The sequence below is a fragment of the Macrotis lagotis genome, chromosome 2 (genome assembly GCF_037893015.1).
Source record: "Macrotis lagotis isolate mMagLag1 chromosome 2, bilby.v1.9.chrom.fasta, whole genome shotgun sequence".
Lineage (NCBI taxonomy): Eukaryota > Metazoa > Chordata > Mammalia > Peramelemorphia > Peramelidae > Macrotis > Macrotis lagotis.
This window is the reverse complement of record NC_133659.1, coordinates 200165398-200276225: the sequence shown is the minus strand read 5'-3', so window position 1 is coordinate 200276225 and position 110828 is coordinate 200165398. Positions and strand designations below refer to the sequence as shown.

The 110828-nt window shown below is 39.2% G+C and overlaps 1 protein-coding gene and 1 long non-coding RNA gene across 3 annotated transcripts; one reads left to right on the top strand and one right to left on the bottom strand.

Annotated features, from left to right (window-relative positions):
* Nucleotides 1-506: 506 nt before the first annotated feature.
* Nucleotides 507-87895, bottom strand: MRC2 (mannose receptor C-type 2). Of its 2 annotated transcripts, none has more exons than XM_074224423.1 (30): nt 87304-87895; nt 41087-41500; nt 39374-39547; nt 38585-38749; nt 36220-36333; nt 34292-34438; nt 30436-30624; nt 29424-29578; nt 28851-28958; nt 26820-26935; nt 25595-25743; nt 25104-25321; nt 21913-22055; nt 21235-21337; nt 18805-18943; nt 18648-18683; nt 17968-18128; nt 17211-17278; nt 16158-16258; nt 15702-15847; nt 11379-11493; nt 9922-10085; nt 9557-9665; nt 5528-5766; nt 5174-5339; nt 4890-5030; nt 3520-3639; nt 2843-3022; nt 2301-2327; nt 507-2089 (listed from the first exon to the last, which is right to left on the bottom strand). In XM_074224423.1, exons 1-30 carry the CDS (start codon nt 87437-87439, stop codon nt 1869-1871), a joined length of 4464 nt encoding a protein of 1487 aa, XP_074080524.1. In that variant the 5' UTR covers nt 87440-87895; the 3' UTR covers nt 507-1868. The 2 variants fall into 2 exon arrangements, with proteins under 2 accessions (XP_074080524.1, XP_074080525.1); XM_074224424.1 differs by lacking the exon at nt 87304-87895 and adding an exon at nt 61550-65077.
* Nucleotides 86728-110537, top strand: LOC141514012 (uncharacterized). Its single transcript, XR_012475921.1, has 5 exons — nt 86728-87400; nt 89398-89584; nt 104036-104182; nt 110121-110203; nt 110435-110537. It is a non-coding gene; the product is annotated as an uncharacterized LOC141514012 (long non-coding RNA).
* The last annotated feature ends 291 nt before the right edge of the window (nt 110538-110828 follow it).

The window sequence follows — 110828 nt, the reverse complement described above, 5'->3', positions numbered from 1 at the left end:
CTATGTCTTATGACAAGTGGAGGAGGGCCCTACTGGCCCAGGCAGGTTTTACCTTTTACCTCAAAACTGATCAAGTTAAAACTTGGGGTGAAATCTTTTCAACTGTATGTAACCCAAAAATGATATACAAAGTAGAAAAGGAAGGACCCATTGCCCTGTATATGATTCCTCCAGCTACTTTTAAGGCCTAGATAAGAACAGGAAAGGAAATCTTCAAGGTGTTCTAGTCCAACCTCCAACAGGACCATAAAAGGGCATCACCATGGGAAAGAGGGAGAATGATTTTGAATTCTCATTGAGATTTCAGGGACACAGGAAAGAAGCGACCTACTCAGAAGTTCATATGAGCTCCCAGATGATGACAGTAGCATTTTCACATGTAAACTTACAAGGCACTTTACAAATGTTCTGTCACTTGATTTGAAGATCAGCCGGTTGGTCCAGGTAAGAAACTGACAGGAAGGACCCTGGTTCTTCAATAAACTCATATGACAGAAACAAGGAAATAAAAGTTTCAAGTCTCTTGAAGGTCTTTTATTTTTTTTAAGAAACACTGAAATGTCTTTAAAAAAAAAAAAAAACTACAAAAAAGTGACCGTGTCCTTGAGTCCATGTTCACATTGTCCTGTGCCTGTAGTAACCAGGCCCAGCTTGAGCCTTCCTGGGATTCTTGTCACTTGCAATTGATACTTTGAAAGATATTTGGATGGAATCTCCTGAGCTGAACTGAGCTGGCCCCAGCTTCTCCTCTGAAAGTTCTGGAACCATTTCTTTCTGATCCACTGGACAGCGTACGTCAGGCACCATGGGTCTAGGGCTCCCAGCCCTCCCTCCTCTGATGTCCCCATCCAGTCCCTCCCCCAGGACTGGGGGAAGTGTGGCCCCACCCCCACCCCACCCCAAAACCTGCCATGAGAGCAGGATTGGAGAAGATAAGGAACTTACTTCAGGCCCCATGGGGGACTGGTTCCCTGGTGTGAGGCCCTCCCCCGACCTGCAGGAGCTGCCTCCAGCTCAGCGGCCAGCTTGTGGCTGGTCAAGGTGCCCAGTGCAGCGGTGGGCCTCTCAGCAAGCCCCTCCCGACCCCCCACCCCACCCCAATGTCAGCCCCTCCCCCTGCCTCAGACAGCTGCTTGGTCAGGGGCTGATCCCACCCAGATAGCTCCATCCATTGCTGGCCCATATTCTAACCCTCAGATCTGCAGGGGCTTGGGAGCCAGGTGAACCTCTGGCCAGTAGGCATTCTTCCTAATTTCTCCCCTCTTCCTCTCCCCAGGATTCTCCAAACAAACAGATGAGGATAATCCTACCATTGCTGTAGATTAGACCAGATAGAGACAGTGGCCTCCCTCTCCCCTGAAATGGATGACAATAGGTTTGTGGTAGGGAAAGAGAATAGGTAGGATCAAGGAAATGGGAAAGCAGAGGTCACTGACAGCTGCCCGAGAAACCAGGAAGATGGCCAGACATTGTAGATCAAAGAGGTGACTGTGGGTAAGCAGGGAAGCCAGGGCAGAGACTGAGAGAAAAGGGAGGCACAAAGGATAGGCTAAAGCCCCAGCTCTAAGCATCAATCTACCCCTGGTCCCTTTCTCACTTCCCTCAGGATGGGAGTTTGGATCTCTCTGGACACCACACTACCCTGAGAAGGGGAGCCCTTGATGCTATGTCCAGCAAAACCCAACAGTCGCCCTCAGCCCAGCTCTCCACTCGTCACTGTGCATCCCCAGAGCCCACCCCAGGTCCCAGAGCCCCTGCTCAGGTCTACTCTTACACAGCTAGACAGGCTGGGCAGCCCCCCACTAACTGTCCTTCCCTGGTCCTGCCCTGCCCCCCGCCCAGCCCCACCCCGACACGGCCCCCAAGCTCTAGTCCTGCTGCTCATTCATCTCCATGTCAGACACCAATATATTCTTCTCGGCCACCTCCCCAGGACCAGAGGAGCTGCGGCTATAGCGGGCACTCTCAAAGGCCCCTCGTTCAGGATTGCGCCGTCGCCTGTACAAGAGTGCAGCCACAGCCAAGAGGCCCAGAAGCGCCAAGGCTGCCAGCACCACCACCACCAAGGCTGTTGGGTTCTCCTGGAGCGCTGCCCAGAGAGGGGATAAGAAGTCATTCAGCCCTTGGTCTCAGACCTACCACCTCCCTCTTCCTCCACCCTTTCTTAGAAACCCTGGGGCCCCTTCAGTCTATGCTCAGTTCGGTCCCACTATCACCTTCCCAGCTCCCATGCATGGCTTGCAGAATTTTTGCTCTCCTGGGCCAGGAGAAGAAGCCTTACCCGTCTACATTCTGCTCACCTGATGAAGAGAAGCTGCTCTCTTTAACTATAGATGTGGGGGGAAAGGAAGACACAGCAAATCAATCAACATACTTAGCCCCTAGTCACCTAATACAAGACCCTACCTTTACAGGTACTATGGAGACTATAAAGAATAGACACTTTGTCTCAAGGGACTTCCAGCAGAGTGGAAGGAACAGGCATGAACATACAACAAGGTGGTATGGCATAAGTGTCAAACCATGGAAGTTCTTTTTAGGGTCTGGGTTAGACTAGATTGCCCACAGCTTCCCATGATGAAATTCTGTCTTTTAAAGTAGAAGATAGATAGATGGACATTGGGGCAGAGGAAGAAGCATAGTTTGGGGAAGTGATGTCAATAGCTCCTGACAGCCATGGCCATCTCCATTCTATGGTCTCCAACGTTAGTACCCCTCTGCAGATTGTGAAGCATCACACACACACACACACACACACACACACACACACACACACAGTGACTGCAGTGAGAATAGGGGATGTATGTCTGTTCAGCTTGGGAAGAGAAGGGAGATCACTCACCCTGGGAGAGCTTGCAGACCACACCCATGGTGATGTTGGTACACCCTCCAGGACGCCAAAGGCCACTGCTACTCTGAATCCAGTAGCAACTGTTGTGACTTAGCATACTGGGACTCAAGCCTGGGGGACCCCAGTTTGAGTAATTGACTGCTGTGTTGTCATGCCAGACCAAAGTGCCCCCTAGGCCAGAAAGATCAAATGAAACCATTGGGAAATTAGAAATGAAGAAGGGAGGAGGAGAAACTGAGCTCTGAGCTGTAGGTTAAGGGTCTTATAACTATCACAGCATAAGATGATACAATATGAAACAGTATATGTGAAGTAATATATACTGTCCTATTTCATAATATCATAATACAACAAGACACAGTGAGCACAGAATGGGAAGGAATTGGGATTTAGCCCTTGGACCATCCGTATGCCTCTGTAACACCCCAGCCTTGCCCTGATGACTCAGGTCATCTAGCTTATCACAAAACATAATCACAAGAATATCCTGGAAGCTATCTTGGGAAAAATCCCCCTTCATATCTTCTTTCTTGCTGACTGAATTCAGCTTTTTGGGAGATGAGAGAGATCCATAGTCTCTTGGTTTTTTTCTCTTCATGATTAGCCATTATCCTTCTTTTCTTTCTCTGTCCCCCAATAATAGTGGTCTCCTCCAATGCTCCACTCACCTTTGGGATTAAAGTTCATGCCGAGCCAGGCTCCTCCACTTTGTCCTTCTGTACTTTGCATGTGCTCCCAGACAAAAACATTCTCCATCTCATCCATGATAGATAGGATGGCACCACCCACTGGGAAGGGACATCAAAGCACAATTGCTACATGATGATCCTACCAAGCAAACTAATAGTGCCCACCAAGGGATTCTTACATTCCCAACCCCAATATTTAAGAGCCATGCTCAAGTGAATATCAACCCAAGAAATGTAGTAGATTAGGGTCATTTTGGGTTAAGTTGATAGGGAATTTCCAATGATGGACAAGAAAGATTCCCAGAGGCTGTTTGAAAGGTGAGGGCTAAGGAAAGAGCAGGAGACTGAAAATGTAATGTGGGTGTGTGGATATAGTATAGCATGGAACTGAGAAATTAGGAGATGTGGGTTCTCAGCAGTATATTTAAAAAGACTAGAAGAAATTGAAAAGACCAGCTAATCCCAGGATTCGTAACCATTTTTAAAAATGTCAGACTCATTACACAGGCAGTTGGGTGAAGCTTATGGACCACTCCTCAAAAATATGTTTTTAAAATGACTAAGTTGCAATTAGTTTAAATAATTAATCCTGCAAAGTGGTTGCATATATCTGAATTCACACTTTGAAAGTTATAATTTGTAAAATATGGTAATTGGTTCCAGCCTTGTGGAAATATGTAGTTCTAATTTCCCTGGATTCATTATTTGCCCTAATAGGGGCCTGACTGTGCATAAAATAAAATACATAGAATTATAAAGGAAAGTAATTATATTGAAAGTTATCAAAATACTAAAATAAATAAATTCATTGACTCCAAGTTAAGAACCCTTCATCTAGTGCAACTTCTCAGATTAATCCATTGAAGCCAGAGAGCTATAAGGTCACATAGGAAGTAAACAGAGATTTGATCTCAATACCCCTGATTCTAAGTGAACTCTACTCTAAAGCCTCTCCCGGCTTTTCTACTGATTCATGGTCTGATTTGCTTTGCCTTCCTCACAGGTGGAAAACAAATCAAGACTATTGACATTAAGACTTTATAAAGGGCCTTAGTAGACCCATAATCCAATCAGAAGATGGATTGGGATCTAGAAACCAAATCATACAAGAACCGTCTGGGGCAACTGAGGTCATCTATCTCAAAAAGGGAAGGGTCTAACTGATGTCTTCAATTAGATCTGTTCACTACAAAACAGACATCCTTATGAGCTATGGTGAGTTCACCATCACTGGAAGTCTTCAAATGGAGGCTAGATGACTGTGGAGGGGATTCTTAGATGGAGTGAGGTTGGTTTATGAGTATCCATAGTCATATGTACCTGAGTGTGTGTAGGTAGAGCTGGCTCACCTTTCTGACAGCGCTGCAGTGCCTCCTTGTGGCCCAACATCAGCTCCATGTGGAAGGAATAGCAGTGTTCCCGAAAGGGGATCCATGCTGAGTCAGCCAGCCCATGAGGACAATAGCTCACCTTTCGAGGACGTGGGGATTCTGCTCATGGGGATGATAGGAATGGGAAGAAAGAAACCAAAGATGATCTGGGTTTTAGGATGTCTGCGGATAGTTCCCCAGGTAATACTCTGTCTCTGCCCCCCTCTAGTCTCTCCCCTCCCTTGCCCTGTCCTTCCACAGACCTTGTCTGACCCCACACACGGCCCCCTGAAGTTTGGTGTCACAGCTGGTCGTTCGCCAGGCCCCATCCACATCCAAGTAGCCACACCCCCCAGACAGCTGGGGCTCTCCATCCTTCCAATTTGCATAGTTGAGCTCATCCAATACCCATGAGTAACGGCGGGAACCCTAAGTGGGGAGATGCAGAAATGCATAGGGAAGGAGGATAGAGAGAGTGAAAAAGAGGCAAGGGAAGGGGATAGTGAAATAGGTTAGAGATCAGGTATTACCGAGAAATTGGGACATAAACACTGAGTGCATTAGCTGTCCAAATAAGGGGCAGAGTCGTGTGGGATGGAGGACATAGGAAGCCCCACCTCCTCATCTGACAGCCCAATCCAGAGTGGGGTGTGCAGGTTGCGGGTGGCCTGAGTCAAGAAGGCCTGGGTGTAGGGGTTGTCCAGTTCAGCCAGGCTGGTGTTTAGGCTCTCACAGAGCAGGAGTGCATCGTGCCAGCGAAGAGGCTTCTGCAGGAGTCGGAAGACACTGTTGTGGTAGGAAAACTCAGTTCCTGGAGCAGGGGGTAGGGCATCTGGAGAGGGATTCAGTGAAGGATCTGCAAGAGGAGAGAAACTTGGTATATTCTTTGCTATATTCTTTGTGGCCTTGGTCCATGCTGGTTTGATTGTGAAGGCTCCCCATTAGCCACAGTTCTATTCCTAACAAGAAGGCCCTCCACTGAGGTTGACTTTCCCTATGGGAAAGTTCTGACTATGAGGTTTTACTACCTCTCTGCCTTTGTCCACATCGGAGGTGTCAAAAGCAATTCACAACATGTGGTTTACTCTTGAGTGCTGCCCAGAGCAGATTAAAATGTAACTGGGAAATTTGTAGTAAAAAAATAAACTAAAATACAATAAAACATAGATAATGGTAACATGTGGTTTTCCCCTGCAGGGGGGATGGTTTAGTATAGTATGGTTCAAACTCATTTCTGAGTTTGATATTAAAGGTCCATACCATTCCTGCTCTTCAAATACTCTCTCTCCTCTCCCCCTTTCAAATCCTTCCCTTTCTTTGAGATTCAACTGAATTAAGTAAATACTGAGTGCAAGGTCACACTCTGCTGCCAAGGAGTTGAAGGGGATCTGAAAAGTAACAAGAAATATGAAGCTAGAAAAGTGATCCAAAGCCAGATCATTAAGGACCTTGAATTCTAGACCCTGGAACTTGCTTTTTTTTTCAGTGAAGGAATGCAATTGAACCCTTGCATTAGCTCAAGCCCTACCTCCTTCATTAAGGCATTCATCTTCATTCATTAATCCATCCATTCATTCTTTCATTCATTCCATAAACATTTATTAGGGATCCACTATGCAGAGCCCTATGTTAGATACTAGGGAAGGTATAGACGTAAGATATAAGCCAGGATTCTGCCATTATACAACTTATAGTATAGGAGAAACTCTTCCTGACCACAAAGTGATCTCTCTCTCCTCCTAAACTCCAATGGGCATCTGTCTTGATTATTTGGTATTGAACAATATTGCTTTCTTAAATGTGTAATGAAAAGAAATAGAAGGAAAGAATAGAATGGAAAAGAAAAAAATCTCTTCAGGAAAATTAGAAGTGTTTCATGCAAAAATGGGCATGATAAAAAACAAAAATGTAGGAATTTAACATAAATCAAAAAGATTAAGAAGAGGCTGCAAGGGTATACACAAAAAGGAAAAAGCTCAACATCACTGATAACCATGGTGTGGCTTCCTACCTAAAGCCATACATCCTGGAGAATGAAGTCAAATCAGCCTTAGAAAACATTGGTTAAAAATAAGGCTACTGGAGGTGATGGTAGAATTCCAGCTGAGCTATTTAAAATTCTAAAAGATGATAATATGTTGCACTCAAGAAACCAGCAAATTTGGAGAACTTAACAGTAGCCACTGGTTTGGAAAAGATCAGTTTATCCCACTTCTAAAAAAGGACAATGGCAAGGAATGTTCAAATTACCAAACGACTGCACTCATTTCACATGCCAGCAAGATTATGCTGAAGATTTTGCAAGTTGAGCTTCAGAAATATGTGAACCAAGAATTACCAGAAATGTAGGCTAGTTTTTAAGAGGCAGGGAATTGGTGACCAAATTGCCAGAATTCACTGGATTATGGAGAAGGTAAAGGGAGTTCCAGAAAAAAAACTACTTTTGCTTCATTGACTACACTAAAGCCTTTGTGTGGATCACAACAAATCCCAACAAGCCCTCAAAGAGGTGGGAGTACCTGAGTGGGAGTACCTGAGCATCTTACTTGTTTCCTGAGAAACTTGTATGTGGGTCAAGAAGCAGTTAAAAACCAAATGTGGAACAACTGATTGGTTCAAGATTGAAAAAGGAGTATGATAAGGCTGTGTATTGTCATTTATTTAACTTACAGACAGAGTACATCCTGCAAAATGCAAGGCTGGGTGAATCAAAAGCCAAAATTAAGGTTGCTGGGAGAAATATCAACAATCTCAAATATGCAGATTATAGTACTATAATGGTATAGAATGTGAAGAATTAAAAAGCCTCTTGATGAGAGTGAAAGAGGAGAATGTAAAAGCTTAAGCTTATAGGTTAACATTTAAAAAAACTAAGATCTTAGCCACTGGTCCCATCACATTCTGGCAAATAAGGGGAGAAGAAATGGAAGCGGTGTCAGATTTTATGTTCTTGGGCTCAGAGATCACTGTAGATGGTGACTGAAGTCATGAAATCACTTGCTCCTTGGAAGGAAAGCTAAGCATACTAAAGTTTAGAGATAGCCCTTTGCCAACAAAGGCCTGTATAGTCAAAGCTATGGTTTTTCCAGTGAGAACATATGACAGTGAAAGATGAACTATAAGGAAAGCTGAGCACTGAAAAATCTATGCTTTTGAATTGTGGTACCAGAGAAGACTTTTGAGAGTTCCTTGGACAGTAAAGAAATCAAATCAATCAATACTTAAAGAAACGAGGGGAAGCTAGGTGGTACAGTGAATAGAATATTGGCCCTGGAGTCAGGAGTATCTGAGTTCAAATCTAGCCTCAGATACTTAATAACTACCTAGCTGTGTGGCCTTGGGCGAGCCACTTAACACCATTACCTTTCAAAAACCGAAAGAAAATTACTTAAGAGAAATGTACTGGGGCAGCTAGGTGGCGCAGTGGATAGAGCACCGGCCCCATTGCCTAGCAAAAAAACCCTAAAAAAAAAGAAATGTACTCTGACTATTAAGTGGAAGGACAAATACGGAAGCTTAAATACTTAAAATATTTCAATATTTTAATATTCAAACACTTTAATGAGAAAACAAGACTTATTGGAAAAGACCGTGATGTTTGGAAAGATTAAAGACAAAAGGAAAAGGGAATGAAGGAGGAGGAGATGGATAGAGTGTCATAGAAGCAAGAAACATGAGCTTAGATAGATTTCAGGAAATAATAGAGGATAGGACTTGGGGTGCGATGGTCCAAAGAGTCAGACTTGACTGAACAACTGAATAATAATTTACTGCTTCATATCATAATTTTTTCAGGTATGTGAATGTATGTGGTGGGGGGGGCACATGCATGCTCATGTGAGAGCATGCCCAGTCTCCAACTAGACTAAGTTCTGTGAGGGCATATAGCTCAGCTCTGGATACTCAGCAGATAACTATAAAATTCAGGGTTATCAGATGAATATTTTGACCTCAATGCAATGACCAACTGCAATTCCAGAGGACTGATAATAAAAACTGCCTCCCACCTCTTGACAGAGAGGTGATGGACTCAAGTTATAGAATAAGACAGATTTCTGCACCCAAGCAATGTGGGAATTTAATCTGCTTGTCTAAGTATATGTGTCACAAGGGCTTTGTTTTTCCTTTTCTAAAGAAGAGGAGAAAAAATTGAATGGGGTTATGGATGGGGGAAGGGAAGAAGAGAAGAAAAAAGAGCTTGAGAGGGAAAGAAAGGGTATGAGAGGGAAAAGAAAAAATGAAAGTTATTAAGGTACTTTTTTTAAATGCAGAGAATAGAAAAAACTATAGGAAGTAGCATAAAAAAAGCACAACTTGGAAAGCTAGAGGTTTAATTTATTATATACATTAAAACCAAAGTAAGCTATATATATTAATGATCTAAAGTTTCAAATAAAATTTCTTTTTCTATTGGTGCTTTTTAAGCTTAAAATAAAAAAATTTCATTAAAAAACTGATTAAAAGTATAGCATGGAAACAAGGTAAAGATTATCAAGACTACCTTCTGGGGGGTAGGGGAGAGAAAGGAGGGCAAGGAAAAAATTATCAGATTCAAAACATTACAAAAAATGATAGGTAGGAACTACTATTTTATATAAATGGAAAACAAATAAAATATTTATATTTAAAAAACTGATTAAAGTTACCTGTGCCCCTTTGACAGATGAAACCATGTGTCTCCTCTAGGCAATTTCTGTTACTCCAGAGGCCAGTGAAGTGGGGAGAGGAGCTGTGCCCGATGACAACACAATTGGTCTGGAAAGGGGGAAGAAGGAAGGCCAAGGAGCTCAAGGGGCACTCTACATGTGGTTCATGTTCAGCTGGCTTGCCAATTCTCCTGATTTGTGCCCTCCACCTGCCTTCACCCACCCCTGAGTCAATGTTCTTCAAAAGGCTGCAATCAGAGCTGATGGAGGAGTAGGAACAGGGTCATGGGGAAGAGAAGGGAAAAGAAGAGAAAGAGAATCAAAGTTATGAATGTGTATTTGGCAGGAAATGGAATGATTCTTACCGGTTTTTCACCACTAGTAGAGTCACTATGGCCTGAGGGCTGCCCAGGTGCCCAGTTCCCATAGAGCATAGGTTCTTGCCCTAACCATTGGAACTCTTTCTGGGTAGCATGGAGGCCAATCCAGAGATCAAAAGTCACATTGGGTAACCTGGATGTGATGAAGGCTGCAGACAGGGAGAAGAGGCAATGATTGGAGAAGATGGCCATGAGCAAGCATAAGTCATTTCCCTTCCTTGGTTGACTCCAGTGTTCCCTCTTGGAATCCTATGGTTCCCCTCCTAGAAACAGGAAGGCCCCCTCCCACCTCCTCCATTCCATTATGAATAGGACCCCCTACTAAGGACCCATCATACCCACACACTTTTCACACAGGAGCAGATGATATTTCTATGAAGCCCAGGGATTATGTTATAGTAATACAAAAAGAGCAGTGTGAGGAATGATGCCAGGAACAATGACAGAAGTGGTGCCCAAGGTTGATGTGGGGGAACTGAAGTGCAGTGAAATGGAATCAATAGCCATATTAAAAAATGTTGCAATTCACTAATAATTAGAAAAATGTAAATTAAAGCAATTCTGAGGTTCCACCTCCTACCCATCAGGTTGGCAAAGCTCACAAAAATGACAAATGTTGAAGAGGCTGTGCAAAAACAGGCACTGTTGGTGGGTCTGAAAAACAATTTGGAATTATTATAGCATTTGACCCAGAATACAAAAGATTTTTTTTAAATGAGGGGAAAGACTCTTTTTGTAGTCGCTAAGAACTGGAAATTAAATGATGCTCATCAATTAGGGATTGGCAGAACAAAATATTATATGTAAATATAATGGAATATTATCATGCTATGAGGGGATATGTTTGTATGAACTGATACAGAATAAAATGAGAGAAGAAATAGAATAATTTATACCAAAAAAATTGCAAAACTGAACACCTGTGAAAGACTTAAGAATTCTGATCAACTCAATGTCCAATCACAATTCCAGGATACCACTTATGAAGAACACTACCTACTAATAGATTAAAAAAAAAAGCAATAGACTCAATTTGCAGAACCAGACATGCATTTTAGGACATAGCCATTGTGAGAATTTGCTTTGTTTGATTATGAATGCTTGTTACAAAGATTTTGGTTTTCCTTTTTTCTTTCTCAGTAAAGGGGGAAGGTCAAAAGGAGGGAAAATAAATGTTAATTGAAAAAAATTACATTTTGTTTTAAAATACAATGCAGGAGCGGCTGGCTAGGTACACAGTGGATATAGCACTGGTCCTAGAGTCAGGAGTACCTGAGTTCAAATGCGATCTCAGACACTTAATAATTACCTAGCTGTGTGGCCTTGGGCAAGCCACTTAATTCCATTGCCTTGCAAAACAAAATACACACACAAAAAAAAAAACTTAAAAAAATAGAATAAAATACAGTGCAATTGGGGAAGTGTATTTGACCAGTCTTTACCTTGTTCCATGGGATTAGCAATAGTGGCCAGCTGGGCTCCCTGATGCTCACATATCCGCTGGGCCTCCAACCATTTCACTCTTTCTGCTTGGTCATGGCCTTGGATTCGGAAGCACTTGGGACAGAAAAAACAAGTCTTAAGCTACTGCTCCAAGTTCCAACATAAAAGTCTGATTTACAAATGCATTTCCCTCTCCCTATTGAATTCCACAATGGCTCTGTCCATCCTCTCCCTTGAATCAAAGAACAAGTGTTTTGGGGGTTTTTTAACAGATAAGGAGAAAGATATCTTATATAAAGAGTGAAAAACTTGGAAATTAGAACAAGAATCTCTTCTATGTGCTACAAAAAGACTGTGAAGTACACACACACACACACACACACACACACACATTCATACTCTGGCTTTTTTAATGAGACTAAAGATTTCTTTTTAGCTCCCAGCAACTTCTAGAGTGGCCTAAGTCAAAACTTTTAAGTGCTAGGCATTGTTCTAAGCATTCAAGATATTGAGAAAAGCAAATATAGTTCTTGCTGTGAAGAAGCACATAGTCTAAAGGGGGAGGCAAAACGCAAACAAATTATATAATGTGGATCATTTAGAAATAATTTCAGAGGGAAAGCACTAAGGTAAAGGACAACCAAAGTTGGGAGCAGAAAATTCAAAGAAGCAAGAAGGTAAAAATGAGAAAATAATTTTCAGGCATGTGAGACAGCCAGTGAAAATACTTAGAACTGGAGATAGAATATCTTGACTCTTACACAAAGAGGTGAAGAAGTAGAGGACAAACTAAATACACATGGGCCTCTTTTTTCACAAAAAAAAATTGTATCTAACTTCCATGGGAGAAAAAAAAATTATAAAATTCAAAACTTTGCAAAAAAATGAATGGTAGAAACAAACAAACAAAAAAGTACAGCCCAAAAGTCTCTGGAGAATAGAGATCTAGGTTTGAATCCCATCTTAGATACTGACTATTGTAGGATCATGGACTAGTCACTTAACTTCTCCTAGGCTCAGTCTCCTTATCTATAAAATAGGTATAATCATCTTTGCACTATATTCCACAGAGGACTGTTATGTGAAAACTGTTTGCAAACCTTATATCACCCTAGAAATAGAAGTCTATCGTTAATTGTCATTATTCTTTTCCAAGCTAAATGGCAGAACTGGGATTTGAATGGAGGTCCTCAGATTTCCGATTCATTTATTTTTAGACTATCCGATTCTGTTTTCCCTTCAGCTTTTATCATCACCCCTGAAAAAATGCCTTTTCATTTCAAAAGAGTCTTCAGAGGGCAACTTGACCCTTTAATTTGTTTCTCTCCATCCGGACCACCAGTTCTGTCAAACAGTGAAATGAGTATGGGTCAAAGGGTTTATTATCTATTGTAAGAGAGGGACCAGAGTGTAGGAGATCTAGAAACTGGTGATTCATTCCTGGTTACTCTAATTTCTTGGTACTATTGTCTCTGTTTCTCGATACATCCTACCTTACACTTTATTTCTTTTAAGGAAAAAAAAAAGTCTAATTCACCGGGGGGTAAAATGAAGAGTGGTTTGAAAAAGCACACTCTTCCCAGTGTCCCTGGTTAGATCTCAGACTTCTGTAAGATTGATCTCCTTTAATGCCTGCCTCCCCTTAAGATCATCTCCAATTCATTCTCTCTATATTTTATTTGTACATAGTTTTTTTTTTTTCAGATTGTCTACCCCACTAGGAAATGAGCCCCTTGAAGATAGGGATTATTTTTGCCTTTTATACAAGGAACCCTTTCTTTTAGCATGTTGTTTAGTCATTTCAGTCATGTAGGACTCTTCATGATCCTATTTGGGATTTTCTTAGCAAAGATACTGAAAAGTTTTTGGCCATATCCTTCTTCAGCTCATTTTACAGATGAGGACACTGAGGCAAACAGAGTTAACTGACTTGTCCAGGGTCATATATCTGAGACTAGATTTGAACCCAGGTCTTCCAGACTCCAGCCCTGGAGTACACTACCTAGTTGCCCACCTAGCACATTGTAGACTCTTACTTTTTGGCTTGGTATCATTTCTTTTATCATTTATCATTTCTTTATCATTTATCATGTATCTCTGAAGGTTCTTTGGGAAACCATATTATAATCCCTATACCCAAGGGGGTTTTCAGCATAACACTGCATTTAGAAAAAGAAGGCCTGGGTTTGAATTCTGGCTCCTGAGCAAATCATTTCCTTTTTCTAGGTCTCAAATTTTTCCCCTCTAAAATTAGATGGAGTTGAATAAGAAGGTCTCTGAGGTTACTTCTAGCTCTGTAACTGTTCTGAGAATTCTGTTCTGTTCATGGGAAATAACCTGTTGCATTATTTTTAAAGGAGACAAACCTATCCTATCTATAAACAAACAATTAAATTCCCTAGAAGAAGAGGAGTTCTTGTTATTTAAAGGAAAACTCTCCTAATGCAGAGAATTCTTTCTGGGAAGTGAATACTCATCTGTAAAATGAATGATTTCCTCTTAAGTCATCTGTCTCATAGCCTCAAATGTGTATACACCTAAATGGACCTAGAGTTCACATGTGAAAAATAGCTGTGAACTCAAAAGTAAAGGAAAACAGTCTGTATCTTGCAAACCTCAAAAAGCCTTGGACACTTTCCTCTTTAGCAGAAGGCACCCTGAAGTTTTCACTCAGAAAATAAAGTCATAGATGAGAATTGGCACAGATATCTTGACTGAAAGGTGGGGAAGAAACAAAAACTGTCAGGTTATAGGAGAATAGGGCATTTACTTGGGGGGGGGGGGCAAGCAGCCCTCCAAGCCTCAAAATTCACTGGAGTGAATCATGACTGAGGTTCATAATGGTCACTCCAAGGCTCTCTACATAAAGGTTGAATTATATTCATTGTTCTATTTAAGAAACCAAAGAACTCTGCATATACATTGGAAAGCTATGATCAAAAACACAATTAAAATGTTTAGTTTGGGCATATATTGAAATTAATTATTTTCTTCCTTAGAAATTAAAGGGAAGTTCACAAAATACAGTGGGATTTCTGAGATTCAGAAGACAGTCAAATCCCATCTTTGATAACAGCTTCAATTTCTTCAATCATTTTCTGGTCATCAGCTCTAAAATATGCTCCCTTAACTCTGGACATCATCCCAACCTCCTCCTACAAGAACCTCAAACCCTTGCCCCGAATGTAGCTCAGATTTTTTTTTTAGATTTTTCAAGGCAATGGGGTTAAGTGGCTTGCCCAAGGCCACATGGCTAGGTAATTATTGTGTCTGAGGTCGGATGTAGCTCAGATCTTGAGAGACGAGTTTGATTTTCTTTAGCCCAAAATTAAATCTTTAGGGGCGGCTAGGTGGCGTAGTGGATAAAGCACCAGCCCTGGAGTCAGGAGTACCTGGGTTCAAATCCGATCTCAGACACTTAATAATTACCTAGTTGTATGGCCTTGGGCAAGACACTTAACCCCATTTGCCTTGCCAAAACCTAAAAAAAAAAATAAATCTTCACCCCCTCCAAAACCATGCCATCACATGGGCATTCTTCAATTCCCCACTCTACCTTTCCTTTCAGCATTATCTTCCCCTATTAAAAAAATATAAGCTTTTGGAAGGCAAGCATTATCTTGCTTGCTTGTATTTTTATTTCCAACACTTGGTTCAGTGCCTAGGACACAGAAGGTTGTTAATAAATGCTTTTTCTATGTATCGAGCAGCAAAATGAGGAAGTTGGAATATGATCCCTTCCAGCTTTAGAATTCTATTGTATGAAGTTTTAAATGATAAGCCTTGATGAAGCTCAAGAAATAATGAGGTGTTACTTCATTGGGCTTTCTTGAAGGGAGACATCTGATGATGGTGTTTGTCCTTCATTTTTGAATAAGACCATGACAAGCAATCTAATTGGATTTGAGTGGGGGGGAGGGGTGCTGTGCAAAACCACCAGCCTCACTTTGTCCTCCAGAGTCATCTGGGTCCAGGGGTCAGATATGAATCAGGATGACTGGAGATGACCCATGATGTGAGGCAATCAGGGTTAAGTGACTTGCCTAAGGGAACACAGTAAATGTCAAGTATCTGAGGTCACATTTGAACTCAGGTCCTCCTGACTCCAGGGCTAGTGCTCTGTCCACTGCATCCTTTAACTGCCCTGATGGCCTATATTCAGGACAAGCAGCTAAGCTGTTAAGGAGAATATAGAAGTACATTTGGAGATACAATATTGTCACTAGACACAGACCATATACTTCCATTATCTCTCTCACTGGTCACTACTCCCTTCATCTCTTCCTCCCCACCCTTCGCACAAGGCCATGCTTGCTTCCTACCATGTTGACGAACTGGCTCCAGCCAGTAGGACATCCACCAGGAAGGAGAGAGAGAGGGGGGTCCAGGGGAGGCTTTCCACTGGTGTTATTGCTGCGTTTACAGATGTATGGCAAGGATGTTTGACACCTCTGGTCTCCCCAATCCTCTGTGGAAAGGGCAGGGGTAGTCACCCTTAGGGTGAATTAGTAAAACTAAGCTAATAACTAAATTAGTAACTCAAATGCATCCTTCTTGGAGTGAGAAGAAGATTGTTATTGGGGATCCAGGATCCTGTTTCCAAGTTCTGAGTTGTACTGCTAAATTGTTCTGGAACTGTGTGCCAGATTCCTCTACATTTTGTCCCTAACCCTAAAGGGAAACCCCTAAAGTTATGGGAACTGAATAATCCACCCCCTAAGCTCTAGACCTTTCCACCCCTCCTCAGGCTTCACATCCCCATCCCCTTCAGCTCTCACCATGACCGGCCGTTACATAGACACATCTCTTGTCCTTGCCAATGGGCCGTGGTTTCCCAGGTGCCCAGGAGATGAAATTTACAATGGAATTGTCTGTCCATCTGAAACAGTACCAGAAGGTCAGAGGGGGCCTTGGAGAAGGCGCATTCCTCTTCCCAGAAAGAGGGAAAATAAGAGGCCTTATCTTATGTGCTGTCTTAGCAGTACAAGATGGTGGGGAGAGGGACCAGATATGAGGCGGGGTTAGTAACCCTAAAATCTACCTCAATCAGTGTATTGGCATTCTTTATGTCTCCAGGCAAGGAAGATTAGTCCTCTTTGGGCCTTTCTTTTTCCAGTTGGAAAAGAAAATCAATACTGCTAGAGAGGGCAAATGGAACCAGGAGGAGCCAGAGAGGGCAAATGGAACCAGGAGGACACCTGCAAAACTCCATTATTTCTTCCTCAAGCTCCACAAGATGTAAACTGGACAATTTCCTTATCCTCATTTTTCCTGGAAGCAAGATGGAACTATAGGAAGCAGGCTGTTTAGGAGTTGGAGGCCCAGGATTCGAATCCCTTAATTTATATTTTATGAGCCTCAGTTTCCACTTCTATAAAATCAGAGGTTATACTAGATGACACGTAAGTCTGTTTCTAGCTCAAAATGTATGATGAGTGGTCTTCAGCCTCACTAGTCTGTGAACCCTTAAAGAACAGGGCCCAGAACATGTGAGAGTCACATACCTCACAGGTCAATACATATCAAGACACCCAAGACTTGGACATCCATTTTTTGATTATTGTTGTTCAGCTGGATCTGACTCTTCTTGGCAAAGAAACTGATATGATTTACCATTTCCTTCTCCAGTTCATTACAATAGATGAGGCAACTGAAGTAAAATGACTTGCCCTGGGATAAAGAGCTAGTTACAGTTGGTGGGCAAATTTGAACTCAGGTCTTCCTGACTTCAGACTCGGCTCTCTATTCTCTGCACTACCTAACTGATCTTAAGGGCACTCCTATTCAAGGGTAATTGCACACATCAATCACCTCTAGGATCAGACTCCCACCTGAATCGCCCATCATTCTCAGAAGTGTGCAGACCAATCCACCAATGCTGCTCCTGTCCTGGGAAGAACTGAATAAAGCAAGAGTAACAAATTAGGGCTAAGAGGAAGAGAAGGAAGAAGCAAGTCGGGAAATCTCCCCCCAAGTCTGCCTTCCTACACTATTCTCTTGCTACCTGGGAATAATAAAAATAATATGGGACTCATTCATAGCAGTTTACAAATTACTTTCCTCCCAATAACCTTGGGAGACACAGAGGAGGACTTCTATGGCCTCATTTTATGTCACCCCCTCCCCAGGGATATCATCACCAAGACTGGGGAGGACCAACGACTATGGAGCTTATGAGTCTCAGTGCAGGTCCTTCTGGTTTACAGAAGCCCAGAAGGAAACTGGCTGGATGGCCTCTGTTCTCTGCTCAGTCACCCAAAATGAAGCGCCCAAAGCTGTCTATTTATCTGGAGGGCCACTTTCTCTGCAGAAGTCTCCTCTAAAGCCACTGCAAACCAAAAGGTCCTGCCACCTGCTGGCACAACCCCCATACCTTTAATGAGCAAACTGAGTCTTAGAGGGGTTAAGGGGTCTATTCAAAATGCAATAATCAGCAGGTGTGGGAACTGAGGCTTGAACTCAGGGTTTTTGTCTTCAAGACCAGGGATTCTCCATGACATTGGTCAACAAATAAAAAAAACCCAGAAACCTTCCCTCTGCCCATTTGGAGCTCCTCCCTCCTTCCCTTCTCAGAGACTTGACTGCCACCTTCTGCAGGTTGTGCCCCAGGAATTCCAACTCTGCTTGGCTGTGCACCGACACCAACTCAGCTTGGAACCATGTGCAAACCCGCTGGGCCTGCACCCATATGGTCTGATGCTCAAAGAATTTGTACTCAGACTCCTGGAAGCGAATCCATTCTTTCTGGCCTGCAAGGAAGTCCAGGATATGGATGTCTGGGTGAGCACTAAGGAAGGCAGGGTAGGGCAGGGAAGGGCAGGCAGAGCAGGGTATATACTAACGAGGGATTTGCTTAGGCTCTCTAGACAGAGTAAGGGTGTGGGAATAGGTCATCTATGTAATGGGTCATTCTGCGAATTACTACAAATTGGGACAAAGATGTGAATATGGACCTATTTGTTCTCCTAAAGCAATGTCTGTGGCTTAGGAGAAGGAACCTCCAGTTCCCCCATGGACAGGATTAAAGAACAGTAGGTAGAGAGAAAGAGGAAAGAGACAAATCAAAGGGAACCCTAGGTTAGATGGAGAGCATCATGAAGAGGACTGTGGGAGCCACACCCTACTGAGCCAAGTATCCTTGTTTCTTCCATCATTTACCTGGAGCCTTGGTTCCTCACCCCAGCTTCCCAGTCACCCCAATCCCTCTCCCACCCTTGTTCTATATCTTCCATCTTTAGCTGGGGAGGAGAGGGAGAGAGTGAGTCTACCTTGTGAGTTGACATCAGGCTCCTTTAAATCGACTCCTGTTGGGACAGAGAAGGGGAAGCTGTAGGGGGGAAGCAGGGGAGAAAGACCCCCAGGAACCCACCATCAGACAACACCCTCATCCCCAGTCATCCTTCTAGGGACCCTCCCAATGATTACCTTTAGGAAGTTTGCAGATCCAGTCGAGCTGGGTCTCACACTGTGTGGCCACCCACTGCAGGGAAGCCAGGTCGAGCACTGCACAGCTCCGGATGTCATCATCATCATGGCGACTACGGTCAAAATTGTGATAGGAGTACTGGCAAAAGTGATGGGAGGAAAAGTTTGAAAGGGGAAATGGCCAGGGAACAACTCCTGGGTCTGTCCCCCTCCTTCCCTCTCTGCTGTCTTTGATGACACAATTTCCTGGCTGGGTGTTGCTTTAAGCTAAAATGAAGAATATTTGGATCCCGGGTCTGGGTCACTAAATGTTCTCCCAATGAATCCCTCAGAATCACAGATTTAGAGCTGGAAAGGAGGTCACAGAATTGGAGAGCAGCCAGAGAACAGAAACAAGGATGGTTAAAAGGTCTGGAATCCCAAGTCATGTAAGAATTTTTTGAAGGAATTAGGGGGTGTTTAACCTGGAGAAGGGAAGGGAATGGGGGGAAGGACTAGAGAAGAGAGGGGCTTAACCTTCTGAAGGTTCTCTTCAGGAAGAAGCATTAGACTTGTAAAATCAGAAGTAAGGGGTGGAGAATTTACACTTGATACCAGATAAATCTTTCTAATCATTTACTCTTGGAAGCGAATCCATTCTTTCTGGCCTACAAGGAAGTCCAGGATATGGTTATCAGGGTGAGCATTAAGAAAGGCAGGGTAGAGCAGGGAAGGGCAGGACTATGAAGGGTGAGCAGAGCATACACCAATGAGGGATTTGCTTAGGCTTTCTAGACAGAGTAAGGGTGTGGGAATAGGTCATCTATATAATTACACACACTCCAGACTCCTTAATTTAATGATTTAATTAGTCATTCAGAATTTTTAAGTGTCTACCGTGAGCCCAAGCACTATACTTTACAAGGGGAGATAGTCTCTAGCCTCAAAGAGCAGAGGGAATAGCATGTAACAGAAAAGTGTCCGTGTATATGTACATATTAAAACATGTATGATATAAAATAAATATATAACACATGTGTATATACACATCCTATAATATATAAAAATATAACATTGCTTATAATACATAAATATATTCTATAGAACATATATGCCATGTTATTTATAATATAGAAATGTATAAACACAAATCTATAAGATGTATAATATAGAATAGGTAAAATTATATAAATACTAAATATTTATGTAATTACTCATAAAAATGAAAATACAAAGGAATTTGGGAAGGAAGCAGTACAGAAAAACAAACAAACAAAAAATGGGGGCAGCTAGATGGCAAAGTGGATAGAGCACTGGCCTGGAGTCAATTCAGCTGACCTGAGTTCAAAACTGACCTCAGACACTTGAAACTAGCTGTGTGACCTTGAACAAATCACTTAACTCCATTGCCCCTACCAAGGAAAAAAAAAGGAAGCAATATAGGAAAGCACTACTTTTTGTAGGAGGTGAACCTTGAACTGAGCTTTTTAGGCAGAAAGGATTTTAAAAGGTGGAGATGAGGAAGGAGAGTATCTCAGGCATGGAAAACAGTCAATGAAAAGACTTGGAGATTAGAGATGAAATGAGGGATTCAAGGAATAGCAAGAAGTATAGTTTATTTAGAATATAGAATGCATAAAATGAAATTATAACATTATATAATATATAACACAATATATAACACAGTATATAAAATGTAATCATAACTTATTATATATGTTATTAAAAAGTATAATAAGAAAAAAAATTTTTTAAAGTATAATAAGCCTGGAAAGATAAGATTTAGGTTGGAACCAGAATGTGAAGGAGAGCTTTGAATTCCAAACAAAAGTTTGTATTTTTACCAGAGGTTAATAGGAAACTGCTGACACTTTTTGAACAAGGGAGTGACATGGGGATTGGGGGGGGGGGTGTCTGGGCTGTCGAAATAGAAGATTCATTATTCATCAATAGAATAGGATCCCTGGGAGGTAGGGCGTTCTCCCCTATTGGAGATCTGTCTCCAAGTGGAGGCTAGATGACCATTTGTTGGCTAATTGTGGTGAGAATTCCTTTTTGGTTATAGATGCCTGCAAATTCTAAGATTCTGTGATTCAAGTTTCAAACCTTTCAGTTTACAGATCAGGAAAACATTCTTACTATAGATTCCTTAACCTTGTCTTCTAAGAAGAAAGAACCTTTGAAGCTCAACTACTCACACATGAGTGCATACACGCAAATATATACACACATATATGAATATACATATATATTTCCTCTCATACACATATATGTACAGACAGGCATAATCCTGTCACGGCAGCTTTAATTTTCTTTCTCCAGGTATCAATGCTTCCTTACTCTTATACTCTATTCTCTGCCCCCAGAGGTATGCACCTCCTGTCCTGTTCTCCATACTTTCATCTGTTCTCATCTATCCACCCCTATTTACTCTCTTCTTCCCTTACTCACCCCTAGGCCATCACTCCAGCGCCAGCTGCGCTCAGCTCGGGGGTCTCTTCGGTTCAGACCAATCCAAAACATGTGCTGCTCCTGGATCTCTGGCTCTGACTCACTGTCCACACAGACATCCCCCCATCCCAGGTCAAACATGATAGATAGAAGAGGATGAGAAGTTGAGGGACCCCAGGAGACCCCTTCCCTCTGACTTATGACTTGGGAGAGAAAGGATAGCCCTATGGGATGATCCCATTCATCCCCAAACATTTTCCCCTATCCCTTGCTCACCTTCACAAAGGTATATAAAATGAGCATGCAAACACGTGTGGACACGTCCCTTATTGGCACATCCCACTCAGGCTACAAACCTCTGTCTTCCCCGCTTTACCCCAACACTCCACATACATAACCCAGACCACCATCCCCAGACTCCTCAATTGTCAACCAGGGTGACTGTATCTAGCCAAAAAGAAAACTTTGTATTTGTCTCAGAAGAAATGGGAAACTACAGGCACTTTCTGAGCTGGAAAACAACCTGGCGAGACCTTGGCTTTAGGAATAGCAGTTGAATCAACCACAAGAAGAAGGTAAAGAGTTCCCAGGGACCCTTCTTGCATGAACATGCATCTAACTAAGTCTACATGCCCATAGAACCACGAACCCTCTCCTGTCTGCCCCCAGGTTCAATACCCAAAGATTTTGTTGAGCATGTTGGATACAAAGTGTTCCTCCTCATAGTTGGCCAGGCTGAGCAATTGGGCTCCCATCTTCTGGCATTCACTATGGGCTATGGGCCAGCTCTTCTTGCCTTGTGGTTGGTCCGAGCTGAATACCTTGTTGGGGAGACAAGATATGTGTGTGGTGGTGGGGAGAAAGCTCAGTGGACTTCTTCTCACCTCCCCCGGTTACTCCAACTATCCTTCTCCCTCCTTCCCAGCCTTGGTCCAAGGACCAAGACAAGTTGCCTGGTATCCCAACTGAGCATATGTGGCCTTGTCAGGGTAGGGGGTTTGGTCATTCTCCTAAGAAGCAAAGGATATGAAGGAGTAGAACCTGATGCCCAGATTGATCCCTGAACCCCATGAAAACACCTCCTATCTGCAGAGAACCAGTGGGGAGATCTAGATTGTTGTCATGATCTGCCATTAACTATTTGACCTTGAGGAAGTTCTTTTTGTCTCTGAGACTGTTTTTTTCCTTTTGAGAGGCAGGTTGGTATAATCTGTAGTGGATAGTGCTGAAGCCAAGAAGTTCTGAATTTGTATTCTGTCACTTACAGAAACTACCTACGTGAATCTGAAGAATTCACTTAACCTCTCTCTCAGTGCTCTAGGGTCTAAAACTCTAAAAACTTATCTAACATCTAGATAACTCTGGAGATTAAAAATTGCATTCTAAGTGCCAACCTACATTAGTAAGAGCATTTCCTAACCTGAGAGTTTCAATATATTCACAGGTCTAGTTAGCATCTCTTTTCTTTTCTTTTTTTTTTTTAGGGTTTTTTTTTTTTGCAAGGCAAATGGGCCCAAGGCTACACAGGCTAAGTAATTATTAAGCGTCTGAGGCTGGATTTGAACTCAGGTACTCCTAACTCCAGGGCCAGTGCTCTAACCACTGCACCACCTAGCTGCCTCAGCATCTCTTTTCTTAATGTGGACCAGCTGGTCTTCTCACTCTTCTATAATTCTATGCCATTTTCATTCTTAGATTATGGGATTGGTTCCTTGGCAGAGTAACAAGATGAAGACCCCCAACCAAAGTTTTCTTATACAATCACTCTGCTATTCTCCAGAAAAAAAAAAAGCTATCCCTGCCCTTGAACCATGGGCATTTAACTCTCTAATACTGTTTCATTATTCATAAAATGGAGGTGATAATAATAATAATAATAGGTATTTCATAGGATTGTTTATTATTGTTTACCCCCCAGGCATTTTCATTGACAATCTGCTTTGCCTGGAAACCTCTCCTTCCTCATCTGTGTCTCCTGCCTGCCCTGGCTTCCTTCAAGTCCTAGTTAAAATCCTTCAAGGAGTTTTTCCAATCCCCCTTAATCCCAGTGCCTTCTCTTATAAATAGAAGATTGTCTTATAGATTGTCTCCTCCATAGGGAGCTCCTTGAGAGTAGGGACAGGTTTGATTTTTTAGGCATTTTTGGTATCCCCATCACTCACAAAGTAGGAACTTAAATTGTAGGTATTTAGTAAATGTTGATTGACTTTTTAGTATGTATATAGAGTTCTGCAAATCTCACATTACTATATAAATGTCACTTATTATTATTATTATTATTACTTAATTAGGGCAGGAGGTGAGGATGGACATGCCCATAGGCCTCTTTCTAAAGAACAGATGCTTCACTTTGTTAAGAGGATATGTCTCCTGATTGATCTCCTGTGTCCTACTGACTGGAAGTTGGATTGATTGGCCACTGAGTAACACAGGGGACAGGAAGCTCTAAGAACTTTGGAAAGGCTCCAGTTTCTCTTGAGAAGAATCCAGCATCAGCTTTTCCTTAGACTTAGTTAAATATTTCTCTACTCTCCCTCCAGTGCAATGGTTACTAGAACTTGAGTGCATGGTGGTGAGAATATTTGTTTGCTTAGGTGAGTCTGAGCCTGGACCTCGAGGGCCTGGCAGATTCTTCTATTTCTTTCTCTCCACTCAGGTAGCTGAACAAACATCCAGAGAAATGGATGTTCCAGACCCAGTTGGTAACTTTGTGGGTCTGAAAGGTCAGCTATGTTGGCAGCCCAGAAGGAGCTCCTTCCTCCAACTACGCAACCACGGGCAACCTCATATCTGGCTTCCAAAAGATTTGGACCCCGTGAGTTCCTTGGACAGAATAGTTCCAAAACAAATGTGAGATATCTGTTCAGAAGTTCCACCAAGATATCTTTATCTCCCAAGAGAATATGATAGGAATGCTTGTTTCATGTTTAATGCCTTGGTTAATAGTGAGTTTATGAGTCTTGTGTGTCTCAAAGCACTTTTTTATGGTGAAGTAAATAAATAACTGTCCTATACCTGACATCTACTTTGTGCACTGAATACATTTTCTAGAAGGGGGACCCTGTGTGATCCATTGCCAGAGAAAGAACAGGTGGAATCTGAATGCAGATTGAAGCATACTTTAAATTTTTTTTAATTTCTTATTTTTGTTTTTGTCTTTGTTTTCTTTTACAACATGACAATAAGAAAAATATAGTTTGTATAATTGCATATGTGCAACTTAAATTATTTGCTTTCTAATTCATGGGCAGGGCAAGGAAGGAAGAAGAGAATTTGCAACTCAAAATTTTTTTTAAGTAGATGTTAAAATTATTTTTTACATATAATTAGGAAAAATAAATATTAAGAGATTAGGAGGGGAACTTACTCATCTCTAAGTTTTGTTTTAAGGATTTGTCTTTTAATTTGAAGAAGGGAGAGGGGAGCTGAGGAGAGAAGACCAGTGAGAGTGTAGAAGCCTGATCATCTCATTATCTCTGTGTCTTTTGGGTCAGGCTCCGCTAGGACAGAGGGAAGAACCTGTTTTAACAAGAGCAAGTCCATCTCCAGGAAGTTAGAGTATATGTTCCATGGGAATACCTCACTATACTACCACCAACATCAAAGAAATATTGCACTGGATTGTCCTAAATTTTAACTTTCCAACTTTTTTTGAACTGGTGTCCTGAACAGCTAAATAGGTCTCTCCTTGAGTCCAGACTTTATGAAAGTACTAACCAAAGTTAGATCTTTGCCAAAGATCTGACCAATGCAGATTGAATTTATTGAATGTTAGAGCTGGAAGGGACCTCAGAACAGAGAGAAAAGATAGTCTAGATAGTCCATTAGATAGATTTCCCCCTCACCAACCCCTCCTCAACTTCCCCTACCTTATAGCAGTGCCGGAGCTTGAGGTCAGAGGCCCAACCCTGGGGACAGGAGCCAGTGAGGCTCGGGGTGGGGTCAGGACCAGGTAGCTCTGGTGTCACTGGAGTACCCAGGTTCTGACGACAGATATACCGAGCCCGGAAGGTAGTGCAGTTCTTCACCTCCCAGAGACCCATGGCACTGCCGGTGGCCAAGGCCACACACCCACCTCGACTATAGCCTGAAAAAGGAAGAGAGAGAAAACACTGGTATCTTTTAGGGTTGCCCATCCCTCCCCTTGGGGAGATCCCTGGCTCCCCAGGGTCTTCTAGGACTGGAGGATAGACAAACATCTTACTGCTGCAATGATGCCACATGTGGGGGAGTCCACCTGGCAAGGGGAAGCAGAGGGGGCTGGCTCTTTGCTACCTCCCTTCCCTTCAGTTCCTAGGGTAGTAAAGAAAGGGCTGGCAGAATAAGGCACAGAGATGGGAGGACAAGAAAGGGAGCTCACCAGGCTGGTCCCGGTTCCAATGGGTATACATGACTTCATCCCCACTAAGCCAGTGAAAGGAGCCTGTTCCATTGATGTCCTGAAGGGCTGTCCAGAAGTATTTACCATCCCAGCTGTAAATGAGGCTGCTGACATAGGCTTGTTCAAATCTGGGTGTTGGGGAGGAAAAAGAGCCCAGAGAGGAAAACAGCAAATAATAGAGACTCCTCTCATCAAACTCAGAGTTCAGGGACCCCTCCCTACTTCTTGAAGTGAAAAAAAGGAGAGGGGCAGCCAGGTGACCCAGTGGATAGAGCACTGGCCCTGGAGTCAGAAGGTCCTGAATTCAAGTCCAGTCTCATACACCTACTAGCTGTGTGACCCTTGACAAATCTTAACCCCAATTGCCTCCAAAAGGAAAAAAAAAAGTAAAATCATAAAAAACAAATAGTTTCTAGGTTGAAGAACTAATGGGATGATGATTCTCCATCTTTCTTTTCTCATCCAATCTGAGAGGAGGGTAAAATACACAAAAACACTTTCTCTATCCTGGACAGTTTCCCTCATGGCTCTTCTTGGATTTAAAGGGGGGATATAGGAGTGGATTGGGATAGGGTGGGGTAAGTGGGAAGGGGCATATATCCAGATTCTCCCTTAAAGTTTCTTCCTGCTCTAAAATCTATGTAAATAATGGAGAAACCAATTACAGGCTCTTGAACTCTCAGCTGTGAACTGGAAGGAACTGGTAGAGAGGTTATTAAAAATAAATGTTTCATCATTTTTTTGTGATCCTATCTATAAAGAAATTCATGCACCTTTCCCAGGACCCAGAAGTCAAACATACCTCTATTTTTTTGTCCACTCAGAAGAAGCCTAGGACTTGGCAGGACTCTGTCCCCATTTAATGAAAGGGGCAACATCTCAGGGGAGCTATGGACAGTAAGGAACTGGACAGCTATCTGGCTTAGTGGGCAGAATGTCTATCCTGGAGTCAGGAAGACTCATCTTTGTGAGTTCAAATCTGGCCTCAGACACTCATTATCTGTATAACCTGGAACAATTCACTTAACCCTGTTTGCCTCCTTTTCCCCAATTGTAAAATAAGCTGGAAAAGGAAATGACAAGTTACTCCAGTATCCTTGCCCAAAAAAGCCCAAAAGGAGTCACAAAGAATCAAACATGACTGAAATGACTGAACAAGGGAGGAAGTACCAAAGTTCTTCCTCCATCTCACTATGCCCCGCACCTGTTGGTGATGGTGACCAAAGTGGCACCTTGGTCCATGCACATCCTACGGGCTTCACTGTAGGTCACATGATCTTCTCCCAGCCAATAACAAGATGGGCTATGCCAGGTCCAACCCTGATCAGAAAGAGGAAAAAGGCAAGAAAGTTGGATCTAAGAAAGTTGCCTTCTATCTGCCCCCTTCCTATGGGGCATAGAGAGTGGACAAGGAAGGAAGGTTAGAGCAGATGGTACCCATTACATCTTCTCCTGGCCTAGGATTCTGTGATGGAGCAGAATAGAAAAAGAAAAATAGAATTCTGAAAATACTCAATGAATAGAACATCATCAGGAGAGACTGTCATGAGATGAATGAGATGGGAGCCAGAGGGCAATCAGTAGGTAATAGTGAGAAACAGAGAAGAGAGAGAATAGAAAGGTGGCACAGTGGATACTCAGGAAGACTCTTCTTCCTGAGTTCAAAACCAGTCTTGGCTAATCTTGTCACTGTGTGACCTTGGGCATGTCATTTAACCTTATTTTCTTCAATTTCCTCATCTGGAAAATGAGCTGGAGAAGAAAATGGCAAACCCTCCAAAATCCCTGCCAAGAAGACTCCAAATGGGCTCACAAACTGTTGAACATGATTGAGCAACAACAACAACAGGAATATTGATTCCTCTCCCCTTGCTATTTCAGGGGTGGCATTGGAGGATGATATTATGGAACTTTGAGAGATTACATGGGACCAGGGCAAGGAGGGAAATCACAAAACTTACAGGTGATCTTTTGTTACATGATGGAGTGGGTGAAAGAAAGGTAGAACCTGATGTTGCAAGGTGCCCTGATTGGGGGTCGGGGGGGGGAGCTATTGGACAAGCTGGGTATCCACTGAGTTCTTCAGGGATGATTAGTAGTTGCCTAGAATCAGAACATTCAGCTCTCCCTTAAATCACTCTGGATGAGAAGAGTTAATGTCTTTACTGCACAGACATGAAAAATGAGTCTATACCCCACAATTCCAGGGTTATTTAGTGGCCAAGATAATATGGTTGTAAGAGTTTTAGCAGGATGACAATTAAATCTCTCCCCTCACCCCTACCCTAGAGTAAACGTAGTAGGACAAGAGGCAAGGGACTAGAAGACTGGGTAGGAGAGACCATGACCAGAGTACTCCCCCTTACTCCTTTGGCCCACTTCCCCTCATTCCTAACACCCCTAACAGGACACTTCTCTGTTCCCCTTCTCACTATCCCAAGTCAGGACCTATTCTTTGTCTGCAACTTTGAGTGAAGAAGAGTTTGGACTGGGGGAGGGATTCTCTCTCTCTCTCTCTCTCTCTCTCTCTCTCTCTCACTCACTCAATGCAAAGAAAAACAGAGTGAGCAGCCAAGCTGGCACTGGGGAGCCAGCTGGGGAGGAATGTGGCCTCTAGTTCCGGCAGATGGAGCCTCCTGTGGCCAAAACTCCACAAAGTTTTCTTTATAAGATCCCAGAGCCTTGGCTGCTGGCTCTCCCTCCCTCCACATCCCTCCCTCACTCCTCCCCCTTTACTGGACCCACCCAAGATGATGGGGGAAGGAGGAGCCTGAGAGAGCAGAGACTGGGGATGGGCAGAAATACTGAAAAGTTCATCTCCTCAGTCTGAACTCAGATGGAAGTGGCAGGACCTTTATGTTTGACCCCAGTGAGAGGGTAGTAACCTCCCTTGATTGTACATCCTTTGCATCTGTCCCCTTCTCCATCCTCTCTGCCTTCTCCCAGTATGGAAGGAAGAGAGGACCTCTATAGAAGTTAAGAGTACCACCCTTCAGTCCTCCTGGAGATAGATACTGGTATCTGCTCTCTGGGAAGAAGGCAGAGAAATGAAGGGAAGCCCATAGTCTTAGGTGATGTACCCTCTGCCCTTCTTACCCTTGCAAATACACATGGCCCCTTGTGCATTAGGGAGCATAATCCAATAAAATAGCACAAGATTCTCTTTCCCCTCCCCCTTTCAATTCCTTTTCTGACCTATGTTCATCCTTAGAGGCTACTTCAGTACCATCCTTACCTTGCGGCATCCATGATCTTCCTCTGGTGTTCCCATGCTAACCTGGCCTGCCTTCTTGCAAATGGATGGCAATGACTGGTTGCAGGGGCTGTCATTCCAGCGTCCCTCCTAGAAGATTGTGGGAGATAGCAAGTGGCTCAGCCCAATCCTCCACACTTCCTCCAAGGTAGGAGGAAATCCCCAAATGATGGTCCATTATTTCCCCATAGCCCCAACCCAGACCCTTCCATACCCCCAAGAGATCCTTAGTTCTAGACTGCTGCTGATTTGCCTATGTATCCCACTGTACTTAAGAGTGGTGTCTGTGTGTGTGTGTGTGTGTGTGTGTGTGTGTGTGTGTGTGTGTGTGTATGTGTGTGTGTGTGCCTTTACAAACTCCTATATCTGAAGGCCATTTCCCTCAGGTCAGTCAGTATTCACAGGACCCACCATACTCTTCTCATTACTTATACAAGAGCCTAGATATAGGCATCAAGAGACCAAGGTCTGATTCTGGCTCTGGCACGTACTATGTGACCTTAGCTCACAATTCTATGAGAGACACATGTCAGAAAGAGATGGGAGAGGTCTCACCGGTCCCCAGATGGTGACGCAGTCTTCTAGGCTGTCTCGGAAGTTGTTGGGTTCAAAAGGGTGCCAGTGGGTGAACTGTACAAGACTCCCATCTGACCATTCAAAGTTCATCTGTAACTTCAGGTCATTCAGACCAATCCATAGCTCTTCCACCTCTGCCCAGGTGGGAAGAAGTGAGACAGAGAAGGAACAGAGGAGCAATGAGAGAAGAGTGAGAGTTGGATGAAGGGGATGGGGAGGGTGGTTAGCCCCTCTCAGGGACTTGTCACCCTGAAAGAGCTTGAAAGTGGCAGAGGCCATATAGGAACCTCATGACCAAGAGTCAAGAGACTTGAATGCTAGTCTTAGCTGGGCCACTGGCTACCTTTTATGACCTTTGGCAAGTTATATTCTCTGTCTGGGTTTCAGTTTCCCTTCTTTAACATGAGAAGGTTTGCCTGAGATTCATCTGTAACATTCTGTGGTTCTTCAAGTCTGTGGTTCTTTCATGGGTTGGACCAGGATGAAGCAGAGTTCACTCTGATCTGGTAACCAGAGCAGGGTTTTGCAATATTTTTTATGTCATGGACTCTTGAGGTAGTTACAGAAATATTTTTAAATACATAAAATAAAGAGAATCATAAAAGAAACCAATTCTATTGAAATATAGTTATTAAAAACAAAATCTATTAGGCATTCCATGAATACTAGATTAAGACTCCCTGTGCTATAAAATCTCCTATATCCCACCCCCCTCCAAGATCCACTTTGCCAAAAGAAGGGAAGGCTGAGTAAAAATGGATCTAGAATGTATATAGTTATCTTGGGGAAATCTAGGTAAGTAGTTGGGTTGATGGGGATAAGGAAGGCAGAGACAGAGATCAAGAAGTATTCAGTAATCTTGGGGGATTCAAGTTAAATGAACTGGAGGATACAGGGGCAAGGATTAGGATGCAAGATGTGTTCAGTAATTCTGGGACATTTGAGATAAACTGGCTGAGGGTGGAGGGAGGAGGGTTGGCCGGCTACTCACCTTGTTTTATCTGCTTGGTGATGAACTCAAGCTCTGCCAGACTGTGGATGCTGAGCAGGTCCCCACCCCCCCTCAGACATGCTTTCTTGGACTCGTGCCAGCTCCGTTTCTCTTGTAACAAACGGTAGCAATGGGATTGGAAGGGTCGCCAACTTGGCTCACATTCGACCTTCACACCAGTCCAGGAGTCTGCAAGGACAGAGGATGGGGATGTACATTAACTTTCCCCATCCCTCTCCAAGAGATGGATTGTCCAATCCTCTCATCACTTAATCAAGAAAACAAAAAAACTATAATTATCCCTGAGGACAGAGACTCTTTTGCTTCTTTTGTATGTCCATCAGACACATAGTAGGTACTTCATGAATATTTATTGGATAAATGAATGAATGAATCTTTAAAGCCAAAGGTGATAAACAGCAGCATACAAAGGAAATAATAACTGTCCCTCAAGCTTAGAATGCACTTCACCCTCCTAAATTCTCTTCAAAACTGTGCTCAAAGAACATCTTCTATGCAAAGCTTTTACTTATCCCCAGAGAGGGTGTCCTATCCTTCATTCTCCCCCCACCAAAAAATTTATTTTGTATGTATTTGTATATAATCTGCATAGAGCAGGGGGTCTTTGCCTTTCTTGTGTCATGGACCGTTTGGCTGTCTGGACCTTAGTGTGCATGAAGGAGAGTAATGTATATAATAAGACTGGAAAGATAGCATAAAGTGGAATTGGGAAGGCCTTCAAATGCTAAACAGAAATTTTCATCTGACCCTAAATAAGAGGAAGTCACTGGGGTTTAATGAGTAAAGGAGTAATACAGTCACACGAGCTACAAGAATCTCTTTGACAGCCATTGTATCAAGTGTCTGAGGCTGGATTTGAACACAGATCCTCCTGATTCCAGGGCCAGTGCTTTATCCACTGTACCATTTAGCTGTTCCTCATATTAGCTTATACTTCTTTTTTTTTTTTTTGATTTTTCAAGGCAATGGGGTTAAGTGGCTTGCCCAAGCCCACATGGCTAGGTAATTTTTAATGTCTGAGGTCGGATTTGAACTCAGGTACTCCTGACTCCAAGGCCAGTGCTCCATCCACTGCTCCATCTAGCCACCCCTAGCTTATACTTCTAAGACATACACAAATGGAAATCCCTCTCCTAATTTTAAGGTCCATTGAAGCTGGGACATTTAAAATTGATTTTAAGAGGTCAGAGCAGGGAGGGAAGAAAAAGGAAGAGAAATTCTAATGAGGCTTGTCATGTTGTGGTGAGACAGAAAGCCTGAGAAAGATAGAAAAATGTAGTCCCAGGTAGAAACAGAGACCACCACCTTGTTTCACCTTCTCTTCAGGCCATCCCACCCCCTAACCCCCAGCAAAGAAAAGAGGCAGCTCATAATTGTACAGGCTGAGGTTTTGGGTGTATTCTACTGACAGAATAATGTTGCAGGATCCAAGAGTTATCATATGTGTTTGGGGCTGTGGAGCTTTTCTGATTGGCCAGTTATGATGTCATCTTTCCACCTTAATCATGCTCCTCCTACACATACACACACACACACACACACACACACACACACACACACACACACACAATCCTAACTGGGCCATTCTTTCCTCCCGATTTCTTTATATTTAGGCCTGTCCGAAGCAAATGGGCAGGGATCAGGGATGTGAGGGACTCAGAGGGAGGCATGTCCCCACTGAAACCAGGACTATAAGACATCTTGACTGAAAAAAGAAAGAGAGAAGGCAGGAAGAAACCAAATGAATAGCAAAGGGTGATAAGAAAGATAGAACATGAAGATCAGGGGATAGGATTTCACAAAATTGCCTTCACTATTTTTCTGGGACAAAATTTAGCAGGGCTGGGGGCTATATATCTAGACGGAGTCAGGGTTCCTTATTTTATTATTGTTCAATCACTTTCAATTATATCCATCTCTATGTGACCTCATTTGGGCTTTTATTGGCAAAGATACCAAACTGGTTTGCCATTTCCTTCTACAGTTCATTCTACAGATAAGGAAACTGAAGTAAGTGACTTGCCCAGGGTCACACAGATAGTAAATGTCTGAAGTTGCATTTGAACTCAGAAAGTTGAGTCTTCCTGACTCCAGGCTAGATGCTCTATCCACTGTCACCTTGCTGTCCCTAGTTTTGACATCAATGGAGTTTCCCCCACCCCAACATCAAGCATCCTAATCCACATTTTAGACAATCCTTAATTCTTAAGAAGTTGGTTTGCTATTTTTTTCTTTTGCTCACAACTATTTGAATCCTGGCTCTGATAGGATGAATCTTGTAACCACAGACAGAAAACTTATTAAATGTCTATGATGTTCCAGACACTGGGGGATACAAAGAAAGGCAAAAGACAGACCCTGATCTCAAGGAAATTGCACTCTAATGGAGAAGACACCATGCAAACAACTATGTACAAACCAGCCATCTACAGGATAAACTGAGGCTAATCAACTTCTTTAAGCCTCAGCTTCCAACTCTGTAACAGCTTATAGAGCTATTGCAAGTAGTGCTCTCCGAAAATATCTAGTCCAACTTCTTCTTGTTACAAATAATGAAAGTAAGACCCAGGGAAGAGAAGGCCTGGTGTAACAGAAGCAGTAAGAGATAGGGGAGGGATTTGAGCCCAGGACTTCACATTCTAGTGCCCATGTCTTTTCACTAAAGGCCAGTTGAAGGAAAGCACTTTCTAAGCTTTAAAGCCTTTATAGAGAAAGGTTCCTGAATGAGATGATGCACATAAAGTTCTTTGAAAACCTCCTCTAGAAATGTGAGCAGAGATGATAAGGATGAAGATGAGGATAAGGATGAGGATGATGATAACTGCAATTCTTAGGTCCCAAATCTTCAGGACACCGGGGCGGGGTGGGGGTGGGGGAATGGAAGAATGGGACAGAGATAAAAGTAAAACTTCTAGGATTCTGAGAAAAGTGGTGATGGTGCCTATATCATGCATAAAGGAAGAATTCTTAAGACCCCACAGAGGAGTAACTTCTACCTTCATGGGGCCAAGGAAGGGTGGCTGCAGAACCCAAGCAAAATATAAGATTTGGAAAGGCATACTGAGAGGATGAAGACTCTTACAAAAGAATGAAGTAGAAAAATACCCAAATATATCTTGGGCCTACACCCAAAAAAGAGTTGGAAAAGAAGAAAGGAAGCTGTTGGTCAGGAGCCCTTTTCCCTATACAGTCTTTGACTAGCCATTAAATTAAAGAGAAAAACCTGAAAGGGGAAGGAGATAAGAGACCACAGGATGAAAATTTCAATCGCTGGAAGGGAATGAGAAGCATTAAATGAGAGGAGAATAGGAAGAGGATCAAGAGTATCAAGATGATGTCCTTGCTGTTTTAGAGAAAGCATTAAGGATTGTTATGATGGGGCACTCATCAGGTCAGAAGAGAGATCATAAGACCTGCAGATTAATGTAGGATTGAAAATCTGTTTTCTAGAAAATGTACTAATTTCTTTGCTTGTATGTGTGTATGGTTTTTTCCCTCTTTTGTTTTCTAGTATGAAAGTTCTTTTGGAAAAATTCCATTGTCGGTTGAACCAAGTTAATAATGGATTTTTCCACCCTTGAGATATGTACAGAATTCTTTTTAATTCATTCTCTCATTAATTTATTCAGTGTTGCCCATAGGGATTGGGTGTGGTGATGTGAGCAAGACAGCCCAAGCTCCAGAGCCCTCAGTAGAAGAGGTACAGTTATACCAAGAGCCCAGGGAAGGCGGTGATAGGGTCAGCTGTGGACACTGGCACATTACCACCTCAGCCATCCCCTGGGAGGTGCCACTGCTGCCCCAGCCCTTTCCTTCTTCTTAAGTCCATGCTCACCAGGCTGTAGTGAGGTCTCCACCGTACTATTGGGTTTTTTCTTACACACATAGGGCAGAGCAATACTGCAATCTCGGTTCTGCCAGCCGCCAGATGACTCTGTCCGGATCACCCCACAGTTCTCCTCACTGGGGTTGTCTGGCTGATCTACAAGAGAGAAAAATAAAAAGAGACAGAGAAGAGATAGGCAGAATGAGAGAGAGAGATGGGGGGGAGGGAAGAAGGGGAAAAGAGAGGACGAGAAGAGGAGAGAGGAAAGAGGAGACAGGGGAGGGGACAGAGGAGGGGAGAAAGGAGAGATAGAGAAAGGGAGGGGAGGAAGAACAGAGAAAAGGAGGAGAGGAATAATAAAGAGGAAAAAAGGGAGAGAGAAAAAGAGAAAAGTATTCCTCAGAAAGGGAAGAGCTCATAACTCAAGCCCTAAATCCAAGAGAGTCTCCCCTTTATACCCTCCTCTCCACCAAGCCCATCACCATCAGACTCCATATCTCCAAGTTAAAAAATAGAAGGAAAAGTGACAGTTCTCCCCAAACCACCTGCTCATGAGTTCTAAAGAGTACAGCTACCAGATGCAGTGCCTTCGGGGCATCTCGTTATCCCTTGAAACCAACCCCATAGAATCTAGAGTGCCAACTGCTCCTCCAGGTTGGTGATAGAAGGACCAGACTTTGCCCCATGGTTGAAGGTTGAGACTAAAAGCATTGATAGGCCTAAGGGTATAATGAACCCCATGTCAAGAAGTATGGATTTAAAGGACCTATATTCAAGACCTGTCTCTGACACTAACTGCTTGACCTTAAACAAGGCACTTCTCATAGTGTTGGTTTCCTCTTTTTTAAAATGAGCATTCAGGATTGAATGACCTATAAAGTCCTGTCTAGCTCTAACTCTATAGGGATATAAACAATTGTTAAATTGTTATCTTCTCAAAATTCATTTGGAATTTGATTTGACCTGTCAGGTACTTTCCTGCTCTAAATCTACAATCCCACTGAGTCAGTCCGTGGAGGAAAGACACGTGGTTCAGGAAGGATGAGCCACTGAGCTTCTTTTAGGAGATTAGAGAAGGCTTGATGGGATGTCCTAGAAATATGGCAAACATCCTGGCAAACAAGGCCCAGATATAAATTAAGTTGGAACAATAGGGGGAAAATTAAATGTCTTACTTGACACTGTAAGGAGAACACTTGCTACATCTCTTCATTAGGGTCTCCCTATCCCAGAACATCACAGGCTGCCAGGTGGGTAAAAGAAGGACCAGGAAGAGAGAGAGATGGGCAAACCCTTCTAAAAGCCAGTTCTCTCTGTTAATCAGTTGCCAATTCTAAGCACTCAGGAAAGGAGTCAGGAGAAGAGTAACCTAAGCAAGTAAATCTCTGTGCTGAAATCGAGGAGACCTGGCTTAAATTATAGTGGAGAAGGATTCTGGGGAGGGAGAGCAAGAGATGGGAAAGGCAGGAGGGGAGGAAGGGATGATCTCTTGCCTTATTTCTTCTTCTCTGACCACAGAACTGAAGCATGGGTTTTAGTTCCTCTCCTTTGATAGCTCTAATAATAGCTAGCTTTTATAAAATAGTTTAAGATTTGCAGAGTACAAAAATTATCTCATTTTATCCTCATAATAATCCTGGTATAATGGATCCTACTAATTTTACAAATGAGGAAACCAAGGCAAACAAAGATTTAGTGATTTGTCCCAGGGTCACACAGTTAAAAAATGTCTGAGGTTGGATTTGAACTTAACTCTTCCTAACTTCAAGTCCAGCTCTCTATCACATTGTCTAATTGCCCATCCATACCAGTATACCCATAGGTTATTGGAAGAGAGAGTAGAGTGGTTTTGAATTACAAGAAAGAAAGAGATGGTACTTTCTCTGGCATTCGGGAGGCTCTACACTCCTGATGGATGTAAAGGTCCTAATCCTTACCGCTCTCCCAATTAAGATATTTGAGGGGAGAGTTGTCAGACCACTGCCAGCCGCCATTGGTGTCCAGGTCATTGAGTCCAATCCAGAGGGTAGAGCTATAGCCAGTGAGTAGCCCTGGGTACAGGGAAATGAAAAGAGAAAAAGAAAGGGGAATGGAGGAAAGAAACAGGAATTAATGTCAACAAAAGTTTCTACTATGTACAAATCCAAAATGCTAAAACCATATGGAAACAGAGAAAAGATTTATCCTTCTGGGTTGGAAACAGTCCCCCTACCCACCCCCAAGAAAAATTCAAGTTCACAAATGGAAGAAAAATTCAAAAGGAATCCCAAACACATTATCACCATTATCATCACCAGATTGTAAATATTATTATTATTTATGTTCATCACAGATTGTTCCAGGCCTATGATTTAATTGGTGTGGGCGACTCCTCCTACCAATGCCCATGGGCATTGTTTTGCATCAATTCTTCAATTTACACTCAAAGAGTTATTGAAGAGAACTAAGAGAACAAGTTATTCACCACCAGCACTATCTATTATATCAGGTTGCCTCTCCACAGTGTTGCTTTTATTACCTAAACTGTCACAGTATTGCTGAATCTTGTCAACATATTGACACATTTCTTTTGTCAAACTGCAATGCAAGTTAGAATTTGAAGCTATATTTTTCCTGATTCTTTTCATTTTTTCTTCTGCTTCTTTCATTGTTTATTTTTATGTGGATTATCAATAAAGTGGGTGAGTCTTTGTGCCAGCAGACTGGTCTTAGATTCAAGAAAACCAGAATCCAGTCTCAGTTCTGACAATTACTGGATTTTGATCCCATCTATCACCCTCTCAGCCTCAAACCATTCACTTTGACTTCTCTATGCAGCTAAAATACCAATATCACAGATCAAATGAGATGACAAAGATAAAGCACTTTGCAAATCTGAAGGCACTATAAAAATACTAGCTTACCATCATTATTAGAAGGATGGAGCAAATCATTTTATAATTTATAATTTCCTTCTACAGTTCATTCAACAGATAAGGAAACTGAAGTAAGCCAAGGTCCAAGTCCAAGTCCTGTCTCTGACACGGTTGTGGGATGCTGGACAAGTTAACCTCTCTAAAACTATAGAAAATGAAGACAAGGCACCAACATACACCAGAAGGTGAAATTTTCCTATACTTCTTGTTGTTCAATCATTTTTCAGCCATGTCAGACTCTTTGTGACTCCATTTGGGGTTTTCTTGTCAGGGATACTGGAATGGTTTTCAATGTCCGTTTCCAGCTCATTTTATAAATGAGGAAACAGGCAACTAGGATTAAGTGCCTTGTCCAGAGTCACATAGCAAATAAGTGTCTGAGGCCAGATAGAGAGAGGAGATTTCCTGATTCCAGGTCTGTCTCACCTAGCTAACCCATTCCCAAACTAGCAGTTTTCAAATTTTTTGATCTTAAGCTCTCTTTAAACTCTTAAAATATTTTTGAGAATCATTTTATTCTCTTAAATTTACTTAAGACCACAAACAACCTTTGTTTATGTGGATTATACATCTATTTTTACCATATTAGAAATGAGAAAAGTTTAATATTATTATAAAATTGATAATGGCCTCAAAAGCCTCACTGCAATGCCCAAAACAACAACTAGAGAACCCTCAGAGCCCTATGCCAGTGAAATCATAGGTACTATTCCTCTGTTATGATTACCAATTGATAAATTGGTAAATTAGTGCACTGTTGAAATCACAACCCATTATACATTAAGTGTATAATTAATATGAATATATGTGTATATTTAAAATAAATGATGACAATAGCCCTGCCTCCAAGAACCTTACCCTGTTCTCCTCTACCAATCTGCCTTCAATAATCTGCCCTCTTTTATCCTCCTACACATACACAAACAAAAGAGAGGATGCTCTGGTACCAGGGGTTTGCAGCAAACATCTCTTACTGGATTGAGAGAACCAACTCTTAAATTTTCTGCATGAAGATTTACACTCTGTAAATATGCAGACAGTATAAATCAGGCCTTATTTTGTGGTTTATTTGATTATGTAGACAAGATAGTGATGGAGAAAATGTTAATAATGAAGATTAAACTTAAAAATATAGGGAGTGTATTTTTCCCCTTAGAGAGCTGGTAATTAAACATTACCAGCACATTCTTGTCTGGCAAACTCCAAAGACCCCAAAGGCACTTTCCCCAATGCACCTTAGTTCTTGCCCACTAAAAGTCCTTCTGGATATCCCTTTTTTATGTTGATCCCATTTGCTCTTCTAGGTTGTTTGTAGGAGAGGGGCGAGCCAATGAAGAGCTGGTTTCATTACATTTAGGGACTGAATTCCTAGATTGGTCTCACTCACCATTGATGTACGTTTGCTCGTGGATCTCCGTGATGCTCAGCAAGTCGGCTCCCTGCTGCTCACAGCTGGCCCAGGCCTCCCTCCAGGACAATGTAGATTGGAAGTTGAACTGGTAGCAACTGTTTGTCAGCTGATCCTTATCCCAAAAAGTCTCACAGTCATTACCTGGAATAGCAGTAGGGAAGAAGGGAATGGAGGGAGCCCTAAGTAGATACAGCCTAGTGACCAACCCCACAAGTGACCACACTATGAGAACCCCTGGTGGCTACAGACTAACTCATAACTTCCAGAAGTTCTGAACATTTTTTTCATGGTGATAAATATTGATTGCCATATTCCATTCAATACAATTAGTTTCCTTTGTAAACCTATATAGTTTACTTCATACATTAAAAACAAAATTCCTCTGAGAATGCTCCATAGGTTTTTGCCAGAGTGTCAAAGGGGTCCATGGTCTCCCCCCCCCAAAAAAGACCAAGAATCCCTGTTATATTCCTTCTCCAAAGTCAAAAAGCCCTGCCCAGATAGGTGGTGAAGATGAAAACTGGCAAGATAGAGTGTCACATCTCACACAAGCTCCTGAAATTCTACCAGGAAAATTTTTCTCCATTACTAATTTCCTGGACCCCCCACATTTTTTCTATACCCCACCCTCAACATATTCTTAGATTCCTTCTAACCTTTCCAGTCCTCATTTGCAAACTGTTCAATCAGTACCCACAGTTGTACCCCCACTTCCTTGTGCCTTTCCCTGAGGATACAGGTGAGGATGGTTGAGGCAAAACTCACTCTTAATGGGACAGAAGCCCCATCGCTCATCCTTGCCATAATCCTGGGTGGTGGCACACCAAAGATGCCCATCTTCTCGGCCAGTACTGGTGCATCCATGGAACCACTGATTGTCATATTTGAAGGGGATGGTGCAGGGTTTCCCATGAGAGTTTCCTTGTATTGTGTAGATCTCTGTAGAGGGAGTTGAGAGCATCAAAATAATTTCCTATTAGTCAAGTGCAGTAGGAGTGTCAGTAACCAATCCACTACCCCCAGCTCTCTATCACATACAAGTAAGAACTCTGGATAGCAAAGGAATGGTGGGAAAGTAGAGAGTGGGAGGGAGAAGAAAGATCTGTTTTTCCCAGTCTTTTCTCCTCTCCTTCCAAGTCCTAGAAACAAAATGGATCTGACCCTGTTTTCCCCAAAGAGCCTTCATATTTATGCTCCTCTACCTTTTCTACTTGTGGTTATGAAAAATTACAAATTTCTGAGTTTGTAAGGCCCAGCCTACCCTCCTCTTTCTTACTCATTCCATGAATCTAACCTAGGAATATTCAGAGACAAAGAATTCTCACCACCCAGAAGTTCAGTTCCCTCTAGGGGAGCTACAGGGACTCTCTTCCTATGCATGTATTATGTCAGTATATGGACATATATATATATATGTGTGTGTGTGTGTGTGTGTGTGTGTGTGTGTGTGTGTGTGTGTGTATGTCTGTGTTTACATGCACATGCACACACACACAACACCAGGTGTGGATATCAGGAGAGGTCAAGATGAGAGATGATTGACAGAGAATTCCTCTGAAGACTTGCTGTCCAGAGGAGACTTGTCCAATTTTCTCTTGCCAGCCTTCCCCCTCCAACTTTTTCAGTCAGGGCACTTATTTCAGAACCTGGTGGGCCTTCCAAAAAAAGGAGTGAGGAGGAGAAGGATAGCCTAGTGGGAAGTGCTGGTGCTCAGGAGCCCCACCAACTCAATGTGTTTCCTAACAATCCTGGGCCTCCATTTTTTCATCTGTAAAATGGAGATGGAATTTGTTTTATTTAACCTCAGAGGAAAGATTAAAATGAGATGGACAATCAAACACTTTGGAAAAGTAGCATAATATAGAAGGAAGAATACTGGAATTGGGATTAGTTCCCACTCGAGATACTCTCTATATGATACAGCACTCATTGCTTAACCTCTCTCTAAGTCTTGTTTCCCTCAACTGAAAAATGGAAATAACAACAGTACCCTGGAGAAAGAAGGGTTGGAGTTCCCTCATTTGTGAGTTTCTGAGCAAGTCATTTAACACAGTTTGCCTCAGTTTCCTTATCTGTAAACTGAGCCAGAGAAGGAAATAGTAAACTACTCCAGTGTCTTTGCTAAGAAAATCCCAATTAGATCATGAAGAGTCAGACATGACTGAAATGACTCAACAACAACACAGAATTGTTGTGATGATTGATTGAGATAATGTGAAAAAAAGTTTTATCAACCTTAGAGTGCTACATAAATATGAATTATTATTACCTGGGAAATAGTTATAAAATGATACTTGGGGAAAATTTTATTAGAAGAGTGAAATGGTGGGAAACAGGAAGGACCTTTCCCCAAAGCCCATAGCAGCTGAGGAATCATCCCACTCAAAGAGCTTTTCATGTTGGTTCCCTTTTGGCCAACTCTAACCCTGGAGTCCTACTCTCACCTCTCCCCCCACTATCCTTCCCTGGTCCCCTCACCATAATAGGGTACAGAGCATAGATCCTCATCACTTCCGTAGATTCGCCATTGGCTGCCCCTTGTATGGTCTCCACGATCAGAGAGGACAGTCTTTGAGGTATTCCCTGTCTGCCCCCCCAAATACAAAGACAGTTGGTCCCCCAGTGTCCGGCAGGACCAGCGCAGGCTCAGGGCCTCTCGGTCACACTCATGGGTGCCCAGGGATGGAGTTGTGGTTGTATTAGCACCAGGCCAGGCTGTGCCCAAGCCCAGGCACTGCATGGTGCCCAGGTTGAAGAGCCGGTTACGGGAGACCCACTTCCATTGCTGGGCAGATAAGCTGGTGTTGCAGACTGGTGTGACTTTAACCTGTCCTTCTTGGGCCTCCAGGCAACCTTGTAGCCCATGAGTGAAGATCAGGAAGACATTGGGCTCTGGAAAAGAAAGCAGGTAATGAAGCATTAAAAACATCTCTCTTATTCTTTGATACCTATTGACATCATTCTATGACTTCTTGCATCCCCACCAGCATAATTCTATGATTTTATCTCTAGTCTATAGACTAATCTCTTAGTTGACCCTCCTTGTCTGTCTGTCTGCCTGTCTGTCTCTCTCTGTCTTTGTCTCTCTTTCTCTGTCTATAGCTCTCTATCTGCCTCTCTGTCTCTGTTTCTCTTTCTCAGTGTCTGTCTCTGTCTTCTTCCTCTGTTTCTACTGTCACTCTCACTCTTTCCCCCTTCTCTACTCCATCTTACACATTGTCAAGACACATTCATAAGCATTGCTCTCATCAGAACATTCCCAGTTCCGAATCTTAGGATGATGCATTGAAAGAGAATTAAATTGAAAGTAAGAAGGCTTAGGTTAAAATAGTGGTTGTGCATACATATACAAAACACTGTGACATTGGGGAAGTCATGTATTCTCCTTATCTATAGATGAAAGGGTTTAACAAATTGTGGCCCTTGCATAAAATGGATTATTATTGTACCCTAAGAAATGAAGAACATGAAAAATTCAGAGGCATGAGAAGACTTGTATGAAGTGATACTGAATGAAGAAACAATCATAAATGACTTTAGTAATACAAATGAAAACAACTAATAAGGCATCTGCACTCAAATGCAAGAGCAGAAAAGATTTGATAAAGAATATATAATATATGATAAAGTTTAAAAAAATAGAATTTCAAAAATGAACTGGGAGGGAGGAGGGTGAGTTAGATGGGATGATCTCTAGATCTCTTTCAACTCCAGTGTTCTGTAATCACCTCACCCCTCTTGTGAGACTGGCACCAGTATGGAAGTCAGGGTCTTGGGAACTGAAACTCTACTATCTTTTTCTTCAATCCTCATACAGTACTCATTGAATAGGATCAAGCAGACAACTTAAGGGAGTGACTCCAGTAGCCAGACCTCATCCTGGCTGTGCTTTGTCCTTACTCTCATTCCTTCTCTTGTCTCATCCCACAAACCACAACTGAACTCGCCAGGGCTGCCCAAGGCCTCCTCCAGGGACTTAAATGTTTTGAAGTCAAAAGTTCCTTCAAGGTCAGTGACGGGTTAATGGAAAATGTCCCTCTGCAGGGGGGTAGGAAAAGGGCCTGAGACCAGAGAAAAGGAAAAATACCAGCTGCCTCTAAGGAGCCTTCCCAGAGATAAAACTGGACATTTTGATTGGGGTTCCAGGGAGGCCAGCACCAAAACCACTTCGACTCCCCAAAGGATATAGGACTCCAATCTAATTACCCCATGTGATAAAATAAAAATGAGGGTTTCAATTAAAAAAAAAAAATTGACTTCTAATTAAGATAGCAACGTGAAAGGTCATAGGGAAGCCCTACTGCCCACATAAATTCCAGAAAATATCTGAAAAGGATTTTTAAAAGCATATAAAATGAGTTTATTGGACGAGCATGCAAATAATGAGGGTAAAATGAATGGAGCAGGAAATCTAATGACTCTCACTCTTATCTAAATCAGATAAAGGAAGACTGTACATGGGTACACTCAAACACATACACACACACAATCAGGTAAATTCTTTCTCTTTTTTTCATCTTCTTTTGAAGCGGGATTCAAGAGCAAGTGCAGAAAAGATATAAGATAGAGGATATATAATATATGATAAAGGAAAATGTGTAATTTATAATTATAATAATGATGCTAAATGGGATAAATTTATCCATAAAATATGTATTAGCAGATGGATTAGAAAAAAAGAACCCAATAATATTCTATTTACAAGAAACACTTTTGAAACATAAAGATTCACATAGAGTTAAACTGAGGCCTAGAGCAGAATTTATGCAATAGCTAATTTTCAAAAAGCAAGAGATAAGAATCATTACTCAAAACGAGGTAGAAATATATAAATATTTAAATAAAAGATTTAGCTATATTATACTAAAAAGGTATAAGTAATGAAATAATAAAAATATTTGGGGCAGCTAGGTGGCATAGTGGATAAAGCACCAGCCCTGGAGTCAGGAGTACCTGGGTTCAAATCTGGTTTCAGACACTTAATAATTACCTAGCTGTGTGGCCTTGGGCAAACCACTTAACCCCATTTGCCTTACAAACAAAAGCAACCAAAAAATAATAATAATAAAAATATTTAATGCAAATGTGATAAATATAATAATATCTAAGTACTTGGAATTTTTTTAATTATAAAAAGAAATAAAAAGCAAAACCATAGTTGTTAGGGAACTTAATGTTTCCCTTTCAGACCCAGACAAATCTAAAAAGATTATATAAATTAGAAAAATGTTAAGGAACTGTATAGAACCATTTAAAAGAGAGAATGGATAACAGATAACTCCTGAATAATAAAAGAAAGGCATATATGTATGTATATATATATATATATATATTTCTCAGCCATGTGACACTTTTACAAAAATTGATTATGTCCCAAGTCAAAAACTCCTTATAAACAATATAAAAAAGGAATACATAAAAGTAGTGCACTGACCACAGTGCAAAAAAATAAGTTATACTTAATAAAGAACATTTGAAGAAAGGTTTCAAACTTAAACAGAGACAATAATTTAATCCTAAAGAATTGGTTAATCATAGAATAAATCACACAAAAATAACTATAATTTCCTCAAGAAAAACAATGAGACAATATATCAGAATTTTTGGGTTTAACCAGAGTAATCTTTAGGAAAAATTATATATATATATATATATATATATATATATATATATATATATATGCAGTTTCATAAATAGAAGGGAGAAAAAAATGAATCAATGAAATTGATTAGAAAAACAAATCAAAAAACCCAAATACAAAAATAGATGCTTTGAAATAAAAGGAGAGATAAACAAAGTTTAAGCAAAAAAAGCATTGATTTATAAATAAAACCAGAAGATGAGGATTTTTGAAGAAAAAACTAATAAAATAGACAAACCATTAGCTAATATGAACAAATAAAAAGAGTCGAAGGTAAACTGCCAATATTAAACATGACCAGAAATACAACACTATTTGGAGCCTCTTTGCTAAATACTTTTTTTATATTTTTGCAGTAATTATAAACTTTCTTGAATATTACAAACAAATTATGTTAGGAAGATATCAAGAAATAAATTCTATTTATTCCTTTATAAAAAATTCAAAATGTCTGGGAATCTAGCTAGCAAGTCACATTCAGAAATAACATAAGCTATTGAACTATCAGATACTTATTATAGAAATATAGTTTTAAATAATTACAGGTTTTAATTGTTATGCTGATGTAATAAAAATTAAAACTCTACCTAAATTAACATATATTCAGTTATACCAATCTCCTCCCCGCTGTCATGGTTCTTTTCAAGAATGAAGAATCAAAACAACAAACCACCAGAGAGTCCTCTTTGTTGAACCAGAAAAAAAAATTGAACTGGAAACAAAAATTCCCTAGTCTCAAGGAAAATAATGAAAAAAAAAACTGGGAAAGAGGTTCTAGCAGTTCACAATTTCAACTATACTAAAAAGCAGCAATCATCATAAATCTTTAGTACTAGTTAAAAAATAGAAATGTTGATCGATGAAACAGACTAGGGACACTAGACCCAGAAGCAATAGCATAGTATTAAATAAATCCAAGATCTCTAACAGCTGGAAAAATTGGAAAGCAGGCTAGAAGAAATGAAGTTTGGTCCAATATCTCACACCATATGCTACAATAAACTCCAAAAAAGATACCTGACCTAGATATATATGGAATTCTTGTTCCATAGGTAATAAACTCAATCTTTTCCTCTCCCATTCTTTCCATCTTTTAGCAATCATTGAAATCTGGTTTCTCCCTGATGTCATAGACTCCTTGGCTACTCTTTCCTATCTGCTGCATCCTTCACTCATTCCCCCGAGCTCATTATTGAGGAAAGGGAGTTGGAATACTCTTTGCTCCCCATTGCTACTTTCAGGCTCACTGCCCCCCACCTCTATCACTCTGTAATTTCCCCTCCTTTTACATTATGAAATTCACATTTGTTGTTGTTGTTCAGTTGTTTCAGTCATGTACAACTCTTTGTGACCTGATTTGGAGTTTTCTTGACAAAGATACTGGAGTGATTTGCTATTTCCTTCTCCAGTTCATTTTACAGGTGAAGAAATTAAGGCAAACAGGGTTGAGTGACTTGCCCAGGGTCACACAACTACTAAGTGTCTAAAGTCAGATTTGAACTCCGAAGAATGAATCTTTCAGACTTAAGGCTCTGCCCTATTCTCTGTGCCACCTAGTTGTCCTGAAATTCATATCTACAATCCAATCAAAATCTGGTAGCTGTTTTCTCTAGATTACTCCCCTTGCTTTTTCTTTTTCTTTTTAAATTTTATTTATTTAAGGCAATGGGGTTATGTCCCCTTCCTTTCTCAATGAGTTTGATTCTAGGCTCCCAGCTTTTCCTCTTTTTCCCAACTCCTGACCTAATATTAGGGGACTTCAACATATGTATTGACTCTTCCTAAAAGATTTTAATCATTCAGTTCCTCAACCTACTTAACTTTCCATGGCTTATTATTCCTCAACTTCACCTCAGTCATACACAAAGAGGATCATAACTTTGATGTTGCACAAATGCAGCAATTCCATGTTCAAGAAGGTCAAAAAATATTTCTTATCTAATCATAATCTATTGATTCTCCACCTCTCCTTCTACCTTCCCTTACCAAATGCCACTATTCATCTATAGCAGGGGTGGGGAACCTCTGACCCATATGATCTAGGAAATCATTTGGGCAAGGTAGCCACAGGTGGAACTCAATAATTCAATAAATCTAGGAGGTTTTTTAAGGGATGAATTAATTAAATGTTTGACCAAATATAGCTGACTAATTTTTAAGTTGATAATTTTTTATGGCCTATGCATGATGTTAAAAATTTCCAAATGGTTCTTGGCAGGGGAAAAAAAGGTTCCCTACCTGATCACAACCTCAAATCAATCCCTTAATTCTTCAATTCTCTCCCAGACTTTCTTCCAGGTACCAGCCACTCTCCTCTTTTCCCTCTCTCCACACCTTGGTGAACCAGTTCAACTCTATTCTTGAGTCCCTTGCCCCTTTAATCATAACACCAATTGCACCCATCAAGACTCAACCTTGGATCACTCCCACCATTTGCTGCCTTTGTTCCTATACAGAAGCCAAAAAACAAAGGAGGAGAAAATTATGCAATTGTTCTGACCAGGTCCACTACAAATTTGTTAAACAATTTTAGTATTTTGTTTACTCTTAAACAATAATATTTTATTAATGTATAAAAAACATTGCACAAAATGAGAATAAATAAATAAATATTAAATTTTGAAAAAAAGAAAAAAAAAAAAAAAACCTAAGTTCTTTCCAAACAGGGAGTGTTTCATTTATGTACTTGCATCCCCAAGGTCTAGTCCAGTTAGTCTGGTATACAATAGCATTTAATAAGTCCTTCTAGATTGACTCCAAGATTACTCAAGGTCATCATTTGCAAACAGTGTCTGGCACACATTAGATATTTAATAAATATTTGTCAACTGACTCCCTGACATCAATTACTATACAGTAAGTGGGAATGTAGGAATGTCTGGCACTCTACTAAATGGCCCCTGATTACAGTCTTCTTGTGTTTTTGGTCTGCTGTTTATAGACATTTTTGTCTCTTGCCTCCTGGTTAACTATCACTTCTGCTGTCACTATGTCTTCTGAAGATGCAGAAATGGGGCTGAAGGGGTGGCAAGGATATTCACTTATATATACACAGTTGTTTTGGGGAAAGAAGGCCAGTGTTCTGTGGAGAAAATGTCTGCATTTTGTGGCAGCTATCTGTGGCTCAGAGGCCTTTGTCATATGACTCCAGATTTCTGGTTCTGTTCCAGATGATTGAGTTTGCTGGAAGTCAAACTTCTGAATAAGAGGAATATTAAGTGTATTATAAATATAATTGATAAAGGAATAAAGAATTTTCAAGTGAAAACATCTAAGAAAGTTTTTCACGGAAGGGGAATTTTGCACTGTCTTGAAGAAGTAAGAGGCAAGGATAAGCAAAGAGAAAAGTTGGTGCAGTGAGGAGGCAACACGTAAAGGAAAGTAAGTAGAGCTATTTATTGAAGGAAAGAGGGGCCATGTTCAAAAATCATTAAAGACAAGGCTGGAAATTTGGAGGTTGAGGAAACAATTGATGGAAAGCCTTAGATTTGAGTCTCTGATTTGATCTGGGAGGGGAAGAGTGAGTCCTTGAGGAGCTAAGTCTCTTGGGGCATGCAGATGTGAGGGGTCATTCTGGGGAGAGGTGGCTGGCCCACCAGCTGGGACAAAAGCCAAGGAGAACAGCTGCTTTCAATGAGACAATCTTATCCCCAGGCCAACTCTTGAAAATGGCTCTGAATCAGCAGAATCAACCCAGCCAGGCCTGACCCGTTGAAACACGCCAATTCTCAATGAGGCACTCTTGGGGAATGGCACTCCTTCACTTTCAGACAACCCTACCCCTTGAGAGAACTTATTCTTAATAATCAATGATTTGTGGAGATCCAGATTGCCTCCTTTTTCTAAAGTCCTCATTTTAAAAACTCAGTCTCTGAAGGTGGAACTAACTTTCTCTTCTATCAGATTCTACCCATTCTTATAAGGAATCTCCAATCTAAATTGAATTAAACTCAAGATTGGGTGAAAGTAGATCTCCCTTGTACAGATTATCTAAGCCTAGGGGTGATCTGGGTATAAGAATAGTCTCTCTGTCCAAGGGTGACATGAAGTCATTCTCAGTCCTTTACTGGAGTAAGCTCACTTTTATTTTTAAAGTCCAATTCTTATTAATTGTCAGTCTATCAGAATTGATTGCCATCTACTGTTATTATCCAAGAGCATATAAACCCCAAGAATCAGTCATGCTTCTTTGATTATTAAAAGGACATTGAGCCTTTTTTGTTAACCATTTGCTGACCTTGGTTAATAAAATTACTATTTACCCAACAATTTTCTCTTGAAATTATTTCTACTTGCCACACCAATCAATTTATCGCTAGATCACTGGATAGATAGATGATAGATAGATATAGATAATACATAGATATAACAAAACAAATTCCTAGAATTAAAGTTTCTTTACTAACTGCTCCACCTTCCAACCCTGATCTTTCCTACTTCATCTCTAATCACTTCTCACTATGGTCCCTTTATTCTATGTCACCCACCATGCTTACTGGCCCTCAAGATCGGTCAGTTCTTGCCATCTCTGTACTACCCAACAACTTGCTGAACACCTACCTCCCAGACAGACCTATGCTGAATGGGCTACAAAGTATAGTACATAATCCCTTCCCACAATTCTTTATTCATTTAATTCACTTTCAGACATTGTAAATATTAGTCAGAATACCTCCTGCGTAGAAGGCATTTTCACCTTTACCCTTACTCTTCATTGAACTCTGCCCATCATTTGCATCACAAGTTATCTCAGAGGTTTATAGAATTTAGAGATAAAAGAGACCTCAGAAATTATTTCTTCCAATCTCTCATTTTACAAATGAGGATAGAGGGAAGCTGGGGGGGGACGTGTTGCACTATAAAGAGAACTGGAGCTGAACCTGGAGGTAGGAAGATTCATCTTTCTGAGTTTAAATCTGGTCTCAGACACTTACTGGCAGTGTGAGCCTGGGCAAGTCACTTAACGTTTTTTGCCTCAGTTTCCTCATCTGTAAAATGAGCTGGAGAAGGAAATGACAAATCACTCCTTATCTTTGCCAAAAAAAAACCCAAATGGGGTCAAAAGAGTCACACATGACTGAAATGACTTCACAACAACAAAACAGGCTAAGAAGAAATAGATGAGCCAATTGTCCCACGGTCACACAGCAAATTGGGGGGCTAGGATTTAATCTAGATCCTCAGACTACAGTACCAATGCTCTTGCTACTATACCTCCAATAGGTCTGTGTTAATTAGTAATAAACATTTTATGGTGTTTTACATATATTATCTCATTTGAGCCTCATAACAACACTTGAGACAGGTGCTATTAGTATTCCAGTTTTACAGATATGAAAAGTGAGTCTGAGAGAGGTTAAGTGACTTATCCAGTGTAACACAGCGAATATCTGAGGCAGAATTTGAACTTTGATCGTTCTGATTCTAAATTCAGCACACAATACTCACAATACTTCTTAATAGGTTCCATTCTTTGCTTTTATTATGCCATTTCCCTTTAGCACTTGATGTATATTCTTTATAATAAAAAATTTGTCCAGATATGTATATTATCTTGTTCCTCTTCATATATATTACATAGTAACTGTAAAGTGTCCAAGGCAATGAATTAAGACTATAAGTTATGGATGAGTTGAAAATCTACTTTGGACCTGCCACCATTGGAAGGTCCCTATATAAATGAAATTATAGGTCAGTACCGAAAACAAATACAAGAACAAAACTGGAAAGGTATGGTTCTATAAAAGAAAGAATAGGCCTCTCTCTCTCTCTCTCCCACCATGAAGGAGGTGTCCATTTTGTTAAAATATCTTAATAAAAGAAAGAACACCAATTTTAGAGTTAATAGACCTTGATTTGAGTCTCTACTCTGTCACTTACTAATTGGATAATCTTTGGCAAAGGACTTCACATCTCCACAACTCAATTTTCTCAACTACATAATGGTAAGTTCCTTGATTCTATTCTCCCCATTGTCTAGTTGGAAATTGATTTTTTGTTTTGGTTTTTTATTGTAAAATTTTTGTGGAGACATTTTATGCAACTTATCACATAAAGAAGACAAAGTTGGGGTGGCTAGGTGGCACAGTGGATAGAGCACCGGCCCTGGAGTCTGGAGTACCTGAGTTCAAATCTGGCCTCAGATACTTAATAATTACCTAGCTGTGTGGCCTTGGGCAAGCCATTTAAGCCCATTTGTTTTACAAAAATCGAGAGAGAGAGAGAGAGAGAGAGAGAGAGAGAGAGAGAGAGAGAGAGAGAGAAGAAGAAGAAGAAGAAGAAGAAGAAGAAGAAGAAGAAGAAGAAGAAGAAGAAGAAGAAGAAGACGACAACAAAGTCACAGGCAAAGGGGCTAATGTTCTAAGATTTAATAAACAATACAACTCTCCCCTTTCCCCTATCCTGTATCTTATATAATTTCATAAGCTTCATTCAATGCTGAGATATAACTAGGAATTCTAACATTTGGGGTAGAAGAGTAGTTCACTTATGGTGCAAGAAGGCTACAGAATCCCATCTAAGGGGGGCACATAACCACATTGCTGCTGATTCTACATGTCCCCTATGAAAGGTGAGGTGCAAATGTAATCTTAGGATGGTATAGTTGTGCTGGGAGAGTAGCCTATGACCCAGAGAGTCTGATCTATGCCCCCCGCAACAAGGTTGATGGCCTCTGATGGTCAATTATTTAATTTCAGGGAAGAAAGAGAGGAGGAGGCAGCATGTGGAAGCATGTGAAAATGTGATGGTCAGGGGATCCAAAGAGACCAGGTCCAGGGACCATGTAAGGAAGAAGGCACATTACACACTCACAACACCTGAAAATGTGTGTGTAGGGGAAGGGAATGAGCCATTTGGAAAGGAAACATGACTGTCCTCCCAAGATGTTAGTACCCTGAGGCAAATCCCCTCAATCCCTAAATCCTTACTATAACAAAATATTCACAATAGCACTTTTATGTAGTAGCAAAGAAATGGAAACAAAATAGATTAGACAATAGTTGAACAAAATGTGGTAAATGAATGTAATACAATAATCCTGTGCTATAAGAAATGATGAAGAATTCAGATAAGGATGGGATGGTTTACGTAAACTGGTGTAAACAGAACTACAACAATTTAATATTAAAAACAAACTCCCTCAATGGGTAAATATATAATGTGCATAAATATAATGATCAAGAAGAGATGAAAGCAAGAAAATTCCCTTCTCTCTCTTTTTTATTATCCCTATCCCCTTTTTATTATCCCTATTATCCCTAGACAGCTAGGATGCACAGTGAATAAGATTGCTGTACTTGGAGTAAAAAAGACTTGAATTCAAATCCAGCCTCAGACATTTGTTTGTCTCTGAGTTTCCACAGCTGTAAAATAGTGATAATACCTACCTTACAGAGTTGTTGCAAAGATCAAATGAGCTAATATTTGTAAAACCCTTAACCTAGTACCTAGCATACAGAAAATACTGTGTGATATTTATTATTATCATGGTAAGGAATTATGGTCTTGACATTTACTATCACCTGTGTGATCTTGGGCAAATCACAACATATCTCCGGAGGTCCCTCCAGATCTAAATCTGTGATATTAAAATAAATATTTTGCATTGACATGTTTTGTTCATCTCTGGATCTTGCTTCCTTCCTTGATCCTTTCTTATTTTCCTCTCTCATTTTAAATCAGTCTTACTCCCTATCCCCTTACACAATGAGAACCACATTTTCCTTGTTGCTGTTTGTACTTTCATGGGAAATCCTGCCACTCCTCTGTCTCTCTATGCTCGACTGCTCCAAGCATAGCCAGGACTGACCTCTTTTCTCTTCCTTTACAGAAGTTTTGCCTTCCTACCCACTCTATTGGATTCTATCACTGTTACAAATCCTAAATAGAGGAGAAATTAGGATGGAAAGTATGTAACTTGTCTGAGACACATAGTGTACCTCTTTAGAAGGTGAACATTCTGACCCAAAGATTCTCCCATCCCCACCCCAGTGGTAGGACAATGTATCAGTGCCAACACTAAAACCAGGTTCAGGAAGGGTAGCCCAATCAGAATGTCTGGCCCCTTAACCAACCAAGGTCAATACTGAATTTGGTTCCCTTGAAGGTCTGAAAATCTGTTTTTGGCTTTTTTTTTCAAGCTCTTAAAGCACCAAATGTTCACTTTCCCCATCCCAACACAGTCAGGAAGGTGGAAGCCAAAATAAATATTGGTGATGTCTGCTTCATTCCCTGGGAAGGGTACTTTAAGACTGAATGGCTTTCAGGTTGGTGACCAGGAAACCAGACATGGTGTTTCTTTGCCTAATATAGTAGGAACATGTCAATATGTATTCCTCTAATTAGGAACTCATAATTCTGACATGAGCTAGGCCTTAGACCTCTGAACAATGAAAAGCAGGCTGACTAGGATAGTTGAGAATAGGTGTTGAAGGCTTTCCTTTGTGTTGCTAAGCCTTGGAGGGAACTTTGAGGTCATCTAGCCCAATTCCTTCAAATGATAGATAAGGAAACTGAGACCTAGAGAGAGGAAGCAACTTTGCCAAGATCACTCTGGTGCTTTTTTGACAGAGATGAGAGAACTAGAACTCTTGACTTTATAATAGTTAAATTCAGAACTCAGTCTTAAGAAGGAAGGAAAGAAATAAGTCTTTATTAAGCACCTTCTGTATATAGGCACTATGCCAGATATTGGTGCTAAGCCTACTCTTGGGAATCCTCCAACACTAGAGGGGTACCAGTATACCTTGCCCACACTCTTTACAGATCCATGGTTTTGGAGGCAAAAATCTATAAAAGCTGATTCGATAATAAAGACAGAAGAGAAGAAAGGGTCACATATCATTTTGAGATTTCAAAGTGTGAGACTGGTTCCATAGAGATGTAGACAAGCATGTTTAGGAAAAAAGATAATAAACTCAATTTTGGACATAAGTTTGAAGAGACTATCTAAGGGAAGTTGGAGATTCTATTGGAAAAAAATTCTTTACTTATACTCCAAATCTGCTTTCTCCTTTCCCATTTGTTGCATTGCACTATATTCTATGTGTCAGGTGATGCAATACAAAGAGCACTGTGAGTTCAAATCCAGCCTCAGATATTTACTAGTTGTGTGACCTTGGGCAAGTCATCTAGCCCTATTTGCCTCAGTTTCCTCATCTGTAAAATGATCTGGAGAAGGAAATGGCAAGCCAGTTCAGAATCTTTGCCAAGAAAACCCAGAGGAATCACAGAGAATTCGACACAACTGAACACAACAACAAATATTTTATACATTAACCTTTATCTAACCTTATATTTTAGAAATGTTTTTCTTTATTAAAAATTAGAAGGATCTGTTTAACCTGTTTTATGTTGAAGGAAAAGAAACCCAATGTTAGTCATAAACTTGCAAAACTTGAAGAACTGGTTTTTATAAGCTACCCAAGGCCACTGACTATCTCTTCCTTGGGCTCCTAATAAACTTTTTGCCAAGAGATAGTTCTCTTCTATGGACAGGAATAACTGTCTCCCCAAACTGTTCCTTGTTCTGGCAGTCATGTATAGGCTATTATACATCCTTGCCTTACCTGAATAAGAGTTACATAATCTCATTCCTAATTCCTCTTCTCCTCCCCAGTTTCCTAGAACAGTGCACCCTGATTTGAGTTTCAAATGTGACTTTTAAGATTCTCCCCTTGTGTAGTTTATGACTAAGGAAGAGTTAGAGAACATCACCAAAAACCAATTAGATGATTTCGATTACATTAAATTAAAAGGCTTTTGTACAGATAAAAATCACTGTAACCAAGATCAAAAGAAATGTAGTAAATTGGGAAACAATCTTTACAACTAATGATTCTGACAAAGGACTCATTTCTAAAATATACAGAGGACTGAGTCATATTTTTAAGACAAAAAGCCATTCCCCAATTGACAAATGGTCAAAGGACATGCAAAGGTAATTTATAGATGAGGAGATCAAAGCAATCCATAGCCATATGGGAAAAATGCTCTAAATCATTAATTATTAGAGAAATACAAATTAAAGCTTCTCTGAGGTACTACCTCACACCTCTCAGATTGGCCAATATGACCCGAAAGGATAATGATCATTGTTGGAAGGGTTGTGGGAAATCTGGGACACTATTACACTGCTGGTAGAGCTGTGAACTCATCCAACCCTTCTGGAGAGCTATTTGGAACTATGCCCAAAGGGCAACAAAAATGTGCATACCCTTTGACCCAGCAATACCATTACTGGGTCTATATCCTGAAGAGATGATGAAAAAGGGTAAAAACATCACTTGTACAAAAATTATTTATAGCAGCCCTGTTTGTGGTGGCAAAGAACTGAAAAATCAAGTAAATGTCCTTCAATTGGGGAATGGCTTAGCAAACTGTGGTATATGTATGTCATGGAACACTATTGTTCTATTAGAAACCAGAAGGGATGGGATTTCAGGGAATCCTGAAGGGATTTGCATGAACTGATGCTGAGTGAGATGAGCAGAACCAGAAAAACACTGTACACCCTAACAGCATCATGTGGACTCGCTCATTCCATCAGTGTAACAATCGGGAACAATTTGGGGCTGTTTGCAAAGGAGAGTGCCATCTGTATCCAGATAAGGAGCTGTGGAGTTTGAACAAAGTTCAAGGATTATTCCCTTTAATTTAGAAAAAAAACAGATATTTTATTGTCTGATCTTGTTACCTCTTAGACTTCTTGTCTCTTCTTTACGTATATGATTTCTCTCTCATCACACCCAATTTGGATCAAGGTACAACATGGAAACAAAGTAAAGACTGACAGATTGCTTTCCATGGGGGGGGGAGTAAAATGGGGGAAAATTTGTAAAACTCAAATAATATCTTTAATAAAAATAAATTTAAAAAAAAAGATTCTCCCCTTGCCTTTCACTGAACCTCACTAATGTCTATTTATTTTTACAGACTCTAATATAATTCTCTTCTGCCTGTAAATTAAATCACTATGTCACTATAGTCAATGACATTATGGAATTCATTATTCTGAAAAGAGAGTTGATTCCCTCAGCTAGATGATTGTAAGAAATAAACTATGAACAACTTGACTGCTAACTAGAGTTTGGTCTTGTTTGAAGAACAAAAAAAAAAAGAAGATACAGGAATAGATTCAGAGGAGAAATAAGGATATTTAGGAATTATCTTCATTATAGTCAAATAGAGATATTATTTAAGAAATAATACTAAGTTCCCCTAGGCACCAGAAGCAAACCCAGAGCTCCCCATCTTCTGCTCCTGCCCTTAGCTCATCATCCAGAGGTACCTTTGAAGCTATCACTTTCTGCTCCTGCCTTGCCCCAACTAGACAACCCATTTCCAAGAACCAGAAATGACAATAGAAATACCTAATCTTTTCCTGTTTTCCCCAAGCCCCAAATCAAGCCATAAGAACCATCAGTAATTTGCTCAAGGCACTGTGATTTCCTATATTTTACTATTGTCCTCCCCACACACAAAACCTATCCTGCCACCACTCAGCCTGGAGAAGTCAGTAAACCATGATTCAGCCAGCAACCCAGACCTTTGCTTTAAAATTCATTGTGAACAAGTCAATTCATCTTTCATTCCCACTTTGTACAGATCCCCAACTCTCTCCCACAAACACAATAGTAAAAGAAAACTAAATAATAGCAAAAGTAAAATTTCCAATAGTCTAGAACTGCACAAAAAGTGAACAAAATATCTAAAGGTTAGGAAAGGATTCCTACTAGGGAAGCCAGTGAAGTTCCAAAAAAACAGATCTAAACCCTAGAAAAGGAATCATACCTGGGAAAATATTAGTAAATAGAAGAAAACAGCAAACATAAATGAAGAACTAATAAGAGAAATCAAAGAGAATCTAATCTAAGCTGAAAAGAGAACAAGTAGAACCTTAGAGAGAGGGAAAAAAATAGTTTGACTATGAAGGTAACAAGAATGGTGGAACAAAATGTAACAAGAGATTTTTTTAAATGAAATTAAAATTTAAATAAGAGCTTGGAATGAAAAATAATGGAAGGTAATTAACCCAGAAGAAAAAGTGGAAAAATCTTACCCAACAGAAAACAGCAATCAGAATTCATTGACAATATACTTTACTATAGGGGATGGGGTTATTTTTATTTTTTATTTATTTACACATTACTAAAATAGTATTGTTCTAAAAGTAAACATAATCCCTCCTCGCCCTGCCCAAAGACAGAGAAACCAGACAAAAAATAAAGTGAGAGAAAAAGAATTGTACTTCAGTCTATGTTCAGATAACATCAGTTCGGTTTTCTGGAATGGATCACATTTTATCATAAGTTATGGGATGGTTTTTAAGGAAGGAGGAGAAAATGTGTAAAAATACATGTAAAAAGTCAGAAATAGTTATTATATCCTTTATAGATCACAATGCAATAAAATAGGTTCAGTGACCACAAACAAAAGATACAGAAGCAAATGAAGACATAGCAATGAAATAAGTGGTTCAAAGAACAAATCATAGAAATGATTAATATGTAAAAGTAAATGATAATGATGAAACAACATGTCAAAATTCGGGGAGGAATATTTATGGATAGAGGAAAAGTTTATGACCAAATGATGAATATAAGATTATCACAAAATGAACGGTTTTGGTTACATAAAGTTATAAGATGAAAAAAACTAGACTGTCAACATATGGAAAAATATTTTAAATTACTAGAGAAATTCAAATTAAAGCAACTCTTAGATTCCACCCCACATCCATCAAATTGGGAAAACTGAAAAAAAAAGGTAGAAAATGATATCTATTGGAGAGACTATGGGAAAATATGAATAATGATGTAATTTGATGGAGCTATGAATTAGTTCAGCTAGTCAGAAAAACAATATGAGATTATGCCCCTGAAGTTACAGAACTGTGCTTATCCTTTGACTCAGTAATACCACTCCTGGATCTATACTCCAAAAAAGATCAAAGAAAAATGAAAAGGTCTTTTGTGTACAAAACTTTTAAAGTAGCATCTATTGTAGCAGCAAAGGAACTGGATAGTAAAAGGTCCCTATACTGAAGAATGGGTTAACAAATTATGATATGTCAATGTAACGGAATACTGTTATACTGTTAGAAATGACAAAATGAATGCTTTTAGAAATACCTAAGAAGACTTAGGTCAATTTTACAGAATTAAACAAACAGAAACTGGAGAATAATCTATACCAAAACATCAGCATTATAAACACAAACAATTTTTGAAAGACTTCAGAACTCTGAACAATAATAATGAATAACCATGATTCCAGGAAATTAATGATGAAGAATGCTGCCCAAGTCATGACAGAGATGTATATGTAGAATGGAAAACATTTTTTTTAATTTGTCCATTGTATGGATTTATTTTGCCTATGTTTACATGATACAAAATTTTTTTCCAGAGGTGAGAGAGGGAAAAAGGGTTGACAACTAAAAAATATTTATAAATTTTTTAAAAATATAATAAATTCAAAAGGAGAAAAAAAGTTAAAAAATTTCAAGGGAAGTAATTTTTAAAAGTAGGAAGAAAGAAGGAATTAGAGCATTAAACCTCAAAACATATTACAAAACAAAATTATTAAAGTTTCTTGGTATTGTTTTAAAATAGAAAAGTTGATCACTGAGATTAATTAGGTACATAAAACCTAGGAACCATGGAATAGCAGTAGTGTCTTAGTGTTACATAAAACCAAGGGCTCTATACTCCTGTGATAAAGATTCTCTAATTAGCAAAAACTGCTGAGAAATCTGAAAAGTAGTCTTAGAAAAATTAGGTTTATAGAGGTTTAATAAGCTACAAATAGTGATAGATCTAGATACTAAAAGTTATATCATAAATTAATTAGGATAGAGATAGCTTTCATAACTATAAATGAAGGGAAAATTCTTGCCCAATGAGGTTTAGAGCAGAAAGAAATAAAATTGATAATTTTGACACATAAAATTAAAGGTTTTTTTCCACAAACAAAAGTAATACAGCTTTAATTAAAAGCAAAAAATAACAAGGAGAAAATATTCAATACAAATTTCCCTGATAAAGGTCTGCTAACAAACATATATAGGGAACTGATACAAATAAATAAATATTAGCACCATTCCCAATAGATTAAGTGGTCACAGTATATAAATTGACAGTTGTCAAAAGAAGAAAGGTAAACTATCAGTAATAAAATTTTTAACATGCTCCAAATCATTAATAAAAAAGAAATTCAAATTAAAATAATTTTAAATAATTCATACCTATCAGATTGAAAAAAATGATAAAAAGGGAAAATAATAGTAGTAGGAGGGGCTATGAGAAGACAAGTACACTAAAATACTTTTGGTGAAGGTTTGAGGTTCAACAATTCTGGAAAATAATTTGTAACTACATCCCCAAATCTACTACACTAAACTGTGTATATACATATATAATCTTTGACACAGGGATACCAGTGATAGACTGATATCCCAAAAAGAGCAAAGCAAGAGGGAAAAGAACCATTTGAACAAAAATAAGTACCTGTCAATTGCAGAATAGCTTAACAAATTATATCATATATTAGCTTCATAAATGAAATAGAATATTATTATATTTGAGAAATGAAAGAATAGTTGCAGAGAAATTTGAGAGAATGCAGATGAATTTATGTAGAGTAAACTGAATAGAACTAGGGGAGAAAAGACTGCAAAACTGAAGGGAAAGCAACTATGAAAGACTTGAGAATTGTGATCCATAAATGACCACAACTTAAGAAGATTCTTTTGGCAGATAAGAGATGGACCTTAGGTGAATTAAATTGTACATCCTATTTCAAGGCAAACATATAGATTTGTCTAACTTGACAAACCTTAATTTGTTACAATGGAAAGCTTTCATTCATAATTATTTATGGAAGGGAGAGTGAAGGACTAATAGTAATACCAAAAAAAAAAAGTGGTAAAAAAAAGTTGATCAATGAAACCTTTAAAAATGCCTAGAAGTGAGCAGAAGGTCATTCAGAAGGAATACAGACAAGCAGTGTTCTACTTCCATGTCAAATTAAATATATGCTTCTCTAATAAAATTTCACAGAATTATATACAATCCTCTTTTCTGTTCATTGCATGAGGAAATGTTCATATTCGCTGATGTTTATCAAATTCATAATAATAAAAAAGTGAACTTTAAAAATTATAATCCAAACCAAAGCAATTCAAGGATTTGAACAAACACTTCTCTAAGGAAGTACAAACCATAAACAACCTTATAAAAGATTTCGCCAAACTACTCAAAATAAGAAATGCAGGTCAAAATATTCTGAAATTACATTTCAAACCCAGCAAATTGGCAAGGGTGACTAAAAAATGGGAAAAGTCAATAATAGTCTATAGAAAGTCAAACACCTTAATATTCTGTCAGTTCTTCCTGCTATCCTGGAATTATGCTTTAAAAAAAAAAGGAGGATGACTCAAATATATATATTCTTTGATCCAGAGATCCTACTGTTTGGCAGATAACCCAAGAAGATAAGAAAAATAGAAAGATTACAATTGTGTAGCAAAAATATTCAAAGCAGCACTTTTGTAGTAGGGTAAAAACTTAGAAATAAATAGATGTTCATCAATCGGGGGATGAATGAGCAGACAAATATAGCCATAGAATATTATAAACAGTAAGAAACAGTAAGAATTCAGAGAAGCACCAGAAGGCATGAATTGATGCAAACTGAAGAAAGCAGTATCATTACTACAACAATGTAAATTAAATGTACAAAAAGAAATTAAATTGAATACTATGTAATTAATTATAATGATCAAGTTTAGTCCTGAATAATTGGTCAGAAAATGCATTTTCCTTTCTTTGAAGAGATGAGGGGTTAGTTAGATATCCAATATTAATGATAAGGTCAGTTTTGACTAACTAACCAGTTAGTTAATTTCAGTAACCTGCTTTTTTCTTTCTTTTTTTTAGTATTTGTTACAAAGCATGGCTCTATGGGAAGGGAAAGATAGAGGGAAATAAATATTATGTAAAAACAAAAGATAAAAAATTAAAACAAACCCACAACTCCCATTGCAGACCAACTATCGAAACCACTTTCTTACTTAAATATATTTAAAAAGCATTTTTGTTGTTTCCCTTGATAGGGTATGTAAGCTCCTTGAGGGAAGATTGTTTTGTTTGTTTTTATAGCTCCCTTAATTAGCACAGGTCTTGGCACAAAGTGATACTTAATAAATACTTGTTATTTGAATAAATGACAATCAATTAACTAGCACTTTTTAACAAAGAAATGAAAAAATTAGTCTTTGTCTCAAGAAGCTCACATTCTAATGGAGAGATCCAGGTACAGAAAGATTTATATGCTATTTTATATTATTTTACTGGACATTTTGTTAAATCAATTTTCTTTACGAAAGGGTTCAGTATAGTGGAGGGCATATAAAAAAATGACTACAATGGGGCAGCTAGGGGGGAAATGAATAGAGCATTGGCCCAGGATCTGAATTCAAATTCAACCTCAGACACTTGATACTTTTTAGTTGTGTGACCTTGGACAAATCATCCAACCCTATTATCTCACCAAAAAAATGATTACAATGTAAAATGACAACAATAAAAGGCATTAATGAAATATTTTTAATTCAGACTTAGAAAACAGATAAATTAGATTATGATTTGTTGAACAGAAGAATCTTCCCAGATAGTTCCCTGGTTAATTATTTCTTTCCAGATCTAAGGATTTGAGAGAGTGTGCATGGAGGGGTAAAGAGCAAAGAAAATTTACGTACTATTAACTTCTTAGAGATCAATTAGACATATAGATTCAACTTGCTGAGATGATAATGTAAGTCAACACAATAATAGAATTTAATTGATGAAAATTGAATTTATAAGCAAATTTTTTTAATTAAAATTCATTCGTTCTCCAGTGAATAAATGGTCAAAGGTTATAACAAAACATTTGCAAAACAATAATTGCAAACTAATAACAATTATATGAAAAATTAATCCAAATTACAAATAAAAGAAACACAAATCAAAATATCTTTGAAGTTGAATAACTTGTTATGGCAAAAGATAGGAAATCAACATTAGAGCATCTATGAAAAAACAAAACGATTTCCCTTATGCTGGTGAATCTATAAATTGGTCCATCCTTTCTGGAAAGCAATTTAAAATTATATCTATACCCTTTAAGCCAGATACTTGGTGCAGTGGATAAAGCAATGAATGGTCTTGGAGTCAGAAGGGTGGGAATTCAAATCCAGCCTCAGACACTTGACACTTAGCTGTGTGACCTTGGGCAAATCACTTAACCCTGTTTACCTTGCATCCAATGTCATCTCCAGTCCTCTTGATTAATATTTGACCACTGAACCCAGATAGTTCCAGAGGAGAAAGTGAGACTGACTTAGCACAGCACTTCCTCACTCAAATCTAAGTCATGTGCTTATCATGACATCACCTCCCTGAGACACAGTCTTCTTCAAAAATGAAGGACAAACATCATCATCACTGCATCTAGTCCTATTCCTCAAGGAAGTAAAGGTAGAAAGAAAAGGCCAATTCAGTTGCCCCTTCCACAATGGGACTTCCCCCCTCACTATTTTGATATATTGAGGGTTGGGATAAGAAATTAAATGAGAATTTTTGTTTTGCAGAAGCTGCAGATAACATGCAAAAGCCATCAGATGACACAGAAAAGTTTTAACAGCAGAAATGCATAAAATATATGGATAGTATTGTATAATAGCATTATATTTGATCTTTTAATAGCATAATTCAGACTTCTCTGGTTTGAAGAAAAAGTCAAAAAATTTTACATGGATTTTCCAGATCCCAGGGGCACTGTACACCTAAGGGATAATTGTACATAGTATCCTAAAAGTCCTAATGGGGAGGAAGGTGGCACAGTGGATGCTGGACCTAGAGTCAGGAAGAAATTAGTTTCAAATCTGGCCTCAAACATTTTGTAGTTTTGTGATTGGGCAAGACACTAAATCCTGTTTGCCTTAATTTTCTTCATCTATAAAATGATCTAGAGAAGGAAATGGCAAACCTACTCCTGTATCTTTGCCAAGAAAACCCCAAATGGGGCCACAAAGAATTGGACATCACTAAAAACAACTGAACAACAGCAACAAACTTACTTAGATAATGTGAGAGTATAATAGGACTTGATCAAATTGAAGTTCATCAGATTTATGGAACATTGGCCATTAGATAAAAGCAACTGATAGTACATAAGAAACTATAAGAGACAGGCTAAGGATTAACCATGCCTCTTGTGGCCTATAGAATGCAAGTTGGCCCTGCTCTGCTTTCTATTAGTCCTTTATTGTTTTTAGTATAATTTTATTTTTTCTAATTACATGTAAAGATTATTTTCAGCATTCATTTTTTGTAAGATTTTGAGTTCTACATTTGTCTACTTCCCCCCCATGACATCAAGTAATTTGATATAGGTTATATATGTACAATCATGTGTTCATTTTAATCATTTTTGTGATAGAAGAATCAGAACAAAAGGGGAAAAACATGAGAAAGAAAGAAAACAAAACAAATCTTTAAAAATTGAAAACAGGGACAGCTAGGTGGCACAGTGGATAAAGCACCCACCCAGAGTCAGGAGTACCTGGGTTCAAATCCGGTCTCAGACACTTAATAATTACCTAGCTGTGTGGTGTTAGGCAAGCCACTTAACCCCATTTGCCTTGCAAAAAAAAAACCTAAAAAAAAAAGTGAAAACAGTATGCTCTGTTCTGCATTCAAGATCAATAGTTCTTTCTCTGAATGCAGATGACATTTTCTATCAAAAATCTTTAGGAATTTTCCTTGATCATTGTACTGATGAGAACTAATTCTATCATAGTTGATTATTGCAGTGTTGCTGTTAATATGTACAATATTTTCCTGGTTCTGCTCATTTCAATTAGCATCAATTCATGAAAGTCTTTCCAGGTTTTTCTGAAATCTGCCTGCTCATCAGTTCTTTCTATTTATTGTTTTGTCTGCTTGGTTTTTTGTAAGGCAATGGGGTTAAGGTACTTGCCCAAGGTCACACAGCTAAGTAATTAAGTGTCTGAGGATGGATTTGAACTCAGATCCTCCTGACTTCAGGGCTCGTGCTCTATCACTGTATTACCTAGATGCCCCTATGTTCATAATTTCTTATAGAACACTAGTACTCCATTACATTCATATACCACAATTTGTTCAGCCATTTCCCAGTTGATGGGCATCTCCTCAATTCCAATTCTTTGCCACTCCAAAAAGAGAACTCTAAATGCTTTTGTACATGTAAATTTTTCCCCCTTTTTATGATCCCTTTGGGACACAGACCTAGTAATGGTATTGCTGAATCAAAGAGTATGCACAATTTTATTGCTGTCTAGAATGATTAGAGCAATACATAACTCCATCAATAATATATTAGTGTCCCAGTTTCCCCACATCCCTTCCCACATTTATCATTTTCCTTTTTTGTCAAATTAGCCACTCATATCAGCAGTCCTCTATTCTGATGAAACCATAGATATGGACAAAAAGGGAGAGAGGGGAACCTCCAAAAGTTTCTGCTCCACTAATAGAATCATTGCAAATCCAGATTGACCTATGCTTTGAAAATTATAGAGCATTGTACAGACTATATTATTATTACTATTTCGACACTTTGATGGAATTGTGTGTGATCTCATTGATAAGGGTATTCTCTCTAACAGTGGAGATCTCAACCCATCGATACCTTCTCATTCTGCACACTTCTTAGCCTCACCTTCCCATAAAATGTTCATTGATGCACCCAATATGTTTGGGGCCTTTTTCAGGATCTTATATACTTTCTTTTCGGTGCAGACATTTCTAAGGATATACTTTAGGTCACCTTTCTTGACCAGCTCTATGTTGTTAACATGTTACACGCAGTCTATTCATACCCATTTCCCTTTGGAGAACCCTCAAACTTATTTCTCTGGGCACTATGGCATTCCATGACCTGCAAGCATGTAGTTTTAATGAACAGAGTTTTTTTGTTTGTTTGTTTGTTTAAAAATGGTCCCTATTTCAGGGACAAACTAGGGATCATTTAAAAAACAGCTAGGTTCCACTTAGGAAAAATAATGAATCCCATCAGTTGGTCACATTAGGTGAATTAGCACTGCATATTTATATTGGTTTGGGGTCCATTACCATATTTTACATATTTATAACTTTGAATAGCACAGATTTAAATGTATGCTATTATTTCACAAGATTCATTATTTGCATTAACAAGACCTACCTGAATTTTGTAATTTCTCAAAAAGTATACCACCCGCTTATCACTTCCTATTCAGTTGTGAGTGTCCAAATCTACATACACAAATGGATCAGTTGATACTAAATTAATAATGTTAATTATACCATTACTTAAAAAAAAGTAAAATAAGAATACTAATCCCTTCAACTTCTGGAGTAATATGGAATAACAGGGTTCAAATATATACAAAGTGCTTAGAGATCATTCATGAAACAAAAGGTAAATCAGTGTAATGAAAAGAGCATAAAATTAGGAGTCAAGGGAACTAAGTTCAAATCCCAGTTCTACTACTTGTGTGACCACAGACCATCACTTAAATTCTATGCTTAACCATTATACCTCAGTCTCTTCACCTATAAAATAATAGGGCAAGACTGGATGACCTCTAAAGACCCATTCTAGCTTGAATAATCTACATTCCAAAATTCCATGCTCTCAGGTCCATTCTAGCTCTAAATCCCCAAAGCTCTAAATTTATGATGGGAAGTATTGTGCAATTCAGTGGGTTAATTTTGATTATGTCCACAGGGCCACGAATCAAAAGCCAACTCTTCAGCCTCCACCCTTGCCCCACCCACTCACTCCTCATTCCCCATTTCCTCCTCAGGCTTCCCTCCTCACTTCACCCACTCTTGACTACTGGGAATACCACTCCCATAACCATCACCAGCTCACCCTAGATAGAATGAAATGAAAAACTAGAATTCTAGCCAGGGCACTCAGACATGTTTCACAGTCCTGACACTGCTATCTCATTTCACCAATTTTTCCATTTCAGTCTCCTCTCTCTACATACTGATGTGAAACAAACAAAAAGTCACATTCACTTGGCTAAATGTCTCTCAAATGACCAAACTACTCAGTTGTTTATGAGGATAAAGAAAATATTTTAGAACTCTGCCCTGGAGGACATGGAGGAGAGACTTCTACAGGGAGCCACAGTGTGTTGGGGACTAGGTTGGATAAAAGAAGTGCTATTTGAACTTTCCATGGTGGCACAGGAGTTAACCTAGCTCAGTTTTGTCCCTTTGGAAGTTCAAAGTCATCTTCCCATCTTTCAATTTAGTATCCCTATTGGTCAGTTGACTGAAATTAATGATCTGATCAGTAGTCAAAAAAGAGAATGAAGTTATTTCAGTTATACAAGGATTAAAACCATGACTTTACTCCCATGAACACTGTGCTCTAAGGAGTCAAACTAACATAGAAATAAGAATATATAACTCCTAGGATAGTTTCTGATTGCTCAGAAACATTTAATTTGTAGAACAATAAAAAAACTGAAAATATCATTAAACATAATACTATAGTTTAAAATACCACAGTCTACAATGGCCAAATGATGAAACAATTCAAAACATAGGAAGGAAGGAAGGAAGGAAGGAAGGAAGGAAGGAAGGAAGGAAGGAAGGAAGGAAGGAAGGAAGGAAGGGAGGGAGGGAGGGAGGGAGGGAGGGAGGGGGGGAGAAAAAGAAAAAGAACAGAACATATTCTTTTTTCAGTTTCATAGATGTTTTCTTCCCACACATCCACCAATAGCATGAGCCATAACTAGGGCAAAGCAACCTAGACCTCCCAGAGTGGAGAAATCAAAGGTTAGCTGACAGCAGATTAGAACAATAGAGGCCAACATCTTAACAAATTATAGTGAATTAGTGAATTTATAATATATATAATATATAATATAAAATAATATATAATCTAAAATATAATTTATAATATAGTTAATTTAAATTATTGTTATTAATGCTTATTAATATAATTAAAATTATTAAAAATTAAAATACTTCAGAATGCTAACCAATAATAGAACCATCACTGATCACAATCTAAGAAGACTGATGGCAAAGATTGCTTCCTGCTACTCAGTAGAGAGGTAGGGGACTGTTGGTACAGAATAACACAAATGTTATCAAAATGCCCAAAGCATTTGAGTTCGAAATTAGCCTCAGATACTTACTAGCTATGTAACTATGGACAAGTCACTTAACCCTGTTTGCCCAAATAAATTTAGTATCTTTTGCCAAGAAAATCCCAAATGGGATTAGAAATAGTTGGACATAACTGAAGAACAACAACTTTATTGTTATTAGAGGGAAGTAGCATGGTTGTTACATAGAAGCTCATCAAGAAGTAACAACAAAGTAAAAAAAAATCACTAAAATATTTTTTAAAATAATAACTTAAAGCAGGAAGCTACTAGATTGCCAAAGTGAGCACTTTCTGTCCCCTACCCTAGTCTCATTGTGTGTGCCAGTCTCCCCAACAACAACCTAATATCCTAGTATCTTTTTCTCCAATGTCCTCTTCCCTTCCCACCTTGTTCTTTGCCCTTGTGATATTTGCCTTCGGTTCAAAAATTTCCAGTTGTGGCTTTGTTAAGTACCCATGGAGGATAAGGTTCTCTACTATGCACTCCAAACTCTCCCCACTAAAAACCCTTCAGTGGCTCCTTTGTAGATTGGATAAAACCCAAACTCAGGAGCCTAGCATCTCCACAATTAGCCCTGCACTTGCTTTTCTTGTCTGATTTCAGTATTCCTTCCATTCATGAACCCTGAATGCTACCTAAACTTAGATGATCACTAGTTCCCTAAAAGTGACATTTCATCTCCACTTCAATGAAAGAACATGGATTGTCATTCATTCAGGAATGTTCTTCCTCCTGTAAAAAAATCCTTGTAAAAAGATTTTCTATCACTCCTTTATATAAAAACCTCTTCGCACCTTCCTCCCCTCTTTATTCTCTCAACTTTTCCTCTGCTCTGTCTCCTTTCTTTTTGCTTGGTCTCCTTTCTCTTTGTTCAATCAACTAATGACTCTCATTGTCAGTTCTCTCTAATGCTATTCTAGACTATAAAACAGTGTACTACATAAGCTCTGATGATGTTTGTCCTTCATTTTCAAAGACCAAGATATCAGAGAGGTAATGTCATGACAAGCAAGTGAATTAGATTTGAGTAAGGGATGTTATGCTAAGTCACCAACCTCACTTTCTCCTTTGGATGCATCTAGGACCAGTGGCCAGATATGGATGATAAGAATCAGAACCATTGTAGATAGTCTTGGATGCAAGTTAATCAGGGTTAAGTGACTTGCTTTGGCTAGACCCATAGGTTCCATAGTAGTAGGTATCAAGTGTATGATACTAGATTTGAACTCAGGTCCTTTTTTGACCTCAGGGTCAGCACTCTATCCACTGTGCCATCTAACTGCCCCCTACTACTATAACTAGCAATGTGTAATTCTCTCTATCTGGCTCATTCAGTCACCAGATACTTGGGAACAAACCAATTCATTCACCTCCTGTTCTCTCAACTTCCTCAGCCCTATTCCAAGATTGCCCATATCATCCACTAGATCCTTTGTAATTACCAAGATCATAACAAAATTCAGGACCTCTTCCTCTCATAATCTTCCATCTACTTGCTCTGAGACCTGATTTCTCCTAAACCACTTTACAAATCAATCAACAAGAATTTCTGAGCACCTACCATGTGTCAGACACTGGCTAGGGACAGAAATACAAGGAATGAAATATCCATATGAGTTCACATTCTATAAAGAAGACAACAAGCACATATGTGAGTAAAATAAGAAGCATATATAGATATATAATATATATATAACATATAATAACAAGCTCATATATAATTATAAATAGCATAAACATAAAGTGAATAAATACAAGTAAATTTCAACACAAGTAAAATAAATACAAGAAAATTTCAATATGAGATAATTTGGGAAAGCAGGCATGAGCAATTAGAAAACTCAGGAAAGACTTGATCCAGAACCTGGTGCTTGAACTTTCTCTTAAAGGAAAAAAGGAATATGTGTGCTGAGGATAGGAGGAAGTGAATTTCCTGAGTGTCTGAGATAACCAGCCTAAAGGAAACAAATTAAGAGATGGTGTCTCACCCATAAGGAATAGAGATAAGGCCAGTTTGGATAGATCCAGTTTGGATAGCTCAAGATAGAAGTGGCAGGAATATTCAATAAGGTTGGAAAGAAAGGTTGAGGGCAAGTTGTGAAGAGCTTTAAAAGCCAAAATAAGTAGCTTATGTTTTATCCCAGAAGTAATAGGAATTGGTGAGTTAAGATTGTCTCACAGATTGGAGTTGAGTGAGTAGGTGACTCACACTGTCCCATTTGCAATTAAAGAAAATAACTCATTGTATATAATTGTAAAAGAAATGAAGCAGTTACTAATTAGGAGGCTGTGGCAATAATCTAGTCAAAAAGCCTGAATGAAGGTGGTAACTGTAATGGTGAAGAGAAGGTATCAGGTCCAAGAGATGTTATAGAGGTAGAAAGAGCAAGATATGGCAACTGATTAGATATATGAGGCAAGGGAGAGTGATGAGTCAAGACCAATGGGAGACTAGAAGCTATAGTGGTGTCATTGACAAAAACATATTAGGAAAAGGGAAGGATTTGTGGAAAAGATAATGAGATAGTTTTGGTTATGTTGAGTTTAAGTTGTGTCTGGTAAATCCAGTTTGAAATACGCAAAAGACAATTATAATTCAGGACTGAAGTTAAGAGGAAAAATAGATCTAGGGATGTTCTGAATAGGAATGATAATTAAACTTGTGGAAACTGGTGGGGTTGTTGTTCAGTTGTTTTTGTGACCTCATTTTGAAGTTTTCTTGGCAAAGTTTGTCATTTCCTTCTCCAACTCATCTTATAGATAAGAAAACTGAAGTAAAGAATTAAGTTACCCTGCCCAGTGACACACAGATAGTAAGTGTCTGAGGTTGGATTTGAACTCAGGAAGATAAGTCTTCCTGACTTCAGGTCTGGCAGACACTCTGTCCACTGTACCACTTTAGGTTACTGAGAGATTACATAAAGGGAGAAGAAAAGAAGGTCTAGGACAAAACCTTGGGCAACATATGCAGCTAGAATAAGAGTCATTTAATTAAGGAAGAACAAAAGAGCTCTGCTTCTGAATGAAACCAGAAAAAGTCCCTCAAACATGCTGACTACAGATTTATGCTATCAACCAAATACTGCTTTTCTGGATTGACAACCATGTTGAAGTTGACTGATTGACTTCCCCTCCTTAACTATTGCTCTTACCCTAAAGTCCCTAGGAGCTCATGTAAATGTTTCTTCACATCTCCTAATGGTTCAATATCTTAAAATCTTATGAACTACTCTTTCATTCCACCTCAGTCACAGAGTTGGTCACTCACTGGATCCCACCATTATCCACATATGTTCTTTGATCTCAAATCCTTCAAAATTATTGTACTTTCTCAACCCATTTTTTTTTTACTTATGAGGTTACCTTCCATCTTTTCTGTGTATTTCTTGTATGTACCCATCTATTTAAATATTTTCTCTCCCATTAGAATGTAAGTTTCTTTGTAATTTTACAATATTCATACTTATTGTATTGTGGTCATTGTTATTTTTATTTACATCACTATTGTAGTCATTGTGTGTATGGTTTTCTTGACATTGCTTACTTCACTTTATGTAAACCTTCCCAAAAAATAAGCTTAGCCTTATCTTAGCCTATCTAAGAATACATCTCTTCCCACTCCACAGTAGTGGGTATCCATGGATATGGAAAATTGCATACATTTTTCAGATTTTTTTTCAAAGTATTGATCAATTGTGCTGATTTTTTTCTCATCTTTTTTCTTTCAAAAAAAATTAAGGAAGAACAAAAGAGCTCTGCTTCTGAATGAAACTAGAAAAAGTCCCTCAAACATGCTGACTACAGATTTATGCTATCAACCAAATACTGCTTTTCTGGATTGACAACCATGTTGAAGTTGACTAATTGACTTCCCCTCCTTAACTATTGACTTAACTATAGTATTTTATTTTTTCCCATTACTTATAAAAACAATTTTTCAACATTTATTTTTTGAAAGCTTTTGAGTTCCAAATTTTTCTCCCTCCCTTCCCAAGACACCTAGCAATAGGTAGGCTATACATGAGCAGTAATATAAAAATTTCCACATTAGTCATGTTGTGAAAGAAGAAACAGAACAAAAGGAAAAAATCTCAAAAAAACAAAAAAGTAAAAAATAGTATGCTTCAACCTGTATTCAGATTCTATCATTTCTTACTCTGGATGTGTATAGCATTTTCCATGAGTCTTTTGGAATTGTCTTGTGATTCTTATTTCTAAGATCCTTTGCTAGTTCATATTTCATATCACATCCCTAAACTATGAATGTTCCAACATTTTTCTGTCCTGAGCCTTTCCTCTTCTCTCTATACTTTCTTGTGATGACCTCATCAACTCCTATGAGTTTAATGATCATCTCAATGGAGATGATCCCAGATCTAGATATCAGTCCCTAATCTCTTTCAACCTATGAGTTTTCAACCTATGTCACCCAATGCCTATTGGACATTTCAAACTGAATATCTTAGAAACTTCTCAAATTCAACATGTTCAAAACAGAATTCACCATATTTCTCCCAAAATCTTGCCCTCAACTAAATCTCTATTTCTGTCAAAGGTGCCATCATTCTTGTGGTGCCTCCAAGGTTCATAAACCCTGAATTATTTTTGACTCATCAGTGCATATATACAATCAATTGTCTGATCTTGCCATTTCTACCTTCACAAATATCTCTTATATTCTATCTTTTCTCTCCACTCACAAACACCACCTCAGTTTAGGCTCTTATCTTGTTATTGCAAAGGTTTCCTAATTAGTCTCTCTGCCTCAAGTTTCTTCCCATACCAATCCATTTTCCAAACAGTTCCAAAGTGATTTTCCTTAAGTGCAGATTCCATCACATGAGCACACTTCCCAATAAATTTCAGCTCTGTATTGTCCCTAGCATAAAATATGAACTCGGATTTAGCTTTTAAATCCCTGCAGAATCTTTCTTTCTAGCGTCATTACATTACATTCCCCTTCCCACACTTTTCAATCTAGTCAAATTGGCTTGCTCTCTATTGCTCATAATGATATTCTGTCTTCTGTTTCACTGTCTTTTCATTGATTGTTCCCCTTGCCTGGAATGAATTCCCTTCTCATCCCTGCCTCATATAACCACTCTCTTTCTTTAATATGAGGATTACATGAATTCTTTTCTAATCCCTTCAAATACCCTTCTTTACTTACTATCTTGAATATAACTACCTTGGCATGGTGAATAGAGAGATGGTATAAGGACAGATTGGGGTTCAAGTCCTGCCCTGACACAACCTAGTCAGGTGACAAATCACTTAACCTTCCAGAACTCTAGGCATATACAGCTCTCTCTCTCTCTCTCTCTCTCTCTCTCTCTCTCTATATATATATATATATATATATATATATATATATATATGTACCTATATATATATGTGCCTATATGTATATATATATATGTGTGTGTGTGTGTGTATATATATATATATATATATATATATATATATATATATGGATAGACGGATGGATAGATAGAAAGTTAGATAGGATACTATAAGTTACAGAGAACCTAGTGACCTCCATTAATTGCCTCAATCTCAGATCCTGTCCCTATATTTATTCTCTTTATATTTATTCTGAAGATCTTTAAATGCATAAATTGCTTGAGAGTTGAAAGTATGCTTCCATCTGTATTCAGATCGGTTTTTATATTCCTGTGCCTAAAATAGTACCTAGCATATGGTAGGTGTTTAATAAAGGCTTTTTGATTGATAGTTTAAATCAGCCAAATGGCCATATAGTTTCTTCTTGACTCTCCAGGACTACTTATGTTACATCCCCTATCTCTACTCCCCAATCACTCATTCTAACATTCCATCTCTGACAGTCAAGAAGTCTAGCTTAATCTCAAGGTGGCTACATCATAGACCACTGCAAATGCTTTCTACAAATGAGGATGTGAGCTAAGACTTTGGGAAGGAGAGCTAGTGATTGGCCCAAGAGAAAACCCTGGGAGCATTCTAGTACTATTGGAGGAGGAAACCCAGTTTAAAAGTGACCAAGTTGATTCCCAAACATTGTACAAACCTTACATTTTTAGCATTGAACTTTGACCCTATCCCTAATCTCATCCAATTGTCTTTTTAAAAAAAATATTTTATTATTCATGCAATAGTAGTTTTCAACAATCATTATTTGCAAAGTTTTGAGATTTACATTTTTCTCCCTCCCTCCCTTCCCTCCCTTCTCTCCCCTGATTGAAAACAATCTAATATTGGCACTATATGAACAACCATGTTCATCCAGTTGTCTTACAGATTTGTGGCACTGCTCACAGGAGCACCTGAGTGAAAGAATGAATAGATCAACATGAATCCATTGCTATTTCTGGAGAAATATCCCCTCTACTAATGAGGAGACATGAATATTATTTCCATATATTTTTGTTGGGTTTTTTAAGTTAGCATAGGGACCAATTTTTATGAATTTGTATATATACATATATATGTGTATATATATATATATATATATATATATATATATAGTTGCATGTGTTATGACTATCAGGAAAATGTTTCTGATAATAAAGTTATTGGAATTTGGGATCTGGAAGAAAGTCCTTTACAATCCTGGATCTTCGAGCCTATAATAGAAACAAGGGAATCAAAAAAACTGGCATGTATGGAATTCAGAAACTAGTTCATTTCTTTATACTCATGCTTTAAAAAGTGCATATGCTATGACTAATATGGAAATACATTTAACATGATTGTACATGTATAACATATAGCAGATTTCTTGTTGGGGGAAAAGAAGGAAAGAAGGCAGAAAATGTGGAACTCAAAATCTTACAAAAAATGAATATTGAAAACTATCTTTACATGTAATTGGAAAAAAATAAAAGAAAAAAGTGTAGGTGTATATGCTAACAACCATACCTATAGAAAAAAAGTGTTCTCTTCATTTGATAAAGGGATTTCAGCTATGCTCAAATTTTTTTTCCAGATTGATGGAAAGATTAAAAAATGAGGAAGAAGCTTTTTCCTTATTCATAGGATCATAAATTTGGAACTGGAAGATATTTTTAATAGTTTCCTATCCAATGGTTCTTAGCCTCTTTTATATGGATCCCTTTGGTAGTCTGGTGAAACCTATGGATTCTTCAGAATAATGTTTTCAAATAAATAAAATGGAATACAAAGGATTAAAATTAAAATTAGTCATATTGAAATGCAGCCATCAAAATATTTTTTAAAACAAGTTCAAGGATTTCAGGTTCAGACTCCTTGATCTAATCTAACCCATTTATTTTTCATAAGGGAAACTGAGGCACAAAAAAGTGACTTAGTTAATGGCATAATCATGATGCAATCCCAGGTCCTCAAATTCTAAATTCAGCACATTCCAGAGAGTTCAGAGTGACTAGACTTAAATCCTCATCTCCTTAAAAAATAAAGATAATACATCTCTGAGATTATAACAAAAGTCAATAAAAGACAAGGATTCCATTTTTTAAAAATCAGGAGGAAGGGGCAGCTAGATGGCACAGTGGATAGAACACTGGCCCTGGAGTCAGGAGTACCTGAGTTCAAATCTGCCCTCAGACACACCTAGCTATGTGGCCTTGGGCAAACCACTTAACCCCATTTGTCTTGCAAAAGAACCTAAAAAAAAAAAAAAAAATCTGGAGGAAGTTGTTAGTCATTCATTTGTCTTAACTTGTGAGTATGAATTGAAGTGAAAGGGCAGAGTTGCACTAAGTCATTAGCCTCTCTCTTTCTTCCTAAACCATGAAAGTCCAATGGCCAGACAAAAGTCAAGAGAGTGGTAATAGCCAGGATGCATGGTGTCTTGGATGCCTGACAAGCTCTAAGGGCTCCACAGCACCTGCCTCAATCACCTTTGTGTCCATTGGAACAAATTGTTCTCATCTCATCAATGCTCCAGGGAAAGTCGTCACATGTTTGGGATAGATATACCTTTAACTGGGGTGGCTAGGTAGCTCAGTGATAAAGCACCAGCCCTGGAGTCAGAAGTACCTGGGTTCAAATCCAGTCTCAGACACTTAATAATTACCTAGCTATGTGGTCTTGGGCAAGCCACTTAACCCCATTGTCTTGCAAAAAAAAAAAAAAAACCCTAAAAAAATTTATATATATATATATATATATATATATATATATATATATATATATATATATATATATATATATATATATATATATATATATATATATATATATATATATAGCTTTAATTTACCAATAGAATCTGTCTGCTAAGACCATTTTATCAGGATGGGACTGCTGCACATGCTCTAGCTTCTTGGAGCCACAGGTGAGAGTTGGGTGAATCAGGTAGATAACAAAGGTGGATGAGTAGTCATGAAAAAGGCTCAACAAACTCTCATACCAGAGGTGCTAATCATTCCTGAACACCCCATAAACCCCCTCAAGTATCCACTGATATAGTGGAAAGAACACTGACATCAAAGGGGTTCAAATCTGACCTTTAGTACTTACTACCTGCTTTGACTTTAGGCAAGTTACCTGGTCTCCATGAGGAAAATAAAGGATTGAATAATGCTATGGACCCTTTAAAGTCTACTACTACACAAAATGGGGTTACACATATGAATTATTTCTAAAGTGGTCAGACCCTGACAGGTGATGATTAGCAACATTCAAATTTGAACTGAGACAAGAGGAAGAGATCTGAGGGAAATCATGATTAAGCGACCACTTCTTCAGAGAATCCCCTAGATCCTTTTCATAAGGATGCCAAGATGCAGGAAGGGAAGGTAACTGCTTCTAGCTAAGACCTTCATGCTCCATTATAAAAGGTTGTCTGATGCTGGCAAGATTGTGCTTTTTGATATGATTTCTCTCTCATCACATTCAACTTAGATCAAATGTATACCATAGAAATAATGTAAAGATTAACAGACTGCCTTGGGGGGGGGGGGGATGGGGGGAGGAAAGCAAAAATGGGGGAAAAAATGTAAAATTCAAAATAAATAAAATCTTTCTTAAAAAAATTAACAACTTCAAGGGAAAAAAAAAAGATTGTGCCTTTTGCCACTGAACTTGGCTCCTGTATGCTAGGTTCCTGTTTCCTCCAGCTTAATGGTAAAAAAGTGCCACATGGAACGGGATGGCTCCTGTCCCCTCCAGCTGGGATAGTGAGATCACCCTATACTAGTTAACATTAAGGTATTCAGCAAGCCTTGCCTAGATCTCAACCTCCTGTCTCTCTTGACAGCGTGCCAGACAAAATGTTCTTAATCAACACATCTTGTCCCTTACTGAGACTTTCTCACTTTTTTCTTCCCTCCTACCTCTTCTCCAGATTTCTAAACCCAGCTCTATCACTAATTTACTATATAAAGTTGAACAGGTCTTGACTTGTATGAAGTTAAGACTGACTTGAGTCAGAGACAACATATATTTAATAAGTGTTTTCTATGTACCTGATGAAAATACAGTTCTTGTCTTCAAGGAACTCATTCTAATGGAGGGGAAACAACATGCAAAGAACCATGTGTATTCAAGATAAATGTAATGGAAATGGGGAGCATTTCAGAAGGAAGACACCAGCAATTAGGTGTGGGAAGGGAAACAGGAAAGGTCACTTGAAAAGATGGGATTTTGTCTGACTTGAAGGTAAGCCAAGAAGCAGGAAGAGAGAACATTCCAAGCGTTGGGGGGGGGGGGGGCAAGCCAGTGAAAAAGCACAGAGAAGACAGATTGAGTAATGTGTCTGAGGGAACAGCATGAAGGCTAGTGTTTCCTTACTTTTTTTCAGGAAAATGAAGGGGTTGAGATGGATGGTCTCAAAGGTCCCTTCCGGCTCTGAAGCTATATTTATTCAGAGACAGTCATATTTTTATCATAAACCACAGTCTTTGTAATTGTCATAAACCAAAATCCACTTTTCAGAGGAGTTCCATTCACCCCTCCTTACTGACCCTTCCATTCTTTCAATTTACCTGACACACCACCATTAGCCTATAATTACTCCCTAAACCTTCCAGACTCTCCACTCATTACTAATCATGACTCAAAATTTTCTTCCTCCATCTCCACTCCTCAAATATGTTCTGCAATGAATGTGCTCTAAATTCTAGTTCCCTCAATCTCGGATAAGAGATTAGAGAAGAAGGCGAGGAAGACAGGGCCAAAGGAGGACTTGGTTTCCCAGGCTAAGAGAATAAAATTTATCCATAGCATTTCTCAGGGTACATGGGGAGGAGCTGTCCAAAACTATAATTTCATCAGAACTCTTGGTGCACAAATTTGCTCCAAGGATGCAGATTAGCAGCTACCTGTAATTTATTGAGAGAGGCCTGGAGCTAAGTCAAACAGTATATGTCAACAGAAACAAAACTTGAGCGCAGGCCTTTCTGTCTCCCCTATGAACCACTATGCCATTCTTTCCCTCATATGTTAACACAGTCATCCTAACTTTAGCAAAAGGGAAGGAAAAAATGATTCTTTTGACTTTAAGCAAACTATTAACTTTCTAGACCAGGTCTTTTTAAGCTGGAATCCACAGACTCTCTGCCAAGGACTTTGTGGAAAGAATTTAGAGGGTACATGAACATAAATATAGATATACTAGATATAGTTACAGACATGGAAACAGAAGTGTAGCCATGTATAGATACACACCTTTATGTGGGTATATGAATATGGCGCAGTGGATATTCACTAACCCTGGAATCTGGAGAACCTGAGTTCAAATCCAGCCCCAGACACTTGATATTTACTTAATTAACTGTGTGACCTTGGGTAAGGCACTTAATGCCTCACATCCAGGGTCGTCTTTAATCATTCTGATTCATATCTGGTCATTGGACCCAGTTGGTTCCAGAGTAGAAAATGAGGTTGATGACTTCACACAGCAGTCCCCCACCCCCAACTCAAATCTAATTCATGTGCTTGTCATGGCATCACCATGATCTTTTTCAAGAATGAAGGACAAGCAATATCTACATGCATATATATCTATACATTATTATCTATATTTGTTGTTGTTAAGTCAATGTTCGGTTGGGCTCAATTTTCCATGACCCAATTTGGAGTTTTGTCAATAGAGATTTTGAAGTATTTTTCTATTGCCTTCTCCAGCTCCTTTTACTGATATAGAACTGAAGCAAACAGGGTTAAATGACTTGCCCAGGATCACACTGCTAGTGTCTAAGCTCAGGTTTGAACTCAGGAAAATGAGAGTCCCTGTCTTCAGGCCAAACACTCTATCCACAGCTACACCTAGCTGCCCGATATAAGAGTATGGATGTGCATGCATACATGTATGTATGTCTGTGTTCATGATGTATATATGTATCTAGACATACAATACATAAACACATATATACATATATATTTTGTTTCTGTTGTGATCCCACAAAATTTATTTTATACATTAAAAGTAAAAATTATTTTGAAATGGGAATCAATAAGAATTAATAGACTACCAAAGAAGTCCATGACACAAAAAAGTTGCAGAACTCCTGTTTTAGACCTTTGAAACTGTCTGGAATATCTCTACAGCTGCCTCACAGGATTGTTGTGAGGAGCAAATGAGATAATATATATATATATTTTTTTGAAAATTTTAAGGTATTAAATGTTAGCTAATAGTGAAAGTTCACTGCTGCTAAAGAAGATGGTTGACTTCCCAATCCTTAAAGAGTTCTAGTCCCAATTCCCACACCCACACCCAAAGAACAGCTGCACATAGGTCTGAGTTCTTCCTCCAGGACCTAGAGTTGGGGTTAGAAGAAAGGTGGCCAACTTTTCAGTGTTCTTTTTTTTCCCCTCTCTTTAATCCAAGTCATCTTCAGGCTGACCTCTTACCCATGAAAACCAGCCCTTATACGGTCATTATTCAATGTCTCAATGCATAATAATATATTCCCCGGAAGAAAGGAAGAACCTGTGTCCAGTATATCAGGGATAGTTTTGTTTTTATCTGCATCCCCAGAGTGTAGTAGACATCTTATAAGTGCTCACTCAGTTGAATCCTTACTCCAATCTCCCTATCCTTGCCCCCAAGCAATAGTTCTTCAATATTATTAGTGAGGGAGCTTCTTCCACCAAATTCAGAGAGAAACCCCTTTTTAAAATTTTATAGGTTGTGTAAAAGAGTCAACAATGGTGGAAAAATCCAACATCTGTTGCCAGCCTGGGAAGGTTTTTGACATTTAACTGATCTGAACCCTGATCTGATCTCTTTGAATGACAAATGTTTTGGCTGACACCAGGCCCAGAGTGAAACCCTTTCCAGCTTGGGAGGACTTGCTAGAACTTGCCTTCCACTGGCAAAGCCCTTGAGAACCCAGGTTCTATTCTAAGCCCTGATTTGGCATGAAAGAAGGGCTTTGATGATGGTTATAGAACCAAAACATGGGGTTACGACTACTCTCCACCTACAAGAAACTAATAAATTCACCACACTTATATCAGTCATTAGTACTGATCAAGCATGCTATAGCTGTACAAAGTACTTAAACAGAAAAAAAATGGTTCAGATGATAAAATAGATGACTTCTAAGCTTCCTACCAAATATTTATTCTATAAATGGAAGATGGATGGCATCCCTACCTTTAGGAAGAAGCTGTGATTATAATCACAAGCAATCAAGAGATGTTTGAAGTGAGTGCCAATTGAGTACTAATCACTGATGTCTTACCTGGCCCCCCCCTCCCCAAAATCTGCCAGTTAGGTCACTGCTCTCTAACACCTAACCATCTTTATCAAGACATTAACAAAGAGATCTTCAAAATAGGCACTGGGAGGGTGGCAGTGGGTAAAGACAGAAAGAGAGAGAGAGAAGACAGAGAGAGGGGGGAAGGAGAGAGAGAGAGAGAGAGAGAGAGAGAGAGAGAGAGAGAGAGAGACAGACAGACAGACAGACAGACAGACAGACAGACAGAGAGAGACAGAGAGAGACAGAGAGAGACAGAGAGACAGAGAGAGACAGAGAGAGAGACAGAGAGAGAAAGAGCCCTCCAAAATCAAAAATGACAACCACATTAAAAGAGGATAGCTATATGTAGGCTTTTTACAAGAGGGTGACCCCATTAGTAAGGGACAAACCCCCTCATACATCTTTCTAGGAAAACTCTTAATACATAGACTTCTGAAATGTTCAGGGAAAGATAGAAAATGTGAAAGATCTGAGTCCTTATGAGTCTTCAACACATTAGAGGTTTGTGCATAAAGAGAAGAGGTGGAATGAGACAGGGAGCCAATTTCTTTTATTTCAGGAGGGTCTAAAGCAGAGGTAGGGAAACTTTTTTTCTCCCAAGGGCAATTTATAACATCATTCTCAACCATACTTGGTCAAACATTTAGATAATTCACTTCTAAAAGGCTGCTAGATTTATCGAATTTAAGAGCCACCTACAGTTGCCTTGGCAGCACTAGACCAAATGGTTTCATAGGTCTTATACAGCTCGATGTTCCTTGGCCCTATTCTAAAGCCAACTCACTCTATCCTTTCAGACATTCATTTAATACATCCCTAGGTGATATTTACCATGTGTGGAAGATATGGAAATAGATGATGGTGATGATGATGATGTTTGTCCTTTGTTATTGAAGACCATGACATCAGGGAAGTGATGCCATGACAAGCTCATGAACTGGATTTAAATGAGGGGGATAATGACTCCTCTGGAGTCATCTGGGTCCAGTGACCAGATGTGGAACAGAACGACTGGAGATGACCCTGGATGGGAGGCATTAAGTGGCTTGCCCAGGGTCACACAGTTAGTAGGCTAGCTGCCCTTGGATACAGAGATGAATCAGAGGAAGTTCATGGTCTAGTTTAAACCTAGGTATTTCATTTCTTACATAAAACCTGCATAGGAAATATCTCAATTCCTTTTTCTTCTTCCTCTGTGCCCTTCTAGAAGGAACTGGGGACTGGGAGAGGTGAGGAGGGGGAGGAACAGGGAAATTATAAAAAAAAAAAGTCTCTGAAAGCTAGTGGGGAATAACTACTATCAAATGAAGTTTGTTTGATTTCCCTAAAATTATGATTATATTTTTATTTTAAAATTCAAAAACCATCTTTTTAGGGGAAATTTTAGTGAATGAATCGCCTAACTTTTAGATCGTCTTATATTCATTCCTTTCCCTTGACCCTTGCCTTGTCTAGATCATCCTCATCTCTTGTTTGGACTACTGTAATGGTCTCCTTATGGGTGTCTCCCCTCTTAAAAATAGCAATAGCAAGATTTATATAGTTTTGCATAGTCTTTACAAATAAGATTAAATCCTCAAAGCAACCCTAGGAGGTAGGTGTTATCCTCATTTTATAGATGAGGAAACAGATAGGTTTTTGCCCAAGGGTCATGGAACTAGTAAGTATCTGGAGTCATGTTTATATTAAGGTCTTCCTCACCCCCTGAGAAGTATACTACTCTTTGCAACCACCTAGTTGCCTCTTCAGTAGATGCCCTCTGTGGCTGCCAAAATCATCTTCCCAAGACACTGATCTGAGTATGTCACTACACTACTTAAAAACCACCATTGACTTCCCATTGGAATAAATATCAACTCCTCTAGGTGCCATTTAAAGCCTTCCACAGTCTGGCTCTGGTCTTTGTTCTAAAATTTATTTCACACCATTCCACTCGACTCCAGCCAAACTGAACTTCTAATTTCTTCCAGATTCAACACTATGCCTTTTGCTTCTGTGAGGTTTCACAAGTTAACCCATTAGTCATGCCTGGAATGCACTCTCTCATTTCCACTTTCCTTATCTTCTTTCTCAGTTCAGTTGCCACTTTTTTTAATAAAGTTTTCCTTGATTTTCCCCTAATTATTGCTCTCTTAATTTACTCTGTATTATACATATATTACCTAGCACATTTTGTTATTGTTGTCCATCTTACAGTCATGTCCAACACTTTATGACCCCGTTAAGGATTTTCTTGCCCAAGAAACTGGAGTGGTTTGCCATTTCCTTTTCCAGCTCATTTTACAGATAAGGAAACTGAGGCAAAGAGTTAATTGACTTTTCCAGGGTCACACAGCTAGTAAGAGTCTCAGACCAGATTTGAACTCAAATCTTTCTGACAGTACCTAATCACCTAGTAGTTTAATCAATATTTATTAACTGATTATGTAACTTTGTTTTATTGCTCCCATTGGTAAGTAAACTCTGTGAAGGCAAGAACTTTTGTTTTTTTATCTTTGTATGTCCAGCATGTTGCACAATAATAATTGTACAGCATGCTGGACATACAAAGATAAAAAAATAAAAGTTCTTGCCTTCACAGAGTTATGCTAAAAGTATCTGAAAAGTGAGGTTGAAAGTCATAGCTCCAAAAGGAATAAGTAAGGGAATAAAGTGTTCTTTTTTTCATCCGAATGGATGAAAAATCCTACTTCTTCCTCTTCTTGCTACACACAAGTGAGCAAAGGAAGGTAGTATGTGTCCCCACATCTACCAAAGACACAGCTGGCCAATGCCAGGTCTCTCAGTTGCTTGAACTAAGGATGTCAGCCAGGACTGGATAAGGAAGACTATTTTTATAAATTAAAAAATTAAGTAGACATTGAATTTATATGACTCACAAGAAGCAAGGAGAGGAAGCATAGGATTAACCCTCCTGAACCAGACACAAGACCCAGCTAGCTCTGGCAGCAGCAAATACCTGATGCCTTTTAAAAAGAATTTACCACCCCCACCCTCTGCTTTTAGCTACCCGAGTGCCCTCTGCCAACTGACAGAGGCCCATCTAGGAGTCTGTGCTCTGTGGGAGTTCTAAGAACTGCCCTTGTCCAAACTATGAAAAACAAAAAATGAGATTCCCTCCCACTCAAGTCTCACAGTAAAAAGTTACCAAATGTCCTTGTCAGTCAGCAATATTGATTAAGTAGGAAACTCCTCAGTTTGGCCCTCAAGGACCTCCAAATTTGGACTGCACCCTACCTAGTCAATCTCATTTGCCTTCACAAGTCCCAGAATTACAATGGTGTTCTTGGTCTCCAGAGCTATGGAAGGACTCGAACTGACTTCCAGGTTTTTGCCCATGCTGTTTCCTCTACTTGAAATGCCTCTCCCTTTTTCCATTTTCCACTCTTAATGGCTCAGCTAAAGTCCCACTCCTCCATAAAACTACCTGGAATACTTTGGCCCTCACTGAGTTCACCCAGTGAGTGTCAGTAGTTCTCAAACTCATAGCACAGTATTCTTTACTTCAAGGATCAACATACTCAACATTTGGATTGGCAACAGGCTGGAAGAACTGAGACACTCACACGTGTGCAGTTTCTCTTTCATAAGGAGCAGCCTTTTTTCCAAAGTTCAATTGTTTGCAAGTTCAAGGTCTGAAATATTTTGAGCCTCTTGCATACATATATTAGTCAAGTTCTATTTATGTTTTTGAATGCTGTTTACTGTATTGCAAGTACTGTATAAGTAGAGTTTATATTAAATAAAATAATTTACAAATCTTATTTTATCTGCAATAATCTAACAGTCAACATTTCACTCACACCTATTTAAACTAGTCACACATAGTTTGACAGTTGCCAGGGAGGTGGGGTCTGGAACCTCCCTCAAGCCCTTCTGTACCAAGACTAATTCTACTCATAATTCAAAGTCTATATGACAGAATCCATGAGACTCAATAGAAAAGAGCTCATTGGATTTAGAGATGAAGTAGGGAAGATTAGGAGGAGAGAGGAGTAAGCATGAGGATGTCTGAGGGGGTAGGGGTGGGAATTGGGGTTTGGAGGCAGGTGGAGGTTAGCTCTACTGAATCTCCTACCACCTTCAAATCTCACAAAACCTCCCTGAAGCCTCTATCACTAAATTAGGGAAAGTCACTTCTTAAACTCTCTACGCCTTGGCTCTAGCCTCTGTAAAATGAGAGGTTGATCTAGATGGCCTGGATGGAAGTTGGGGGAGGGAGGAGCCTGGAGTTAGGAAGACTCATCTTCTTGAGTTTAAATCTGACCTGAGATACTTACTAGCTGTGTGACCCTGTGCAAGTCACTTTATCTGTTTACCTCGGTTTCATCAGATGTAAAATAAGCTGGAGAAGGAAATGGCAAACCACTCTTCTATTTTTGTCAAGAAAACCCCAAATGGGGGGCGACTAGGTGGCACAGTGAAGAGCACCGGCCTGGAGTCAGGAGTAACTGAGTTCAAATCTGGCCTCAGACACAATAATTACCTAGTTGTGTGACCTTGGGCAAGCCATTTAACCTCCTACCTTGCAAAAACCTAAAAATTATTTTTAATTAAAAAAAAAACCCAAATGGGATCATGAAGAGACAACTCAACTTCAACAATAACAATAAAATAATCCATTATCCTGAAGTTTACACCTTGTATTTTTCTGATCCTTCTTGGAATGTGTTGTCAGAGAATTGTATCAGAAATTGGGAAAGAGTTCTGGTTTCACATCTCACCCACTTTCCCTTTTGGAAGATCAAAGGGAGATAATGTCCATAAATTGGTTTGAGGGTTTTTAAGTTATATTGAAAAATCATCTATTTTGTTGTATAGAGTCTTTAGTTCAAATCTTTGTTTTCCTTTATCAGCAAGGTCTAGCTCTAGAAGGAAAAACAAAAACTAGATTTGGAGGCAAAAGACCTGAGTTAGAATCCTAATTCTAAATATTTACATATCCTTTAAATTTCTGTGTACCTCTCCTCAATCAACAAATATTTCTTAATTTTTATTAATGAAATATATTAGGTACTGTGCTAAGCAGTGGAGATACCAAAAGAAAGCAAAAAAAAAAAAATGCACTTACAGAGAGATAATAAAATTGATTAAGCCAGATGACCTGGATTTAAATCCCAGCTCTGAGGCTCTGTGTGAACTTGGGCAAGACCTTGGATGGAAGTGGGATAAGCATTTATAAAACAATGTTTACATGCCAGGTATTATTAGAAACTTTATCAATATTTCATTTGATCCTCACAATAACCTGGGGAGGAAGGTGCTACGATTATCATAATTTTAACAGTCGAAAGAACTGAGGCTCAGGAGGTTTAAATGAATTGCTCAGGATCACCGAACTAGTAAATGTCTGAGATCACATTCAAACTCAAGACTTTCTTACTCCAAGTCCAAAGCTCTATCTACCATGCCACCTGGTTACTGGGGGGGGGGGCGGGGGGTGCTAGACCAGATGGCCATTGATGTCTCTGCAGCTCTAGCTTTGTGATGTTGTGACAGTTGGCTGCTTAATACTTGTGTAACCTTGAGCAAGTCAACTCACCTCTCCAGTCCTCAGTTTCTTCATCTAGTAAAAGTAGGATACTGGACTGCTGTTGTTTATTCATTTTTATTCAATTTTTCATGACCCCCATTTGAGGGTTTTTTAGCCAAGAAATTGGATTAATCGAGGTAAACCCTTCTGCTGGTTTACCTTTCCTTCTCCAGATCATTTTACAGATGAGGAAACTGAGGCACTAGGGTAAAGTGACTTTGCCAGGATCATACAGCCAAGTGTCTGAGGTCAGATTTGAATTCAGAAAGGTGAATTTTCTTAACTTCAGGCTCATTGCTCAATCCACCTCACCAACTAGATGCCCTGGATGCTGTACTAAATGTCTTCTAATACTTAGGAGGTATTACTGTTGCCATTTAGAGATGAAACTGAAATTTAGTCAAATTAACTTGACCAAAATCACACAGCTGGCTGGGAGTCATATGTATCTAACTTCCTCAAGTTCAATGCTCTTTCCATTTTCTGTACCACCTTTATATCCCCAGAAGTTTTCCTAGGCCTATCTGGATTGAATGGAAGCATCCCATACACATAAATCACTCTATTAGGTAAGAGAAATCCAAAGAACACACAATAGAAAAGATACTATTTGTCCCTACCTAGAAGGAATTCTGACACGGGTGTTACCACAGTGACGTGGATAGAAATGAAGGGACTACTGTGAAGGACCTGCAGAGCCTGAGATGGAAATGTAATGTTGAGCCCCCATGGCACCTCTGGCATTACTCTGCTCCCTGTATACATATTTACATACATAAATACAAATATATGTATATACCTTTGTGTGTGTGTGTGTGTGTGTGTGTGTGTGTGTGTGTGTGTGTGGAGAGAGAGAGAGGAGGGGAGGGGAAGATGAATGGAGTTTGGGAGCTATTACAAATATTAAACTTTGCAAAAGTTTGTTAAAATGCTCCATAACCATCAGTTCACATTGCTGGAGAGGGAGGAAAAAGATCTTTTTTCAACTTCCTCAGAAGATCCAGTAAATGCTTGCAATGGGAAAAAGCAAGAGTCAGCATTTTGCCCATGGGCCCCTCCCAGGGCCTGGCGCTTTAAACTCTGCTGCTCCAGGCTTAGGATTGGCCATCTTCCCCCCCCCCCCAACCCCCTCCTTCACTCCCCCTACCTCGGAGAGGTCAGAGCACAAAGCTGACCAAAAAAAAAAAAAGATACCACACATCCAAGATGTGTAGCAAATAGAGCTCACCCCCCCCCCATTTTGTCCTTATCTGGAGGATAAGGGGCTGACCCCCCAAAACCAGATTCCAAAATCTGCTAACATTGACTGACAACAGACATTACAATTCAACAGGACTAGAGATAAAGTTGGTTGAGCAATGTGAGCAATTTTATTCTTCTCTCTTTTTACCTCCCCCTGTCCCTCCCACCACATTTCACCCCCACCTCCACCAAACAAACCCCCCTAGTATGGCACAATCTGAGTAAATTCATGTCTCAGCTGCCCAGGTCACACACAAGGCAAGGACAGCTCCCAGCTGCCAAGTTGTGATGTTTGCATGAGTCCACTCCCTGGTTAAACTCAATTTCTGGGCCACCCCTCATTCTGAGAAGCAAAACCTAAATCTTCTCATTCTGACTGGTTAAAGACCCTTTTTTTTTCCTCCCACTGACAACTTGAGGATTACAAGTGGGCATAGCCCTACATTTTCATCTTTGGTTCCCAAATGCTAACTTTTGGAATTTTCTTAGTTGTAGGGTCTTTAATTCGTAACCTATACTTTGCTGTCTTCTGAGAGATCAGCGCTGTCCTCGATTAATCCAGATATTTAGAGACTGAAGGAACAAATGCCATTTGTCCAATGTCTGCCCCCCCCCCATCTAACTTTGATGATTCTTGCTGGTCCAAAACAACCTTGATGAGTTATCCGCTTCAGAAATGGGAATGCCACATTGTATCCCCTGCCCTTCAAAGACAAATAAGGAAAATGAAGCAACACAGCAAAGATGTCAGGAAAGAAGAAATCTTTCCTCCTGCGGCAAAGCTTGGGTTTAGAAAGTTCCACTGGGGACGTTTCTGGTTTGCTTTGATCTTTTATGAGTAGAAGAATTTTCGAAGAGAGATCAATGGAACTTAACGGGAAGCTGACTTTGGGGGTGATCTTTAAAACCTATTGGAAGACTGGAGGGACTTTTCTCAAGAAGTTCCCCAAACTTTTTCCTAGTCTGCTACAGACCCTTCCTTCCCCTCCCCCTCTTCCACCAGTCGACCCACCACATCTGGTTTCACTCAAATCTCCACTGCATCCTCTCTCTCTCTCTCTCTCTCTCTCTCTCTCTCTCTCTCTCTCTCTCTCTCTCTCTCTCTCTCTCCTTTTCTCTTCTACTATTCAACTATTTCTCTCTATTTCTCTAACTTTCTCTTCTATTCAACTATTCTCTCTCTCACTCTCACTATCTCTCTGTCTCTGTCTCTGTCTCTCTCTCACTAATTCCCCGTTTCTTACCTCCTCCTCCTCCTCCTCCTCCCCCTTGGTCTCAACCCCTTCCTCCTCGCCCCCTAAAACACGCATCTCCGCTAAGGACCCCCTCCTCCTGCTCCCGTCGCCCCTCCTCCTGCAGCCCCTCTCCCGGCTCCCGGAGCAGCGGCCCCCGGGGCTTCCTTACCGGAGGGAGCGGCGGCCGGGGCTGCCCCCGCGGCCTGGATGCCGGGGCCCCAGGGGCCGGGCGCCAGCCTCCCCAGGAGCAGGACCCAGCGCAGCAGGTGACGCCAGGCAGCGGCGGCCGGCCGGGGGACCCGCATTCCGGGGCTGGCTCCGCCGGGGGTCCGGGCGGGCGGGCGGAGGGACGGACGGAGGGCGCGGAGCGGGGCTGGAGATGCCGTGCGCCCTTCCCGGACCGGGACCGAGTGATGCCTCCTAGGGAAGGGAGGGAGGGGACTGAGGAGGGGAGAAGAGGGGCAGGGAGGCGGGAGGGGAGGAGGAGGAGGAGGAGGAGGAGGAGGGGGAAGAAAGGAGGATCGAGAAAGGGGGAGAGGAGGAGAGAAAGTGTGACCGATGGAGAGAGGGAGGGGAAGCGATGGGGGGTGGGCCCAGGCGGGGGGCCAGAGTCGAGGGCAGGGCTGGCCGCCCCGGGGGAGCAGGGCAGGGGTGCGCGGGGGGACCTGAGCGCCCGCCCCCTCCCCTCCTCTCCCCCTCTGCCCCCCTCCGCGGCCGGGCCCGGAGCCCCAGACGCTGCGTCACGGCCGGCCGGGCTGGCGCTGGCGGGGAGAAGCGCGGCGGAGCTCCGTGCACCCTCCCCCGGGGGATGCTGACGGGGCAGTGCGGCCCGGGCCGGCCCCCGCGCGCCCCGCCGCTCCCACGTGGACACCCAGCCCCCTCCGGCCCCCTCGGGGACCTCCCCCCAACCTCCGCCTGCGAGGGGAACCTCACCCACTCCTCTACTCCGCCCACCGCCCCATCTTTTGGAATGCGGAAAAGGGGAGGGGGTACGGATGGTTCTCTCCCAGGGACGGGACCCGGGTGTTGGGGCTTGCTGTGGAGTCGTTTCTCCGAAATGTGAGCCTCTCGGTGGCCCCATTTGGGGTCTTCTCGACAAAGAGACCGAAGTGGCCTGCCATTCCTTTCCTAGATCGATTTACAGAGGAGGAAACCGAGGCAACGAAATTAAGTGACTTGTGCAGGGTCCATCATGTCAGGGTCCGAAATCCACTTAAACTCAGGAAGATGAGTCCCGACGGCTTCTGCCCTTTGCTGCAGGAAGGCAGACAAATGGGGGGGGGGGGGGAGTTCTTTTCAAATGGCCATTTGTTTCTTGATTTCATATTTGCATAACCCTTATTATACACACAGAGACCAATATGGTACAAATGTGTTCCCATTTTCTTCTATCGAATCCACCTCCTCACCAGAAACCTGGAAAATTCTCCAGTGGACACCCCTAAGCTGATACAACACCTTCTTGCAAGCAGTTGGCTCTAGAGAATGATAAAACTCATGATCCATGGCCCCACCTATAGGTGTTCACTCCAGAGTGAACCTTAGAACCTCCATCTATATTCAAGTCCAGGTCCTTCCTAAACCAAATGAATATAGTCTGGTCACAAATTTGGGTAAGATTTATCTGAGCACTTGGAATTTTAAATTAAACCAGGAGCAAGGAAACAATTCCTCCAATTCATGCCCCCCCAAAAAAGTGGACACGGTGGCATGTAGCACCTCTTTCAATCTGATCCCCAGAGAATGACTAACCCCAAATTAAACTTAATTTAATTGTCCATATCCCTCCAAAACCATACCTCACAAGGTTCTACTAAGCTAAGGTAAGAGCCTTTAAATGAAATGACAGAAGGAAAGAAGTCACAAAACATTCCACTCATGAATTTGGAGGAATACAAATAAATACTTCAAGACAAAAAGTTGATATCACATGGAGGACTCATATGTAAGGAACATGTAGACACAACACACATATAGAAGGGCAAGGTAGCTAGGTGAGGTAGAGTATAGAGTGCTGGTCCTGGAGTCAGAAGGACCTGACTTCAATTCCAGCCTCAGATATTTAGTAGATGTGTGACCCTGAACAAGTCATTTCATCTTGCTTGCCTCAGTTTCCTCTTTGTAAAGTGATCTGGAGAAAGAATTAACAAAGCATTTCAGCTTCTTTGCCAAGAAAACCCCAAATGAGTCATGAAGAGTTAGACATAATAGAGGGCAAATCCTATCCCTAGGGCTTCACTGATGAGTCTCTTATGTCTTCTAGTGATGTTATGGGACAAATCATGAGTTTTTTTCCTGCTGCTTTCATAATCCTCTGATGGATACCAAGCTGTTATAGTCTCTGCCAGATGCTAACTCTACAGGAGACTGTTATGTTGGAAGCTGTTCTACCACCCCAACTTCTGATTCAGCCAAAACTTTTGGCGAACTCTTCCTCAAGGGAATGATGGGTAATGCCTTTTTCCTTTAGCTTAAAGTCAGAATTTTTTTCTTATTTTTGCTCTTTAAGGAAAAACCCAATTTCTTTTGTGCTCTTTGTTACAAGGGATGGTTCACTGGGTAGGAAAAAGAAGAGGGATACAAATATGATGGGAGTGGAGTGGAGAGAGAAAGATAACAGTCATTTCTCAAAGTCAGAATCAGAAATCCTTGCCTAGGACCAGCAAAATCCTTCCCCTCATGTTCTTCTCTCTTATTCCTCAGTGTTTTGGATATGAACTCTTTCTTCTCCTCCTAATCATTGAATAATAGATTAAAAGCTGGATGGGAGCTTGGATACCATATAACTCATCTCTCTCCTTTTATAGGTAAGGAAACTGAGACCCAGAGAGGTCATATGACTTGCTTAAAGTCACATAGGTAGTGATAGAGCTGATGCATTGGGCTTGGAGTCAGGAACTCATCTTCATGAATTCAAAATGGCCTCAGACTCTTACTATCTGTGTGACCTTGGGCTAGTCACTTAATCCTGTCTGCCTCAATTTCCTCATCTATAAAATAAGCCAGAAAAGAAAATGGCAAACCATTTTAGTATCTGTGCACCAAGAAAATCCCAATGGGGTCACAAAGAACTAGACTGAAAAATCAACAACAGCAGCCTCTGATTTAGAGTCAGGGTTCTTTCCACAAAGCAGAGAATCTCCAATCTTCAACAAAGAACTGGGTTTTCCCAGTCAGTTCTAGAGTTTAGTCTTTGCTTTGAAGTCAATTACCTAATCATTGAAATCACCCCCAATCTAGCTCATGGTGAGCATATGCCTCTCAATTTTATTCTCTGAAAAATATAATGTAAACCAAATAATAGTTATTTCCCTACAATTAATAAATAGCTCTGGAGTTTGGATTCTTGGTGATCTAAAAACACCCCTGACCTCAAAAAGCTTACATTTTATTGGGGGACTACAGCATATATATATAGTTAAGTAAATAAAAAGGAATTTGAGAAGGGAGAGAACACTAATGACTTCACAGATCAGGGAAGGCTTCACAGAGGAAATGTGTTTGAGAAAGAAGAATTCTGAAAGTCAAAGGTAAGCTGGGAATACATTTGAGGTATGAATAGCATCTGTGAATTAACAAAGGTGGGAGATTGAAGCTCCAGATGGAAAACAGCTAATGATCCAGTTTGATGGAATCTAGAGTACTTGAAACAGAGTGATATTTGGGCAGATAGGTGGTACAGTGGATAGCGTACCTGCCCTGGAGTCAGGAGGACCTGAATTTAAACCTAGCCTCAGATAACACTTGCTAGCTGTATGACCCTGGACAAGTCACCTAACTCCAACTGACTCACAAGAGTGATAAAAAAATAAAGTTGGAAATGTGGATTGGAAGCCAGATTGTGGTTCCAACCAGTCTGTGTTTATATTTTATGCTGGGGTAATAGTAGACTACGGCAGCTTTTAAATAAGTGAATGATGTTCCTTAGGGATAGGATTTTAGCAAAAGGTTGGACAAGGGATTGAAGAGGAGAGAGAGTGGAAGTATATAGTATTAGGAGGATACAGTGTCTTTGTGAGTAGAGAGAAGATGGGTGCAAGAAGTGTTACACTGGGAGAAGTGATAAGAATTAGTCATTATTCTAATATAAAGGAAGAGGGAAGAGGAATGTATTTTTTTCTTATTTAGTATTTTATTTTTTCCTAGTTACATGTAAAAACATTAACTTTTAAAACTTTGAATTCCAAATGTTCTCCATTCCTCCCTCTCTATTTCCCATCTTGAGAAAGCAAGCAATTTGATATAGGCTATACATGAGTAGTAATGCAAAATATTTCCATAATAGTCACATTGGGAAAGAAAACACAGACCCCCCCCCCCAAAAAAGAAACCTCAAGAAAAATAAAGTAAAAAAAAAGTATGCTTCAATCTGTATTCAGGCACCACCAACTTTTTCTCTAGGGATGGATATCATTGTAAGAGAAATGTATTACTCCAAACTTATGAAATTGTGTGTCTAGGAAGATGGTAGTATGTTCCATAGCAAAAAAGAAAATTAAGTTGGGGGGGGGGCGATCCTGAGTTCTTTTTTTGGACCTTCTAAGTTTGTAATAATGATAGGTCATCCAGGCAGAGATATACATATAGTTGGTGATGCAGAACTAGAATCTCAGGTAAGTACAGAACAAGATATATGGATTTGGGAATCATCTATATAAAGATGATCATGGACACTGTGGTCTTGATGAAAACATTAAGGGAGAGAGAAAAGAAAAGAAATATGGAGCCTTAAGGATATTTGGGAAAAGGAGGAGGAGGAGGAGGAGAAGGAGAAGAGAGTGAATTGGGTCAGAGAAGCCAGAAAGAAGAGATTTGGGGGGGGTAGAGAAAAATAGGGAGGTGGTCAACAGTGTCAAAGCTACACTAAATCAAGGAAGTTCTTTGTCACTGGATTAGCTAGATGGTGCAGTGGATAGAGCACTGGTCTTGAAGTCAGGACAGTAATTCAAATCCAAACTCAGACACTTGACACTTACTAGCTGTGTAATGGGCAAGTCACTTAACCCTGACTTAAACCCTGGCATCCAGGGCCATCTCCAGTTCTTCTGTTCTATATCTGGCCACTGAACCCAGATGACTCTGGAGGAGAAAGTGGAGCTGGTAACTCAGCATGGCACCCCCTCATCCAAATCCAATTCACGTGTTTGTCATGATAACCCCTCTCTAATGTCATGGTCTTCAAGAATAAAGTACAAAAACATTATTATTATTATTATTATTATTATTATTATTATTATTAATAATAATAATAATTAAAAGATAACTTCTGGGTAAGTAAAGGCTTCCAGATGGCACAATAGATAGAAACAGAAAGACCTGAGTTCAAATCTACACTCACTAGTTGTGAGACTCTGGCCATTTCACAACTTCCTTCAGGCTCAGTTCCCTCATCTGTAAAATAGGGGTAATAATTAAATCTCCTAGGGTTGTTATGAGGAAAAAGTGAGATTATATATCTGTAAACTACATTGTAAACCTTAAAGCTACACAAATGCTAACTTATTAACTCAAGAGAGCACTGTATCAGCAGAAGTAAAGGGAGACATGGAAGCCATTTTGTAGAAGTGGAATAGTGGATAGGTGATAAGGAAATGGAGGCAATATGAATATGTGATTCCTTTGGGTTTGTCTGTAAAAAGGAAGGTGTAATTTAGGATAAGAGCTTGAGGGAATAGAAGGGCCAAATAAAGGTTATTTGAGGGTAGCATCCCATTGGGAATTCATAAAGAGGGGTCTTCTCTCCCATTCCCAATACTCACTTCAGAGCATGCTTGAAGATCATCTTATTCTTTCTAGTTCACCATTGTGGGCTCATTTATTTGATTGCTGAGGTCTATCCTTCATACTGACCCTGAGATGTAAAGATGACTCTAGTTCCAGAGGATTAGTGAGAAATATAGGGGATTGGGCAGGGGGAAGGACTTGGAGGCTGAAAAGAGAAAAGATACAGTTTGTATTGTCATCTCTGCGCATATATAGACACATGTGTGATGCGTACATATATATTTCATGTATTTGTACTAAATGGATGTATGCGGATTGTTTTTCTCCTGAGTCTGGTCTCATATTACCCTAAACAGATTTTCAACTGGTTTCAAAATATCCAAAACAGAACTCCTCATCTTTTTCCCCAAATATACTCTTCTTCCAAATTTCCTATGACTATTAAGGGCACCACCATTCTCTCAGATACTCCAGTTGGCAACCTCACTGTCATTCTCAACTTTCCCCTCTTTTTTACACTCTCTAATCAGCTGCCAAATCTTGGACATTTTCACCTTGATAGCATATTTCATACGTACATCTTTCTTTCTACTTTAACCCTAGGTCAGGGTTTCATTACTTTTCACTTAGACTATTGCCAGAGCCTTCTAATTGAGCTTCCTGCCTAATTTTTACCACAACCTCTCCTCCACACAACTGTTAAATTGATTTTCTTAAAGCATAGATTTGATACTGTATTGTCCTTCTTTTCCTCTAAATCCTTCCTCCACCTCCCTTCAGACACACATGAGACTCAAATGGCATCCTAGTACCAATAGGATCAAATATAAAGTATTTTATTGTGCATTCAAAGCTCTTGATAATCTGGTTCCTTGTTTATCTTTCCAGTCTTCATATACTTTTGGGTTTGGGGGGGATTTTTCTGGTTTCTATTACAAGGCAATGGGGTTAAGTGACTTGCCCAAGGTCACATAGCTAGGTAATTATTAAGTATCTGAGGCCACATTTGAGCTCAGGTACTCCTGACATAGTGCTCTATCCACTATGCCACCTAGCTGCCCTCCAGTCTTCATATACTTTTTTAAAATTTTAATTTATTTTTTTCATTTTTTCAAATATTCAAATATTCATGATTTATTTTATATTCAATAATTTTGTTATAAGAGTAAACATAACCCCCCCCAAGAAGATGAGAAACATCAAGATTAGTGAGAGAGAGGAAAAAAATGTACTTCAGACTGTGTTCAGATTCCAATGGCTTTATCTCTGGGGTGAGTTGCTTTCTTATTTTTCTTTTTTTTCTATAATTTTTTTTTTGCAAGGCAATGCAGTCAAGTGGGTTGCCTAAGGCCACATAGCTAGGTAATTATTAAATGTCTGAGGACTGATTTGAACTCAGGTACTCCTGACTCCAGGGCTGGTGCTCTATCCACTGTGGCACCTAGCCACCCTGAGTTGCTTTCTTTATAAAAAATCTACCAGAGAAGTTGCTTCAATATTTTCCCCACAGTTGCTATTACTAGCTGTATTTCCCTCCACTCTATTTCTCCCCACTCTCATATATTCTATTCTCTTTCTCCTTTCATCCTGGCCCTGTCCAAAAGTGTGTTGTATCTGAGTACCCTCTCCCACAATCTTCCCTCTCTTCTATCACCTATTCCCCCTTCCCTCCCCCCATTCCCCCTTATCCCATCCCTTTAATCTCATTTTTTCCTAGGGTAAGATAGATTTCTGTACCCTATTAAGTGTGTATGTTATTTCCTCTCTGAGCCATTTCTGATGAGAATGAAGGTTCACTCATTCCCCCTTGCCTTCCCCCTTTCCATTCCATTGAAAAAGCTTTTCCTTGACTCTCTTATAAACAGCTCTTATAAATGAGAAAGTTCATATGAGTTGTCAATATCTTCTTCCCATGCAGGAATACAAACAGTTCAACATCATTAAGTTCCTCATAGTTAGTCCTTCTTATCCTCCCCATCTATGTTTCACCAGAGTCCTGTACTTAAAGATCAAAATTTCTATTCAATTCTGGTTGTTTCTTTCTCTTTTTTTTTTTTTTTGCAAGGCAAATGGGGTTAGGTGGCTTGCTCAAGGCCACACAGCTAGATAATTATTAAGTGTCTGAGACCGGATTTGAACCCAGGTACTCCTGACTCCAGGACCGGTGCTTTATCCACTGCACCACCTAGCCACCCCTGATTCTGGTTGTTTCAATAGTAAAGTTTGAAAGTCCCCTGTTTCATTGAAAGTCCATATTTTCCTCTGAAAGAGGATGCTTACTTTTGTTGGATAGTTGATTCTCAGTTGTAAACCAAGATCTTTTGCTTTCCAAAAATATCATATTCCAATCCCTATGAACCCTTAATGTAGATGCTGCCAGATCCTGTGTAATCCTGAATATGGAGCCTTGGTAGTTGAGTTGTTTCTTTCTGGCAGCTTTTAGAATTTTCTCTTTGATTTGGGAGTTTTGGAATTTGATTATAATATTCCTGGAAGCTTTTCTTTTGGGATCTCTTTCAGGAGGTGACCAGTGAATGCCCTGAATTTCTATTTTAAACTCTGCTTCTAGGATCTCAGGGCAATTTTGCTGTATTATTTCTTGAAAAAATGAAGTCTAGGCTCTTTTCCTGGTCGTGACTTTCAGGTAGCCCAATAATTTTCAAATTATTCCTTTTGGATCTGTTTTTTTTTTTTAGGTTTTTGCAAGGCAAATGGTGTTAAGTGGCTTGCCCAAGGCCACACAGCTAGGTAATTATTAAGTGTCTGAAGCCAGATTTGAACCCAGGTAACTCCTGACTTCAGGGCCAGTGCTTTATCCACTACGCCACCTAGCCACCATTTTGGATCTGTTTTTGAGGTCAGTTGTTTTTCCATTGAGATGTCATATTTTCTTCTAATTTTTTACTTTTGGGGAAGAGTTTTATTTCTTCCTGATTTCTTGCAAAGTTATCAGCTTCCTTTAGTTCCATTTTGCATTTGAAGGAGTTATTTTCTTCAGTGAGCCTTTTTATCTCCTTTTCTAGCTGGCCAATTCTGTTTTATTAAGGCATTCTTCTCCCCATTTGCCTTTTGTTTGCTTTTTTCATTTGACCTAAATTTGTTTTTAACATATTATTTTCTTCAGTATTTTTTTGTATTTCTTTCACCAAGATGTTCATTTGGTTTTCATGATTTTTCTATATCGCTCTCATTTCTCCTCCCAATTTTTCCTCTACCTCCCTCAATTGCTTTTCAAAGTCTTTTTATGAGCTCATCCATAATCTGAGCCCATTTTCTATTTATCTTGGAGGTTTTGGATATGGAAGCTTCTATTTTGTCATCATTTGAGTATGTGTTTTGATCTTCCATGAGACTAAAGTAATTCCCTATGGTCAGATTCTTCTTTTTCTGTTGTTTACTCATTTCCTCCACCCAAGACTAATTTACAGCACTTCCAAGGCTTTGGGGATTTGGGGGGGGTGACTCCCCATTGGGACCTTTATTCCTCCAAGGTCTTATGCTCTCTTGCCTGTGCTTTGATATGTAAATGACCATAGCACTACCCTCTGCCCTGAAGCTATAAGGAAGGGCCCTGCTAGGCTATCTTAGTATGGAAGCCCAAACTGCAACTAGGATATGCTATGTGTGTGGGCAAACAGCAGAGTCCAGCCCCCAAGGAGAACAGAAATATTTCTACCTTCTCCCCTGGCCCCCTGACCATCTGTGGGCTGTGCTTTGGAGGTGCAGGCTGATTTCTCCCAATTCTCACTGCAGGTTCTATGGCCGGTGCTCTTCATTACATGCTCATTCTCCTTCGTATAGTTTTGTACCTTCATGCACTCTATGCTTCATCCAAATTATCCTAGTTAAGGTCTGTGTTCCAAAAAGAGATTTAAAAAAACAGGAAAAGAATCTATTTGTTGAAGATTTATAGTTCTTTTCTTGTGGAAAAGAATTGGGATTTGAGGGGATACCCATCAATTGGGGAATAGATGAACAATTTGTGCTATGTCCCTGTGACAGAATACTATTCTGCTATAAGAAGTGATGAACAAGATGTTCTCAGAAAAACCTGGAAAGATCTGTATGAGGTAATGTAAAGTGAAATGTACTGTGCATGAAGTAATAGCAATATTGAAAGATGATTAGTTGTGAATGACTTATTTATTCTCAACAATACAATGAAACAAGACAGCTCTAAAGGATTTATGATGAAAAATGCTATCCATCCCCAGAAGAAGAACTGACAGAATACAGATCGAAACATTTGTTTTACTTTATTTTTCCAGAAATTTTTTTTTTTGGTCCTTGTCTTCTTTTACAACATAACTATTACAGAAATGTTTTGCATGAGTATGCAATGTATAATCTGTATCAAATTGCTTTCCTTCTCAGTTAGGGGTGTGGTGGGAGGCAGAAAGAAGAGAATTTGGAACTACAAGTTTTAAAAATGAATGTTAAAAATTTTATATGTAACTAGGAGAAATAAAATAATAAATAAAAACAAAAAACATAATATAAAGTAGCTTGTATTTTATGCTGCAGGAAATTGTCATTGAAAATTTTTAAGCAAGGAAATGACATTTTCAGTCATTTTCATTAAAATAATATTTTTGCATAGTATATGTAAGGAATAAATTATAAATAGAAGTATTAGTCAGGAAAATCAGTTAAGAAACTGCTGCAGTGGTCAAAGCAAAAGGTGATATGGCAAGAACTGGGATTTTGACAATGTGAATAGAGAAGAATTAGCAGCTGTAAACAGTATTATAAAAGTGTAATCAACTTTTGGATTTTTAATATTTAAATAATCATAGATAAGAAAAGTAAAATTTTTTTGGTTTATTGTTTGGTTCTCTAAATGTCTGAATTGCACAGGATAAAAATTTGTATGTTTTTCTTCTAGTTCTTTTATATAGCCTTTCCATTTGAGTGTAGGCATTGAAATGTTTCATAAATATTTTTAGCTAACCTTTCTTCCTGTCCCCATCTTGAATATATAATATAAATATCTTAAGAAATACAATCATATAGTAGCCATCCATTATACATTTGCACTGAAGAAATTTTTTTTATTAATTACTTGACCTATGAAGGTGCCATAGAGCTTTGTTACTATGTGTGATTCATTTCATTGACATTAATTCTGTTAATATTTTAAATGAAATTTCTTCATTTTCCCAATTGCCATTGCCTTCCCTCTCAAACTATCTTTAGCTACTTTACATTTATTCTGCATATACATTCATTCACATGCACAGTTTTTGTTTTGTTTTTCTGTCTCTGCTATTGGAAATGTTAAACAGTTACATAAATGTGGAGATTGTGTTGTATTGTTTTACTTTTAGTATCTATCCCCCTGGTGCCTTGAACTACATTTTGCATGTGATAGATACTTAATAATTACTCAATGATTGATTGAATAGAGGAGGGTTTACATGGTAATATATGTCCCTAAAGAATATCAATTTTGGTACAAAAGAAGGTGGCCTAGTCCTAACAGATCTAAAATTATATTATAAAGCATCAGTCATCAAAACTGTCTGGTATTGGCTAAGAAGTAGAGTGGTGGATCAGTGGAAAAGATAAAAACAGTTGGGAAAATTGGAAGTTAGTATGGAAGAAACTTAGATTAGACCAGCACCTCACACCCTATACCAAGATAAGATCCAAATGGATACAGGATCTAGATATAAAAAACAATATTATAAGCAAACTAGGAGAACAAGGAATAGTTTACCTATCAGATCTATGGAAAGGGAAGCAGTTTATGACTAAGGAAGACATGGAGAACATCATTAAAAACACAGTAGATAGTTTTGATTACATTAAATTAAAAAGCTTTTGCACAGACAAAACCACTGTAATCAAGATCAAAAGAAATGTAGTAAATTGGGAAACAATTTTTACAAATACCAATTTCTGACAAAGGACTCATTTCTAAAATATATAGAGAACTAAGTAAAATTTATAAAAAAAAATTCCCCAATTGACAAATGGTCAAAGAGGCAATTTGTGGCAATATGTGGAGGCAATTTACAGAGGAGGAAATCAAAGCTATTCATAATCATATTGGAGAAATGCAAATTAAAGCATCTCTGAGGTACCACCTCACACCTCTCAGACTGGCCAATATGACCAGAAAGGACAATGATCAATGTTGGAAGGGATGTGGGAAATATGGCACACTAATACATTTTTAGTGGAGCTGTGAACTCATCCAACCTTTCTGGAGAGCAATTTGGAATCACACCCAAAGGACAACAATGTGCATACCCTTTGATCCAGCAATACCACTACTGGGTCTATACCCTGAAGAGATGATGAAAGAGGGTAAAAACATCACTTGTACAAAAATATTCATAGCAGCCCTGTTTGTGGTGGCAAAGAATTGGAAATCAAGTCAATGTCTATCAATTGGGGAATAACTGAACAAATCGTGGTATGTGTATGTTATGGAACACTATTGTTCTATTAGAAACCTGATGCTGAGCAAGATGAGCAGAACCAGAAGAACATTGTACACCATAACAGCAACTTGGTGTTGATGATCAACCTTAATGGACTTGCTCATTTCATAATTGCAACAATCAGGGACAATTTTGAGGTATCTACGATGGAGAATACCATCTATATCCAGAGAAAGAATTGTGGAGTTTGATCAAAGATCAAAGACTATTACCTTTAATTTTTTAAAATGGTATCTTATTATATAATCTTGCTATTTCTTATATTTTATTTTTTCTTAAGGATATGATTTCTCTCTCAACATATTCAGTTTACAGCAATGTACAGCATGCAAAGAATATAAAGACTAACAGACTGCCTTCTATGGAGGTGGGGGGAGGGAAGTGAGATTTGTGGAAAAATTGCAAAATTCAAAATTTAATAAATAAATTTATTTTAAACATTAAAAAATAAAATTAAAAAGAAAAAAGAAATAACTTTTGCAAGAAGAGATTGGGATCTAGAGTGATTTGAAGAAGAGAGATGAATCAGAAGGTTTAATAATAGTTGGTCCAAAAGGTTCTGAGAATCCACACTAGACTGTGAAAGTGGGAAGAAGAGGCCAGATATGAGAGATTCTGTGGAGAAAGAAATGGTAAGATTTGACAGCTGAAAGGATGTGTGGAATGAGGAAAAATGAAAAACTGAAGATAAACTAAGGCTATGGAATTCTGGAGAATGGTAGAGCCCTCAAAGGAAGTTCAGTTTTTAGGGGAAAGAAAATTAGTTCTGTTTTTGGCTACATTGAATTTGACATTGGCCCAAAGCAGACCAGAGTGAAAGCATTTGCCAAGAATATTTTCATTAATCAAAAATGAAAGTCAAAGGTTCAAAAGATGATCAGATACCATCATAGTTCAGACCATAAATGATGCCAATCCTTATTCCCTTGACCCACCCTTGAACCAAATTCTAGGTTCTGGGGTGAGGGTGTGGGGGGGAGATAGTTACAAAGCTGAGTAACATAGACCACTGAGTGTCAGGTTAAATTTACCCAGCTGACAAGATTGTTGTCGTAGAATTGCCAGATTGATGGTTAGATCATCGAGAGAGAGATTAGCTTTATCATACTGTCTCATAAGTTTGTCAACATAAAAATACCATACTGACACTCTGCCAGTGTCATTGTAATGCCATGGTGCCTCGATGACATGGGAATGACCTGACTGTGGCTCCTTGGTAGTCTAATTTTGCTTTTTGGTTGTTTGTGATATTTTTTCTGTGACCTGGAAGATCTGGATTTTAGCTATAATGTTCCCAGGAGTTTTCATTTTGGCATTTTTTTTCAGATAATGATCAGTGGATTCTTTCTTTTTCAGTTTTGCCTTTTAGTCCTAAGAAATCTGGACAGTTTTCTCTTAAGATATCTTGGAATATGTTGTCTAGGCTCTTTTGGGCAGGGAGAGGAATGATAGCTTTCAGGTAGCTCAATAATTCTTAAATTTTCTTTCATTTTCACTATGAGATACATTATATCTTCAGTTTTTTTAAATCTTTGGACTTCATTTTCTTTCTGTTTTATAAAACCATTGTCTTCTATTTCATCTGCTCTAATTTTCAAGAAGTTTATCAGTTGGGCAAGGTTTTGTGCTTCTTATGTTAAACCATTAATTCCTTTTTTCAATTCTTTGTTAGCTCTCATCTCTTCTCTAATTTTTTTCCTCAAGCACTTTCATTCCATTTGTAAAACAATTTTTTGACTCTTAAGTCATCTCTTCCAGGAATTCTAGTTGAGTTTGTGCCCATGCTGTGGGATTTTTTTTTAAGGTTTTGATTATAGATGTTTTATAGTAATTCTTTTCTGGGTTTGTGTCTGGAATGTCCTTGTCATTATAATAGCATTTTATGGTGGGATTCTTTTGTTTACTTATCCTTCCAGTATACTTTCTGATTTCTAACCTTATTTCAGGACTGGACTCACCACAATTCTGCCGAGAAAATCTGCTCTGGTCCTGTTGTTACATTTTGGGGAGTACTGAGTTTTGTATCATTCTAGGATCTCAAGGACAGCTTACTTGCAAGCTGCAAATGTTGCTAAAGTGATATGATCCAGGGCAAAGTCTAATTATTGTCCTGGTCTCAACTCTGCAAATTTCTGACTTGCATCTGAGCAACAGACCTGTGGGCGTGCCCTATTTGGAGTTCTAACAGACTGCTGCTGGGGAAGCTAGGTGGCACAATAGATAGAGCACTGGAATCAGGAGGACCGAATTCCAATGTGACCTCAGGCTATTAGCTTAGTCACTTAATCCTGATTGCCTAGCAACCAGGGCCATCTCCAATTGTCCTGAATCATATCATCTGGCCCCTGAATTCAGATGAATCTGGAGGAGAAACTGAGGCTGGTGACTTAGCACTCCCTCACTCAAATCCAATTCACCTGCTTGTCATGGCATCACCTCCTTGATGTCATGGTCTTTGAGAACAAAGGACAAACATCACATCTCATGTGACAGACTGCTGCTAGCTTCAGCTACTATTAACTAGTTAGAAAGTCAGCTGGTTCAGTATGACAGAACTGCAGGTTCCTCTTTGCTCTGAGATTTCTTCCCTAGTTATTTTACTGTAGGCTTCGTACTGGGCTAGAAGCTGGAACTAAGACCCTACACTTCCTAGGGTCAGAGTCGACTCCATTTGCTTCTGAACTTGCTCCTGTAAGAGTACTTAGTCTATGACTAGCAACTCCTCCTCACCCTGAAACACCATCCCTGGGTGCAAGTTTCCTCCTTGGTGTTTTCTGGAACCAAAATTGTGCAGTGAGCGACAGTTCTGTTCCTTTCATCCTATACACATTTAGGTCCCTTGGTCCTGAAACTTCTTCACTTGTGAGGTTTCTTCCTTTATGCACAGCCTCTCCCTGCCCTAGACTGTTTCACTCAGCAAACTCGTAGCCACACTCTGTTCCTAAAGTGTCTACAGATCTCTCTGATTCGCTCTGTCAACCCAGACAGAAGGAAAAAAAAAAAAAAGATTTACTCTGATTTTTATCTTGGTCTGATGAGTTTTCTAGATCCATTTGAAAGAGTTGGTGGGATAGGGTATGTATGTGTTGGGAGCTCATTCTATTTTTTTCTACTCTGCCATCTTGGCTCCCTTTCAAAATAAATTATTTTTTTAAAAAAAAAGAAGATAAGATCTCATGATCTAAAATTCTACAAAGCTGGAAGACAACCAAGAGGACTGAATTTTAAGAATGAAATTATGAAGAAACTAAGAAACAATTCTGATTATAAGGAAAAGGGAAAAGTCATTTAAAGAGATCAATTCTATCTATATCTATATATGTGGAATTTGTCATCTAATCTGAATTTTTTAAATTTTAATTTATTTCAGGCAATGGAGTTAAGTGACTTGCCCAAGGTCACACAACTAGGTAATTATTAGGTGTCCGAGGCCAAATTTGAACTCAGGCCCTCCTGACTCCAGGACTGATGCTCTATCCACTGGGTCACCTAGCTGCCCCCTCTAACCTGAATTTGAATAGATATGTATAAGAAATATTCTCAGTTCCAAATCCAGCACTGTTTCTTCAACTACTCCATTTAGCCTCTAATAACTGAAAAACCACCTGAATATTTCCCCAAGCTCTCCATACTCTTCCTCTTTGTTATTTCAATTTTTCTTTTTTCCTCTGTTGCACTTTTCTCCTCCTTTTCTTGGCTACATTATAGAAATGAAATATACTAGTTTAAATTTACTGAACTGAATGAATAAATTTAGGGGTTTCTTTCTTAATATAAATGTGATTAATGTTACATATTTCTCTAAATAAAAAAGGTAAGATCTCTTGTGATAACAGAACTGAAGACTGGGAACTAGATGATTATAGACTATGGAATGTCTAGACAAATTGTAGTATGTGAACATAATGGAATATTATAGTGCTATAAGAAATGATGTACATAAGGAATACAGAAAAGCATGAGAAGACAACATGAATTGATGCAGAGTTAAATAAGCAGAACCAGTAAAACAAAATACACAATGACTATAAGGATGGAAGGGAATAGCCACAGTAAAAAAACAATATCAAACCTAAATGCTGTGGATTATAAAGACCAAACTTTGTTCTGAAGAAGAACTATGAAAAGACACTTTTACTCCCCTTCCCAACTATAACTTAAAACATAAATACATACATACATATTTATATATATAGTTTTTGTGTATATAAACATTCATATTTATTTATATATAATGCACATTATTTTTTTCAGATAGAATATAAGCTCCTTGAGGGTGAGAACTGTTTTTTTGTTTGGTTTTTATTTTGTTTCCCCAGTGTCTGTCACATAGTAGACTGCTTAATAAATACATGTGACTGATTATCTAAACTTTATATCTCCCTCAGTGCTTAGTAGAATGCTCTGCCTTTAGTATTTGATAATAAATATTTGAGGAATTAAAGTGAAAGGAATTAACTGACTCCCATTAGGCACTAAATAGGCATGGACAGATCACCTGAAACCCTGAATGATATATATCCAGAAGGACCACAACTCTTCCCTACTCCACTCCTTAGGCATGAGTCCTATTAAGATCAGAACTATAACTCCAGCTGGCAAGGATTCTGTTAGCCCAGTGTTATCTACAATGTTATCCTTCTACATGTCCATCTCCATTCCCTCTCTTAGAAACCAAAGGCCCAGAGGGACCATAGAGATGATGTGATTGTAATTTTCTCCACATAGAGCCTGAAAGTATGCCAGAAACAATTCAGGAAGCTAGATCCTATTATGGAGTGAAAATGAAAAAGAAATCAGGATTGCTTAGCCAGAGGAAGAAAATGCTGAGGAACAATGCTTATTGTCTTCAATTCCACAGACAGTGTTGATGAGGTGAGTACTGAGCTTCCCTTTAGTTCTCTGTGGTCACAGAGAGGTGTTGTTCAGTTTAGGATGTAATGTCATTTAAACATTATTCAATTATTTTGAGTGTTGGGATGGTATTTATTTCTTGTTGTTCAGTTGTTCTCAGTCATGTGTGACTCTTCATTACTCCAATTAGGGTTTTCTTGGCAAAGAGATACTGATGTGGTTTGCTATTTCCTTCTTCACCTCATCTTATAGATGATTAAACTGAGGCAAATAGGTTACATGATTCACTCAAGGTCACATAGCTAGTAAACATCTGAAACCAGATTTGAAGTTAGAAAAATGAGTCTTTCTGACTCCAGAACCAGCACTCTATCCATTGTGATGTCTAAGTGCTCTGGTTTATATTGGAGTAAAGCTAAAAAAGGATATCTCTTACTGTCTCCTCACTTCTTCCACCTCTCCCCCATATTTCTTCTCTCTCCTTCCCTCTTCTAGTCTCTCTTCCTCTCAACATCTCTTCTGTCTCTCTTTTTATCTCTCTCCCAATCTCAACAAATTTCTATTATATACTTTTTCCTTTTATAGATTGTCACTATCATTGACAACCCCCCAATCTCCTGCTTCCCATGCATCTGCCTTCTTTTCTCTACTCCTTTTCCCTTTCTCCAGAGTTCTAAGTGCCAGCAGATCAACATGGACCTAAAGATTAGAGCAGGATTGGGCACCTAAATGTCTTGTTAATTCAGAGCATAGTAATCATCCTACCTATATTGTCTGAATAATACCATCTCTATAACTCAGTGTAAAGTATCACTGGAATTGTTAACTTTTATTTGTCTTAATACTACATTTTTCCATCAAATAAATCACCTGTAAATATTCAATATAATCAGCTTATCTATACCTAGCCTCATCCCTACGGATCTGCCTGATACTAGAGACATAGGCTATCTATGACACTTGGGTTTTCATTGAAAGGAACCTAGGTTGACCCAGCAATTCCAGTTCTAGGTCTATATCCAGAAGAAATCATAAAAAAGTGGGGAAAGTCCCACATGTTCCGAAATATTCATAGTAAATCTTCATGTAGTGGCAAGGAATTGAAAATTGAGGAGATGTCCGTAAATTGGGGAATGGCTAAACAAATTATGGTACATGAACACCTTGGAATATTTTTGTTCTATAAGAATCCCTAAATTGTTGGACTCCAGAGAAGCATGGAATGACTTATGGAATCTGATGCTGAGCGAAGGGAGCAGAACCTAGAGAACAATGTACACATTAACAAAAACATTGTGAGATGATCATCTTTAATGGAAGCAGCTCCTCTCTGCAGTTCAGAGAGCTAGGACAACCATATTAGATTGGCTATGGACTATGTTATCCCCATCCAGGGAAAGAAAAACAAAACAAAAATAAAGACAAAAAATCCCTTCAGAATCTGATGAACACTTTATAAAAATTATCTCTTATGTATGTACCTCTTTCCCTTAAACTCCTCATGTGGAAAATGTCCAATATGTAAATATGTTATCAAAAAGATGTTCATACAATGTTAACCTGACTGTTTACCACTGAGGGGAAAGGGGTGGGAATGGAGGGTGGGAGGAAATTTTGTAACTTAAAAATATACATATGTGTATGAATGAATGTTAAAAAAATAAAATAGATGAACTTTTGGGGAAAAAAGGAACCTGGGAAGCATCTTTATCCCATTTCCCCACTCCTGGTGCATAAGGTTATTTCTTCTTTATCTTTGTTTCTATTCTCTTCCTAGTCTTTCTTCTCATCAGCTTTCTCTCATCTCTTCCTCCAAGGCTCAGCAACCTCCTCAAGTTAATGACAAACAAATATAGGAAAATTAAAGAGAAATTAAAGAAAGTGCTAGAAGTAGATTAGGTTAGCCAAGAAAACAGAATACCTAGTTGGTACCTATCCTGCTATAGACAGAAGCCCCCTCAGAGTGAATGAATGAATAAATTAAAAAATAATTTATTTATTTATTATTTACCATATACCAAGCATTGTGTAATTCACAGGTAATACAAACACAAAAGGAAAGACAGTCCCAACTTTCAAAGAGCTTACATTCTAATAGAGGAAGACAACATTTATAGAAGATCTGTTTAGTCAGTTAATAAGCATTTATTAAATTTCTACTATAAGGCAAATAGTTGGCACAGGGAATAAAGTGCTGGACCAGGACTCAAATCTGACCTCAGAAACTTACTCGCTGTGTGACTCTGGGCAAGTCACTTACCCCTTTTTGCCTCAGTTTCCTCATCTGTAAAATGAGCTTGAAAAGGAATGACAAACCACTGCAGTATTTGACTTTCTATTGGGGTCATGAAGAGTAAGACATGACTGAAATGTCTGAACAACAACAAATCAGGATTGAAGGAAAGAAATATATGTAATTCAGACTGGTCTAGTAGAAAGAACCTTACATATGGGATTAAAGGGTCTGAGTTCAAGTTCAAGTTTACAATCTATTTATATATTCTCAGATCTGAATTTCTGTCTCTGTAATATCTGTGTCACCTGCCTATCAAAGTCAATAAATAGTATTTTTGCATTTTTAAATAATATTTTATTCTTCCCCTAATTACAGGAGAAAATGATTTTTATCATTCTTTTTTATTTTAATTTTGAGTTCCAAATTCTTCTCCACCCTCCCTGAGATGTTAAGCAATCTGATATAGATTATGTATGCAATCATGTAATACATCTTTCCATATTATATGAGCTTATATTTTTTAAAAAATTATGATAACTGTAACCAAGATTAAAAGAAATGTAGTAAATTGGGAAACAATATTTATGACTAGGATTTCTGACAAAGAGCTCATCTCTAAAATATACAGAAAACTGAGTCAAATTAAAAAAAAAAACAAGCCATTCCCCAATTGACAAATAGTTAAAAGATATGCAAAGGCAATTTACAGATGAGGAAATCAAAGCAATACATAGTTATGTGAAAAATTGCTCTAAATCACTAATTATTAGATAAATGCAAATTAAAACATCTCTGAGGTACAACCTCACATCTCTCAGACTGGCCAATATGACCAGAAAGGACAACGATCAATGTTGGAAGGGATGTGGGAAATCTGGGACACTAATACATTGTTGGTGGAGCTGTGAACTCATCCAATCTTTCTGGAGAGCAATTTGGAATTATGCCCCAAAGACAACAAAAATGTGCATACCCTTTGATCCAGCAATACCACTACTGGGTCTATACCTGAAGAGATAATGAAAAAGGGTAAAAAAAAAATCACCTGTACAAAAATGTTCATAGCAACCCTGTTTGTGGTGGCAAAGAAATGGAAACTGAGGGAATGTTCATCTATTGGGTAATGGCTTAACAAATTGTCATATATGTATGGGATGGAATGCTGTTATCCTATTAGAAACCAGGAGGGATGGGAATTCAGGGAAGCATGGAAAGATTTGCATGAACTGATGCTGAGTGAGATGAGCAGAACCAGAAGAACACTGTACACCCTAACAGCAACATGGGGGGGGGGGGGTGATCAACCTTAATGGACTTGCTCATACCAACAGGGCAACAATCAGGCACAATTTTGAGATATCTGTGATGGAGAGTGCCATCTGTATCCTGAGAAAGAATCATGGAGTTTGAACAAAGACCAAAGACTTTCTATGTACCTTTAATTTTTTTTAAAACTGTCTTATGCAATTCTTCTATATCTCATACTATAATGTTTCTTCCTTAAGGATATGATTTCTCTCTCACCACATTCAACTTAGGTCAATGCATATCATGGGAATGATGTAAAGACTAACAAACTGCCTTCTGTGGGGGATGGGGTGGGGGGAAGGAAACAAGATTGGAGGAAAAATTGTAAAACCCAAAATAAATAAAAACCTTTCTAAAATTAAAAAAAGTAAAATAAAATGATAAACAATTATGATAACTGTATTTAAACATAGTAGTTTTCTTGGGAATCATATGCATTTTTTATACATTTAAAAATATGAATCTGAGAAAGGCCCCTTGGGTTTCACCAGATTGCCCAAGGGATCCATGACTCAGAAGAAGTGAAGAATCCTTGGGCTAGATCATCTCTTAAAATCCTTATAGTTCCAAACCTAGAATCCTATGATCCCCAGGGACAGAGTTACCAAGGGAGAAATGGGTAACAAGAGGATGGGGACCTTGAACCTCCTTTTATATCCTTAACTTATATGGCAAATGAAGCCATCTGAGAAGTGGGGGAAGAAATAAGCATTTTTGTAATGTCTATCATGTGCATGGGGCTTTATAAATATTATCTTATTGGATCCTCATGACCCTGCAAATTGTTATATATGTTATATGATATAATATAGCACATATTTTTGTTAACAAATAAGTTGTTACATAATAATCTCCAGTTAACAGATGAGGCAAATAGAGGTTGACTTGCCCAGGGTGATACAATACCTGAAGTTCAATTTGGGCTCAAGTCTACCTGACTCCAGGCCCAGTACTCTATCCTTTGAACTGCCTAATTATTTCAAGAAGCTCACAAATCTTTTGGATTTCAGCAATTTTCAATATATATCTTTATCCTCCCCCATCAGAACTAGGGTAAAGGGCTCAGGGCATTGCTTTCCATCCCAGGAATTCTCATTTATCAGTATCTGGTTCCCATCTCCTTCCTCTCCTCTCTCTCTCTCTCTCTCTCTCTCTCTCTCTCTCTCTCTCTCTCTCTGTTTTACACACATACACACACACACACACACACACACACACACACACACAAAACACACACACAAACACACGGAACAGCCTAGTGAGCAGAAGCAACCTGCTGGCCAACTGGGGCCTCTCCCACTCTTGCCTGGAAACATTGCAGTGGCTGAGTTAGGGCCAATAGTCCCAGCCCATGACCTTGTTTGCTCCCAAGCTTGTAAGGGCAGAGAATGAGGGAGCTGGGGATGGGCTCTGTCTTGAATAGCCTTCAGGAACCTCCTTTCTCAAGTTGCCATCTGGAGACTCATTTCTCACTCTTACCTTATCTCTCTTATCTTACCTCTCTCCCCATTCCAGGACCCTGACTTTTTCCCTGTGACAGGTATGGAGAGACTTGCTTCTCTGGATCTTGGTCTTTGGATCCCTAAAACTAAACCCAGCCAATCTCACCACCTTTATCCCCAGAAGATTGTGATGTCTAGGCATCAGGGAGAGGGATGAACTTCAAATTCAGGACTTGAGTTCAAATCCTATATCAATCACTCATTATTTGTGTGACCTTGAGTATATTACTTAAAGAGGGGGTAGGATTGGATAACCTTTGAGATTCCTTCCAGATCAAGGGTCATGTGATCCTAGGTAGTACTAAGAAGTACAGGTAAATGAATTGTGGTCTTTCCCTCCAGTTGTGCCTTCCCTTCTGAGATTAATTTAGCATTTACTATCTTTGTATCTCATACATACTATGTATGTATGTATGTATGCATGCATGTACCCAGTTATTTACATACTGCATCCCTAATTAGGATATGATCTTTTTGAGGGCAATAAGAAGGAATAAGGTCAGCTCCGTGGTTTAGTGAATAAAATGTTAACCTGGAGGTAAGAAGAGTCACCTTCCTGAGTTAAAAATCTGACCTCAGAAACTTAATAGTTGTGACTCTCAGCAAGTCACTTAACCCTGTTTGCCTTGGTTTCCTCATTCATAAGCTGAAATAGAAAAGGAAATAGCAAACTACTCCAGGATCTTTCCCAAGAAAACTCAAAAAGAGTCTTGAAAAGTCAGATACAACTAAACAACAACAAAATATAGACTATAATATCATATACCAAAAATGATAGTTTGTTTTCTTTTTTGCTTTTGCTATTTTTGCTTTATTTTTTTAATTTTATTGTTATAGTTAGCATTTCTAGCCTTATATAAAATAGTAATGGTGACAATGGAATCCTTATTTTATCCTTGTTTTTATTGAAAAGGTTTCTAGCATTCAAGTCACCAACCTTATTTGTCTCAGTTTCTTCATTTTTAAAATGAGTTGGACTCATTTTAAATGACTGCAGTATCCTTTTCAAGAAAATTTCAAAATCAGATCATGAAATCAGACACATGAAATGACTGAATAACAATATTTGATTTAATAATGAAATTTATTATTGTATAAATTTCCCCTGCATCTCTGATATAAATCAAACTTTGTCATAGTGTATAATCTTTAATATTTTGTTCATGTTGTTATGCTAATATTTTATTTACTATTTTTGCATCAGTATTCCTTAACAAAATTGGTCAGTAGTTTTATTTCTCTGCTTTGTCTGTTCTTGGTTTAACTATCATGATCATATTCTACGAGAAGTTTCATATTCTACAAGAAGTTTGGTAGAATTTCTTTTCCTCTTATTTGCAAATAGTTTATATTATATTAAAAATTAATTATTCTTTGAATAATTAGAATATTCACTTGTAAATTAATTATTTTTTGAATAATTAGGAAATCACATGTTAAAAACTACTCATACTGAGACTTTTGTGAGTTCATCTAAGGTTTGTTTTATGGCTTCCTGAAGTTAAATCATTTAAATTCTTTCTTGTTACATTAATCTGTATATTTTATATTTGTGTTAATATTCATCCATTTCTTCTAATTTTGTTAACCTATAATTAGACAAAATAATTTCTGATAATTT

Excerpts from the sequence above, each read along its gene's own strand:
- MRC2 (XM_074224423.1), bottom strand. The coding sequence starts at position 87,439 with ATGCGGGTCCCCCGGCCGGCCGCCGCTGCCTGGCGTCACCTGCTGCGC. Across the intron at positions 34,439-36,219 it reads ATATCTTAATTGGGAGAGCG|ATCAGCCAGACAACCCCAGT; the intron begins GTAAGGATTAGG and ends TCTCTCTTGTAG. Across the intron at positions 5,340-5,527 it reads TTGGGCTGTCAGATGAGGAG|GGTTCCCGCCGTTACTCATG; the intron begins GTGGGGCTTCCT and ends CTCCCCACTTAG.